General features: G+C 46.6%; 5 protein-coding genes and 1 long non-coding RNA gene across 7 annotated transcripts in view; 2 read left to right on the top strand and 4 right to left on the bottom strand.

Annotated features, from left to right (window-relative positions):
- Positions 1 to 7,865: 7,865 nt before the first annotated feature.
- LOC135365969 (plasma membrane ascorbate-dependent reductase CYBRD1-like) lies at positions 7,866 to 19,113 on the top strand. Its single transcript, XM_064598611.1, has 5 exons — positions 7,866 to 8,002; positions 11,370 to 11,602; positions 13,123 to 13,331; positions 15,640 to 15,794; positions 18,800 to 19,113. The coding sequence occupies exons 2-5, from the start codon at positions 11,386 to 11,388 to the stop codon at positions 19,059 to 19,061; spliced, it is 843 nt and encodes a 280-aa protein (XP_064454681.1). The 5' UTR covers positions 7,866 to 8,002; positions 11,370 to 11,385; the 3' UTR covers positions 19,062 to 19,113.
- A 9,191-nt stretch (positions 19,114 to 28,304) lies between these two features.
- On the bottom strand, positions 28,305 to 46,524 carry LOC135367522 (zinc finger protein 600-like). The gene is made up of 6 exons (XM_064600819.1): positions 45,835 to 46,524; positions 43,849 to 43,988; positions 33,584 to 34,277; positions 30,747 to 30,877; positions 28,897 to 29,025; positions 28,305 to 28,400 (listed from the first exon to the last, which is right to left on the bottom strand). Exons 1-6 carry the CDS (start codon positions 46,370 to 46,372, stop codon positions 28,305 to 28,307), a joined length of 1,728 nt encoding a protein of 575 aa, XP_064456889.1. The 5' UTR covers positions 46,373 to 46,524.
- Positions 46,525 to 48,709: 2,185 nt separating this feature from the next.
- Positions 48,710 to 98,289, top strand: LOC135365968 (uncharacterized). Of its 2 annotated transcripts, XR_010414045.1 has the most exons (4): positions 48,710 to 48,900; positions 77,641 to 77,703; positions 82,543 to 82,672; positions 98,180 to 98,289. It is a non-coding gene; the product is annotated as an uncharacterized LOC135365968 (long non-coding RNA). The 2 variants fall into 2 exon arrangements; XR_010414046.1 differs by lacking the exons at positions 82,543 to 82,672; positions 98,180 to 98,289 and adding an exon at positions 82,097 to 82,426.
- Positions 66,953 to 114,608, bottom strand: LOC135365967 (uncharacterized). The gene is made up of 7 exons (XM_064598610.1): positions 114,546 to 114,608; positions 114,361 to 114,482; positions 111,735 to 111,835; positions 107,149 to 107,211; positions 82,534 to 82,608; positions 77,593 to 77,646; positions 66,953 to 67,065 (listed from the first exon to the last, which is right to left on the bottom strand). Exons 1-7 carry the CDS (start codon positions 114,596 to 114,598, stop codon positions 66,982 to 66,984), a joined length of 552 nt encoding a protein of 183 aa, XP_064454680.1. The 5' UTR covers positions 114,599 to 114,608; the 3' UTR covers positions 66,953 to 66,981.
- Positions 84,976 to 87,822, bottom strand: LOC135365965 (uncharacterized). Its single transcript, XM_064598609.1, has 2 exons — positions 85,121 to 87,822; positions 84,976 to 85,062 (listed from the first exon to the last, which is right to left on the bottom strand). Exons 1-2 carry the CDS (start codon positions 87,648 to 87,650, stop codon positions 85,040 to 85,042), a joined length of 2,553 nt encoding a protein of 850 aa, XP_064454679.1. The 5' UTR covers positions 87,651 to 87,822; the 3' UTR covers positions 84,976 to 85,039.
- Positions 114,609 to 126,889: 12,281 nt separating the features above from the next.
- The window catches only part of LOC135365964 (uncharacterized), a 2,873-nt gene continuing 267 nt past the window's right edge, over positions 126,890 to 129,495 (bottom strand). The window contains exons 1-2 of the mRNA XM_064598608.1: positions 127,061 to 129,495; positions 126,890 to 127,000 (exon numbers count right to left, since the gene is read on the bottom strand). The exon at positions 127,061 to 129,495 is cut by the window's right edge and continues 267 nt beyond it. Coding sequence (XP_064454678.1) covers positions 126,987 to 127,000; positions 127,061 to 129,495 — 2,449 coding nt within the window. The 3' untranslated portion in view covers positions 126,890 to 126,986. The remainder of the gene's footprint in view (positions 127,001 to 127,060) is intronic.

Below are 129,495 nucleotides of genomic sequence, written 5' to 3'. Positions count from 1 at the left end.
ACTTCCCGTTCGATACTTTCAATTACTATGTGTAAGCCCATTTAGTTAACCATTAATTACCCTTAATTACTTTTAGTCACCCTTTACTTACCGTTTAATTACCGAACGCAGGTTATATCTGGTAATGATGATGATGGTTGCATTTTTCTGGCGCGAAAGCATCAAGGGCCTTATCTCAGGTAATCTTGAATTTAATTCCTTTTAATTACGTTGACTTGCTTCAATTACTCTCAATATCCGTTTCGTTCACGTTAATTACCTTCGATTACATTTAATTACCTCCGGTAACCTGCGGTTACCTTCGGTAATCTTTAATTTCATTTCACCATTTCTTTCTTTCATGTAATCTTTCACTGAATTACATATACCTTACATTCATTAACTTTAAATTCGACTTTCTTGCTTTAATTACCTTTAATTACTCTTACCTCTTCTTCTTAACTACCTTCAACTACTTCAATTCCAAATCATTTAGCTCCATTTATATTCACCCTCTTATATCACATTTACACGTCCTCTAATACTTCCGCCTCGATGAGGCTTCACCATCACATACGCGCGCGCGCACACATACATACAGCTTTTTCAATATTGACACGTACTCCTAATGCTAACGCACTATAAGGGTGCCTCGCGGGCGAAGCGGGTTTCTTTTTGTAATGGAAGGCTGGTTGGACGCAGGTGTTTCACGAGCGGGCATATAGGTCACATGTGGAGTAAACAATTCCAACAAATGCGAGACCTACGTATTTATTATTTATTTCAACATATAACAACCAAGTGAGTGTTGAATTGTCACCTCACGAGGTGAGGAATCGTAACTGTTCATTGTGTTGGGAAAGAAGGAAAGCTCTCTTTCTCTGGGCAAGACATACGTACTTTTTGAAGGCCTGGAACGAGGCATTGATTTGGAACAAATTAAAGCTTGTTTTTGGACGCGATAGCAATATTGCTCCTCTTGACGTGCACAACATCGATATGTATATACCTAAATTGCGTGATCCCATGAGTTTCACGCACGGAGTCTAATAAAGTAAAAATAATCGTTTCAGTTTGTTGTTGTTTTATGATGCATGTGCGAATAAAAAAGCCGGTTTCTCGTTTGCTAGATTTCAAACAATACTCCTGTAAACACACAAAAGAAGTTTTAACCGATGGTAGCCATTCGCAATGCTTACCGCTAAGGACCCACCAAGTCGCATCCGTCACAGCCAACATAGACGAGTTCAGAAAATCCGAGAGTGCTTAGCTTCGCTTTGAACGGTGGTTAATACAGGTGCTAACAGGTGAACAGGTTAATACAGGTAAACAGGTGCTAATACGAAAGAAACAGGTGGCCTCCAAACTGTTCCAATTTCTCCTCTACCTGTCCATTGTCCACGACGTGTCAAGGTCGGCGAAAGCGAAATGTAAAGGATGCTTCGTCCCCGCGCTCAGCAAGTGCCCAGGATTGAATGCGTGCACAAAGAGCACTGGGATTTTCTGAACTCGCCCATTGCGAAACTACAGTGCTGTTTTACTCCTTGTTCATCGCCGACAATAGCGTCGAAAATAAAACCCGACGCGAGTCAGTGGAGTACCTTCTCCGCAATTTGATGTAACGCATTGCAAGCGGAGAAGACGGATGTTAAAAACATGCCTGGATGCCCTCTCTGGAAATCGAAGAAAACGTCTCTCACACAAGTCTAACCAGGGAGCTACGGAGCGCCTTTGGCGACCAGCGAGTGCGTGGGAGGGCACCCGCAGGTCGCGGAGAGTCTGTGATTGGTCTTGTGAATGACGATGAGTATAGGTGAGAGAAAAAAAAAAAAGATATATGTGAGAATGGAACGTTGTTTCTGGGTTAGCGTCGAACAGGCGTGCGTGGCTCATGTTATCATGATCTTACTATCGCTGGGGGAGATATGTTTATTGCAAAAAAAGAAAGGGGGAAAAACTTAGTTGCTGGGGCTTGCTTAGCTGCAGAGGGAGGGCGAATCTACGAAACTTTTTTTTGTTTAATACGTAAGCTGTTACAGTGTGTAAAGCAGTGCCGAACATTACCGTATCGGTCTTATACACACGTCTCCAGGTGCGATAGTTCGTCTAAGGGTGAAAACTACGCAGAACTGAAGAACCTCGCCAACTACTTGCAGCAACGTTGCCATTCTATTTTACTTCATCTCCCAGCAGTGTAGTAACAGAAATCACTAACTTCGCACTGCCAAAAAAAGTTACAGAACCGAAAGAGTGACTAGTAAGACTTACTTAAACCTTTGCCGCACCATCGCATGGGTTGAACGCTCGCTTGTCGAGAGTTGGTCCAAAACAGCATGAAAATTAGAATACTGCTCAGGACACCCGACATAGTTGAACTAGATGCTCTTTCTCCGTCGCACACTAACCAGAGAGCACACTAGCCCGCTCATAAATCATGGTGCAGCGCGCCTCTTGCGCAGCTGTACCCGCACTAAGGTTTTCCACGTGGAAGCGTAGAAGGTCGATGTGCGGTGGAGGCCTCTCCACATCGACCTTGCGAGCTACCGCTCGCAGGGGCCTTGTTCGGACCGGTGTTTACAGTATTATGACTGCCTTCCCACGTAGTATATTTTAGTTGAGCGATATGTCAAATTTGATTTCTGCACCTTGTTCAATTGAGATATTTTCCACCACTATCAAACCGTGGTGCGCTGAAATGCTCTGGGCCGAAAAAAAAAAAAGGAAGAACACGGCCTAGACAATTACACTTGATTTACAATTACAATTCGACATATTCACCTCGAAGTTCAACGTACTCGGCACATCGTCCTCCAAGCTTCTTTAACTAGCAAGAAAAGAAATCTGACGTTTCTGAAATAAGCGCCATGCCTGATGATGTGTGGCGGTGTTCGCACGGCCCAACTGCCGAGAAGCCAGCTGATGGTGCCGTGGCGTCGGGTCGCGACCGTGTGGGCGAGCCGGCAGCCTGAAGAACGCCAGGGAACGGTAGACGTCGCGGTGTGAAGCCTCGGTGAAGAGTACGTTCATGGTACATTATGCCAGGGCGACGGAATGGTTCTTGCTCGTTCGGGTTACCAAATGTAGAAAATATGGTGTTTCCCCCGCACCAATCGTAACCGGCGATGACAGAAAGCGCATTCTTTTCAATTGCACTGGACTGCACTACCTTGGACTCCACGCAAGACGGGTTTTCGGGTGCTGCACTTTCCAGCTGAAAGGAACTTTATTAGTAATGCCTTTCTTTTCAACAGGAAAGTGCAGCACGCAAATAACCCAGTTCAGATCTGGTGCAGGAGGTGCAAGCGAAAAGAATGCACCTAGAATGTCCCGATGGGTAGATGTTCGTGGCCTCACGCTAGGACGGTGCCGGTAGAACTGAATGGTAGGAGCCGAAGTTGCCGCCGCGGCAGCAGAGGCACGCCTTCTTCTAACAATCATCATCATGAAGGAAGGAAGAAAACACATGCGAGCAGCTCGTCATCGTCGTCGTCTGTGGCAGGAGCACGACTGCGCATAGGCAACACCACCTAGATACAGAAAGCGTGCGCGCCTCCTCGACTTGACGTAACAATTAAATATCAGCCAAACAGCATCATGTTTTCAACGGCCGTTGCCAATCACGAACATGCTTTCAGCAGCAGGGGCGCCGGAACAGGGGGAGCAGGGGGAGCAACGGCTCCCCCTCATTTACGAATGGGGGAGCACGGCTCCCCCAGTGTCAGCCCAGCATCATAATCTACTACGGTCTAACGGAAGGCCCGTGCATGTGTTCTTTCGGTGGCCATCAATTTAGAGAGCAATAAACACAGAGCCTATCACTGTCACTGTGTGCGGAGACCATTTGAGACCAATAGTGTCAGGTTCACAGGGTTCTGGAGTTGACCATGGCAAGGCTTGTGGTACAAAGCGCACTGTCGAAGTTTCAAAGGGCAATAAATCAGTCCGAAAGTGTGTACCAGGAGGTGCGAACATTACCAGACTCAATCCACGGGGTGGTGTGGAGGGACAGAGGCGGAAACGGGAATCGCGAAAGGCACGCAAGACACCAGACATCTGGGGGAAATAAGGATACATAAAAACAGCCTGGTTGAAGACAGAGGGTTGTTATAGGGGCGGTTTGCGAGGTGCAGCCACAGATTTCAGCCGGTTATGGCCAGGGTGCCCACTTCGAGCTGGCGTGTAAGACCTGTAGTACGACAAGTGCGATGGACTGAGACGAAACGTCGCACAGATGATGTGTTCATGTGTCGGCAGCGGCAACGTCGAGGGAGCGCCATCAAGTCGTCGCATGCAGCAGCGTTATAGGATTATCAAACGCCATAGACATCGCAGAAGGTCACACCTTTGGTAAGAGATACGTATTTCGCAGCTTGTTTGTTGTCTTCATATTATGTATATGTTCACCTGTCATCGTAAAATATTCTAGCTGTTAACCTGATTGCTGGCTCCTCACTTTCCACCGTACCGATGTCCAAAATTACCCGCTATTGTCGTTTACCCGGCTTTTCTTATTCAGTCGCCCTAGAGTGATAACGACAGCGTGACACCCAGTCAGAGGGCACCTGCACACAGTAAATCGTTTTACACCTTTATTTGCTAAAAAAAGGAGTATTCTTATAAAACCACCATTTTCTATTCCGCAAAGGGTGCAAGAAGAGCATTACTAAAGGTGTAATATCGACATACACCGACAATATCGATGATTCAGGGTGTAAAGTGGGGTGTTGAACAAGGTGTTTACTATCTAATCCACCCTTTTACACCCCACTTGAATTGGGAATATGGTGTTAAAAATGGTGTTTTATTTCGTGAGAGAAAATGTTATGCTGGTTTCACAGCTCCGCTCGGCATGTAATCATAATATAGACGATAACCTGAGTTAAAAACACAGTAGTATTTGACAGGGAAGGATGTTAGGTATTTAGCTGATATCTTTGACTCGTTGCAAGCGTGGGTGTTAATTGCAAAAACGCATTCCCGTCACCGTTACAAACGTTTCCCGCCCCACCACATGTGACGAACGTGCCCAAACAAATTGTATTTCAGTATATGATCCATCCGACACGCCAGTATAGGCTAGTGAGGGTGCTGGAGGGCTCTTCAAGCCTCGGCCCTCACGTTGGTCCCACAGTGTTACCAAACTAACGAGGCGTGCCTGCGACGCATTGCGCTCCGGTTTAGGTTCTACGATGGAAGCACGACTGGAAGTCAGCCGTGTTCAGGGTGTTGCTTGCCATAGAAGCAAGAACGTCGAACTGTATGTCTCGGCATGCTGCCGCAGAAGCTTCTATTACACTAGCTATTCGCGAGGGAATATTTGCCAGCAAACAATTCCATCATAAAAGGTGTTTTCAGTAGAATAGTCCCCTTTAAAGGGTGTTTTTGTTTTTAAACGCCCATTATAACAGTGTTTTATTAGGAATACACTTCAGTAAAGGGGGTATTAGAAAACACCCATCATTTGAGTTTAAAGGCAACACCAAAAAGGTGTGCGCCATGGGACAAGCCATTTACACAAAAAAGTGTAAAAAAGTTTACTGTGTAGGCTCCTGCTGAGCTCGAGACCGCCCCAGGAAAGTCTGATTTATTCGCAGAAGGCTTGCAGATCAGACGATATTCGCTTCCAGTCCCGGCACACGTTCATGCCGCGACGACGATTCCCGGGGACAAGTCCCCCGAAGTTACTTACACATTACTTGTCGTAGAAGTCTACGCACTGCGTGGAGGTACAAAAAGCCGGACGCACTGAACTCATACCAACTAGCCCACCACCAAGCGCAATTTAGTTACAATACTTCTGCAATGTTATTTTAGATCTACTGTACAAATATGCACATGTCGTAATTTGCCTGGAGCACGTTTACATTTTTCGTAGCAACACTGTATAACGCCAGCATGAGCCCCAAAGGAAAATAAGTGGTGATGATGATGATGATGTTTTTGGTAGCACTTTTTTTCGCTCCCCCAGTGGAAAAATAGTTCCGACGCCACTAGCAGCCGTGGTCATGGAGAAGAACCACCGTCGTGTGCGAGTTCGGGATTGAACTGTCCCCGCGTACTAAATGGGGAAACTTAGAAATAAAACGCAAAACGGTCTGAACCTTTCTCAAAAGTGATTTCCTGGAAAGCGTCTTGCACTTTTTGTCTAAATATTTAGGTCTGCATGTTCCAGGTGAGCTGCAATCATTTGCGGATTCTTGAATTCGCAGAACGGTGAATCGCAGTAGCAGACGAATTCTTACTATATATGTCCACGTAGCGAAGGAGGGAGAGGAGGCAATACGCAGGCTTTCTCTATCGAGGTGCTGTTGACATAGGCCGCCATAAGTATAACTGAGCGTCGCGCTCCGAACGTAAACACAATTCACGTACCACGGTATAGGGTGACTGCCATATTTTTCGAGTTTTCTGCCGCTGGGGAAAAAGCCGGCATTGATGACGTCACTGACTCGACCAGTATCGACTAATAGGACTAAGGGCGACTCGTCGGTGGTAGCCAGGATCGTGCTGAAGACTGGGAGGTTGTGGGTTCGAACCCTAACACCAGCAGCGCTGTCTAAGCTTTTCCCTGGGCTTTCCGAAGACCTTCCAGAAGGTGTGTATACCGAAATAAACCATTTAAAATACAACGCTTCAAAATAAACGCACAAATATCCCCGCGTAAAAATAAATCGTTCAGAATAAACCGTACAATATTAAACGGCTTCAAATAAATCACTCGAAATAAATTGATTTATTTCGGAACGATTTATTTTGCACGGTTTATTTCGGTCACCTCTCTCCAGAGGAATATCGGCATATAGTTCCTCCTGAAGTCTACTGAGGACGCGTACCAAACCCCTCTGTCCCCCTCTCCCTCCTGCTGTCCTCTCTGCATCTTTCCACGTCTGCACAACGCTCATAGCCACAGTTGCTGCACGGCGCCAACGAGGAACCTAAAAAGAAAATAAACTAAGATGGACAGCAAGCAGAGCCGAAGGAAGGCGGAACCACGTGATACCGTCAGTGAACTCTACTTCAGAGTAAAACAGGTTGGCAACATTTCCTTGAGCCTGAGAAGAATGTTTTGAAAGACGAATTTTGAAGGTGAAAAATATATATTCTCTGGAATATGTGGCATCTGGAATATTTGGCCCCGGCCCCATTAGGAAAGAGACGTCGTCGAGATAAAACACATACATTAAATTAATAAGCGTACGTAACTAGGTGACTTTTTCAGAACTCGGTATATAAGGATTCGGTGAGCGAATGCAAGCGAAATGTCTCAAAAGGCGGCATATTTTGCCACAGAGTCGGGTAGTTTCGGATTCGCCATGGCGGCTCGTTAACTCCCAAAGCAACAGTATTTCCACGTAATTGCCGTAGAGACAGGGGCGGATCCAGAGCAGCACTTCTGGGGAAGGGGGATGGGTTCTTGGTCGAAGCTCGTAACTGGGGAGAGGAGAGGGGAAAACGAATGTGTAACCTGCCGTCTTGGGGGGGACGAACGGCCAACAGTCCCCCCCCCCCCCCACTGCAACTTGACTCCGGCACTGCGCCATGGTCGAGGAGCGTACATGCACGTGTACGTAACGTACATGTACGGAGCGTACGGAGCGTACATGTAATGTCCCTTGCCTGTTCAATACGCGAGTGATTATTACAAAATCATTGTAAAAACCACACCCAGAGTCTTCCACAAATCCGAAACATTTCACCCAAAGCACCTTTCCCAAGCTTCACCTCGTGAAAGAGACACGGCGGCTACGCGCCGACCATTCGTTACCGGCGGTGGTGGTAGCGGTGAGGCCTATATAAGTTACGGCCATTATCTGATTGGTAGAAGAAGAAGAAGAAGAAGTTACCGGCGACGCGCACACCTCTATCGCTAACGGTATCAGCGCACGCCCCGGTATTGCCCCGTGCTATGCGCCACTGCGGAGAAAGACGAAGAAGAAGAAGAAGCGCACGCTTCTATCGTTCATTGTGACTGCGGACTCATTACCTCTGCAGCGCATCGATACCTGTGGTACACTTATTTCTGGTAAGTAATCGATTTGACGTTCTGAGCAGGTACAACATATGACCCTGAGGTTGCGTAGATCGACTATGTAAACGAGAGATTACTTGCATTGCGCATTTATCTTCGGAGTCGGCGCCGAAGTGAACCATGTTCCATTCCACGTCGACGACACTTGTTTGAGTTCCGGTTTGATTCTCTCGGTTTCCCCAAACATGACTAGGTGCGTCGCTCCGCGTACTGTGTTTGTTTGGGCCTGCACGCTTGGCATTGTTTAGTTGCGCTATTATTACGCATGTTTGTTTGACGCGAGCTGTTTGAGGGGTTTTCTTGATTCCTTGTAATGTATCACCATACTGTAAAACCCGATGGAGGTGATGGTGGTGCTGAAGGAGAACCCCCCCCATAGTACGCTCTTAGCCAATCAGAATCCGGATGACATCGTTCTGCTGGTTAAAAACTGGCGGAGTACGCCTTTTTTGAACCCTTATGTAGTTCAAAAAAGGCGTACCCCCCGCGGATGTAGTTCGTTACCGGGACCACTGCGTTTTTGTAAAGAAAGAAGATAACTAGGTAAATGATATGTTTTTACCTGAAACAGGAGCAAATTAGGAACGAAATTAAACAGGAATGACCCTCGTATATTGCGTGAAACGTATAAAAATTAAATTTTATCGCCCGTTTTTTGATGGCGCTCCGCCATCTTGGGTGAGGACCTTCTGACCTAACCCGAGGCACAGTCTCGACGCCGCACCGCCTACTGCGTGCCTGGGGGGGGGGGCGGCGGCGCCCCCCCTCCAGACCCCCACCAATCTGTAGAACCTAACTTAACCCAACCTCACTAAAGTGAGGCGATTTAGCCCAATTCTCTTGCAAGTTTCGAATCCGTCAGGCTTAGCATTCCCGTGTTTCTCCTGTGCAAAAAGTGAATCAGATGGGGTTGTTGAAATGCCTATAAAAAACTAGTCCATAGAATTTTATAATTCTTACCTTTTTCGATTCAGTATATGAACTTCTTGCACTTCTACGCAATATTTACCTTTCAAACGCTTTCACAAATTTTTAAAAACGAGTGGTCCCGGTAACGAACTACACCCCCCGCAAGGAACACCGCAAGGAATCGAACACGGGTCGCCCCCGTGCAGGGCCGTCTATGGGGAGGGGGGGGGGGCAAGTAAGGCGACCGCCTTAGGCCCCGCGCTTGCATAGGCCCCGCGCACGAAGCCCTCAACCAGGGGTTACTTTTTTTAAAAATATCAAGTGTGCACTTCATCGTCTGAAACGGGCCCCGCGATGTGCCTTTGCCTCAAGCCCCGTACACCCCTAGCACCGGCCCTGCCCCCGTGCGTGGTAGTACGGAGAGGGGGCAAGGGGGGCCGTGGCCCCCTGGCGGGACCTCCGAGGTCACTTTTGGAAATTGTGCGCTCTAATTCATAGGCCGCCATGATTTTTCTCAGATGTCACCAGGCAAAAAGGGGTTGCGCGTTTTACCTGTTCCCTCCAGGGGTGGGTCCAGACACTCGGTTTGGGAGGGGCGGGGTCTTTGTAGGAGCGTCTAGTGCGGGAGGGGGAGAGGGAAGTCATGTAGAAACTGACGTTTTGGGGGCGATCGCCCCCCCCCCCCCGTAGATCTGCCACTGTCCACCACTGGAAGCACTTTGCCCCCAACCTTGGAAGAAATCCTGAGAATGTCCATGCCTCCACGAAATGCCATCATCGTAGCCACCAGGCCCCACCGTAGCTGGCCCCCTCTCACGGCAGCGCTTGAACACGTGATCTCTAAGCAGCAGCCAAAGAGTGCAAGGCTTGCGCTGCGACATACGTTGCCTTAAGAAAGCTCGAGGAATTCGCTCATAAATGCTATCGCAGTTAATATTTGGCATAAAGTGCCTCTCTGGGCGATTTTCAAGCATTGCGAGCTGATAGCAGCGAATTTTCAGGATTGACAACGTCGTATACTTTACAATAGATACCTTGAAACGCACTGGCTCCTTAGGCGTTACATCTGAGATAGTGCCCGTGCCGCGAAATTACTTGCGTATTTGTTTTTAGTCCAACCCATCATCGAATATGCCGATGTTGTCTGGGACCATCATACTATATCTAACATTACCAGGCTGGAACATGTCTAGAGGCTAGCGGGTTGCATCTGTATTTTCTACAGCATGCAATCCTCCGTATCTACTGTATTTGGGCAGGTTAGCACTGAACCATTATCAGTCCGTCGAAAGATTCATCGCTTGAAACTGTTTTTTCAGATATTAAACGGTGGCCCTAAAATAGGCTATCGTAACCTTTTTGCCTTCCCTGCACATCATAGTCCACACGTTTACACTTGAATCCCCTGTTTCAGTTTGAAACTGTTGTGTGTTAACTGTTATGAGTATTCTTTTGTACACCGCACATCCCCTAGCAGCACAATGTACTGAAAGTCGAGTGCAATAGGGGTGGACGGGTAGGTGGAAGGCCTTGAACAGGCTCGTGCAACTAAAGAGCATTGATAACACACATACCGTCCACCCCTATTGCACTCGACTTTCAGTACATTGTGCTGCTTGGGTCCGTTAAATGGAAGAGGCTCCCAAACTCTGAGATCTGTGCCGAAGCGGCTCTGCTTTCGTTGATTCCATAAACACGACGCTTACATCTTAGTTATCTTATGTTGCTCACTCCACTGTGCGTGCTGTTCATATTGTTATTTATTTGTAGATTGGTTACATTGTTTGTTTAACGTTTTATGTGTATTTGCTCTCTTGTTTGTCCTGTATTGTACCCTCTGTGGTATATGCTATGACCGGCAACTGCTGGCTTGCATTATTTCTAAATAAATCGTGAGCTGCAATGGATAAAATGGCGACAGTCTTGCAGTGTCTTTGGCGCATGTATCCACAAAACATTAAGGTTCCCGTTGAGTGTCGCTACCATGAGAGGTTAACTACATCAATCACTACGTATCAGCAGCACTTTTTGTTGCAGTAATAATCCTACTGGGTTTACCTTCGGCATAAGGAAAATTTTGGGAGCAATAAATAATGTGCAACACACATTTACATCAACGCTAAGAACACGTTCCTTGACTCGAGGATCAAGGGGGTCAGCCGCCCCGGGCGCCCGCGCCAGGGAGGGCGCTGAAGTTCAGGCCCTGGGAGGTTGGTTAGACATGATAAAGCGATGGTGGTGGGGGGGGGGGGGGGGGGCACTTCACGTTTAGGCCCAGACGCAAACTCGTCTCGGGACGGCTGCGGAAGTCAGTCACCCAAGTACTCCCGTGAGGTACAAAGGTATCAAGGTTCCTCCAACCTGTTATCCGTGTTCAGCCTCCCTTTTTGTATGGTTTTCAAGCTCATGTTTCAAACAACTGATTAGAGCGTACCGTTGATTTGAACAACAGTCCGGACAGTGCCAAGATGGATCCTTACATGGGAGCGGGGTCTCCGCAAGACCTGAGAGGCTTCAGCATTATCTTTGGCCTGGTACAGGTCGTGGGGATTGCTTGCGTTGCTCTAGTGGTCGTGTGGACAAGCCATTTCCTGGGTGGATTCGCCGGACGCGACAAGCCAAAGCTCGAGTTCAACTACCATCCGCTCTTCATGGTCCTTGCTCTTGTCATCTGCTATGGAAATGGTACGCATTTGTGTGGGTTGTATTGTAAAGACAGAGAGTGATACATTACAATACAATCCATTGCATCTTGTTAATGACTAATACTAATAGATTACATCTTGTGGATGAGTAATGAGTTATGTAATTACATTACATTTGGCTTAATCTCGTTACCCATTACTTGGGTTGAAAATTCAGGCTTTGTCTAATGCAGCAGTTGGGAATCGTGCCTGGTGTAGACAAGGAAAATCTGCAAGAGCGTCTTTCCGAGCTACTTTATCACTGACAAGGTCTCTAAAATGGAAAGCAGAGCCCACGCGATGTCTTTGAATAACAATTCACCTTACGCATGGTGGCTCAATTATGTTATGCATTCTGCTCGGATCACTCGACGAACTCATTTATACACAGCAACTTTGCAGGAGCTCTACTTACTATGGTGAAGTGGCTATGTGCAGTGAAGTAAAAGACAGTATGCGCTTGAAACACCCCATAGGGCATTGGCAGCACGGCCGAGCGGCAGGGGAGGAGCATATCACGGGAGGGGGCGGCAGTAGGAAGCCGAATCTCGATGACTGGGAAAGGGCACGCCACTTGACGTCATATTTCTCTCAGGACGACGTCACGCGCACGTCCTTCGACGCGGTATAGCCTACTTGCGTGAATCTCGTTGCTTTCGGATGCCTACAGTAAACCGTACCGCTGCAGCGGTACGGTTTACGTAAGCGTACGCCTTATTTTTGACAATTATGAACCGCATAAGTGTCACAAAAAAGGCGTACGCCTCCCGTTTTCAACAAATCAAGGAAGATAACGATATCATTCGAGATGATGGTTGGCTAGGAGCATGCTATGCGGTGAAGTTCATTTTTAGGAGTGTATCATTCGTGGCAGTGGCTGGCGCACACCGTGCTATGCGGTGAAGGTCTGTTTTTAAAGTGTGGAGCTGCGGGAAACCAATGCACGGACCTGATAAAGTTCAAAATACACTACAGTCTGCATCAGAAATAAACGATTCGATGCTTGGAGGGTGAATTATCGTTTTAAGCGAATGATTTACGTTTACGTCACTCAGGCAGACCAATGCTAGAGGTTCCCACACTCTAAAAACAGAACTTCACCGCTTAACACGCTGCGCGCCAACCATTGCCACGAATGATAGGGTTGTTGCGTCTGATTCGAAGAAAGAGGTGAGCGTACGCCTTTTTGTGGCAATCTGGATATATGAAAATTGCCACAAAAGGGCGTACGCCCCCATCTCCCTTCGTATCAGAAACGATAACCCTATCATTCTTGGCAATGGTTGGCGCACAGCGTGCTATTCGGTGAAGTTCTGTTTTTAGAGTGTAGGTTACATGGCCGTCTCCTTAGGAACTGTTTTTCCGAGTGACGCGCGGGTGCATACTGGGCGCATCGGTCGATGACGAGCACTGCCTTCTTGGGACACTGTTCACAACGTATAACGCACGTGTTAGACACAGGAAGATGCGGTATTTCCGTCCATGCTACGCAACAGCAGTAATATTTGTATTGTTGTGCAGCCATCCTCCTCTATCGTCTACTCCGCTACGAGCGCTTGTCCCGACTGAAGTTCCTGCATGGTTGCCTTCACGGGTTAGCCCTCACTTTTTCTGTGCTAGCCGTGAAGACAGCTTTCGACTCGCACAATTTGGCGCCAACTCCCATTCCCAACTTGTACTCCCTGCACAGTTGGCTTGGCCTCGCAGCGGTCGTACTCTTCGGGGTGCAGGTGAGAAGTTTCATTAAATTTTATGGCTGCACTCACCGTGCATGCACGCAAGCGACATCCTCACGGAAGATAGTACAAGAAATCAAATTGCTCACAGATTTAAAAACGAGGTCATCCGACGTTTTGACGAGGGCCTACTATAGATTATAGCGGCCATGTCATGGGCACCCCTTCCCAGCGCCACATTTGGAGTTTGAGCACATAGCTGCGAAGAAAGGAGGGTACATTGAGACGTCACACGAGGGAGGAAAAGCGTTACAAGCCTTACCCATGGAACAAACACGTGCGGTGGGTGCGGGAATCAGCTATCCTTTCAAAAATGAGGTGTCAATGTAACTTCCTTTTTTCGTAGCTTTGCGCTCAAACTAAGAGCCGTCGAAAAAGGGGCGGAACCAAGGACTCATTTCCATAGATTTTTGGCGAATTTATTTTGGGAATTGCCATTGCATTACGAGTGGGATTATTTGCTATCCTGAGTAAAATGACCACAGGGAACCCATTTCCGCAAAGAAAACGTTAGGTTGCCTTGGGAAACTTCGGAGTTCAATTCAAGAAATTAACTTTCCGTCAATTGAAATGAAATAAAAATGTTACCAATATGTGACAAGTTATTGGCAGAAAAAAAAAACCTTGATCGCATGTTCCTCCCGGGCCTGTGTTTTTTACTATGAATATAGAGGTTGTTTCACAAAAATCCCTTGGCTGAATAATTCGAAAACGGCGCCACCTACCAATAATCTTTCTTGTCGGTTAGGATCCTTGATCCTAACCGACCACAAACTGCCCGCCGGCCACAAACTGCCCGCTCAGTTTCTCATTTGCATGCACTCGTTCATTAAATAAACCTAGTGACTTTTTTGTTTTACTTCGCCAGGCTTTGGTACGTGTCCCATAGCAATGGTCACTCTGAGACAGTGCCACACAGGTATAAAAATAGCTTAGACCTCTAGTGATTTATTCGTGCGATTAACTCGTTTCGGTTTACAAATTTCTTGCGCGGAGCCGTGCAGGAATGCGCTGTTTCGCTCAGCTATCCTGCGCTCAAGTTCGTGTTCATCCGCTTGCATTGGTGGCGGGGTGGCGGCAAGAGCAGCTTGTCCTTTTGTACTAAACTCGAAAAGATTGTGGTCGTGTCATGTTGGGTGGGCCAGAGAATGCGTCTTTATCGCCATAATGACAATCAGTTGCCCATGGCGATAAAGCTATTTGCGGTTTCATAAAAATAAATTATTTCTACCTAGCCATTCTTCTGGAGATGGTACACTGTAATGGCAATGATTACGGATTGCGCATTTCGCTACAAAAGGCCTCACCAAATGGCAATGCTACCCACGTTAGCAGCAACTCACTTTCGTCCTGCGCGAAATAGGTTTATCGCCATTGGCAAGTGATTGTCGTTATGGTGATAAAGGCGCACTGTCTGACCCATCGAATGACAGGACCGCAATCCCGTTTACGAGTTTAGTAGAAAACGAGAAGCCATATCAAACCCTCGCTCGCGGCTGTTCCTTATCTTGCGGCTTCCCCGCCACCAATGCAAGCGGATGAACACGAATTTGAGCGCAGGATAGTTCAGCGCAAGAGCACATTCCTGCACTGCTCCGCGCGAGAAATTTGTAAACCAAATCCATTTCATTACTCGAATAAATCATTAAAGGTCGAAGCTATTTTTTTTTACTGGTTTGCCACTGTCCTGATGCTAACCTTAAAAACAAAGTTTCCCGATAGGTGACACCGTTTTCTAATTATTTAGCCGTGGGATTTCCGTAAAACTCTCTATATTGTCAGACTGGGTGTAACTAGACTCACTAAATAAGCTTCGCTCCAGAGTATCCACACTTAGGTCCAAGAGAAAGCAGGAGCTCCATCTTGTTTCCGCACCACACCGGTACCATCCCCATTTGAGGATCAAAGAAGGCTAACATAATGCTCCTTGTGGGATAGCGAAGCGTGTGTGATTATTGCGCAATAATCCATGTAATGTCAACCAGTACGTCCCGAGGATGTCAGGGTGAGCTCAAGGCCGTCAACTGCTGCTCGTAGGCGAAAGGAACATTTCACCCGCGCACGATAGATGGCATCGTGTGCTATGGTGCGCAGTGCGCGTGCGTGTGAGCAGCATGGCTTGGAAACAAGATGGCGCATGCTCGCTCTTGGAACTTTTAGTGTCGATACTCTGAAGCGTAGCTTATTTAGTGACTCTAGGTGTAACGTGACCTGACATCAGCTCACACATGGCGTACTTTTGCCTAGCAGGACCTTTCCTATTGTGATAAAATGTATTATTATTTTTTCTTATCGTTCGCAGTTTTTAGTAGGGTTCCTCATTTTCCTGTTCCTGGGGGTGGGCCAGCTGCTGCAGGAAAAGTTCCGTCCATACCACGTCTTCTTCGGTCTGTCTATTTTCGTCACGGCTGTGGCCACGGCTCTCATGGGCATCACGGAGAAGCTCATATTTAAACTGTTAGTATGTCCTTATTTACTCTCAAAGGGCGACGTTACGTATAAACTAAGGGGGCCAATGCAGCCCGTCCACTCCAAGTGGTGTTCGCATGCTTTGTGTCCAAAGAAACCTTATTTGGAACGACCCTCACTTGAACTAGTCCGAACATTGGAAGAGTCTCCCCACCAAAACGCTATTGTACGCAATGCAAACTATTTCCTATTTAACGAACTCCAGTGCAAGCGAGATTCCCGTTGTACGAATATTTTCTACCGCGCCACTGCACATCTCCTAGTTCGTGCTGGAAAAGGGCTGGATAAGCGAATTTTCGAGATAAGCGAATCTATGTCTTTTTGAATGCAGCAACCGCAAATTGCAAGGATTTATTTATCTCAGTGGGCTCGTTTTTGCAAAAGAAACAACACTTACGTAAAATGACCACTTCAAAAACAAAATGATCGAGAAGAAAAGTCAGTCACATGACCTAGAAGAATGTTGATAGACGTTTGACTGGCGTTAACTTCCATTCCAATGTCAACGTTTGCATTGGCTGTGTCATATTTGTATAGAGTTCAGAAACTCACACTTCCAGGAGGCAACATAGCAACAAAAGCAACAGAACAAGATTGCGTACATGCGGTGTTCGCATGAGATGCACAAAAACTGTCTGGCTAGGCAACACCCCTGCACTGCAGTTCATGCCATTCAGAGCTTTGGTCACGGAAGGCATTCAGCACGCGTTCTTGCAGAGCTGCCGTGAAAGGATTGGTCGTAGCATAGCCTGTGGGCAGCTACAAACAGTAACCTTAGGCTCGTTGTGTTGTTTCTTTTCTTTTTTTGAAATGGTTTACTGACTAGGTTTTAAAATTTCCCAATTCTGTGCTGAACACACGAGAGAAGCGCTGACAAACAAACAGCGATTATCCGAGCTCAAGTTCATCACCATCATCATCATCAAGTTGCGTAAGACCAATTAGCTTAACCGATATTTTCAGTGAATAAGGTTCTATTGCGTGTCAAGAAAGAAATGTTCCTTATAAAGTGAAGCTATGGCCTGGTTGCTACCTGTATACCACATAGGGCTCTACTGCATGTATCGCAAAAATCAAACTACAATAGCACGTAACGGAACATTTTTCGTTTCCGCTGCAGGCTTCGTAACTGGTTGCTTTCGTTTCGGATTGTTTCCCTTCTTGTTTTTGAGTAGCATCGAGACCGTCGCAAAGCTTAATACCTCTGCGTACATCTTCTGAAATCCTTTTTGAAGACTTTAGGGATATGTGCACACAATAGACAGCGTTTATTTCAAAATATATAGCAATGGTTTCTTTGAATAGCTAATATATGAACGTGGTCTTCACGAATGCTACAGGTAGTATAGGAGACATTCCTTCGGACGACCAATAAAGAGGCGCCTGAGGTTGAAAGATAGGAGCTGACATACATGAGGGATGTCGACGTTTTGGGTGAGAACACATCACCAAAACTTCACTTGAGTTCAGCAAAGTTCACCAAACATTACTTGATACCTTGCAAATAAAAGATACGCTTAAGCACGGCAGATCGAGTTTCGAGTTCCTTTCATTTGTACGGCCGCGTTCAGAATACGCGTTTCACTTACTGCTAGTTCTAAAGTACTTTAAATTGTATCTTAAATTCTTCTTAGATTATTTAGTAGTCTACTCAAATCACTTTCAGTTTTGAGTACTTTATCTCCATTTGAACTGTTTTTACATGACGTATTAGTATTTTATTTTCAATATTTTGCGCAGTATTTTGTGTGCATATCTGGCTGTGCTTATCCGACATAACTTAAAAGGTACTACCGCATCCGTCAAGGTCGATTCCGAAACTACTCTGCCATTCTACTCCTCCTCCATCACCGACAAGAACGCCAAATATCCGACGCAAATGATGTTCAATTTGTTGTAATGCTTGGCAAGAGCAGACGGCGGATGTGGAGAGCATACCGGAATTCCTTCTCTGTGAACGCCACTTGAACAAGGTCAATCGTTGAGCGCTCGTTGAAGAGGGGAAGGCCAATCAGGGAGCGGCACAGAGACATGGACGTCTGACTGCCGGGCGGGAGTGGTGGCGTCTGTGGGTCGCGGAGACGTCTGAGATCGGCTCGTGCAATGCTGTTTCTGGTTAGCGTCGTACGTCTTTGTACAGTCACGAGCGTAACACCATGTTCCACGGAACGGTCACGTCAGCACTCACACTGGTCAACGGAAGTCGATGTATATTTACCGAGGTCTTTTCACTTATGGCGAATTCCTGTGGTCATTTCGTGGCAACGCGGCCTATATAGCGCTCGGAAATTGCTAGGTCGGCTCGCCCGCGCTAGATCACGTGACCGCTGCCACCTGAACATGAATACCAGGATTCCTGCGGCTTTAGACGCTTGGATTACGCTAGGGGCACCGCGGTCGCTCGACCTCGGATTCCGTCGTCTGCTAACACACGTGAACTTCGACGTATGTTATTGCCACTCACCACCCTCGCGATGCGGATGTGACGACACCGGATATGGTGGGGCAATCCTCTGATCTGACGCTTCGAAGCCGGGCGGAAAAAATGCTATCTGGCCACGTGAACATGCGAGATCTGGCAAAACTGGCAAGAACAAGCGGGACCTGGCAAAAAAAAAAAAAGTTGCCGCGAAATGACCACCCGAATTCGTCCTGAGTATGTTGTGGTGCAACCGCGAAGCAGACGACTTCGGAGACAATCGCCTGCGCTGCGCTCCCATTCGTTTGCCGGGCTTACGTCATTCTGGCTCATCTGCAGAGGGAGTGCGTATTTTTAAAACTCGTCTATTTCATTGGTAAGCTGTCTTCGAAAGAGAAACTTGGCCAAGCAGACTGTGAAACCATGCCGAGCATTACCGTATCGTTTCTCACACACCTTTCCGGATGCGATAGTCCCGTTAAGGTCAAATTTAAAAAAGAAAAAAGCCCTTGTGGCTGTGAAACTCTTGTGTGAAAAACTTGTGGCTCTCCTTACGCTACATTATGGTTCGCAGGACACCCGCAGGGTACAGTGCCAGGCCTGCAGAAGCATACCTTGCGAACTCCCTTGGCGTTCTGCTTGTCGTCTTTGCGGCCCTCGTCGTCTACCTAGCAACACGACCTGCGTACAGACGGCCTTTGCAAGAAGAGGCTCCTCTTCCTCCGGAACCTCAGCCTCCAGCAGTGATAGTCCCACAGACATTCGGTCCATTAGTTCCTCAGACACTGAATCTTCAACAGTTCGGTCCATTAGGTCCTCAGACATACGGTCCATAGCGGGCAATATTTTGTTGGATGTTTATTGGGCAGAATGAATTTTACCACGTGACTTTTTTGTTACGGAAGATAACTCTTTATCACGACGTTTTGACTTTGACGTTCTTGATTCTTCGGATAAGAGTATGCTTGATGCTCAATGAGGGCATGCAAAACATTAATGAACCTGAGACGGCACTCGCATACGAAGCTACGCTAACGGGGCCTGGTACGATCACATGGAGTGTACTAGGTCAACACCAGAAAGCCACGTCCGCAACTCGAGAGACACCCTAGACGATAATAGGGCGTGCTACGCGAAGTCGGAGTAGCAAAACATAGCGTGGGTCCTTCGAAATAAATGCGAGAGGTATTTTGTCGCGGTAGAGGCTGATCTTTCCGTGTTAGACGTTAGGGGCAAAGTATTCCACCGTAACTACGTACGACTATGTGGAAATGAGAAAAGAACGTCAGGTCAACACTATCCTTAGCGCTCGAAGCGATAACGTTTAACGTGCAACTTGGATGAAGCATTTATGAGCCTTATAGAGTGCTCCGCAGCAATGAAGAATAAAAGTACTGTCCTCGCGAATAAGAACGCTCAGCACCGAGAGCTAGCTTGGCTTCTCAACAAAGAACGAAGTCAGAAATGTCGCTGACCTCCGAGAGGTTTCAGCTTCAAAGATAAGTCCGGGAAAGTAAAGGAAATAAACATAACAGTGACTACTGAAAAACCTTAGAACAGATACCGCAAAGGAATCAGACGTACTTGAATTTATAACATGCCTCACGCCGGGGCGAATGGAGGTCGAACGATCTTGCCTTGTGATACAATGGAATCCAGCTGGTCCTGTCGGCCGCGCCATGTAAGGCACAAATGGGAAGACCGCGCTGACCGCTGACGACCGGTGATGAAAACGAGCGGCGGTCCAGATGACGTCTAGGACAGGTGTTGAAGAACAAAATAAGGAACAGCAGGCAAGCTACCAAAGGCAAGATTGAGGTTTCTTAAGGATTTAGGTTGGTAATGTGCCGATTTAAAGAGTTCACAGGTACGTCGACGGTGGCCGCTGAACTCTCATGGGTCCAGAGCTGCTGTGGTAGACTCGCGCAAGAGCTCGTATGGCGAATCACGTGCCGAAGTGCCCAAGGGCTAGCGTGCTAGCCATGTCGAAATTGGGAGGTACCCGGGTTCGAATCCCGGTGCAGGCTCTGCTGTCTGGGGTTTTCCTCAGACGCTTTCAGACATATGTCGTTCCAATTCCGTTAGAAGTCGGCCCAGGACGCACATTTCCCAGGGCGTCACTCGTGACATTTGCCCACATCAGTGAGGGCGACAACGGCGAGTCCTTCCACCATCACCACCATTATTTTAAGCGCGTTATGGGATAATGACAAGTCGAATATTGGTCCCATGGAATCTCTCGCACCAGGTGAAGACAATGATTGGTCAGTGGCAGCGATGCTGCTGCTGTTACTGACATACCGAATTCAAAGAACTAAAGGCAGTCCTCCTGCTGGAAAATCGAAGGAAAATCCGCAGGTTAGCTTACATGTATAGAGTCTTTCAACCCCATTCCTCGTACGTACAAAGGGCTCACAATTCCTCAAGCCGTACATCACGTTTATAAGTTACAAACCACGTTTAGCACAACTGAATAGTTCAAGGGCTCTCCTCTGCGGGAAGTCATTGATTGAGGAAGACTGAATTCCTCACCACAAAATATTCTAACATTGAATAATACAAGATTTTACCAAGTCGTGTGAAAGTGTGTACTTATTGTAATCTCTCCAGTGTGCATCATTGCGAGACCTTTGAGGTACCTAACTAAAGAAATAAAATAAAATTTCAAATATATTTGACACGTAAAATAGTAGTGTCGCCAATGAGCATTACAGACTCCCATGAATTCTTCAAAGAGGACACAAAACTTCATAGTTCTGGATTCCGGAAGAGTAGGGGATGTCGTGATGGTCTCTGCTGCCGCTTTCTAGCAAAAGTGTGTGCGCCTCCGCCCTCCGCCTCATGTCGTGAGATTGCCCGCGGCTGTGTTGGGGACATGCAGTGTTACACCCGCTACCAAAACGGCGTAACGGAATACTACTCCACATAAGAAAAGCGCAATGCTAGCGCCGCTACAAATTTGAAAAAACTAACGCGATACCGCTAAAGCAACCAGATAAAAGTGGCGTAAATAATATGCCGCTACTTCTGCGCTACCGTACCCTTCTTTAGGCAACGCTTTTCCGTAGGCATCTTGTTACCGAATGTGAAATATTTATTACACCTTTTTTCTTAGAGTGTAACGTAGCGTTTGACTATTCGAACAACTACGCTTAATAAGCTTTTGTGACTATGAGCCCCTCATGGAGAATCTACCCATGTGAGATTATCTCCGTAATAAAGCATTCACAGCAAGAAAAAAAAAATCAATCATGTAACTTTTCCGTAAACACGTGAAACGCTGTAAACCGTCAATTGCTTTGCAGCTAATCGCCTGTGCGCCGCCGCCAAAGAAGCGTGCAAAGAGCATTAATAAGCATGTCGGCATACACTGACTCCTGAATGATATCAGTTCATTTTGTGTGAACACATACCAGCAGTGTAACGAGGGGTCGTTAATCATTTATTTCATAATGTTAAATATCTGATGCATAGCGTTTCCACAGTGCAGATTTTACAGCGTAATTTGGGCACTTCCCCTGGGCGTATCATACACGATATACACTCAAATTTGGTTGACGGCCGCCTGAAGAACTCCCAAGATTTTGTTAAAATTCGAATATTCTTGATGGAAGTTTATGTTCTGACGCTCGAACACAGAACAAGGACAAACAAGGTCTAGGTTCTAGTCCTGTAGCTGGCGAACCTTTTCAGTGACTTCCTTCGTTCTTCGAATATTCTTATTTTTAATGGTACTAAGTACTGCATTAAGGAACCATTTCTTATTGACAGAAAAGAAATAATTATAGAGTTAAACGTTGTTTTTCTTTTATTTCTTTCAATACAATGGAAAATTCGGGAAGCACCAAACTACGTCAGTTTTTCAACGTATTCACCGTGCACACCTAGACAACGCTGCACAGAGGTGTGCGCCAGCGCCGTTTATACGGAGAAGTTGGCCATTAGGAGGAGCTTAACCTGAAGCGCGTCATGCGATGTCACCACCGACAACACACTGTCATCCGCGGGATATCCTAAGAGCATCATGCATGGACGGGAGTGACATCCCCAGGAGGTGAATCTGATCCTGAAATCATCCTCAGCATGTCATTTTGGCACTAATATAGCGTCTCCACGGCATCCTCAGGATATTCACAGACGCTATGTGAGGACAACTTTAGAACAGCGCCAGAGCACTTCCAGGATGAACTAGTCTTTCTATTCTTTTGTTTTTCATGTGCTGACGCGTTCAACGGATATGAACTTTTTTTTTATTGCACATTAACAGAAAACAGTTGCATACCGATTCCTTTCATATTGGTAAAAGCCGACAGCCGACTTCGTGCCCGCGGGAATACCGGTGTAATCTGCGAAGACAGTGCCTGTCTACCCGCGCATTACCCGCAACCCGCGATGACACGGAAATGTGTACCCGAGAAGAGCAAACTTGCGCCGGTATACGCGGGTAGACCCCGGGTATATATGTCTGACGGGGAAGCGGACAGTTTGGGCTTCGCTGTGCCGACTCGTTTACCTCCCGAAATGGTGGTGCTCCGACAGAAAATACCCTAACGTGTGAGCATATCCCCACTAAATAATGATCCGGTGCTTTTTGTGAAATGCTCGTAAAAATGGAGAAAACAGCGGGAGAAATCGGGCGGTTAGGCTTAACCCAGGTGCCTTGGCCAAGAACAATGTCTTCACGGGCAAAATACTGCGGCTTCCTACGACAATAAGTGCGGTAAAGTAACAGTAGATACCTACTGTTGCGGAACGAAAAAACAAACAAACAGATGATGAGTTGTTGATAAGTGTTGAGAGAGGCTAATGAGGAGTGTGCAGGCGAGCTGGTGGGCATTCGATGAAGGTAACGTTTCCCTCCAGTTTCCTAGGTGTCGTGTCTGTTTTCTGTATCTCCTCAAGTCCAAGGAAATGCTATCTTTGATCGAAAAAAAAAAAACACCGTAATAAAATCCTAAATTCTGTCCCACGGGCCGAAAACTAATGGATGAAAAACTTGACACACCCGCAGTTCCACAGGACTCTAGGAATAACGGCGAAGCACTAAAAAAAGAAAGAACGAAAGAAAGAAAGCGTAGGCACTGTCACACAAAAGAAAAATAGTGGTTCAATTCTAATACTTATTCTGGTAATACACGATGTTAAGTTTACCTCGGGTACCCTCGAGTTCTATGTCATACTATTGCGGTTTCAGTAGAATAAAATTTTCGGTTCTGTGGACTAGGTACCCTACTGTTCAAATACTCGTGCCATTAAAAACGTGAATTATTAACGGCGATCATTTAGCGAGAGTGAACTGTTTCCCTGATAATAATCACGTAAAATAGTCAAACTGTTGTACGTGATTGAACCTGCCTTGAACGGGGGAAATACTCTCTATGAGTTGACACTTAGCGAGACAGTGCCTTCTTTAGACACCTATGGGCGTAGAAAGAAAAAAAAAAACACAAGCTCACTCTCGAATGGGTACGCGTGGACCTGCATGTTCTTATTTAGCACCGTCGCAACGCGAAAATCATACTTTATTCGCATGCTTGTCCATCGATTCCAACCTTTATGCGTCCTTTATTCCAATGATTGTTCAGTGTTCCCAAGGAACGGTCATGTCAGCAAAAGAATAAATAAAAAATAAATAGAGAAGCACGGTAGTCTTGGAAAAATCGCGCCAAAAACCCCTCCCCCGTCTTCGCTCCCTGTTCCCTCCTCGCTCAGCTGTGCACGTGCATGGGGGAAAGAGAAGACAAGGATCGCCGAGAAAGCACTCTTATTACACTTCCTGTCCAGCAAGTGCAGGCCGTGAACTCGTGCAGGAGTAGTGCTGCACCGATACGAACGAATACGAGAGTGCAGAGGGCGCGAGCTACACTGACAAAACAAATATGGAAGTGCTGCATCGCCTGAACTATTCAGCGAGGTTCAGCGAGGCAGCTTTGCAATGAGGTAGCTAGGTTCAAAAATACCTTCTGTAATAGGCATGGAGCTACAGGAAGAAGCGCTTACATGCATTCAAGGATTTGTGTATGCTTTACTGCGCAATACTATTTTCGCATTAATTATTCTGTTCTGGTCTGGGGCACAGCGGTGCTTCAGATGAAATTCGTATAGTAATTGAAAATAAGTTCCCCGTCCAGTGGAGGGCTGTACATACTGTCAACCCTCGATTTACGAACACCCTTCGTTTCTCGAAAAAATCGTTCATAAATCGAGGGATTCATAAATAGAGGTGCAAGGTGCGCGGAAGAGAAATGGGCTGACACACGACGGGAAATGCACTAGATTACGTTTATTTCCACATTCACGGTGAAATACAATCCAGGACGGCATTCATGTTAGCCGGGGGGTGAGACTGTTTCGAACGGCAAATATCCCGTTTGTCACAGGCTGTTACAGCTGATCGCTTTCTCTTGGAGCCACGAAGTGTTTCCGTCTCCTAGATATGATTGAAACTGACCGCTGCTCGGCCGTCACAGGTCACACGGGAAGTAAATTTTCTCCACTCGCAAAACAGGTGAGCCACATCTGGTAATTCTTGTGGCTGTGGGACACGGCACGGCTGCTTGACCTTCGTTCTTTTTTCATCTTTATTGAGCGATCCCAATACTTCCCCGTGCGTCAACAGCCCCACTCAGAAATCGAGGTCAGAACACATATATTTTCCAATTCGTTCCCTGAAAATTCGTTCACAGTTTGGATATCGAGGGTTCATAAACCCAAGGGGAAATACATGGAAAAAGTTGGGTTCCTCGTGACACCGCTCATAGACCGAGAGAATAGCTAGACGAGTTCAGAAAATCCCAGAGTGCTTAGAACTGTGGGAATTTACTAATAGGAAAGAGACGGGTGGACTCCAAACTGTTCCCATTCCTCCCCTACCGGTCCATTGTCTACGACGTGTCAAATAGGTCAGCGAAAGCGAAATGTGAAGGATTATTCTTCGTTCCCCCGCTCAGCAAGCGCCCAGGATGCAATGCGTGCGCAAAGAGCACTGGGATTTTTTGAACTCGTCTATAAATGGAGGGTTTATAAAACGAGGGTTCGCTAGATATGAAAACAAACAACGAAAGAAAGAAACAACAAACATGATCTCCTTTCAAAGCATAACCTGTACTATTGTAGACTTTAGGATAACTCGGTGTTGCTTGACATTGCAAACTTGATACATTCAAGCACTAGTTTCGCCACCAACAGATGTGGGAATAGCCAACAAGATCATCAGCAGCAGCGTCATTCCACGAGTTTTCCACCAATGCAAGCGATCCACTGGAGCTAGTTGAGTGGAGTTGCTGATCTCACACTAGTGGATCCAAAATCTCCATTTTATTATTTCTGAAGTCGAGCAATCAGTCAATCAGACGTGATTTGTTGAAAGATGCAGAACATCATATGGAGCTCAACGATTATGTACAATTCCAGCAATTGGGTCAGTAATAATCCAGTAATTATAATACGTTCCCGTAATATTCCATTGAATGTAGGTAACCTCGATCTGTTTAAATGTGCAAAATAAACCACCGCAAAACACTTCTACGGTTGACCAAAGGAACAAAAACCGATATTATTATTATTTTTTAACAATACTGCAGGCCCTACCTCGGGCCCACAGGGGCCCATGCAGGTACAGAGAAGGAACATCTAGGTAACGTAATAAGTAAGTAACATAATAAGGAACAATATAAGTAAAGAAGACCCAAAACAACCATATTATAAAGGAGCAAAGATAATTGTGACAACTACGATAAGAAGAAAACTACAAATAATAAGTAACACATAAGTAACTACAAATAATAAGTAATACATTATAAGTAACGCATGATCAGTGATAACTACAAAACGCTTAGAAAAAAAAAGACTCCAACTGTTGCCCAAATGCCGAAACAGATCCGAGGGACACCATATATCTGACCAGCTCCGGTGGCGCAGCGGTAACACGTGCGCTTGGAGACTGGGAGGTCCGCGGTTCGAATCCGCGGGCCGGCTGTGCCGTCTGGGGTTTTTCCTGGGTTTCCCTCAGATGTGTAATAGGCGTATGCCGGCACAGTTCCCCTGAAGTCGGCCCATGGACGCAGCTATCCTCCCCCCGAGCGGATTCCGCTCGGTCTTCCACTTCACCCTTTCCTCTCCTCCTCTCCACCACCTTTCCCTTCCCGAGAAACATGCCGCCTAATCAGGCAGGCAGACCTCTCGGGTTCCTCCCAACGACACTCCTCCTCCTCCTCCGACACCATATCTGAGGGCAGTGCATTCCACTCTTCCATGGTTCTTCAAAAGATGTACTTAGCAGCATTACAGGGAACCACTACCTTGATATGATTGAGTCTTGTGGTCTGTCGTGAAGGTGGGCTCAGGAAGGACGAGGGATCAAGACCTAAATAGCCATGGTACACTAAGTGAAAGAACCTGATCCTATGTGTTTTCCTTCTAATACTTAATGGTTCTAAACCTGCGTGACCCAGAAGTTCTAAACCGAATCTAATCGCCTAAGTTTCGAATAAACGTATCTTGCAGACATCCTTTGTATCTAGAGTCACTCTATTTGTATCCGCTCAATGTTATCGATGTTTGTTTGAGTCGACGTAGTACTGGGCGCATGAACGTTTTCTACGCTGCCAATTTTACGATGGACGGTGCATGCACTGTAAACGTTATCAATGCGAGTATTCCACTTCAAGTTTGGTGTAATCGTCATTTCAAGATACTTAAACTCATTAACCTGCTTAAATATTAGGTTAACCTGCTTAAGTAACCTGCTAGTACGGGATCGTTTTTGTTAGTGTTCGACATCAATACACTTTTATTACAATTAACCTTCATCCCCCACGTACCACACCAACCAATTATCTTTGGTATAGGTTATTGCCTAGCAGCATGCTGTCATCGAGCGATAATATTGAACAATACAAGACACAGTCATCGGCAAATAACCCGATCTTTATATTAGGGGCAACGGCAACATTGTCATTAATGTAAATGACGAATAAGAATAGTAGAACAACACCAGAGCCGTCGCGAGGCGAGTTTGCGCCGAGGGCACTATGAACGTGAAGTGCCCCCCCCCCCCCGCTTTCCCTCATTGCCATCAAAAGCTCTGTAAACAAAGAAAAGAAAACGCTTTGTTGCACCGCCGATATCGTAAATTCAAACTCTCTTCATTCCCGCTTTATACCGTCCAACCAACCGATAGGGACTGCCGTTCGACGCCTTCTCTTGCGACTGTCCCCCCCCTCTCCCCCAGTCGCTACGGCTTTGCCTAATACGGAGCCTTGCGGCACCCTCAACAAGACGTGACTGGATTTTGTGTCACAGATTTCAGCGTATTGAGAACGATCGCTCAAGTAGGCGAAAATCCAGTTCACGGCACTGGAGTTTAATCCTACATTCCCAAGTTTATAAAGTAGTCATGAATGAGGGACAGAATCAAGTGCCTTGGCAAGATCTAGAAATATTACATCTGTCTGGCCTTTCCCGTCAAGTACTCTGCCAAAATCACGTACTGCACTGACGAGTTGTGTAATCGTAGAAAATGCTTGGCGGAAACCATGCCAGTAATTAGTAAGAATCCCATTGTTTGTTTGTTTGTTTGTTTGTTTATAAGGGAAAACACACACACACACAAAAAACGAGAAGAAATTGAATTCGTCTCCTGACTTGTTCTGCTACTCCTAACTTAAATTCTCACCCCACCCCCCACACCCAAAAACTGAAATTTGTTCAGAGCTGTGGGATGGATACAACCTTCTCGGATTCTCTGTGCATGATGTTGGGATAACTGTGGACTTCTAGTGAACATGTGAATAGTGGACTTCTGAATAACGAACATGCGAATAGTCAATAGTGAGTAGAGCACCTAAGAAGAATCGTATTGTTTCCAAGAAGATAATGACTTGCATTTATATGATATATTCTAATAACTTGCAACACACATTTGCATTACGTTAATGTTCGAAATTGATAAATATCATTGTCAATATCAAAAGTTTCGGGGTATTTCTTGCGTATATTGACAATTGTGTATATCTGTACACGACGCTGCTGTCGTTCAAGACCTGCATGAGAGGTCATTAAGTCACATACATTGGCTTTTAGCCTCCGGTTCCCACAGCTCCCTGTGATCGAACTGAAGGGCTCACAACATGGGAAGCTGTGATGCAGTGGTATGATGGAATGTCGTCAGGAGTCTTCAACAAGAAGAAGAAGAAAAAAAAAACAGTAATGAAAGACAGCTTCAACGCCGTCTCCTTCTGCTGCCTCTGCGTTGGTCACCACGGTCGTCACGATGAGCTCTCAACATTCAATCAGGCTGACGAAGTCAGCAGGGGCATTCACTTCAGGATGGGTCCGCTTTATGTGGACGATAGCGCTGATTCTCTGAATGTATCTTCTCTCGCAAATGTTGCAGGTGAACAAACGTTCATCGGTATGCAAATAGTAATGTCTAAGCAAATTGGTCCCATCAGAAAGGTATTTGAAGCAGACCTCGCAACGAACTCCTCCGCAAGCTTCACGATGTCCACGTCGTGTGTGGGTTTTTAGCCCAGTGCGCGAGGATGCACTTGTACCGCAACGCGGCCGACCATATTGGTTACGTGCCGCCGGTACATGTGTGTGCAAATGTTGCAGGAAGCTGGTCGATGAACTCAACGATGCACGGCACTTCGGACATGGAAACTTTACGACTTCGCGGTGAATTCCGAAGTGGATCGTCAGTGAGCTTCTGCTGTTAAGCGTGTGGTCGCAGATGGGACACTGGAAGCCGCCGCAAGGAAGGTTCGCGTTGGCAAGGACGGCTGGATCTAGAGGCTCCTGCAACGGCAAAACACGTGGAACGTTAGTAGCTCGTAACCAGAGTCGCTGACAACATCGCGTTGACAACACTGGCGGAAAACCACACACGCAGAGCACATTAGCTTACGGTAAGGTAAAACAACAACAACAACAAAAACACACGCCTTTTCGTTTTCAATGCCCTAAGGTATATATACGGGGTGTTTCACAAAAATACCCCGGCAGTATAATTCGAAAACGGCGCCACCTCTCGGGAAACGTTTTTTTTTTTTGTTAGTATCCTTGATGCACCAGCCACAAAGTGACCGCTCAGTTTCTCATCTGCATGCGCCCGTTACTTAAACAACTTTCTTGTTTTACTTCGCCGGGCTTTGGTACCTGTGCCATAGCAATGGTCACTCTGAGATAGTGCCAAACCAGTAAAAAAAAAAAAAGAAGAGAAAGAAAAAAGCTTCGACTTTTAGTGATCGTTTCGAGTAATTAACTGGTTTCGGTTTACGAATTTCTTGCGCGGAGCAGCGTAGTAATGCGCTCTTTCGCTTAACTATCCTGCACTCAAATTCGTGTTCATCCGCTTGCATTGGTGGCGGGGGAGCCGCAAGATAAGGAATAGCGGATTGGGGTCGTGTCACTGAATGGCCAGATAGTGCTCCCTTATCGCCATAATGGCAATCACATGCCAATGGTGATACAGATATTCCGCGCTGGACGAAGGTGGGATGCTGTTAATGTGGGTAGCATACCCATTGAATCAGGCATTTTGTAGCGAAATGCGCAATACGTAATCATTACATTACATTGTCCACGGCGAGACTGGGAGGCGAGTCGGGTTCGAACCCTTGTCACCGAGTTTTCCTCGGGTTTTCCGAAGACTTTCCAGACGAATGTCGGCCCAGGTCGCATACTATCCCCCGCTTCCGCACTCCTTCCTGCTGTACCGAACCCACTTAAATGCTCGAAAAAAAAAATCACTAAAAGTCGAAGCTATTTCTTTACTGGTTTGGCACTGTCTCAGAGTGCCCAGGGTACGACACAGGTACCAAAGTCTGGAATAGACGACAGATTTTTATGAGCGAGGAGCCGTAGCCGTGAACCCCAGTGGTATTCTGGAAAGAAAGTTCCATGTGTTTTACCACGACATGTTGAAGGATGTAAAAAGCAGAGTTGTACACGTTACTCGAAAAATGTAATTGATTACAATTACTGTTACTACTGCGCGAAAAGTAATTCTTTACCGTTACAAATTACTTCATCAAAAATGTAATACGTTACCGATTAGAAATGTAACGCGTTACTTTTCCCGTTACTTTTAAATAGTCTCGCCTCCTGTCCCAGATGAGGATGACCGTATAGGCGTTGAAACATCCGCTTCGTTTTGTTACTATTGTTACTGTTGCTCCAGTAGGTCGCGGTTGTAAAGAATTATCGTATTACTGTGTTCTGCATGGAACACGTCAGGACTATAGGGACGGCCGTCACAGTGACCTCTGCGTCATTGCTTCAGTCGAAGATCGGGCTTGCCGAAAAGTGTTGCCATTGTTGACAGAAGGTTAAAAAAGTAATCGATTACTCAGTAATTGATTACCGAAAATTGTAATCAGATTACTTGAAAAATTACTTGCTCACAAAATTAATTGATTACGTTAAAATTTACTGAAAAAAGTAATTGATTACTAGTAACGCAATTACTAGTAACGCGTTACGTACAAATCTGGTAAAAAGTCAGAGTATATACGCACCGAATCGTGGCCGTGAAGATGCTGGATCAGCTCCCACGAATGTTCAAAATTTTCTGGACACACGACGCACTTGTAAGGCAAGACCCTTGCGGAATAATCCTCTTCAAACGTACAGTCGCCATCGTGGATTCCTGAAACAGTCATGCATGCATGTAACAAACATATACTAATCGATGACTTACGTCACGCGACAACGGTGATCATGGGCGACGCCAAAGTGGTCTTTTTTTTTACTTTCGTGCGAGCGCCGCGAAGAAACTGTGGCTATGAGCGACGTGCAGATGAGGACAGATGGAGAGAGGACAGTGGGGGACAGGGGGTTAGTATGCGTCCTGGGCCGACTTCAGGGGGAACTGTGCCTACATTCGGTGGTCGGGTCTGTGAATTTAATTTTGCCTATTCGAGGGTTCTTTAGTATGCGCCGAAAACCCGACACACGGCACACCACATTTAAAGGAGCATGGAAGTGGCCGTCAAATATGTTTCGTTTCGTTTCTCGCTGCGACGTCTTCTGTAACGGATAAGATGAGCTCCTGCGAAAGAACGATGAGTCCAGGTAACCTACAGAACATGCGCAAGGCTCTGTTCCGCACACCTTTCAAAAACCCTGTCCACATCCAAAGAGCGCCGAAGCGAAGCAGAAGACGTCGTGACGTATCGCGGGCTCGGGCACGTGACCCGTGACATCCAACGGCACAGTTCAGAAGAAAGAAGGCGCTGAGCAGTTTCTACGTCACGCGCGGCTCGTGTCTGTCGTCCGCGACTGTTTTCTCCGACTGTCTTTTGTAAAGGGCGGGAGGGGGTTATTGCGCAGCGACAATACACCGCAGAGCGAAGATGTTTTGCATGGTGAGCCCGTGTGGACAGCTTCACAGATGAAGCAGGGTTTCGAGTCGAGAGTTAAATGTCATTTCCATGCACCTTTAAAGGGACGGTCTCGTACCCCCTGGCCCTTCGATTGCCCTTTGTTGAAAATGGAATACCGCTAATTTACCCGACAAAACACGCCACAGTTATTAAATAGCCAAATTAAATTGATAAAGATTGCAGAGCATGCAGCGATCTGTGTTTGCAACAATAAGAACGGCCACGTCGCCCTGCGTGTAAGTCCGTGATAGGATACAGAAATCGTCTGCTTTTGCGCGTGCTAGTCCATCGGCGTGAGCAGACGACTTTCAGAAGTTACTGGGCACCGCGGCAACTCTCGTACATTTTCTTTCAGTTCTCAGGTGAAAAACGCGCATTCTACGTAGTGGCAGGCATGGTGGTTCAGAACAACTATGTTATTCCTCAGAGACAAGTTAAAAGTCGCAGAACAACCCCATCCACAATCACAAATCTGAAGTCGCTGGCCATCGGCGCGCGCGGTCGCATTACAGCTCCGACCAAAAATATATTACGCGCGCTTCCATTACACTCCCCGTTGTACACTGATCATGCTTCGAAATCAAGTGTCGCTGACGACGTACTTGGAGAAGGAGTACGTGTTTATTTAAAAACCGCATTAAATAATCGCGGAAAGAGAACACGTGACTTAGCTTCCACGTATACGACTGTGCGCCACATTATGGGAGACCCCACAGTCAATGCTCGGACTACATTCTCCGCTCGCGGAGGTATATGCCTGAGTGTCCCCATTTCGAGAGCAAAGGGGATTACTCAAACCAAGGTGCTTCTGCAAGTTACAATTACCATGACAACGACGACGGACCCGCAGGCCGACGTCATACGTGACGTATGCATGAGAGAGGCGCAGCTTTCGTCGTCTGCTCCTACGGCACGTTTCCACAAATTCCTCGAAAACGACTTGGTTATTCCGAATGAAACTTTGACGGTTGTATGTGTACAGTAGTCGTGAAACTAGTTTTGGCTAAGTTTCGGAAACGGCCCGGCTGTACGAGACAGTCCCTTTAACGGCTCTCGCGGAAGACGGCAGGAGCAACTTGTACCCTTCCGCTAGGTTGCCACCCTCCTCGGCCGGGTTTGAACCCGCGACCTCGGGATCAGCAAGGGGACAGGCTAGTGACTGAGGCAACGAGGTCACCTACTACATGTGAAGTAAATTAAAAAAAAGTGTGTGATGTCCAGAGGCAAAAGTCACACGTGTCTGTGTGTGTTTTCTGCGATTCTAACCGACCAGGGCTTCCGGTGGTGACACATCAGAAGACACGTCTTTTCTGCCTTAGTTTCTGCTAATAACTCACAGGTCAGGTCATCATGTAATTCACGTGGCTAGAACTAGTGTAATTTGAGCGCTGCAGCCCCGCCCCCCTCTCTGTCTCTGGGCAGTACTACCCCCAAGTTGCGTGCCTGCGTCACTAGGTTGCGCGATGTCCTGCCAGGGGGCGCAAATATGCGTGCCGACGGCGCTTTAATCCATGGCGTTTGAACGGTATTGCTTGTAGGTGAGTGATAAACGTTCTAGTTGCTTGATGAGACAGCCATATCGCATTCCACTGCAGAAGGTGGCGAAGCAACGCTTATGATCGGACAATGTGTGCTATAAGGCTGTGCTACAGCACTCTCACCCCCTGGCGCTTTATAGGCTGCGGCTCTCCATAAAGTGCGAAAGGCGATGTGCGACAGAACACTGGCAGAATACAAGCGGAAGTGACAAATGTGGACATTTTATGGCCGGCAGTTTCGGGGCTACCGCACGGGTATGGACAGGTCATATCCACCTGAACTTTCAGAACATTGTGCTACCTGGAAAGTTTTCTGCTCCAGGATATAAGATCATTCTGGCTGTGGATTGGAAGTCGGTATACTCTGTTTCTGCATTCCCTTTCGGCATTTGAGTTAATGTAATTTTAGTCTACTAACAGACTACGTATTACCTTGAACTGTTAACCGCTTGTAGGGTCCTGTTCCTTCCTTGGATGAAGTCGAGGTTAGATGCGCCATGACTGCATGAACCACGTAGTCCATCTGGCTATTGCACTGCAACCTGCAGACGGCACACCTCGCCGTTTCATTTCTCAGTACTTTGCATCTCCGCCACTGCTGACTGGCCTGCGTCAAAGCATTACAGCGAACGACAGCTTCAGACGGTTGCTTCAACTCAGGATGGTGTTGCTTCACGTGCCGCAGCGCTGATTTTCGTGTATTCGTCTGCTTTCTGCATATCTTACACTTGCATGACCTCTCGCCAGTGTGGAGGTAACAGTGTGTGAGTAAGCTGGTCTTACTCATAATCTTGAGGCACACTTCACAGCGTTCTTTTTCTCCGTCTTTGCTGTGTAAAGTCTTCGTGTGTAGAATCAGGCCACGTTTTGAACCCAGTTCCTTGCTGCAAATGGTACAGCAATAAGATTCTCGATGTGGAACGTGCAACTTTAGGTGGTTTATAAAAGTATACGGGGTCTTGAACCACTTGGAGCACAGGGGGCATTGGAATATATTCACGGAGGCGTGGCGCAAAAGGTGCTTCCTTAGCGTGTGCATGCTTGGCTTCGTGAGTCCGCAAACGAGGCATTGGTATCGTCCGCCCAGGCACGGGGCCTGTGAAAGCAGTCGTGGATCCGTTAATTTCTGCGGAAGAAGAACGACGATTAATGTGTATGTCATCTGCGTATCTCAAAACCGAAAGGTGCACGTTGAGTTAGAAATCCTCAGACACGGACAAACAGTAAAATTGAGCGCAATTGAATAATGGCTGGAGGAAAAAGAGCAAGCACAATAATAATAATACTGATGATGATAATAATAATAAAAAACACGCACCAGAACTTTATTATGGTGTTCTTTTTTTAATTTTTTTGTGTCCCAGACGTATAGAGACAAAGCTGTTGCGGTGCTCTTTATGTGTGCACCAGGGATGTTCTGGCGTTGCCTTGTTCTCCTGATGTGTACACTAGGCCAATACTGTGGTTTTTGAAGTGCAAATCAGGGTGGCCTACTGTGACACGAGAGTAATTCCGATACTTCCAGCATGTTTGGTGTGCGCACCAAACCGGCGTAATTTTAATGTGAACGTTAAGGAGGTCTGGTGTGGCCCAATACAGACACAAGTGCACGTGCACCAGCGTTGTCACTATGGAAACCGTAATTGCAACAACAATAACAAATAACAGTATGGTCATTAGCACACGTTTTCTTTTGCTTTTTTTTTTGTTCGGCGAACAACATCATGCAAATAATTCGCGCAAGTACCGAAATCGAGACGTTTTCACAGCCTTCACTCGAGTTTGAAAACGAAGCTTTGCGCTCCCACTGTCATGTAAGACCCAACGCCATCGGCATCAGCGCCCATTGTTGACCCTTACTCCTCGAGCTTCTAACGGGAGGGAGGTCGACATCCCGTCCTGTTTTTCAACATTCAAATCGTGCATAAATGTGTGCATTTTTGAAACGTGTGTTTCTGAAGGGGTGTAGCTCCGTATAGGGACCACTCGTTTTTAAAAATTAGTGAAAGCGTTAGGAAGGTAAATATTGCATAGGAGTGGAAGAGGGTCATATATTGAATCTAAAAATTTAAGAAATATAAAATTCTGCGAACTAGAACTTTTTTATATGCATTTCAACAACCTCATCTGACTCACTTTTAGCGCAGGAGAAACATGGGAATGCTAAGCCTAACGGACTCTAACCTTGCCATCTTGCAAGAGGGCTAAATCACCTCAGTGTAGTGAGGTTAGTCTAGGTTAGGTTCTACAGCCCCCCCCCTCCCCCCCCCCGCCCAGGCACGCACTAGGCGGTGCGGACGGCGGGACTGTTTCTCGGGTTAGATCAAAAGGTCCTCAGTAAATATGGCGGATCGCCTTCCAGAAACGGGCGGTAAAATTCAATTTTTATACGTTTCACGCAATATACAATGGTTATTCCTGTTTAATTTCGTTACTAATTAGCTCCTCTTTCACGTAAAAACGTTCGATTTTTGTTTCTATTCTTTTTACTTTAAAAAGAAGCCAGTGGTCCCGATACGGAACTACATCCTTCTGAAGTACTGCATTGTGTGTGTTATATAGCTTCCTAAGATCTGCCCGACAAAATACAAGGAGTGCATTCGGGGCAGATGTGGCCGAACTTGGCGTTGATCTGATGTCTTTGTATATGTGCATCTCGTTCTGCCTCACCGTGGCTATGATTATTCATTGGATATTGGATGCAAGAAGAGGGGACAGAGAAGCTAACCGAATAACAGATCCAGTACATTTTCCGAAATGATAACTGTACTGCATATAGTGTATATTCACGCTTGCTGGCGAAACACCACTGCACCGCTTTGTACATTTATATTGTGGTGTGCATGCTTGTTCTAAATGTGTATCATCAGTCGTAGCTATAATATAGAGTTTGTGACATGTACAGTTACATACTATTACGTAATGAGTCAGATCGACCGAAGCTCCAGGTGACCAACACCAACAAGCTTTAATTCACAAGTGCCCCGAATCCCAACCCGAGCCAGGAGCCGCGCGCTAATCGCAATCGCATGCACCTAGTCGCCCATCGTCCTCCTTTAAGTTATGCAACATCCCGCGCCGGGACTTAGGGCGCGTCAACTTCGAGGCGACAAAGCCTTTGGACGGGTCGGACGATTGATGACCCGTTGGCCAGGCGCAGCGAGCACGCCCGTACGACGCCGTCTCGCCCTCGTATGACGCTTGACACGCGAGCCAACTTCCAAAACGATGGACGGAGATGGTCTTCTTGCACTTGCACGACGTCGCCTTCCCTCAGTTGCGTCTCGGACACTGCTGGTGAGGAGGTTGCGTGCGCTGACCGCAGCTGAAGGAGGTATTCGCGCGTCCAGCGCTTCCAGAACTGCTTCCTTGCCTGATGAATGACACGAAAACTGAGCCGCAGGTCGTTCTGGCGTGATGCATCGGCAGCGAATTCATCAGGCAAAGCCACTGCTCGTTTCCCTAACAGAAAGTGGGATGGGGTGAGTGGCTGAAGCTCCCCGGGATCAGCTCCAATATGCGTGAGTGGGCGGGAGTTGACGATGGCTTCTACTTCACAGAGTGTCGTAGTCAACTGCTCAAAGGTGAGGCGCTTTCTCCCAAGGCAGCGTCTTAGGGCTTCCTTTACAGTTCGTATGAGCCGTTCCCACCAGCCTCCCCACCAAGGAGCTCGCTCAACAATGAATCGCCAGGCGATGCGATGCTGGGTGGCAAAGTCTAGTACATCTCTTGCGCTAACCAGGGAGAGGAGGGACGAGCATTTGCGAAAGGTGCGAGCGTTGTCGGAAAAGATGAGGGAGGGTACCCCACGCCTAGAGATGAACCGTCGGAAGGCAAGCAGGAAATCAGGCACGCTCATAGAGGACACAAGTTCGAGGTGGACGGCCCTTGTGACACCGCACGTGAAAAGGGCTACGTACGTCTTGGGAGAAGCCGACCTTGAGATATAGAGCGGTCCCGCGAAATCTACGCCGACAACTGTGAACGGATTTGCCGGCGTTATACGCTCCCGAGGTAGAGGTGACACTGGGGATGTCTCAAGGTGCGCACTTAGTCTGCGGCAGGTCAAGCATGAGCGAAGGACACGCCTTGTGGTTTGCCGTCCGCGGACAACCCAAAATGTGCTTCGGACCTCGGCGATGGTGTCTTGCACGCCGGCGTGTAGCAAGCGCTGGTGGGCGTCGAGTATGATGAGCTCCGTGAATCGATGCTTAGGCGGTAGGAGGACGGGATGCTTGATCTGGTACGAATCTTGAAGTTGGTGAAGACGCCCGCCGACGCGCAGTATTCCGGAGACGTCGAGAAATGGCTGGAAAACACGTACCGACGAAGATGTCGCAGCAACGCTGCCGTGTCTGAGCGCCAAGATGTCGTCCCGAAAGGCTTCGGTTTGGACATGTGAGACCCATATGGTTTCGGCGTGTCGAAGCTCTTCGGACGTAAGTGGACCTGTTGTACACGTTTGGCGGGGCCTACTGTTGCGGACGAACCTAGCGCACCAAGCCGTAACTCGGAGAAGTCGAGAGAGGGTGCTGTAAGCTGAGAGGTCCATCCAGTTCTGCGTGGCCGACACTGGATGAACGACCACTTCGGTATCGGGAGCTTCCGGTGCAGCGCTCACCGTCGTGCAGGTGTCTTTGACATTTGGGTCTGGAGTTGTAGGAGGGCCGATATCGCCCGCGGACAGCCAGGGAGGACCACTCCACCACAGCGGGCTGTTCCGTAGGCACCTGGCGGAGATGCCGCGGGTCACTAGGTCTGCGGGGTTGTCGCGTCCGTTGCAGTGCCGCCATTGTTCCGGTCGTGAAGACGATAAGATTTTTGCCACCATCGACTTGACAAAGGAGGGGCGGGTGTTCGTGTCGCACTGAATCCATTGGAGCGCGATGCTTGAATCCGTCCAGAAGTGAATGGGGGCAACATTTAAGGCTTCTACCGTCGAGATATGGCGATAAAGACGCGTGGACAGCAGGCATGCCAGCAGTTCGAGACGCGGCAACGAGAGTTCTTTCAATGGAGCTAGACGGGCTCTCGCTAAAAGCAACCGCGTAGAAGTCGTGCCGTTATTGGGGCGGCTGCGAACGTATACTGTTGTGCCGTAGGCCTTGGGACTAGCGTCGGCGAAGCAATGCACATCAAGCAGGGTTTTGCTCTGCGGAAATACGCTACGCGACAGGTGCAACGCATCGATGCCTGACAGTTCAGCCTTCCATTTCTCCCAGACCACAAGATCTTCCGTTGCAAACTCAGCGTCCCATGGCAACGACTTGCGCCATAAATTTTGAAACAGGAGCTTGACGGTTACGATGAAGGGTGCGAGATAGCCGAGCGGGTCATAGATGAGGGAGAATGTCTTGAGCACCGTACGTTTCGTAGGAGGATGGGACGCAGACAACGTGAGTGCTCGTTTGACCGAAAAGGTGAGACTATCTGTGTCCCGGTCCCACAACAAGCCCAGCACCTTGATCGTTGCGTTGCCATCGGATGCGTTGTCGTAGGAAACCTCGTCCGACAGAAACCGCTCGCGAAGTGCGGATGAATTTGAAGTCCATTTCCGTATATCCATACCGGCTTCCTGGAGTATGTCAATGGTGTCGCCATACACTTGAAGGGCGTCGGGTTCTGACGTGCATCCCACAACCAAATCGTCGACATAGAACCCTGTACAAAGCCGTGGAACAGTCATCGGGTATCGAGAGGCCACGGAAGCGAGATGATGCTGTAACGTTGCCGCCAGCAAGAAAGGGCTGGATGTGGCGCCGAAGGGGACCCTGGTCATGCGCCACTCCTCAATCTGCGGGCTCTCATGGGCGGCGACGTCCTGCACCCATAGGAAGCGGAGGAGATCTCTATCATCTGTTCGAATACTGATTTGTAGATACGCCTTTCTTATATCTGCCGTGAGGACGACGGTGCTGCAGCGAAACACTAGTAATAGATGTATGAGGTCGGCGTTCAGCTTGGGTCCTTTCATGAGGAGACTGTTTAGAGACGGTTGGCCGGGGCAGTGGGACGAGGCATCGAAGACGACGCGGAGCTTCGTCGTTACGGCGTCTTTCCGGATCACGGCGTGATGGGGCATGTAGTACACGTTGTCGGTTTGGTTCGAAACATCAGCAACCCGTTCGGCATGACCCTCGTCAAAGTATTCCCGAATGACGGAATCGTAATTGAGAAGTAGCTGCGGGGAAGTACGAAAACGCCGCAACTGCGCGACCAGCCGCTGCGCCGCCGTTACCCGGTTGTTTGCTTCGGCTGGAAGTCCAGAGCCCTTAACCATAAGTGGAACCACATAGCGGCCATTACGCTTTTCTACTTGACTTGAGAAGCAAAGTGAGGCGACGGAGTCGTCGTCGCCGGCAACGTGGTCGGCAATACCGAGGGCGTCCAGACGCCACATCTCTGACGGGTCAATACTCTCGAAGTGATCCTGATCTTCGTGTGCGAGGAAGAAGACTGACACCAACGATGATATCGTCCCACGGACGGGACCCCCGACGTTCTGTACAATCCATCCGAAGATGGTTTCAACGGCTATGAGGTCGGTAGCGAGGCGTTCGACATTCCCGGTGACTACCTTCCAATAGTAGTCTGCTCCCACCAACACTCCAATCTCTGCGGTGTGACATGTGTCGGCAAATGGCAAGCCGCGCTCTTGCATCACCCTGACTGTCTTGATGCCCAATGGAGGAACAACGACGTGGCAAAGGTCGTCGACGCCAAGAGCCGTTAAGTCGACAACGGAGTCGCTTTCGAAGAGGGATTCGAGGCGCACCGTGACCTGCTCGCAGCGGTAATGCTTGGGATGCGTCGCCGCAAATGAGAATACAGACAAACTCTCTTCACCCTCGACCTCGCACCTCAGCTGCTGCAAAAGGTCACGTCGAATGAACGTCTGCTGGCTTCCGGTGTCGAGGAGGATGCGAATTTGCCTTCTGCCCGCCGGGCCAGACGCCCACACTGTAGCAGTTTGCAGCCGAGCAATTCCCCCAGTATTCTGCAGACTTGAGGCTAGTGATGTCGTAGTTCGGCTGAGGGGTTGCGGAGTCGAATTCTGCCTCCCCGATTGAGAAACGGGTGTCTCGCTGGTGCGCTGCGGGGCATCACGCCTCTGGATGTCGCACAGTACAGAAAGGTGCCGGCCGTGGCAATTGGCGCAGGACAACAGCGCTGCCGTTCTACACAGTCTTGAAAGATGACCAGGTTTCCCGCATCGAAAACATCTGCCTGTTCGAGATATACGTAGCTTCTTGTCGGCGGGGGACAAATAGACTGTACAGGACTGAAGCGGGTGATCGGTGAACCCACACAATGGGCACGAGTCAGACGGTGGGCGAGAACTCGGACGTAGCTGATGATCCATTAGCCCCGGAGAACGCCCGCTCGTCGCTGCTAGGGCTGAGGCTGTCGCCGGGCTAGGGAGAATGCTTGGACTTCGGCTAGGACGCTGGGAGGCCTGACCGGTTGCACGAGTTAAGGCAACTTCTTCCCGCGTCTCGACTTGGACTTTGAGAAAGGAGATAAGAGCCTCGACGTTTTCCGTCGGCGTATCTACTGGGCCACCTCCTCCGCGGTCTCGACGTGAGGCATCGGTAGCATCGTCGCCGCCGCGTTCTCGACGTGAGGCATCGGTCGCATCTACCCTTCGTTGACGAAAGAGCACACAAAGATCCTCGGGAAGGCACCGCGTGATGACGCGTTCAAGGATAACGGCGTAGTGCTCCTTGGGAACGTCCAACGCCGCCAACGCAGACGTGCGAAAGGAGACCTCGTCAAGTAGATGCCTTAACTGGGACACCTGTCCAGAACAAGTCACCGGACGAAGAGCTAGTAGCGCGTCGATGTGCTCGGACGTCAATAAACCTGGCCGGCCGTACCTGTGCTTGAGGGCCGCGATGGCGGTGGGGTAATTGTCCCCATTGATGCGTATGCCTTCGATAGTGCGCCTCGCGTCGTCGACGAGGTAGGACGCTAAATACTTGAACTTCTCGACAGCGGCTAGCGCCTGGTTGGAATGAATTGACACGTTGAAATGCTCCCAAAATTGTTGCCATTCCTGAAGTTTGCCGGAGAACTTTGGGATCTGGAGTTTCGGAAGTGCGACAGACTTCGAGGCATCAGAGCGCTGCTGGACAACGGGCGCCGAAGTCGGGATGTGTCGCAGCGACCGACGTGCTCGTGCGATGGCCTCTTCGAGGTTCTGTTCGTATTCCAATGCGCCGCTGAGTTCTGCGTCCAACTCGTCTTCTGGGGTTGCCTCCAAGATGGAGCGATCAAGGTCGTAGAGAGCTTGTCGTTTCGTGACGAGATATTCGAGGACAGCTTCGACGTCTTCGCCCGATGGATTGGGCTGAGCCAACAGGTCGGTCAGGCGAACCATGGTCCTTGTTAAGAAACCACGGGTTCCACCTCGGGTTCGTTTAAGGCGTTCCATGGCTGGCTGCTGGAGCTTTCGGAGTAATCTGGCTTCGATGTGGAGGGCGGGGGCTCCCGGGTTTCGGCACCAAATGTTGAGAACTATGGCAAACCGGAGTCTGAAGGGTGCAGCATTTAATGGACCGATGGTAGAACGATACAGGACTCAACCGTAGATGCGCGCGTGAACGATGTCCGATGATCTTCGTCCTTTTTACAACACATACATATACGGTATGTTATATGCTATACAGTTTTGTTACATGCACTTGTCTGTTTGGATTTCTGAGTGCATTCAGACGCGCACACATATACAGGGTGTCCCAGAAAACGTGTCATTGTATTATAAAAAAAACTACACCACCAATCATGCGGTTAATGGCATTTGTTCTTGCTGGGTTTTTGCCACCTCCTGATGTGAATGTCGTGTAACGTAAGTTTAATTATGTAAATATTTGCGAGCTTAAATCGGAAATTGGCCAAAAAGGTCACTTGTTTACCCCACCAATGTGAAGAGCGTGTCTAATTTACTCAAATTAATGATAATTGACAGGGATATTCAGGAGCTATCCCATCGAAAAAAAATAGCCGAACATCATGCTCAACGGAGCTCCCACAGAACAGCGCACAATGAATTTTTTTCAGCGCAATCGTTGTCAGTCCGACGAAAGGATGTTGGAAGCTCAGCCCACCCCGGCATCACAGAAAGACATAACACAGGCATGGCTTATCACGTCCGACTTTCGCTGGGATAATGCTTTCCTTCTCACAATTTTAGGAACTGTTACTTTTTCTACTATCACTCTGTGGGCTGGCTTTGGAACCTCCTTTCGTCGGACTGAGAGCAATTGCGCTCAAAAAGTCATCGCGCTGTATGGTCCGGTGCTCCGAAAAGCATGATATTTGGCTTTTTTTTTTTCCGATGGGATAGCTCGTGAATATTACTGTCAATTATCATGAACTTGAGTGAATTCGGCACGCTCTTCATATTGGTGAGGTAAAAAAGTGGCCTTTACTTGGCAAATTTCCGAGTTCAGTTCGCAAATATTTACATAATTAAACTTACGACACATGACATTCCCATCAGGGGGTGGAAAAAACCTAATAAGAAGAAATGCCGTTGACCGCATGATTCTAGGTGCGTAGTTTTTTATTATAATTCAATGATACGTTTTCTGGGACACCCTGTATACAGGGTGTCCCATACGGTTGATTTGTCCCTCAGTTGACGCGCCCTTGGAAGTCGCTCGGGAGGTGTGTTAGCTTAGCTCAGTTGGTAGAGCCCTGGACCGGTAATCCAGGAGATGTGGGTTTGAGTCTTATAGCTGGCTAACCGTTTCAGTGGCTTCCATCTTTCATCATAGAAAATGCTAGGCATGGAGATAAGTGAATGTATGATCATGTACAGTCCCAGAATTTGTAAAAGAGAAAGCATGAAAATTAATTGAAGTGAATTGATAGTGCCTCTTGTTTGATGTCTTACTGAATGCGTGAACTGTATGTAATCATAGATTCTCGTAAGTACGCATGCAGGAGTAAGACTTGATGTGTTTTTGCTAGTCATATGTGTACAGAATAAAATTACATTTCGTATTGATTCGTTGTCCTTCCTTTATAATATTCGACATGTGGCATATAGTGGCAGTTAGGAGATTTTTATGCTGCTGACTGGCTTCAGAGGTCTCTGTTCGGCATCATACTGCGCATATAAATATTCAACACAGGATTTGTAAGGTAACAGTTTATAGCCTGCACTGATGTTCAGCTATATACGAGGTTCACAGCTCATAGCGCTGAAGTAGATACAGCAATACGTACTGCTTCAAAAAACTGGTGCACTATCTCACGAAAGTCTGTATTGACTCTGTCGCCCCTGTCACCAGCTTACTGCGCTGTACTGTTCTTTTCACCAGCCGCCAGCAAACTACGGCACCAACTCAGCACCAACAATAGCAACCGGTCAGTTCGATGTATGGTAATTCTAAGTTGACGGCAAAACAACAGGTGTGATACTCAACATAAGCAGACGCTACGGTAGATTACAGGCGTGTGACTTTGTCGATCCTACTTTGCGTGTTTTATACTTTCGCCGCAAGGTGTCGCCTCCGAAAGCGGCGTCGCGAATATCCCGAGCTATGTCCCGAGCTATGTCCCGAGCGCACGACTTCTTCATCACGCTGATCCGAAGCGCCCGCAGTGGCAGCACGAAATGTCCGCATCGTGGCGCCACAGTCTATACAAAATATCAGGGCAGTGCGCACAACGAAACGTTTTGTATATACCTGGCTGTGTTTGTTGAGGTGGCGAATGAGTTCAGAGGGAGTGCTGACTGTTTTGTGACAGATGGCGCACTTGTAAGATACTGTCGTTGTACCACTCGTAGCTGCTGCCCCGTACTGTTGTCGTTGAGTGTCTGGCGAGCCTGGAATGCAAGATAGAGTACCGCGATAGCTGCCTCGCCGGATTCTTTCTTGTGTATGTACCAGAAGGCACAACACGCATTCTGCTGCGCTGAACAGCATTGCTGTATTTCCCAGCTATCCGTTCGGAGCAAATACATTGAATATATTTAGTAACGCACCCTCGGCATTAGGAAAGTACCGAAAGTAACACAATTAGGCTGAAGACAATCAAACACGCACGCTAACTGAAGTTTAATGGGACCCCGTGAAAACCATCACAGATGAACAGAGTAGGGGGAGAGAAGAGAGCTGGTATTTGGAGGAGTGAAACAGTTGAGTGTGTCCCTTTTCCCTCATCCCTCCCTCAGACACAAGGAAGTGCTGTTCGCCTCGAACCATGACAGAACCAAAAGAACAAAAAAAAAAAAAAAAGACGGGTGAAAGGGATATTCCCGTTCTGGGTTCCGATTCATAGTTATTGCGAGCTTGTCTGGGTGTCTTCTGTCTTCTAGTGTGTTAGCATTTCAGCATCACCAACTAGACGTACGATAAAATAGCATATCTAAGCAGGCAAGCTCGCGAGTAAGTCCCGTGATGACGACGCTTGACGTTCCTCATCTCCGGTCGGATGTATGCTGCAGCTACACCGCGACAGCGGGACTTTCACCCGAGTTAGTGCTAAAGGTGGGCAACTTCAGGACTAACGCTCTGGGGGAATGCGCGTCCTGGGCCGACTTCTACATGTGCGGACATAGGTCTGACAGCGTCTTAAGAACAAAATAAACAGAAACAGAGCAACATCCCCAGACAGCACAGTCGGCACATGGATTAGAACCCGGGTACCTTCCAGTTTCGATATGACACGCTAACCACTGAGCCACGCGCTAACCCACTGAGCGACCTCCACGCAATGACTATCTCGTCATACAACTCCGTTCTCGCCTCCGGTCATACCGTCTGGCTCCAGTGGGTTCCCAGCCACATAGGCCTCCCTGGGAATACCCGTGCCGACGCTGCTGCAAGGCGCGCACATAGCTGTGACAGCCCCATCGCAAACCTACCGCTCACGGCATCAGCTTGCCACCTTAAAATCCGTCGATGGTCTGCCTCTGAAACCCGCCACTTCATTGCAGACGCTATTCGATGCAACGCATTTCTTCGAGCCATCAACCCCGCGATGCAACTTTACCCCTCCCAACACCTTACCAGGGCCGAGGAAACCCTCCTTCATCGCCTCCGCCTTAACGTCGCCTACACTCCGTCACTCCTGCACAAGATGGGCAGACGCGGCAACGCAAACTGCGATGCCTGCGGCGCCATCGCTGACGTAGCCCACCTCCTGCTAACGTGCCCGACGTTCTCGGCGCCCCGTGCCGCCCTCGCCCGACGCCTCCAAGCCTTGGGCCACCACCCCCTCTCGCTCGCTACACTCCTCGGGCCTGTCCCGCGCCCTGGGCAACGGGATGTTACCAAGGCACTCTTCGAGTACCTCAAGGCCACAGAAATGATGACCGCCCTCTGAAGCACATCTTTTTCCTGATTTGTTTGATTTAATACGTGGACAGGGTAACTTTAAAATTCAGCTTGCAGACCGTATCGAGACTCTGTGATCGCAAATAAACTGACACATTACCGAAGGTGAAGAATGCGTGATCAAATGTCTAACTTTCGCGGCTCGTTGCATGCTTCAAAGTGAAACAGAAAAGGTCTGCGAATGAGAGAATTGGAACGTGAACCCTCACCGGTCCTACACCGTGAACCTAGCATTCGTCCAGTGATTATACATTTCATCATGCTGGCATGACCTGTTCATCCCGACAATACTGGCGCAGGTGACACTCAGAGAAAGTGGAAGCGTATCCTTACCTCCTTTGGAAAAGCCAGCACAGTCGTGAGGAGCCTCTGGCGGTTCCGACGGGCTCATGTGTCCAAGAGTAGTGTGGACGGCATACTCAGTGTGGGTGAAGAAGGTCATGAAACAATCGGCGCACCTCCTCCTTCCTCGTTGGCTTCCCCCAATCTCAATACGTTCGGCACCGTCCCTCGATTGGTTGTTGATGTCGCGGATTATGCCAGGGGAACCCTTCCATCGTGGGTGCACTCTTTTCACGTGACGAGAAGCATAAGAGCGGTTGACGAATCCTTTCCCGCAAAGCACGCACTCATAACGCTTTTCGTCGGTGTGGGTGAAATAGTGGGCTGTCAGGTAATATTTGCTGAACCTCTGGAAGCAGACTTCGCAACGATCTCTACGGCTTTCTTCGTGTACCTTCTTGAAGGGACTACGCCGGCGGGACGAGTGGAGCATTGGTTTCGTGATGTTTCGTGGAGGGTTACCGGAGCAGTACGTCTTATTCTCGTGCCTCTTCAACTGGTTCTGAAACGAAGCCGCTGCTTGCAACATTCTGGGGAATTTTGGGCAACGAAATATCCTTCGAGATGAATGGCTGGTTAAGTGCCCTCGGAGACCTTGTTTAGTCTTCAATTCTTCGCCACAGATAAGACATTGGTTTTGTCCATTCGGGAGTTCTCTCTCGGTATAGCCAGACGAGGATCTAGTGGCTTCTAGAAGGAGATGCAACACATCACTGTCATTTCAGTCCTATACTTGCAGGTGAAAGGTATAGCTTTAATGTGACGTGAAACCGAAGTTGGAAGTGCTGAACCACACACATCAATAAAGCTGCAAGTTACTTTCAGGTGCCTTTACGATACGCAATAAGGTCAAAACTGACCAGATTTCTGAATTTTCCCCCCTTTTACGGCCGTGGCCCGGCTCCTGGCATCTACATCGCCTGCTTGTAGGACGACGTGTCGCCCCATGTACGCCTTTTTTGTATAAATTATCGTACATCCAAATTGACACAAAAAGGCGTACGCCCACCTCTCTCTTGGAATCGGAAGCGATAACCCTATCATTCGTGGCTATGGTTGGCGCATCGCACGCAATATGTATGTTTGTATGAACGCATGTACGTACGTATGTATGTATGTATGTATGTACGCAATATGTAGGTTCCATGATGGAACCTACATATTCAGGGGAATATGTAGGTTCCATCATGGAACCTACATATTCGGTGACGATCTTTATGCGCGTTCCCATTTGCACCGGACTTTTGTTGAAGGCCGGAAGATGCAACGAAGCACAACGCCTGACCTCGGGCTTTCACGCCATTTACGACAAAAAGCGTAATAAAGGGGAGCAAAATGAAGTGCTTCATACTAGTACCTAATTTCAAGTCGTAAACAAAACAATTACATACATGCGCACTTGTTCGGTTGGGTAAGGACACGTAGGAGAAATTGTGGCGTGTGCATCGAAGAAACGATGGTGTAAAGCATACGGTGATGTTTCTGGTGGCGGTCACACACCACACACATTGCATTACAGAGGGTTTATCTCCATGTTCGAGAATTTCAAAATTCAGGGACTGCTGTCCGTTGTGTCTGCCGGAAGGCACGTAGACTGCATAAACAGCGAGACCAGGATGTTCGAAACTTTACCATGGTTGAACGGCTGTAAGTTTGCAATTTTTGCGGCCCTGCCGAGTTATGAGCAAAAGTTTTCGATGAGCGTTTCTTCATGGCAACCTAGATGTTATGTCGCAAATATCTGAGCTCCTTCTTGCGAATTGGTAGAGCACCTACGGAACTAATATTATTAGTCCCCAGATTATTAGGCAAATGACCATATTCCGCTTCACTTTTACAGGGTTCGTTCGAGGTCGACCGATACTTTTGCTAGAGGAAAATCAGTGAGTAAGTGTGATTGCATAAAACTTTCGGAGGGCGAAGTGCAATCTTTCTTGGGTCAGCAGCACGTGCAGCTGGGGGCAGCTGTCATGGCAGCGAGCAGCTGCCATGTGTAGCTACAATATGTGTAGCTGTGGAAGAGCGACGCATAATCAAGTTCCTTGTCAAGGAGAGCGTCAAACTATATAGCTGGGATTTTGCAAATATTACAGGCACGGTACGGGGAACAAATGATGTCAAGGGGAAGGGTGTACAATTGGTGCACACGCTTTTGCGTAGGACGGGATATGGTGACGAATCAACGACATTGAGGCGTTCGTCCGACTCCGAGTGAAAATTGCAGGCGTTGAGCAAGCCATCCTCGGGGAGCGGCGAGCAGTTGTGGAGCGACGAACAGGAAGGGCGTCCAGCTCGTGCTGAAGCAAGCAAAAAGAAGAAGACGAGACGGTTCGTTGGACCGGTGTTTTTTTCCGCACCAGGAAGCCGAAGAGGAAGGTACTGGTATTGCGGTTGGGACAACGCGTTTGACGGGGGAGCCCTGGGGTACTTGGTGGACTTGGACTTTGGGCAGGTAATAAACTTCTGGTTGTCATGTTTCCCCGATTCATGTTCCTCTTCTTTCGGGTCACTGGCTAAGACTTGGGAACCCGTATGTGGGAGGTTTTTCCCACACAGTTCGGGACACTGCAGCACGGTGTAATATTAGTGTCGGCAGTGCGCAGACAATCGTGCAGGAGCACTTACAAAGTGTCTTCGATTCACAGAAAGTGCAGGGCGCGAGTGAAAGGGGTGCAACGGAATTGCACCTGCCGCAGTGCACGCAACACAGAACCGAACGCGAGCGGCTCAGTGCTCGTGCTGTTGTCGTCTGCTGCACGTCGCCCGATAGCTTTCGATAGGAACGATTTGTTTTGCCCACCGTTACGCACTTCATTGATGTTGTTAACTAAAAACGATGAAGAGGAGGAGTGATATGAAACCACGCTCCCCTCGCTCTGTGTGTTCACGCGAATAAATTATTCTTGTCTCTACGTCACCTTGTTCATCAACGTGGTGCCGTGACCAGGATCAATCGGCATAGACGATCTCCAGAAGCACAACGTAAGGAGATTACAGGCATCTTGTTAGAGCCCAGAGCAGCAACCCCAGATATACCGACGTTTGTCCAGTTCCACGGTGAGTCTGCACTTCACCTTCAGCGAGACGTCTTCGATCCTGGCGGCGGACGAGGGGGGGGGGGCGAACAACCCTGAGACAAGCAGTGAGATATATTCATTTGCATCACGATGAATAGGGACACCGTATTGAAAAAACTGAAAGTTCTCAGGACGCAAGTCACGAACCTTATCGGATAAATTGAACGGACCACTCAAGGGGGAGTTGGTCAGGGTATTGTAGAAACACTCACGCACCAGTTAAAGGCTTTAGACAGTCTCCTGAAAGAGACCAATAGCTAGTACGAACAGTTTATCACTGCCGAAACAGCAGATGGAAAATTTGAGAGATTTTGTTGATTACCAAATGAAAACAGCAACCGCGTTCGAAACACTGGCGCGGGCAGGTATGCGAGAACCGGCAGGTGTACAAGAGCAAGGTGCAATGAGAACAGTCAGTACTTCACGAGAGGAAGTAGTCAAATTACCAAAACTTGAACTGATCAAATTTGATGGAAACAGAATGATGTGGCAGAGATTTTGGAATCAGTTCAACACAATCATTCACGATACAACCAGCAGGTCTCATTGGTGGGCGACACACCGTGCCTTCCACCCAAGCAAACAGTTACGTCTTTAATGAAGACCTGATAGCAGCGTGGTCTCTCAGGCAGCAAGCAGGTCTGCAGCAAGCAGGCAGCATGCAGGTGGGAGACGTAGTTCTAGTGGAAGATAAGGGCCACGTATGGTATGGAGAATGTGCCGGATAGAAAAGGTTTTCTATGGCAAAGAAGCCATTGTAAGAGCATGTCAACTGAGGATGGCAAATAGATACGTCATACGTCGTCCGGTTCAACAGATATATCCGTTAGAAGGGTGCACCTAAGTCCAGGGCGGGAAGATGTTGTAACCTAAAAACGATGAAGGGGTGGAGTGATCTCAAAACACGTCCCCCTCGCTCTGTGTGTTCACGCGAATAAATTATTCTTGTCTCTGCGTCACCTTGTTCATCAACAATTGACTCAGGTAGTGAGGAGGAAGAAGACAACGTCGAACTGTCGAACTGTTCATCATATAGCGTGCAACGTTTTGTGTGAGTTACGCTTGGACGGGAATAGGATGAACGTACTATGAGGAGGATCGGCACCCACTTTGACTTTGAGTCCAAAAAGTTATTACGATCGTCGAGGAAGATATGGGATTCTCTGTCGAGAGAATTCGAAGCCTCAGTATTATTTCCCACAGGAAATCCAGATGGGTATCGGCCGTGTATACCAACCAACAATGTATGCCTGATAGCCTTCTTATAACTGGGTACGAAATCGTCCACTTAGGATATAGCCGACACCGACAGGTTTGACGTTTCAGCTCAACGTGCGATATAATGCGGAATAGACACGCAAAACCCACGAGAGGCAGCCCAACCTGTTGCAATTCATTCGTGTTGTATGTAATAAATATGCGATGTACGCATGTATACATTGATATAAATAGATTGTCGTCTTTTACTGAGTACTGTGGTAGCCTGTGCTTGAAAGGGATATTTCCACATTAATCCAATATTCTATTTATTCGCATATTTACAACAACCTATTTTCTGCTGCTTCAACCAGCCAAGAAACAGCGAAACAGTTGAGAATGCCGTAGGAAATTGAGGAGGAAAGGAGAAAACGGGGCAACTGTCAGGAGACCAGAGGAAAGGAATGAAGGATGAATACGAATTCAAAAAGCAGGTCCATTTAAATTCATGTCACACGGGTCATCACCTACGCTTCATTAATGCAGACGGTCTAATATTGTCCGAAGGAATTCTTGCTGTCTGTCATAGTGCTCCGCGTTCCAAAGTTTCCATTTTGTCGTCTGCTTCACGGTGCACGAAAACCTTGCACCGACGTCGGAGCTGGTGCAGGATTTCCGTGCACACGTGCTGCACTAGCTCCCGTGGTACTTTTCCCAATCGAACGGAAGAGTGTAGTGCAACGGCTGCACTTTCGCTGGATCGAACGTGGGATGTTGCACTACTTGCACCAGTTCACGAAGTGCAGCCCAGCGGAAGACAGCCAAAGTACCGAAAAATCTGTGCAGGACTCTGTGCACACTCTGAGCAGCTGCTGAACCGGTGGGATTAATTTTTGCAATGAGTCATCACATGTGATGATTCATTGTATCATCTGGATTTTGCCTCATCATCAGGCAGCATTTTGCCCGAAACTCAAACATACACTCTTAAAACAGAACTTCACCGCATAGCACGCTGTGCGCCAACCACTGCGAAGAATGATAAGATTACCGCTTCTGATTCGAAGGGAGAGGTGGGCGTACGCCTTTTTGTGGCAATTTTCATATATCCAAATTGCCACAAAAAGGCGTACGCAGTGGTACAGTGGTTGGCGCACAGCGTGCTATGCGGTGAAGTTCCGTTTTTAGAGTGTACAAAAAAGCAGCATGGAATGGCGACGTAGCGATTCCGCGCCGCCAAAGAAAATCATTATGTGGCCGTCTGCTGGGAAGGCCATAGGAACAACCTTCTTGGCAAATGCGGGGTGTCATCCACGTGGACTTCGTGGAGCAAGGGGTCACGACTAATGCCGAGTGCTATTCCACGTTGATAAAGTGTTCCATAGGAAACGCAATTAGCAACTGCCGGAAGGGTCATCCTTCTCCATGACAATGTCCAGCCTCACACGGCGAACTTTACATTTGCAACCCTGGCCTAAATGCGCTCTGAGGTTTTGCCCCACACTCTTAAAAATGCACTTCACCACATAGCACGCTCCTAGCCAACCATCACCCCGAATGACAACGTTCTCGCTCTAGATTTGTTGAAAACGGGAGGAGGAGCCTATTTTGTGCCGTGCCTAATGGGCACAAAATAGGCTCCTCCTCCCGTTTTCAACAAATCAGGGGCGAGAACGTTGTCATTCGGGATGATGGTTGGATAGGAGCGTGCTATGTGGTGAAGTTCATTTGTAAGAGTGCAGGGCGGGTTCACAAGAGGGACCGGGCCAGGGAGATATCCAACAACACTTATCAGGCTGCGTGAACAAGTTTTCTCACTTGCTTGCACTGTAGCTGAACAGAAAAAAATGGAAGTTTTGTAGATCGTGGTACGTTTCCTGAACAATCCACAATGCAGGAAACCGCTGCACTAACGAAGTAGAAAATAATTTGCTATCGTCGCTATACAACACACATTTCGCGGTCGACGCCTTTGCGTAGGAGCGGGGTTGCCGAGCGTGCTGCGGAATCATAAAATGTCCACTTCGTAGAAAAGAATGCAGAAATGAAACTGCACTGATCTCAAACTGCAGTTTCAGCGAAGGAAACAGACAACTGTCGGTTCCCGACTGGACTGTTCTCGGTCTGGGCACGCACTAAAAGCTATTTACAAGACAAAGCGGCATATGCATATGCAAAAACTGTCATAATCATGATACTCATGATCATAAATTATCTGTTGTTGTATATCGTGCCGTAATGTTACATTTCCACGCAGTGCTCCAGTGGGTGCCATATTTGGAGAACCACTGCCCGTAGCAAAACCCTCGTTTTCCCTATATTTTCTTGCTTCGTGAAGACCCATAGAAGATTCCGCTTTTTTTGATTACGCTGTCCTTCACATCCCATCTGCTTCAGCGGTCAGAGCTGTGAAACAGCCTGTCGAAAGAAGAAAAACAGTCAAAAGACGCAGCTCCGTCCTCTAGTCTCCCGCCAACACGGGGACCGTTTGTACGTCGGATGCGAATGGCCCGCGGTTTGATTCCGAAACACCGCGGACCGGAGAAGACGCACGTTTTGATGACGTAGGCTGTGACGTTTACGCCATCCGCGGACTTATCCCGTGGATGCGTCTCTCGTGTGATCTCGCCCAGCACAGATTTAGCCTCAGGCAATTATCATTAGTTTGGGCCCCTTAAAATTCATCTTGGAGGAAAGACGCTCCACAGTTGAAGCCCTCCAGAAGTCTTGTAGTGGCTACGATAGCAGATCACTTGTTTCTACGCCAAAGACACGAATGAGCTCTCCCACAGCGATGGCAGCGCTCTCTACATGCGCACGGTGAACACTTTGAAAGACTGACGTAGTTCGGTGCTTCCGGAATTTTCCATTGTATTTAAAGAACTAAAAGTACCGGTCAATCTCGAACGACCCTTGTGATAGTGCCTTTTTCATACAAGAGCACGAATTACTAGATGGGCGACCTACACTCTTAAAAATGAACTTCACCGCATAGCACGCTTTTAGCCAACCATTATCACGACTTATATCGCTATGTGCCCTGATTTGTTCAAAACGGTAGGCGTACGCCTTTTCTGTGACACTTATGCGGTTCATAATTGTCACAAAAATGGCGTACGCCTCCCGTTTTCAGCAAATCAGGGCACATAACGATATCATTCGAGATGATGGTTGGCTAGGAGCGTGCAATGTGGTGAAGTTCATTTCTAAGAGTGTACCTAAGTGACTTGATTGTGTCTGTAACTGCTCATTTCGGCGTTAATGCTTACTCTTTTTACAAACACATAACTCGCTTTTACTCTTGTAAAAAAATGTCTAAATGACTTTCTGGCAGTAAAGAGACAAGGCTTGTGAAAGGCGCAGCTTTACGGCACTTGGCCGCGCCGTTTTGAACTCATTTATTGCTTGAAAGGGAACATTTTACAAAACTTCAGATAAATAACAAGCTTGGTGGTGGATTGAAGATCACGTAGTCACTGTCACTATCAATATAACGTCTCTTTTTTTTTTCGTGAGACATAATGAAACATAATCACATGTTCATCCTCTAAGTTTATCCGTCCCCTGGTTCATCAATTTGTGTCTAGTCAGTAGTTAACGATGAAAGATGGAAGTCACTGAAAAGGTTAGCCAGCTGTAAGACTCGAACCCACATCTTCTGGATTGCCGGTCCAGAGCTCTACCAATTGAGCTAAGGTAACACACCTCCCCAGCGACTTTCAAGGGTGCATCATCTGAAGGGACAAACCAACCACTCTCTCTCTCACTCATCCCCCTTTCACTCTTACATTTTTCTCACTCATACACACAATCATACGACGGGATCCACGCCAGCGGCAACTGTTGAACATGAGAGAACTGATGTTCTGAGGCTGGAACAAGATAGAAAGGACAAATACATACAAAGCAAGACTACATACAAAGCATACGTACAAAGCATACTTTGTATGTATTTGTCCTTTCTATGTTGTTCCAGCCTCAGAACATCAGTTCTCTCATAGTCAGTAGTGTATATCGTTTTGCACCAGTTATATCTTTATTATTATTAACTTTATTAGTTTATCTTTTTTTTCGCACTGTTCACAGGATCTATATGTGTACATCCTTGCTGGTTTTTTGCATTATGTCTTGATGACTTTAGTGTTGTATTTCCTTTTTTTTAGTATATCTGACGTTTATTTTGTTGTTTGCCTATCATGTTAATTACTTTTTTTTCAGTTTTTACAGCGTTATTGTCGCCCAACTCCTCCGTTATATTGTACCGTTTGGGTCCTTAACGTATTCTAAATAAATAAATAAATAAATTGCGTCACCATCATCCCCACCAGCTGTATCGTTGAGCCGCTACTACAACCTTTTCCGTGGGTCCTTCGAGTTCATGTTGCGGACAGCTTGAGACAAAAGTTTACGGAGCACGTGCATGAAGGCGCAAATAAATGCACGGTTTGAACCCATACACATTGGTTATCGGTCAAGTATACTGACCACTGGAGGACGCTGTCTGGAGTTTCCTGTATCGTTTCATATCAGTGACCCGATTCACCTTCATTTCACCCTCTCCTATAATTCTCTCGAACACACGCCGTACAGACGAGGAGAGTGTCATCAAGTGAACATAATGTAGTGTTAGGTGGGGCTACGGGGGCAAGTTGAGGGCAGTTTGGGTTTTTCGCGTGGTATTTTCTTAGGATTTTTTTTTTTGTCGTCTGTGACACCAGGGTCAGCACAGTCGTTGTCTGGGCTTTGAAGTAACGTGTTGACATTATGCACGTGGCTTTTTAGAAAAACGTGAGACGCTGTTTTGCAGATGTGGTCGAGGTAAGAGGGGCCTTTTTTTTTGTTGCATCTGTAACTTTCGCGAGCATTGACTTCCAATTTGCTCATTTCTGCTCCTCGGCTTATAAAATATGACCTCACCGTTACGATGCTGTGTCATTGCCCTGTGTTTCCATGTGCACTATTTGTGACTGACCCTTTCGGCCGGCCCAAACAAAAGACAACAACAACTTTATTACGGGATGGTGGCTGACCGATAAACCCGGCACTAATTTTTCTATGTTCTCAACTTACCCATAGGGTGGGGTAAGTTGATGAAAATATGTAGCTTGTCATTTTTGGCTCGTACGAAATAATTAATCGTTTAGCACCATAGTAGTTTGTGGATCATTTCTCAAAGGTTTCGGGATTCAGTTAACGAATCATGGTACAATTTTTGCGATTATTCTGACTGCTATTAACAAAATAGTTCAACTGTCTTCAACATAGACCCCCTTACCCTAAACCAAAGAAGCCGAGGGAAACACACGATTTCGCAAACACAACAACAAACAAAAGAAAGATACTTTCACTCGTTCACAAATGTAACTTCCCGCCGTAGCTTGCATGTTTTCAGCACATTCCTTGACGTATTTTATTTTCTGTGTTCAGCTCCACACATAGGGAAATATACGGAATTTAAAGAGGGAGTCATATGCGTAACACCCGCCACAAAGGCGAAAATACTGAGTCTTATAGTGCAGAGAAACTGTTCGCCCTGCACCACCGTTTGTTTCCGGAATAAAATATAGTCGTGCCTCAGTTGGCTATGAGTGCTTTTCATTAAGTCTGCCACGAAGTGCAACGCAACCATGAACGGAGCCAAAACATCAAACTCGGATCTATTCGAGTCGCCGTCGTAGTGAACTTTAGCCTCCTCGTCACTCTCTGTCTCACATTCCACTTCCGACAATATTCCCCTTCTCGTACCAGGCCATGATATTGATACCTGAACCGTTTTCTCGTGTCTACCGCATTCACTTCCCCACCTCTGTGCTCTCTTTCTTTACCCGTCGTCTGCCGTCCGATTTGGCGACCTATCCTGAAGGAACGACAATTTTTTATATAAAGTGATGCTTCTGTTTGTCACGAAATTGCCCGCGGTTAGAATTCGCATGAAGTTCGCAAATTTCTGCCTTGACTCGGGGAAACTAAAAAAAAAGTTGGCCGTGGTTCGCTTGCATTATATACACATGCGCGTCCATCTCGAAATCGCAGGGTTTACGACTCGAAAAGCGGACACGCAATGGGGTTATAAGCGTACTTAGTCTATCAAAGCGACTTCGTCTAGACGTTTTGAAACTCAGGTGAAAGACCTGGAAAATACCTGTCATGGACACCGCCTAGCGAGCTCTCGTGTGGGGAGGACGTTGTTGCACAGACAAACGCATTTTAAATTTTCCTGTTCGTCATACACATCCTTGACATTCAGTTTCAAACAACGAAAGGCGATCCGTCTGCTGGTATAGCCTTCTTGAGCGAGACTGGTCTCACAACTGTGTTGTGAACACTAAGTGCGAACTCCATCTTAGTGTGAACTGCTGACAACGTATTTTGTAGATCTGTAGTGTGCTATATTGTTTTCCCGCTCTATTGATTGAGTGAGAATGTGAGGGATCCCGCTGGTGATTCGTTTTGATTGCTGTGAGGGTTTTGATTAAGAGTGTAACAGCTATACAATTATTGCAATGGAGCAGATAGCACCCACGGCGGGTTGCTGAAAGCTCCGAGGTTTACTTTATTTTACTAATTTATTAACTAACTAACTACAAAAGCTACGTGCACAGCTGTACCACCAAAAGTACCGCACCAAATGCCCGCGTTTTATGCACCAGAACGTGCGGCAGTCTACTGGTTTCGCATAGTAGCGTAAAATTATAAAAAGAGAGCTTCACCGCATACAACGCTCCTGGCCAACCATCATCCCGAATGACAACGGTTTCGCAATTGATTTGATGAAAACGGGGAGGGGGGGGGGGGAGGGCGTACGTCATTGTTGTGCCAATTATGAACTGCATAATGCCATAGAAATGGCGTACCCCCCCCCCCCCCCCCCGGGGCCTTCTTTTCAGCAAACCAGGAGAAAAAACGATGTCACCAAGGATGATGGTTTGCTAGGGGCTTGCTATAAGGTGAAGCTCTGCTTTCGGACTGTAAGATCACCACACTATGTCTTTGTCTACTCTTTGGAGTCGAATATTCTATCGAGTATTCTAAATGAGGGCGAAACTAATCGGCACGGTCACATCGCAGGCGGACGCTCACACTTTTGGCGCCTTGCGCAGGGCGTCAGACACTGAGTGAAGTACGCAGCTGTTTGCACACATCAGGACGCCAGGAGTGCAGGATTAATCACTGCGAAAACTTCGTTCTGGAAACATATGTATCATTCTCGACTTTTGAAAGAAGGAATAAGTAAAACCTTCTCGGCGTGTGAGCCATCTAAGACTTACGACTGCACGATAATAGAGTGTGTTGATCGATTAATTTGGCCCACCTGGGTATACGTGCGCTGATATCCACAGAAACCCATGTATGACGGTTATGCCGCCTTTGAACCTATTCCCAACTCATCAACTGATACCGGTTGAAACAATATAGAATGGAGAAAACAAAAAGACGAAAAGAAAAGAAGAAATGCATCGTACTGTAAAATCCTGGAACAATCATCGCTCGGCAACAAATAAAACGAATGCGGCGGCACGCACTCACCTTCAACACTCAGATGAATACCACTTGGTCTTCGCGCCACAGTTCTACTCTAATGGGCCAAGTAGGAGCCGAGGCGGGAAGGTAAAGTTGTGCTTTCAGGACCGTCGCTTTTCACCAACCTGTGCCGGTGATTTCATTCAAAGTTCCAAAGGGGAGCCGATAGTCACCCAAACGCCGCCACAGAACAAGAGGACTGTAAGAGGATGGCGCCTTGCTGGCCTAGCACTGAACGGGAAACCGAAGCTTTCTCGTTGCTCCAAACGCGCTCGGCGGCTAGCTCAGTACCAGCTCGCTCTGTGCAGCGTCAGGACACTCGCGCCGTCTGCTGCCACGGCCTACATACACGACCACATTTGCCGCTCGCCCTATGAGACTTCCGCCCGCGCGGGAAGTGGCATACGTCGAACGATGGGTCCGCAAGGGGCACTGCAAGTGTGCCGTACTTTATCCAAGTGTACTTTCGCGGAAAATCGCACGCCTCGCCTCATTCACAACACCTCACCTCATTCATTCATTCATTGTCATTTACGAGGGACATGTAAGTCGGTACACTGTTAAAACAGAACTTCACCACATAGCACGCTCATAGCCAACCATCATTCGGAATGATATCATTCTGTGTATTGATTTGTTGAAAATGGGAGGAGGCGCCTATCTGGGACAGATTATCTTGTCCCAGATAGGCGCCTCCCCCATGTTTTGAACAAATCAGGACACAAAATGATATTATTCGGAATGATGGTTGGCTAGGAGCGTGCTATGTGGTGAAGTTCTGTTTTAACAGTGTACGCACAACATCCCATCGCCACTCCGCCTATAGGGTTCTCTGGGGGGCTCTGCCTCGAAGTTGCCCCGCCTGTAGAGGGCAAGGGCTCCCAGTGCGCGCCGGCAGTCGAATTTGCCTCCGCCACCAACGTTCTTCGACGCTCTCGTAGCTTTCTCAATCGTTCGGTGCTGGACTTTGGGTGCTTTTTGGGTTCCTCTCGAGCCGCCCTTTCTTCTGATTGCCATTTCCTTCCACTCTGGTCATATTTTAGTTCCATACATGCCGATATTCTGGCAAAATGTCGGTATTTCAACTTTTAAAATTTATAAAATATTGGTGATTGTTGTCGAAGCCGATATCCAGGTAGAACTTCTCGGGTTCTTTCCAACGACACCTCGATCGGCGTCTTAGCTTCAAGCGTTCGCGAGGTAGGCTGCCCACAATGTACGCTCTGTTCTGCCTCTCTGGCACGCACCCGCCCCACCCAGAGATGGCGTCAACGGCCGCAATGACTTGGTTAGCTAGAATCTATCTTGCACGTATACGCTATCTGAATTTAGCCGGTTGACTGTTATTGGTTTATTACTCACCGAGTTATCGCATCATGATAGTTCGCTATAATTTCGTTTCCTGGATACTAGAACGAACTTACAGACGTTCTCACGCCAAAAGTACACGCTTAAAAATGAACTTCACCGCATAGCACGCTCCTAGCCAACCATAACCCCGAATGATATCGTTATCTGCCCTGATTTGTTGAAAACGGGAGGCGTACGCCTTTTTTGCGACAATTATGAACAGCATAAGTGTCACAAAAAAGGCGTACGCCTCCCGTTTTCATCAAATCAGGGCAGATAACGATATCATTCGAGGTTATGGTTGGCGAGGAGCGTGCTATGCGGTAAAGTTCATTTTTAAGAGTGTAGGCGCGCTACTGTATCAGGAACCAGTACAAATAATAATGTCAGTTGATCGTAAAGAGCGGCGAGAAAGCAGGCCAGCTGGTGATAATTGATCTTCATAACGAACCCTGAGACTGGGGAAAAAACACACACTAAACAGGAGTTTCCTGTTTAGACTCCTGTTTAGTGTGTTTTTTTTTTCAGTCTCAGGGTTCGTTATGAAGGTCAGTTGATCGGTGTATTTGTGCATCGTCGGTGGTTTTTTCTGAAGGAATAGAAAGTTTCATCAGACAAAAGCAGGGAAAAAAATGTGATTACTCGACACGGAGAAATAAGACTAGGATGTGAAACAAGACAGAAACAAGAAAGGATAGAAGCAAGCGCTGGCGCGCGACCAGAGAGCGTCACGTTGGAGGAGAGAAAAGAGGCAGTTGCTAACTTTACGCGAGAGATGGCGGGGCGGCGCTGTCTGCTGTTTCACGCTTTTGCAGTAAAAGTATTACGGTCACATTACACTGTGGGCATGCACGGCCCGTTTCTTGTTCTTTCGTTTTGTCTTTTTCAGAACTTGTGAAAGGTCCCTGTAAAGCAGGAGACAAACTGTTTATGTTCACGGCGAAGTCAAACAACAACTGCATTCTATGGTGATTATTGCAGTTGACGGCGTAGTTGAGCTGCTCGCTGCTTGTAATCCCTGCGCGACATGGTTACCAATCTGACAGTGAACGCAAAATATTTTTAATTTGATAGCACAATTCAGGTAAAAAGGCTCCCGGCGACGTCTAGTGGCAAATAACCCCGTAATTCCTCAAGAAACAGTGAATATACTTCTGCATACGTCGTCACTTACTATCGGGGTTGAAGGAGCAATGAGGTAACACTTAACGGTGCCGAAATTCTGCCTAATCTGTCAAGCTGTCCACCAGGGGTCACCATGCAAAATATTTTTGGCTCTGCGTTGCGCTATAGCTGTGCAATCGAATTTACAAGAAATAAGAAAGAAAAAAGAATCGAAAACAGTCGGAGAAAACGGCCGTAGGTCCCGACACGATTCTCGCGTGACGTGTTGGAAGCTTCGTGCATTGTTTCATTGTTTTTTCTTCGCAGTTTACGCGCCGCTTATACATACTTGAGCTGTGCCGCTGTGCGTCACTGGTCACGTGAGGGGGCATAGTATACGTCACGACGTCCTCTCGTTCTGCGATGCGCTCCTTTCACGACGAGAAGAATTTTTCAACAGTGCGCGAAACAAAGCCCTCGCGCTCGCTTTGTAAGTCACCTGCGGTTCGTCGTTCTTTGGCAGGAACTCATTTGTTTGTTGGAGAATACTGCGCACTGAAATAAATAAATAAATAAAACAGGAAAACTTTGGAGGTCACCTCAGTGCTCCCTTAACACCTGCTTTTCCTCTCTTTTTTTTTTTCTTTTCGTAGTCAGATGTGAAACTGAAAGCAAACGTAAACTTTTGTAACTCCAGAGGGCGCCGCTGTTCCTCTAAACCGCAATGATCCCGCATCCCATACTCGTCTTTCCTTCTTTGACGAGTCGTCAAGTTCGTAAGCTCCCGTGCCTTTATTTCCTGTTTTTTAGGGTTTACATTGGATAAGATTTAGGAATTCAGGTATGTTGCCACTCCACTTCGTCCGTGCCACAGAAGCAGAAATACGCTATCTTTCCGTGACGCCGGCATAGGAGGGACGTTTGTTTAAGTTACTCTTGCTTTTTCCGACGCACGTTGGTGGAAACAGCTGCAACCCGTAGCCTATTATTTTCCTGTCAGTAGCCGACAGCAGAGCCGTGTGAATCGGTAGTTGATGCCTTCTTGCTGGACCTGTGCCGAGATTGGGCTAGATGGCCGCTTTTGGGCAGGACTGCTATACTTGGGTCGGGTGGCCACTCTCGTGCAGGATTGCCATGCCTTAATGGCCACTTTTTATTTATTTATTCATTGAATTATAATGCGTCAAAGGCCCTTATAGCGGCATTACGGTTTGATTTACATGATTACACTGTCTCACGGTCTAATTACACGACAGTGGTGAGTTGTGTTGATTGATTGGTTGATTGATTTTATTTTGTACTCACACTTTATACACAAATACATAGGGTGGAGGAGACAGAGGGAAACACTGAACACTGTTCCAAAGATTATAGCAGAGCTACGCGTTATCAAAACACTACTCATTAGGCAAGAAAATCCTACGCACAATCAAAATCATAACGACAAGTGAATTGTAAGTTATTGTCACCATTTAACATTTTCAGGGCTTTATGACCACATACCATGGGATGGATATAGTCACTTTCTCATAGCCAATGGACGACATACCCTCGGCTTGATAGTCACCTTCTGGGGTCCGATGGCCACGTGCTATGGGCTGAGTAGTCACATTCTATGGGCCAGATGGCCCCGTTTGAGCTGAGTAACAGACGCCCTGGACAGACGGCTTCGCAGGGGTGGACAACGTCACGGCTAACGCCCTGGGGGAATGTGCGTCCTGGGCCGACTTCTGAAATATCCGGGCCCTCCCAAATAGTCATACCCCATGAGTTAGAAGCCCGTTCTAATTCATGCTGTTACCTGGCGTGCTGTGGCGCGTGCTGTGTAACCTGGCCTGTAGTATTGCAAAATACGTGCTTACTATTCGAGTTTAATAAAAAAAAACAAAAGCACACACACACAAACACGTTACGCGGACGCCGTGCACGTTTGGAAAGTTCTATCTGGGATGTAGTCTTCTAGTAGGTCACATGCTATGGAACATTTTCCCAACCTAATGTAAGCATAATTAAAGCTTTGAAAACTCTGACAAGACCAAGCGGAAGGGGGGCAGCTGTCCTGCGTAGCAGACGACAAAGCCACACGCCCCTGTGTGTGATGTCATAACCCCAACTTACCCTGCTTTGGAGCAGAGTACAGAAGAGTTGTTCCCAAGGTGAACTCCGACTATTTTTCCCTGCAGAGTTATGACCTCATTCTCGTTACTGTCGCCTACTCTGACTATTTTTCGCCCGCTTAGAGTATCTCCGAGTTGCCAGAGTTGAATAATGTCGAATTCGGGCGGTCATTTCGTGGCAACACGGCGGAGCGCTCGGAAATGGATAAGCCGGAGCCCGCGCTGGATCATGTGACAGTGGCCCCCCGAAAATGAGTGCCAGGGATCTAGCGGCCTACACGCTTGGATTACGCTAGGGGCGTCGTTGTCGCTCGTTTTCGGATGCCGTGTCCTTGCAGGCGTGGAGGAGGAGGAGGAGTGTCGTTGGGAGGAACCCGAGAGGTCTGCCTGCCTGATTAGGCGGCATGTTTCTCGGGAAGGGAAAGGCGGTGGAGAGGAGGAGAGGAAAGGGTGAAGTGGAAGACCGAGCGGAATCCGCTCGGGGGGAGGATAGCTGCGTCCATGGGCCGACTTCAGGGGAACTGTGCCGGCATACGCCTATTACACATCTGAGGGAAACCCAGGAAAAACCCCAGACGGCACAGCCGGCCCGCGGATTCGAACCGCGGACCTCCCAGTCTCCAAGCGCACGCGTTACCGCTGCGCCACCGGAGCTGGTGCTTGCAGGCGTACGGTTTATAAGTTGCCCATTTTCAAAGCGCCCGCCCCAGAAAAAAATAAGCGGATTTGCGGAGAAGGCAACTGCAACAGCGCCGTGCATACGCAGTGCACAGCAACTTTATTCGATGGTGAAGAGTGGGGGTTTCATCACCAGGGGCGATACTCTACTCCATTGGTGGTGGTTATGTGGGAGAGGGAATAATGCGCCACTTCACAGTGCATGAGGACCGAAGACCCACGGTGTCCACAAAAAGGGCATTTTGAAAGTGTTCGAAGCTTGGCACACATCACAAAGTGTGATGACGGGCTACTTGTGCCATGGCTTGAACAACTTTAAAATGGCTTCACTTCACAAAATGGCTGGTACTTCAAGTTCCTTTGTGACAAAAAAAAAAATGTCACAGTGTTTTCTTTTGCACGCGCAATAACAATCAGTAGTGAACTTTCGCTGTTGTATAAAAGCCCAGAGTTACGTATATGGTTAGAGGGAGTAACTCGCAAACCAAGTTTGAAATAAATATATTAATGATATCACTCAAACGTTCGAGTGAGCATTAAGAAACTTCTTCTAATTATCATAAAAATTAATTCGTGCTTTAATGGGTAATTAATGTATCTTAGGTAATTAGTTCTCTTGTGGTTGCATACTTTCTTTGACATGATGTCCGCCTAGCCGTATAACTCAACTGCAAAAAAAAAAAGACATTTGTGCTGCTCTCATAGTTATTTTAAATAAAAATTCTGAAAAGAACAAAAATACACAATGTATAGCCAATTTGTTCTGGTCTACATGCATTACCTTTGAACTAATCGTTTCGCATGTATCACAGCGGTGTTGTATTTTGATGTACAGGCAGACGCTAAAAATAGATGCTAAAAATGCACGATGCACGAGCGCTCATGCCCGTGCCTGTATGGCTAGAACATAGCATTTTCTTCCGCCCTAAATTGTCACACGTCATCCCCCCCCCCTAAATTGTCATGTCTTCTAGCTCATGACCTGACGGCTTCAAAGCGTTCCGGTGGTCGTCTTTTCGGACGACGTCGGAATGGTGTGACGGATCGTAGGTAGTACGCTTGGCTCTGTCGCTGTCGGTTGCTCAGTCGCCGTTGCCTCTTCAGAAGACCTGCCTACCTTAACCGACTTTGAAGCTCTCTCAGACGTATGCAATGTTCACACTACATCATCGAAAGCCGCGAACGCGTGGATCTCCTTCACCGCTTTTACGGCTTTCGCGACCGTCTCGTCTACACTGTGCTCCGAACTCCGGGAATGCTTGCACTACCGTCATCTGCTTCAAAGCGGATTTGTTTCATTATTCGAACTGTACTCAAGTTCCTCACTTTTAGCACGTATAATGTTGTTGAGATGAACCAGGATAGCAATTGCAAAACACGTACCTATTGTGCTTCATGCAGCAGCCTGAAAAGCGATGCCCGCTGCGAGCAGCGGACGGCAATCCTCTACACATGTCGCCTACACAGCCGACACACTTACTTCCTCGCCTTTTCTCAGCAGCTGCAATGATGCAATCTTCATATCTACGTTTCCGCTCCTTTTGCGTTTGCTGTCGTACAACATTTAGCGCTATACATTGGAGCCTTGATTATAAAGTCGTAGACCCAGCTGTGCATCCGCCATATTTGTTGTCCACGCCGCTGCTCTTCCTTCCCAGCATTCTCGCTCATGGAGCGCGCTGATTAGCCCACACGCGCGACTTTCACGGCGCTCACGACTAAAGTAGAAGCAGTTTCAACTCTCGCGCCGCGTTCTTCGACGCCTTCGCGGTTTTCCCGCCTCTCGCGGATTGCTGATTGGACGTGACAAGTTGTCCGGCATTCCAGCCGTTCGCGGCGTTCAGTGCCGTAGTGTGGACGTTGCAGGACGTTTCTTTTGCATTACGTGGCAGAGAAGTTGTCGGAAGGTTCTGTAAGCCGGTGCTTGTCGTGTCGTCCAGTATTGTTTCTGTAATATCGTGGCGATATGAAGTTTTCGATTGCAGTGTCCAACGTTGCCTTAAATGAACGGTGTGTACTGTATATGCGACACGGTTGTCTGAAATCTGCGAGCGCGTGTCAGGCCGGTGTAGCGAACCGAGGTCGTCAGTTAGTACCGCCTTCGCCTCACTTCCGTGACTAGTAGGGCACCCTAGCGGTGACTACGCTGTGACAACGCCACCAGACGGGGGAGATGGTCTGATAATGTCGCGTCGTCTGCAAGCTCTTCCTCGTGCGCTCTGTTCAGGAGGACATTATCAGACCATCTCTCCTGTCTAGTGGCGTTGTCACAGCATAGTCACCGCTAGGGTGCCCTACTAGCCATGGAAGTGAGGCGAAGGCGGTACTAACTGACGACTTCGGTTCGTTACACCAGCCTGACACGCGCTCGCAAATTTCAGACAACCGTGTCGCATACAGTACAAAACGAAGCTGGTTGTTCACCTTGACCAAAAACGTGGGATCACTTACCTGTGGAGCTACAGTAGATTCCTCCCACGCCAGCGGTTCAGCTCCGATCGTCGTCTCGTAGACTGCGTCACCAACCGATATCAGCACGTTTCCCCTTAAGCTTTTGTTGCGGGAAGCAGCATCTTGTTCTTGACGATATCTCATGTCTTGCACAAAACATGGTTTCCGGAGTAATAGCTTCACTCGCAGCGATCTTTTTAGAAAAAGTTCAGCCGGTGCCGTTCCCGGTACAGTGCTCGGAATGTTTATGTAGGCCAGAAGAAAACCATAGAGACGCCGACTGAGGGTCCTGTGTTGACCTTCCAGGGTGTCGTGCAGAACTTGCCTGAGAAGTGTGGCCTTTACTGTTTCAACCAGCCGCTCTGCTGCTTCATTCGATGACGCGTGGTACGGTGGTGTAGGTGTGTGTGGCGAATTCTGTAGCACTGCAAAATGTCAGCGAACTCCCGCGTGGTGAATGAGGGCCCATTATCAAGGGGGCGAGGTGATGTAAAGGCAAGGTAAGGTCGGCTCTCTCTCGAGTGGCGACTCGGTACACCCATGGGAGGGAGAAGAAGAGAGGGCGAAAGAGGGAGACAAGGGGGAGATGATGTTGGTACAGGGGAGGAAGGAGTGTGCTAACTCTCTTGCTCTGGGATTTGGGTAGTCCGAGAGAACTACCCGCAACAGAAAACATGCGAGTGTCCCTCAGTACTCTTCATTAGGATGATAATGACAACCGCTACGATAATTGGCGAGATTACCTTCTAACCCGTTATCACTGCCGGGTTCCTCCGGCTGTCTGTATGCGGCAAAAATACCCATAAGGGTGTCGATCGCCTTAGTCGCCGTCTTGGTGCTTAGGCATTTCACCTCAACCCATATTGAGTAAGAGCCTACTTGCACCAATAGATTTACACCGTCCTCAACATACCAATCATCGGTCCGATCAGCATAACGGTCAGCAAGAATAGTGAGCACGCTACACAGTACGGTATTCAAAGTTTATATGGTGAACACCGCTCGTAATGCCCGAGGAACTGGACAACGTTTCATGACGAGGTGTCCTTCTCATGAACTTCTCTGTTGAAATTTTACTGGGATCTTCAACATGTCAATATATTGCATGAGTTTACCTTCTTTTACTCATCTGAATTATTCAGCGAATTTAGATCCTGCACGCATTGTTAATACCTGCGGGTTTGTTTGTGATTATTCGTTGATGGCTTAAGATGATATTTGCTGTAGTAATGAATGCTTAAGGAAATCAGTCAGTTGGAAACTGTTATAAAGACACTATATTTTCCATCGAAGTGCTAAAAAGAAGACCCAACGGACAAATCAAAAGCAAGCATACACACCAAGCGTGCTTACAACACCAAAAGTCCAAAATGACCAAATTTAATGCCCATATATCAGCAAACCGTTGTTGACCTTTAAGGAATATTATACCCCTGAACGCAAAACCTAGCAATCTATTAGTGGCCCAAACATGCGACCCACACTAATTGAATAAGGTAAGAGTGTGTGCACTTTGGTCCGTACTGCCTAAAACCATGAAAACCCCCCGTTGCCGTAAAAACACTGGAAACACGCAAAAGGGAAAACAAAACTTCGTCGTCGTGATAGGTGGTTTTATTATTTCTTGTGATGCGAAGAGTCCTCTAGCCGGACATGTAGTCAAAGGCAAACCTGATTATACCCAGGCCCAGCTTTTCTTCCAAGGGCACCAAACCGTACAGGCAGTCCTGGAAGAGAAGACTCCATGTACTGTTCGCGCATGGTGAACAACGCACACCTCTCAGAGAACTCATTTTGGCGAACGGTTTCCGACGGGATAGCATATGTGTCAAAGGTGCCAACAACTTGTTGGTCGTTACCTTTGAAATACGACATGTTTCATCACTGCAACAAAACTAGCCAAGCGTATGTAAGAGCACGTACCGGTATCATCGCAGAGCCTGACTTACCAAGCTTAAGGCCTCTCATTTCTATCGACAATTTGGCCACACTACATATGCGTGGCAGCAGTACGTGCGTGACATGGTGGCCCTTGAGCCTTGGAACAAAACTGCAAGTGCCTATCAATCACCTTTTAAGGCTCGACCGTCATTTTGTCTCGGATGCAAAACACAGTTTATGACCAGGGCTTGAATTTTTAACAAGAATATTTACGAGCTGCGGGTAGCACATCAGAGAATACACAGGGACTGCACAATACTGATCAGGTTACAAATGTGACTCAGACATCTACGGACAGAGCAACAGAGACAACTCAGACAGAACGGCACACGACAGGAACCTACGACAGACGGGAGAACGACATACGACAAGGTCGCAACATACTACAGCCTTGAAGAAGAACAGTCTCTGTTCGAAATATCGGCGGCTTCTGTCCTGAGGCAACTCCCTTCCTACAGCCTTGTTGTTTGTCGTATTTTTCTGTCGCCTTTTTCGACTGGGTATGTTCAATTTTTTAGTCTGTATGTTTAAAAATCTGTAACTTGTATGAAAGTGTGTACAATTATGACTTTGAAAACTTAAACAAGAAACGATCTTTGGTGTAGAGTTCGCGTTTTACCTCATTATGAGCTGAAAACCTCTAAAACTGAAGCGTGTCCTTTCCATTTGCAGTGTTCGTAAGCTATGGCAGTATGAATGTAGGATGATAGCTTTTCAGTATGCCTTCAGGAAACCTCAGGTAGATTTTGTGAATTGGATAAATGACCTCCTTTTATGCGTGACCTGTGGTAGCTTGTAATGATTAAGTTTGCAAAACGGAATATTTGCTTAGAAAATATTATAACTGAGTTTACATATCTTCTATTCTGCATTCACATGATGTTCATCCTCATTATATATTGGTTAAACATTTCTGATGATAGCTGTGTGATGTATCATGCATTTGAGTTTCAATGACATCAGCGTACCTACTGTTCCCAGTCTGGTCTATCCTACGGATGTTGAATTTGTAAAGATCATGCTACCCTGCGTTCTATACGCTCTGCAAGTAACCGAGCGTTCTGCGCACATCTCCTCTCCCGGTTACTCCACTCGGGAAGCCCCATTGGCTACGGCGGCGCCCTCCCCCCCTCCCCCCGTTCCTTCTCACTGCCTCCTGCCATGCGCAGCGACGCACTTGCGCAGCGTATTGTTGACAGGAGAGAGAAAAATGGTTTATTGGTAGTCGAGTAAAACATATTTGATGGGCAGCTTTGATTCCATGTGAGAATTCTTGCGCATAGTGTGGAATATTCGTTTCCTTAGCAACCATTCTTGTCATTTAACCACGTTAAATACAATCGCAGTCCATCTGTTCTCATTGCGATACATAGAATTCATTATAGTGATGACAATGAAAATACATTTGCTATTTCAACTATACACTTGTGCGTTTTGATAAAGTAAAATTGTACTATTCCAAACTCTGAAGTCTTCGTTTGTTGTCTTGATTGATGAATTGAGAATGCATCATATAGCAGTCCCTTACTACGGCTCGACTGAATCCAGCGTTGATTAATGCAATCAATACGATGTCGCCATATTTGTATCGCTTTAGTACTTGAATATAGTTGCCACGAACTTGCACAGTTTCTTATTATGTTTCCTTTCTTTGTATGACAACTCTTGAATGGCGTACAAGTATTAGATGAAAATCGTCCGGTGGTCTACTGCAGTTGATATGGTCGGTCAGTTTCAATAAGTGATGATACATCAGAGCTTGAACAACAATAGTGTACTTCTGCTCATTCGACATCATTGCAAAAACTGGCGGAGTAAAATAATTGCATAGCAGTGGTAGTGGAACATATCACGTAGATATGATTTTTTATGTACATTCCATGTCAATAGTAAGATATAATATCATGAAGTCTATAATGAATCGTGCGACATAAGCTGCTTCTATATGATAATTTCATCTCACTGCTTTCCTGATGAATGCAATGCCCTTTGCAATGATTACGATTACATCTGGTGTCGAGTACTTCAATTCTTCGTTAGCCGACCTCAAAAGCTCCACCATCAATCCTAGTTATTATTATTTTTTTATTTGTAATACAAAGTTGTGGCATGCAATAAAGAAAGCTTTCTTGCAAGAAAGCTGCTTACTTTATTGCATGCCACAACTTTGTATTACAAGTACTAAAAAAAACAAAAAAAAAACCCTGTGCTCGTTCTGGAATTTTCCCCACGTAACCACTAACCTCCTTATCTTTCGCTATGCTTTCCAATTCTTGCCTGCTGTCCCGTTCCGTCCACGTGTTCGTGAACCTTCCATTTTTCTGTAACCGGTCTGTAGCCTAGTTCACATAATCCCCTCCACACTCTAACAAAGTAGCCATTCACTCCGGCCGTAGAAGCCCGTATGGACCCTTTCTTCCCTCCGGGCTGTTGACCCACAATTAGCATGAACCTTTAAACACGTCACATCTAACCCTTTAATTACCATGCCAATGATGAGGACGGTGCCCAGAAGAAGAACAGTCTCTGTTCGAAATATCGGCTGCTTCTGTCCTGAGGCAACTCCCTTCCTACATCTCTACCGGTTCGCTGGATTTCTAATTTGCAATGTTTCTCGTTTTGATTGAATATTGCTTCTCTGATGTGTTAGCTCCACATGAGGCACGGCTCAGGTTCGATCAGCTCGTACAAACTTTTACCGAGATAACGCACTTGCGGCCGCGCTCCACGCTGTCTGGTCGTCGTTCTCTTCTTTGCACGTTCATCAATGCACCTGTAGCCTGTCTTCTTTGTCTTCTACACTCGGCCGTCCTGAATTCTTAACGTCCTCGTTAATAGCACACAAAACAAGAACAAACGTCTAGGCCCACCCAAAAAGAAACATTACTTCATGAAACGTAGTCCTTCAGTCGTGCAGGAACTGCTGTCATCCTACGCGGGCGTCTTATTGCAAGAGGCTCCTCGTGTGGACTCTCATTACCTTCTGAACTGTCATCGTCGTCAAGATGAGATACGGAAGGCGTAGTAGACCACGGCTTGAGCTGAGACACATGCGCAGTTGTCGCTAAATCTACTTCGCGAATGTTGGTCAAGTTCTGCTACTCGATATGTATCTGCGGGTAGCACGCCGGTTATCACCAAAGAGCCTCTATATTTCGGCTGAGTTTTTGTCGGCTGGCCAGTTTGTTGCGGGGCGGCCTTCATGAACACTACTTCTCCCACGTCGTACATTCTAGCTGGATAACGGCGGTTGTCATATGCTGCTTTACTCTTTTCTTGCTCTTCTAGCAGTCGTTCACGCACTTGAGATCTTAGTTCATTCGGTTCCTTCCAAACATCTTCGTCGCCCGTTACTAGTTCTTGCAGAGCAAGTCCATAGAAAGCTGGCTTATACCCATGCAGCATTTCAAATGGAGTCTTTCCAGTGCACTTGTCTACTGCTTTGTTCAAGCTGCATTCTGCTTGCTTCAAGTTGGCGTCCCAATCTTTGTGGTCGGGGTCTTTCATAGCTGTAGTGATAACGGGTAGGACTGTGCGGTTTACTCGCTCAACCTGGCCATTGGCTTGAGGATGACGCGAAGAGTTTGGGACATGTCGTATGGCCCTTGTGACGCAGAATTCTTCAAACGCCTTCGATGTGAAACAGCTTCGTCTGTCCTTAATAATGATCGAGGGCAGTCCTCTTTCAAGAATGAATTCTTCCCAAGCTCGCAGCACATGCCTGGATGACGTGTCTCTCGTTGCAAAAAGTCGTACAAACTTCGTCAAATTGTCAACAATAACCAGAAGATGCTGGCTTCGTCTCTTACTTGGGATAAATGGACCCATATGATCTAAATGCACAATCTCAAAGGGCCGTTTACCAGGCGGAATGGGATTGCGTAGCCCTTCTTTTTTCCCAACAGGAACCTTGTTGAAAGTACACTCGAAACACTAAGAAATGTGCTTACGCACGTAGTTGCGCATGCGGGGAAACCAAAATGTGTCTTGAATTTTTGCAACAGTTCGGTCCACTGAAAAATGTCCCAAAAGATCATGGCAACGCACCACGATCGCTTCCGCATAGACTTCGGTAATACGAACTTCGTTTGTCTCCGGTTGTCCGACAGAATGATCCTCATTAGTCTACCCTCTGTGACAACATAGTCTTTCACCCTGTTCTCTTCTTCTGGTGTACGGATTTCCTGTTGTTTGTCCAGTATTCCGATCACTTGTCGCAATTCCTCGTCACCTCTTTGCATAGCTAACACTTGGTCTTCCAGACTGCAGGTCAGACATATCTCGAATCGTTCTTCCAGAAGATTGTCCATGGTGTCGCTTGGGGACTGCACAGGCTCTCTACTCAAGGAGTCTACATGAAGCATTTGGGTGCCAGGTCGGTGTCTGATGGTGAAGTCAAACTCTTAAATGAGGTCGTACCAACGAGCAATCTGGGGTCTCTGTATACGCTGAGCGTTCAAGTAGACAAGCGCTTGACAGTCTGTAACCACGGCAAAATGAATTCCGATTAGCAGGAATCTTAGACGATCCACGGACCATACAATAGCCATAAGTTCAAGCCTCGTTGAGTGGTATTGGCTCTCAGCCCCTGTGGTGTTCTTGCTGACACAGTAGACTAGATGCCAGTTAGTCCCTTTTCGCTGCAGCAACATTCCGGCGAGGCCCTTTGAACTAGTATCAGCATGCAGTTTTGTTTCAGCCTTGGGGTCGAACAACTGTAGTACAGGTCTTGCGGTGAGGCTCCTTCTTAAATTCTGTAAAAATTTCTTCTTGATCCGTACCCCATACGAAGACCGCATCCTTCTTTGTAAGCTACGAGAGTGGCTCCGCGATAATAGCATATTGGTGAATAAATTTGCGAAAGAATCCACTCAGATCCCAGAAACGCTTCACTTCATGTACAGTCTTAGGCGTCGGAAAACATGCGATCGCATTTGTCTTAGCCTCTCCCGGCTGTATCTTATCACCTTCTAGATGAAAACCCAAGAAGTCAACACTGTCCCTTGCGAAAATACACTTGCTGAGCCGTAGAGTGAGACGTGCGTCTTTGAAACCCTGTTGTAAACGTTGAACCATGTCGTGCCAATCTCGTGCTGGGATAAGTACGTCATCTAAATAGCAGAGCGCTACTCTTCCTTTCAAAGGTCCTAAGACACGATTCATGAGTCGTTGGAAGACAGCCGGTGCATTTGTAAGTCCAAACATATCATTCTTTCGAACTGTCCAGTTTCGTCCGGCGTGATGAATGCTGTTTTTCTTTTCGCTCCTTCCGTCAAGGGTACCTGCAGATACCCATGGGCGAGGTCTAGGACGGTGTAGAGGGTCGCTCCAGCGAGTCCTTCAAACAGGTTGCCAATATTTGGCAGGGGATACTTCTCATTTACAGTTTGTGCATTCAGTCTTCGGTAATCAACCACTATTCTTTTCTCGCCATTCTTCCTGTCTACCACTAACACAGGGCTAGCGTAATCCGAGGTGGTCTCAGTAACCAAACCAAGGTCCTTCCACTCCTTGACAATCCTCCATATTGTTTCGCGACCTGCGGCATTCGTTCGATACGGTGCGATATGGCAACGGGTGCACTGCCTGGTAGCTCGACGATCTCCATTTCAACAATCGATGTGCAGCCCAATTCAGCTGATGTCATTGCAAAACACTCTCTGAATTCGTTCAAAAGAACAACCAGTTCCGCCATCTGCTTCTCCGTCAGAGTAGAACCAACCTTGAGCTCAGAGTACCCGGTCGGCTGGCACTTCTCCTTGGGAACATCCTCCTCCCTCTCATCACTATGTTGTTCCACATGAATTTCAGGAGTTGTTCGCAGCAACCTGCAGAACTTCTACGGGCTCGCTCTTCCCAGTGACTGTACCTTTTTGGATGACCGTATCAGCATTGCCTACTGGAAACATCGGCACAGTGACTTTGCCAAGCGTCATTTCGACGGGCACGTCTTGTCCACAATGTCGGTAAAGAACGGGACTTGTGATCTTGTTTTCTGCAGTTAAGGTGATCCAGTTGATGGTATCCTTCTGAAGATCAGATTGCTCCCTTGCTCTCATACAAAGTCACTCCTGATTCTCAAAAGGCTCTAAGTGGGCAATCTGTATGTGGGTATGTTGCTGGAAACAGAGACAGCCTCATACTTTTGCGTATGTCAGATAAGGCAGCTCATTAAACGTTCTTCCGACCAACATATCCACAGCTTGAGCTTCGTCCGGCACCACAAGGATGGGAATGCAGCGTTCGTCAGCATCGTCAGCATACACCTACAGCACCTACAGTATCGTCAATCTTTAGGTCAGCCTGGCATCTTCCAATACTCCTAGTGACAGGAACAGCGTTGTTGCCAAAACCATACAGATCCGTTGCTTCAGGTATAGTGTCTAAGCCGCAACGTGCTGCTGCCGAGGCCCGCCAGAGAAGGCAGCCAGAACTGCTGGTGTCAATAAGACCGATGAGGTTGAAATGGTTGTTGAGCATGACCAACTTTAAAATAACAGTGTTCTTGGCTTCTCGCGGAGGTTCACTCACTGTGTTTGCTTCGTTGCGCTGGTTCCCTGCAGTGACGCTGAGTGTGATCCGTACCGTTACATCGCAAGCATTTTAAGAGTCGTTTTGGATGTGGGCAGTCTCATGCAATGACTGCAGTTGTAGCATTTCGGTTCTCCCCTCTCATTCAACAGCGGTGGCCGCCTATCTTTCATACTTTTCTCAACAGGCAATTTTCTCGGAAGTACCCCGTTTGCGTCCTGAGCTTGCGCCGCGTCGACCGTTGCTCTATGTTCCCGTGGCGCACCAAAGAACTATCGCCTCTCCCGTTCGATTCTCCCGAATTCTTGTATGTCGTGGAGGAGATCATCATCGTCGTCGTGCGTCTTTCCAAGAGCATCGTACTGAGCTGCCTCGAACGTAGTCCGGTGATAACTTGCTCTCGAGTATCAGAAAAATCAAATGAGCTTCCTTGCAGAGGCGTACCCTGGCATGAAAATAAGCCACGGTGCTTTCGCTGCGCTGCTGAACGCGTTCCCGCATTTTTCTCCAACGTTCCGCTGCACGTGTTTGACTGACAAAGGTCCGGCGAAACTTCCCATGAAAGTTTTCCCACGAGGAAATTTCAGCGCCACGCGAGCGCAGTCAGTCCTTCGCAGCTCCGGTAAGACGAGATTCGCAGTTTCAAGAACAAAAGACGCTGGCCACCGGTGCAAAGTGGCAGTTCTCCGCACGTTTTTGATCCGCTCCTTTGCTGACGCTGCATCCTCCGAGCCGTCGAAACTTGGCAAATTCTTACTCAGGTCGGGCATTACTTGAAAGGTTGAAATGGCGGACGCCTCTGTTGTTTGCGCTTGCGTCGTCGGCGTTGAAGTCAATCGCTCGAGTAAGCCCTTCAACAGACGGTCTTTTTCCATGATAACGTTCAGGAGTTCTCTCACACTGACATCACTGCTGCGGTCGGTGGTTTCAGTCGAGTGAGCCCCACGAGAACTTGCGTTCCCGTCCATGTTCTACCGTTAGGCCTCGTTATAATATGATGTTATAATATAATATAATGTTATAATATTTCTCGCTTACTGAGAAAATGTTTGTCTAAACCGGTTGGACCTGATATTGACTCTGTTCTTAGTTTCTGCTGGCTATTGATTGTTTTTACAGAATTCTTGTTGTGCTCTTCAGAATGGAATAACGCTAGCATTAATTTCCGATCAATGTTGAATAAAAAAAATGTTCGCTTCTCTACAAACTTGGCTGGCAAGCGGCAATGAGAACAAGTGATGTAGACAACGTATTCCTGGAATTTTTTTACAGAGACATCCTGTTTTATCCTCGGTTGTGCGCGAAAGGAACTGCGCCCCGAAGACGCTCACGCCCTTGCTTGATGTCGTCGCAAGTGTAGCCTCTAACAATGAGAATATGAGCATGGAAGCAGCTGCACATCGTGCACTACATAAGCCTACTGACTATATTGAGTGTTCCATGTCTCATTATGTCGGAGAGCAGTGGTAGCAGTTTTCATAATAAGTGACTCTTTGTGGTCATTGTTGAATTTTAATGTAAGAGTGAATATCAATAAAAGTAGGACAAAGCAAATAATCTTGTGATTCAATAAATAATAGGAGGACGTAAATCGCCGTCTAGCCCAGCTCTGCTCGTGTTCTGATAGGATGTCATAACGTCACACAGTGGCCCCATTGTTGCAGGTGTCCGTAGCATTGCATTGACCATTAGTGGAGAAAAAGTATAGTCTCAGAAAATGAGGAGTGTGGTTCTCACTGGTCGATGGTGTGAATTTTCCTGGACGAATTTACGATGAGAACTGTTTTTGACTAAGTGGAGCGTGTGTGTGCTTAGAAATAGTTTGGTGCTGGAGAGTCTGTTTTCTATTTTGTTCAAGCGTTTCTCTGTGTTTGCTTTCCTGTCTATTGGTCACACCATTTTCCCATGGGTGACAGTGCTCGTTGAGCCGTACGCTGACATGCCCAGACATTTGCAGTCTTATGATGCATGCATTCCCTTTGTTGACAAATGTAATTTGGAGCTTTTCCTTTTCGGCAAAGAAGATACTTGTTGAAGCAGTGCCTTGAGAACGATGATAGTGGTGCCACACTCTTGATATTGATGGGAGTAGCGTGGCACGATTCTTAATAATTTCGCGATTAAAGCTACCGCGAGGGGATAGATATGTGGCTTTAATTCAGGAGAAAAAGAAACATCATTACTTACTTTTGTGCCTGGCTCTTGGACATTTGGACACTTCTCCCTTAGCCTCTCGCGGTACGGACGTGTTACTGGTGGATGGCATGCATTGATTCTATTCATAGCAGTTGCGTTGGCTATTAATGAAAAAGTGTATCCTGATTGGGATTCAGTTTGCCTTTCATGGGGCGAGGACATGTGGCCCGTCACTGGTGGGTGGTGGTGTGCATTGATCATGGTGGATTTTGCGTTGAGTGGATTTACAATGAAGGAGTGCTTTGGATGAGTGTCTTTTCTACTGTGTTCAGAGGTCGTGCTATGTTTCCTCGTGTAACAGTGCTCGTTAAGCAATGTCCTGTTGTGCCCTGACTTGTTGTGTGTTATGATGCATGGTTTCCTTTGTCGATGCATGTAGCTGTATATTTTTTTAGACAACAAAGATTCTTGTTTATCCTTCTTGTGTTAACGAGGGCGCTATTGCTGCCACACCCTTGATCTGCTTGGGTATGGTTAGAACGATTTTTAATAATTTCGATATTAAATTACTTCAGAAAATAACCCAAAGGGAGATGGATGTCTCGCTTTTAGAGGAGAAAAAAAAGCATCGCGATTCAGTTCTCCGCCTGCCTCTCGTATGGAATGGACGTGATTACTTTGTCCCTATTGTTTGCAATTAGCAGTGATGTTGCTGTGCATATCGGGCATTGGTTGTTGTTCCTGTTCATGCATGCCTGCCATTTCCTGTCTTCCATGAAAGCTGCATTTGCCTCGAGAACGAGACCAGCGTTGGCATGATTCTTAATATTTTTGCTATGAAATTAAGTCAAAGGGTAACTGCTAGGAGGCCCGATGCACAACTTTATAGATGACAAAAAAGAATTACGATTCAGTACTGTGCCCGGCTGTCAGACGGAACGAACGCATTGTTCTATGCTTCTTGTGACCGTTGTTGATGTTGAGCTGTTGATGACTGTTGAGTTCTTGACGATGTCCCTTGTTAGCATGTTCCATGCTTGCTTTAACAGCAGTTTGCATTTTTCTGTATCAACTGGTGCTACCTGGTGTGATGCTTTGCAACTAGGTAGTCACCTGCCTCTGTAACCATCGACCCAGCCATGGTCAGCAGCTGTTCCCGCTTTCTTCAAGATGGCGTTGTTGATCTTCAACTAATCTCCTTCTCTCCACTCTATTTCTATCTCTTTTTCATTTTTAATGACCACCATTATCAGGAAATATGCAGAGCTCTCTGGACTGTGTTACTGTGTTAGATGCTCCCGAATTCGTGTGATGGCTCACAGCATGATCCAAATTACTGTGGGGTCCAAAACTAGCTCTAGTTGTTAATTTTTGGCGTCCAGAGAGCTATGTTTGTTTCTTGATACTTGTGGTCAGTGCTTACTACTGCATAGTCGTTGAACCTTCTATCTCGTTTTTGCCAGAAATAAAAAAGTTAGTTCATGAATTTTAGGTAGTTAGCTATGTAGTTGCTGCACACTTTTCACAACTGCGCACCTTTCACACAACTCAACTGCAAGAACGACATCTATGCTCATTGCTGCCTTACAAAAAGTCTGTTAAAGCTAGAAGTAAGGAACGTCTATACATGTGTAGGGGTGACGTACCCTTCCAACTCCCATGAACGTAGTTATATTGATGTTGTATTCTTCCAGGATGCCCTGAAACGAAGATGTTGCAAACATTGATGATGACGAAAGCTACCAAACGCTGTCCAGGTACAGTATTGACGTTATGCTATAACAGTGTAGCTTGAATCATCTTGGATAAATGATCCTTCAAGACGAAGCGCAGCAGAGCGATTCCAGTTGAAACCAGCCAGCAGCGTGGCGCGGCCCTCTTACGTTCGGGTAGAAAAAGTTGTATGCCTTCTTTTAAGCGTGTGTGTAAGATATTTGCTTTTTTCTTGAGATTTTGCTTTCCTGAACATTTGCCCAAAAATTTTCCCAAGCACGCACAAAAAAAAAATCCGTTCCGCGCTTCCTTTTAGCACATACGGGTGCATCTTCTTTGCCTGGTGTTAGAAGGAAGGGGTCGATCGAGCTTGCGGTTAGGCACAGTGGAACAAGAAAAAGATATGGTGACGTGTTGAGGGCTCATGGATGGAGCGCGTTTTGAGCCACGTTATTTACGATCAATTTTTGGCAAGTGAGCATTCTTGCAGATCGAGAATATCGACCTCTCGTAAAATATGACACATTTGAGATAGTGCTTTCACATACGAGAGGCCGTCTGCAAAATGAAAGAAATCGTTACACTGAAAATCTACAGGTGTATTTTTTCTTCAAGGGGAAAAAATCGTCACCATACCCTCCTGTGGCGTATTCCTTAGTTTAGGCCGTCTAGGAAGTATCAAGGGATACCTTTGTGACACCGTGCTGTGTAAAGGAACACTCTCCTTTTCCATTTTGAAAATCTACAAGCGTGTGTTTTCTTACCAAAAAAAGGTCACCGTACTCAGCTGCAGCCCATTCGACAGCTCAGGTCATCAAGAAGTAAAAAAAAAACAGACTGGGGTGGGCTCAGTCGTGCCCTAGCAGCAGTGTTTAGATGAAAACATCACGACATCCGGTCCCTTTGCTCCTTTGCAGGATTTTAGTGAAACAAATACAAGTCTTTATTGACTTTATTCATTATTAATTGATTATTGGAGTTCCAAGAATTGCTGAAACACGGCAAGTCCTGGTTGAGGCCGGTGAACTCCCGGTTGAAGTTCTACATGAACGTGAAACGGTTCGTCATCTCTTCCGTTTGCGTACTCACATTTCCCGTCACCAGCTCTTTTGATTCGAATTCGATGCCGCCCTGAAAGCGACTTCTATCGAGCAGCCCGAGGACACGGGGGCAGTCTCACAGGCCTGAGACAGGATAGTCTCATTGGCTTCGTGGGTAAGAACGTAACACTGCCGGAAGCCCTCTGGTCCCTGCCAGTACCACCGCCTTTCGTAAGCTTTCCGAACCTTCTGGAAACAAGCCCCCGATCAGGTTCGCCCTCAAGCCCTTCGAGCCCATTTTTATGATCTGGTAGAAAAAAACGTTTTCTACGTCTGCAGCAGTGCAGAAAGATGGCGCAACCATAAACGGCATGTCCGCCTCGGTATTCCATCAAAGGCGTAGTGGAAGGACGACGCCTTTCGCATCCAGCCTCATCAACAGCTGCGGAACTCTATGCCGTCCTTTTGTTTCTGCAGCGCATCTTTGATCTTACCCCGCGCTGTCTTTATACTGACTCAAGATCTTCACTGCGAACTATTGAAAATTCCGGCATACGAGGTTCATCCACACCCCTAGTCACGGATATGTTAATGGCTTACCACCCTGTTACGATGCAGGCCACAGGCTGGTTCTTCAGTGGGTTCCAGTCCATTGTGGTGTCATAGGGAATGAGCAGGCCAACAGCGCCGCAGAAACTGCTCTCTCGCATCGGAAGCGGACCAATATTGCGCTGCTGAGGGGAGACCGTCTGCGACGCCTCGTGACACCCCTAGCTTCCCGCCAATGGACAACCGACGTTCTCCCCCTCTATTCTGAGCACAGTTGATCCATTGCGTTCCGCATGCCAGGAAGCACCTCTTGCCAAGATGCTGCATTAATTCATCGAATGCGGCTCGGTGCGGCTTTTACAGGTTAGGAGTTACCGATAAAGAAAACTTTTACTTTCCCGGATGCTGTCATTGCGGTGCTCTAGCAGATCTCGAGCGCGTTCTTCTTCATTGCCCACACAACCAACCTCCCCGAATCGCACTCTCTAGGTCACTTAGCCAGATGGACTCTCACCCCTTCTCCATACCATATTACTTGGTCCCTCGCTTAGTCTAACCCACCAGGGCTCTCCGTTCTAAGCTCTTTTGAGCTTTCTGGACACAATCGGACTTTGATTCTTATAGTGAAGGGGCTCATTATTTCATTCCCCGTATCACCACCAGGTAGCAATTGTGTAGAGCACCGCCTGTTGCGATGAAACTCTCAAGTCATCGTCTTCAAATACAGTTGTTGTTGTTAATTGATTATTAGCGAATAACGCCTCGCAGTGCGCAGGGGCATCAAATTTTCCTCTGCCGCTAATCTTCTTCTCCAATGGCACTCTCCATCGCTCGGTACTGGAATTTTTTGCCTTTTGGGTTCCTCTCGAGCCGCCCTTTCTTCTGATTGCCATTTCCTTCGATTCTGATCATATTTAGTTTTATATGAGACCATCCTGTTGCAAAACTTTGCGAATTGATGAAATTCCTGTTACTGTCGCTGAAGCCGATATCGCTTAATGTAGAACCTCTCGTGCGCATTCTAACGGCACCTCGAGTGGTGTCCCAGCTTGACGCGTTCGCGCAATAGACTGCAGTCAAGGTACGCGTTCCCCTGTATTCCCGTCGCTTCGCACTCGCCCGACTCACCCACAGATGACGTCAGCCGCCGCAATGACCTTGTTCGCTATAATCTAAAAGGCTGTAACAAAACACATGTAAGCTGTCTGGATTGAGGAAGTTGATTGCCGTCGTTTTGTTACTCACCGCGTTACCACGTCATGAAATGCGGCATATGTTTGTTGCATCATAAATTTTGATCTGGCTACCAAACCACAGATGTGTTCATGTCAAACAGCTTCTACAATATACATACCCCCTAAGGATATGCACATAATTTTTGTCAGGGAAACGTAAGAGGGTTGGGAGGTACACCGCTGGCAGGTTTTAGGTGGAATGACTGAGGAGGAAACAAAAATGCTGGTGTGAAATCACCGAAGCACAGCACAATGTACTGAAAGTCGAGTGCAATGGGGGTGGAAGGTATGTGTCTTATCAATGTTCTTTAGTTTCACGGGTCTGTTCAAGGCCTTCTACCTGCCCGTCCACCCATATTGCATTCGACTTTCAGTACATTGTGCTGCTTGGGTAAACATTGTGTTCCTAGCGTTTGTTCCCCCCATTAATTAGCAAAGTTCAATTTTTGGACGGAGTGATGCAAGGAATATCAATCGTTGCCCCGGCAATAGTGCCGCGTGCCGGCAGTAGTGCGCACTTACGGCCATAACACATGGAGCGTTTCCCAAACGATTTTCAGGCCTGCGTGCGCTCGGCGTTAGCGTGACCTCGGCAAAACCAGTTTTCCAACGCACGTGGAGGACGCACGCCGGGATCTGTCGACTGCAGGTATTCGGGCGTTTAGCTAGGATTGGATAGAACAATGGCCGCCGTGTGGCAGCAAAATTTGCCTATGAGCAGCTCACACAAATTTTTGAGATACTCTCTACCACACTAAATTTGCTTCTGTATATCAATGATGTCTGGATTGGGGAATATATTTATTAGAACAAAGGGGAAAAAAAGGAAGATATCTGGAATGAACGAATGCAGAAACCGTAGGAAGTTACAATATCGACAGATTACGCCTGACATTTATGGTCGCAGGAATATCGCAACATTGGCGCGCATCACTCTGTCCATACGCGTCTCATGATGTTCGGGTGGTCGTCGGGAGGTTCGTCTTGCGTGCAAGACCACAACATTCGCGCGATGTTTCGCTTAAAAAAAGTCTCATGAGTTTGGGATCCATCTCCTTTGGTTCACTCCGCATGGGCGGTCGTAAGTCGTTTCTCGCAAGGCAGCGTCGCCAAGGTGCGGACGCGAATGAGAAGGTCATGCGTCCGTCACGCCAGGGCGCTGAGGGTCGGGAGGTGCAATCGTGTGAACCTGGCTTTACTCCTAAAAGCTGATCATGTGCAGCCTAAGCATAGTAATATCGCACTATAAACAGAACGTTTCCCATGGGCCCAGGCAGCACGGCAGGAGTTGGTCTAGGACCATCCTGGCTGCGTGGAGTTTCTAGGGGGCAAAATAAAGCACGGTATCCGAAACATCGACAGAACGACACCGGGGGACTGACGCGTGGAAAATATTTCAGCACCTGAGTAGCAGGCGGTTACTCTATCGCAAACCGGAACTATAGTTACAGTTGCACATTGCCAGTGTAGGAATGCAACTGGCCGCTGCAAAATATCACTAGTTGTGATGACCAAAGCAGGTGAAGTTGGTGAACTCGCTCGTTCAGTTATTTGCGATATCAGCTTTCGCTTTGTGTTGTTTATTAAGAGTGTACTTTGTTGTGCAACCGCAGAAGCTGAACTTGCTACGGCTGCTCAACGGTGAACTCAAACCATGGTTCATGTGCTCAAGCAGCACGTGTACATATCACATACTGGTATGACGTCAGGAAGAGGAGAACGAATGGAGCGCCTTCCTGAATGCTAATTCAAGAATATGGCGACAACCGCGTGAACGTGGAATTTCCCGAGGAAGGTGCAGTAAATGTGGAAAACAAAACTACAACGACATAGCCGCGGACTCATTTCAGTTGTCTTCTCATTTACGTGTGTGACACATTGCACTGAATTTAATTTTTGCTAAAACAATCTTATCACTCAGAAATACAGCGACCACATACGTAGTCTCTTGAGCTTTGCTTTGAATTACAGTCTTGAATATAAATAATCAATTTAATACTGTCGTAATTTGAATACTTCGTTTTCTGCAATGAAAGTAAGTGAACTTTACTGGATTCAGCATCTCCATGGCTTCCAAAGAAAGTTTCATGCAGTGGAATATGATGTCCTTGAAGGCTGCGCTATTCTGAAACAGCAACACAAAGCAGTGACTTAGCAGAAAGCAGTGGCTTAGTCTGACTTTAATCATGGTGAGTTGGGTGTTTATGAGTATTTAATGACCGTATGGAAGAATTAAAACTAATTAAACTGTTCCAGTTGGATACATTACCCAGTAAACCACAAAATCTATAGGACGTACTAGAAAACCACGTTCAAAACCAACAGCTCATCGATATCTATCGTGCGTATAGCAAGTATGTTAGTGGACATCTAAGGAACGTACACTGTACCCTGATTTGAGACGTCTAGTGTGCATCCATTCTTATGCGTATTGAACGTCCAGCATACACGGTGCCCACCGTAACTATAGAAGGAGTTTTCAAAAAGATAAAGATCACTTTTTTCCTGTTTTAACAAATGGCGATGTACTCAACGCATAAAAGCCCAACCTTAAAGTGACGGTATCGTACCCCCCTGCTCCTCTCATAAAGCGCATCATTCGATTGCCGATTTGTTGAAAATGTTATACTGCGAATTTAGCCGACAAAATACGTCACAGTCATTAAATAACCGATTTAAATTGACAACGACTGCAGAGCATGCCGCGATCTGTGTTCGCAACAATAGGAACCGCTACGTCGCCCTGCGGGAATGTTCGTTATAGGATACGGAAATCGTCTACTTTTGCGCGCGCTAGTGCATCGGCGTGAGCAGACGACTCTCAGAAGTTACTAGGGACCGCGGCAACACTCGTACATTTTATTTCAGTTCTCATGGGAAAAACGCACGTTCTAAGAAGTGCCAAACATGGTGGTTTAGAACAACTATGTTGATCCTCAGAGACAAGTTAAAAGTTGCAGGACAACCCGACCCACAATGACAAATCAGAAGTTGCCGGCCATCGGCCGGCCAAAATATAGTGCGCGCGCTTCCATTACACTACCTTTTGTACACTGATCATGTCTCGAAATGAAATGTTGCTGACGACGTACATGGAGAAGGAATGTGTGTTTATTTAAGAACCGCTTTAAATACTCGCGGAAAGAAAACAACTGGCTTAGCTTCCACGTATTCGATTATGCACGTATCCACGTATCTGATTAATGAAGACCATGTGCTTCCAGGCCATAGCGCTTCCAGGCAATACTCGGGCTACATTCTCTGCTCTGCGGAGATATGTGCCTGAGTATCCCTATTTCAAGAGCAAAGGGGACGATTCAACCCAAGGTGCTTCTGCAATTTACAATTACCATGACAACGATGACCTACCCGCTGGCCGATATCATGTGTGGCGTATGTATAAGAGGAGTGCAGGTTTCGTCGTCTCCTATTACGGCACGTTTCGAACAATTCCTGGAGAACGACTTGGTTATTCCGAATGAAACTTTGACGGTTGTATGTGTACAGTATTCGTGAGTAGTATAGATTCGCGCCCCACAACAACCACTTTTTTCTAATCCAGTTGTAGGAATTTCTAATCCACCAGCCATTTCTAATCCCGGTCAAGCCAGGTCTAATCCAGGCTCGACCTCTTCATGGTGATCCATCTAATTCCTATGTCAGTGGCTGCCCTTCATTGCCACATTTGCTCACTCGCTCATAAACACCAAAATTATCTATTCTATTCAATTCTAAGTCAGTTCATAGGCTTCCAAATTGCTCTTTTTTCTAATCCAGTTCTAGGAATTTCTAATCCACCACCCAATTCAAATTTAGGTCAAGCCACTTCTAAGTCCTCTGGTTGGTTGGTCACAGCTCCATTCCTTCACGCTGATTGACCGATCCAGGCTCCACCCCCTTCATGGTGATCCATCTAATTTCTATGTGATTGGCTACCCTTCATTGCCACAACATCTGCTCACTCGCTCGTAGACACCAAAATGATCTATTCTATTCAATTCTAAGTCATAGGCTTCCAAATCGCTCACCTGTCCATAGGTCCGGGGGGTGGTCACTTCCATTCATTTCTAAAACCTAGTGATTGGCTAGTGATTGACCTATTGGCTGCCTCTCATACATGCTCGATAGACTCATTTGTCATTTCCACTCTCTACTTACTCGGTCACACGCTTTCAACTGCATATTGCTTCATAATTTCAACCGCAACATAGACAGCCGCTCGTGGGTCAATTCCATTCATTTCTGGGCCAGCTCAGAAGCCCCCCCCCCAAATTGCATATTGGCTTGGGACGCTTTCTAGTTAATCCAGGACAACGCTTCGGAACAGTAAGGACATAGAAAAACACGGGAAATAGTTTTCAACATTTATTAGACACATCATGGCATTCTCAGAGAGATTGTAGTTCTCTCTGGGGCACTTCCAGCACACTGGACATTTCCACCCCACATCCATGGCGTTTTTCACATAAGTACCGTGTGGATCATCCAAGCGTTCGTCCTTCTCCATCCACGGCTCAGTCCCAGACCGCACGCGAGAACAGCATGTCACGGAAGTATCAGTTCTCTTCCTGCACATCTCCTGGAGCGAAAAAAGAACATTATGAGCTTCACTATTTACATCATCCATTTAAACTTACCATATTCACAGCTTCCGTAAGGGTAGGATTCGATGTCATTGCAGAGGTATCTCTTGTCGTCGTATGCCATCAGACTTCTTTTGACGTTTCTGATGGTGTACATGCACTGTTTCTTTCCAACGATTGATACTTGTTCGTTCGATACGCTCGTGTGATTGAACAAGGTATTGTAGTATGTCTCATGGAGGAGGTGCTTGCGTACAATATTCTTTTTGACCCCTTTAGCTCTTGCAATTTGCTTTCCTCCAGCTAATTTGATGGAATACATTTTAGCTTTCAAGCATATTACTTCTTCGATAGGTACACTACCAGTTTCGCTTTTGAAAGCCCCAAGTCTCCCATGATTCTTTTCACTGTACAGTGGATGATCCCGGTCGAAGGAAGACAAATCTAAGTGGTCGTCGGCGATCGCTCGTAACTGATCTTCGTAGTCCTTGCAGAATAGGCCGAGGATCAGAGAATCCGTGTCAAAGTAACAGGCAATCAGTGGACAAGTGAGCTTACTCAGCAAGGTTTCGTAGTAGAATGAGTACATGGTTAATTTACTCAGTTCCAAAATCGTAAACCCAATCTGGAGCGGGAAATCGCATCGCACTTTTCTTTTGCGCATTTCGTACATGACACAATCCGGGGACAAAATTTCCATCCTCACGCATTCCGCCCAACTCCCGAGGCGACTCGCCGTCTCCTCATGGAAGGCTACTCGAATGTCCCGCATGTTAAATTTATTTAAAAGCGTTCTTCCGAATACCGCATTATTTGAGAGTTTATAGAAATTTTTTTCGAACGTCGTGCTCGAGGCAACGCGTCTGGCAACATTGTCCTCGATGTAGGGACGCAGGAATGGTGCCTGGTGAAATTTTAGAATTCTGTGAATTTTTGTCACTCTCATACCCAATCTACAATAGAGTGCGAGCAGCGCGTAATGAACGACGTACTCGACCTTGTCCTTGCACGTGAGCAGCAGCTTTTTGCTGTTAGCTGGCTGATACATTAATTCTTCGAGAAGCCCTCGCTGGAATGGCGAGAGCCAATCCTTCGGGACGACCATCTTCTCAGGAGCCAGGGGAAAGTACCATGTCAGTGCGTGGATAGATTTTGGATACTCCAAGTCACATACATACACGTAGCCAACGTCTGAATCAGTGGGGTGACGCATAAAATCCACGGAGCTAAAATCCTTGACCCATTCGAAATCACCAATTGGGAGGTGCTTTATCATACTGAATCCGTAAAGATTGTTGCAATCTATGTATGATATGTACACCTCCTCTTTATCGGGATCATAGCCACTACACAGAGGGTTATTGGCACGTAAATGACGTCTGCTCGCCTGACAGAGCCCACCTCTAACGCCCGATTTGATGGTTCTGTACATGTCCTCGTCGATGATTAACTCCAATTTTGCCTGCGTGTAATTTAGAGCGCATTGCCACGAATAGGATGCTAGAGAAACACAATGAAGCAATTCCAATCCACGTGCGCTGTAGCACAAACGTCGGAAGTGCTGCATCACGTCAGCATGTAATAGGGCATCCGTTTTCAGGTACAATGCATTATAATCCCCTAAACTCGAGCACCCAAAATGTTCAAATACATGCAGAGCGTACTGGTAGTCTTCGTCACTTATATCTTCCCCAGTTAGATCGTTTCGAAAGGCGGATTTTTCTGGCAAGGTCAATTCATCGTACACTGCGAAAGAACGAATATGGCTGTACGGGAATACACCTTTACGAAGCAAAATTTCGTAGTCATCTCCAAATGCCTGCTTAAGGCATTGGAACGCCTCTGCGCCCCCCATGCATTTGACAGTTTCCACAAGCTCCCCCAGCGACAAATTCAGGTACTGCATGGTATCTCTGAAGAGGAAGGTGCCAATTTCAAACGAACGAATTTTTTCCATGGAGCTGGCTACAATGAAGGGAGGTCGCTTCCACCCGAGAATGTGAAATTCACGCAGCAGCCCGGCCAAATCGTAGGACAAATTGTGTACCATGATCGGCAATTTTTCCCTCGTCGTGCAAGCGACGTTACAGGGGTTACACAAAGTTGCGATATAATTTGTCTCGCCCGCACTACAATGCTTCGAATGATCATGATGCCGGACACGGGGTAGATCTTCGGTAAACTCCTGTTTACAGTACGCACAGTGGGTAGCAGCTCTGTGCTCAGCACATTGCTCATCATTTAGCACCATTGCGGCGGAGCAAGCGTTCAGGGCGATCATCTCATCTCGCATTTCCATGAGCGCCTTCACACACTGCTTTGCCGCATCTTCCCCATGGTGCGTCCTGATGCGCAACACCCTTGAGTCGTGGGTACGCACGAGCACGGCACAAAAGCTAGAGGTGATGTGACGCTGCATGCCATCACTACTGGGCGCAAGTACGCTCTCCGTGTCCAGCGCGACAACGTAGTTGTACTGTTGCATGTACTGCATTTTAGTAAATTCTACAAAGTTTTCTCCGGGTTCACAAAATTCTAATAGGATTTCGTTCACGTCCGCGCAAAGGCGTCGATGTTTCGCCATGCTCTTTTCCTCATTAAAAGAGCGAGTGCAACGTTCGCATACGAAACGCGTGTTCTTTCTCGTCAACAAACGCTCGAGGGACTTAATTCCGAAAAAATGCTCATCAACCTCCAATAAGTGAATTTTCTTTTCGCTTTCCAGTTTTGGGGGTCGCGACACGTGCACTCCCTGATCGACGTACACGTACACGTACACAGATATCCTATTTTTCTCTTCAAACTCGTCCAGATCAGCGAATGAAACAGGGAAGTGACTAGGCCACCAGTACTCTGTTGCATAATTTTCATATTTTTTCCATCGGTTCCTTTCCTGTGGGTGCAAGAGGGCGAGCGTATTGTATTTAAAGCACTCGCCCTCCTTACGCTCTGGTAAAGGGACATTTGTTAGGACATTCCTGTGACTAGCCAAATTAGTGGGAAGTACCCCATTGCACCCGAATTTTTTAGTTTTCACAGAGGAAATACACATTTGAACTTTTTGGACGTCAGTGGATACAAACCCACTACCCTCGCGCTGGTAATTTTCAATGCGCCCGGTGGACTCCTGAATCACATCCATCAAAGTATTTGCGATAGCTCCGTCGCTGTGGACTTCGCGAGCAAGCGCCATGAAATGAGCTATGTGTGCAGTTACATCCTCTCGATTTTCTTTCATCATTAGAACGTCAGAACAAATGCAAAACCTAAAGGGTATCCTTTGCGCTCGCAAAATAGCAATTATATTGTGGAGGTGGTTCATTAAATATTGTCGCAAGTCCTCTACTCCCTGATCATGAACAGATGCCAATAGCACAAACGCTTTGACGATACCTCGAAATGCGCTATCAGTTTGAAAGAAAGGCAGGAAGGAAATGTCCACATAGGGATGTGATCGCTCGACGTGAGCATGCAATGTGGCAGGTGAAATGTCTGGAGGAGATGGTGAATTCTTTTCCAGTGGCTCATCATCACCGATATCATGAGGATCAAAAAAGCAGAACACGCATCTAGGCACTGAAAAAAAAAGAAGAAACACTAAGAAATCGTGCACCACAGAGCGTGGATGAAAAATACTTACTTTTGAAGCGAGCTCCGCACACTCCTGAAGCGATGCGAAGACTGCTGCCTCTTTACACATCCTCCCCACTTATATAGCGGCGACCTCGCTGCATGCCCCAACATGCACGGGTGCGAGGAGTCGTCATAGCCTAAAAATAACTTGCTCTGCATGTTCAAGGTCGCAGCTTGCCCTTGGCTTCACGTAACGCTCCGTCCGCCTACACCATTGCCGCACCTGAGCGCAAAGTTCGCTCTCATCACATGGCATTCCGATATGCAAATTGATTTCATGATCAGGCACACAACCATCCCATTTTGGCTGTGGAATTTCAATAATATTACTTAAAAGAAACAAATTGCGGTGAAATGCTGATTCATCTCAGACAGGAATTTCTACCCTCAGTGTTAAACCCTCAGATACCAGCATTTCTGCTCAAATAGTAAAATAGCTATGACTTCAAAAATTAAACACATGCTAAACAAACTACCATCAACTGCTATCAGATAATTATTGCATAATGCTAAATACTCATTTGCATTGTCCCTGCGTGAAGAAAGCACAGGACAAGGGTACACAAATTCACTTAAGCGATATGAGGGAAAAGGCTTAAGACCTCAGGTCACCACACATCACCACGCGGCTAGCACAACATGACACCAACAAGATACTAGCAGCGGGAAGAACTGCAACACTGCTAAACAAGTCCAGACATGCCACAATGACGTCACAAACCAGGAAAAAAGCACACGCGCGCGCGCGCGCACACAGCAGCTCAGGAACGCACAAGGAGAGGTGCTTTATTGGAATTTCTACTCCTGGCTCAGACACCAACATTTCTGCTCAAATCTGCCATAACTGCAAGATTAAGCACTGCTTACTTCATCGAGCACCCATCAAAATCTAAAAAAAAACCCACTTTCCGTAATAGAACACTATTCAGCGTTACCAAGTGATTTTCTTCTGCTTTAGCAGTGAAAGAAGAAAAGAGCCATGAAAAATTACACGTACTTTTGCTTGAATAGCTATAAGAGATAAAAAAAAACAAAAAAAAAACGAAGCACAGGCTGTGACAATGGCACTCATTTCTGCTATCAGATAATTATTGCATAATGCTACATACACAATCGCGTTGTCCCTGTGTAAAGAAAGCACAGGACAAGGGTACACAAATCGAATTGGGAAAATCACTTCTACTCGCGTAGCATAATACGATATACGCTGTTTTTTTTACGGGCGAAAATTGCAATAAGAAGCCACTGCTATGCAAGTGCAACAACCCTTATTTTTAAACCAACATTTCATGCAATACCACATAAATTTATCACTCGAGTCACACGAAAAGGCATACACAATGTACTTACTGGTTAAGTGGGGTCACAGTTGCACACACACAACACAGACACAACGAGCGACAGTGAAAAATAAGAAATTACACGCACTTCTGCTCGAATAGCAAAGTGTCAAGCATGACAAAACACATTTTCTACCAACAGAAAATTATTAAACAGAATAATACAATATTCGCAAAAATTAAGCTTGTGTGGCAAACACACAACCTGAGGAACACACCTATTCACATCTGCTTTCTGAATTTGTTATACAGGCGTGAGCGATTCGCTAAGAATATAAAGCACGCTGCTTGGAGAAAGCATATATCATGTGTAGCTCAGTCTACTCTATTGAAAATGTGATAAATCTTATTTTTCAAACAAAAAAATCACAGTCGGTATAATATACGGCAATATCGGCAATATCACTGAAGTCAAACACATTGAACGTACTTGTCAAGTGGGGTCCCAGCTGCACAAACGCGCACACACACTCACACATTTTTAGTGCCTCACAACGAGCAAAAACACAAGGTCTATTCACAGCCACATATTCATATTATTCCTCACGTCAATAATTATCCAACCATCGTCAAAACGGGGAACACGCATATGCCAATCTGCTGCTGCTAAAGTGATAAAACAGTGTGCCCCCCACGTGAGTCGCATCCCGGCCCGTTCACGCAGTTAGGACACGCTTGACGCAATGACGCGCGCTGCGTTATCGTTCCCCCTGCAGGCACACTGTTTTATCACTTAACAGCAGCAGATTGGCATATGCCTGTTCCCCGTTTTGACGATGGTTGGATAATTATTGACGTGAGGAATAATATGAATATGTGGCTGTGAATAGACCTTGTGTTTTTGCTCGTTGTGAGGCACTAAAAATGTGTGAGTGTGTGTGCGCGTTTGTGCAGCTGGGACCCCACTTGACAAGTACGTTCAATGTGTTTGACTTCAGTGATATTGCCGATATTGCCGTATATTATACCGACTGTGATTTTTTTGTTTGAAAAATAAGATTTATCACATTTTCAATAGAGTAGACTGAGCTACACATGATATATGCTTTCTCCAAGCAGCGTGCTTTATATTCTTAGCGAATCGCTCACGCCTGTATAACAAATTCAGAAAGCAGATGTGAATAGGTGTGTTCCTCAGGTTGTGTGTTTGCCACACAAGCTTAATTTTTGCGAATATTGTATTATTCTGTTTAATAATTTTCTGTTGGTAGAAAATGTGTTTTGTCATGCTTGACACTTTGCTATTCGAGCAGAAGTGCGTGTAATTTCTTATTTTTCACTGTCGCTCGTTGTGTCTGTGTTGTGTGTGTGCAACTGTGACCCCACTTAACCAGTAAGTACATTGTGTATGCCTTTTCGTGTGACTCGAGTGATAAATTTATGTGGTATTGCATGAAATGTTGGTTTAAAAATAAGGGTTGTTGCACTTGCATAGCAGTGGCTTCTTATTGCAATTTTCGCCCGTAAAAAAAACAGCGTATATCGTATTATGCTACGCGAGTAGAAGTGATTTTCCCAATTCGATTTGTGTACCCTTGTCCTGTGCTTTCTTTACACAGGGACAACGCGATTGTGTATGTAACATTATGCAATAATTATCTGATAGCAGAAATGAGTGCCTTTGTCACAGCCTGTGCTTCGTTTTTTTTTTGTTTTTTTTTATCTCTTATAGCTATTCAAGCAAAAGTACGTGTAATTTTTCATGGCTCTTTTCTTCTTTCACTGCTAAAGCAGAAGAAAATCACTTGGTAAAGCTGAATAGTGTTCTATTACGGAAAGTGGGTTTTTTTTTAGATTTTGATGGGTGCTCGATGAAGTAAGCAGTGCTTAATCTTGCAGTTATGGCAGATTTGAGCAGAAATGTTGGTGTCTGAGCCAGGAGTAGAAATTCCAATAAAGCACCTCTCCTTGTGCGTTCCTGAGCTGCTGTGTGCGCGCGCGCGCGCGTGTGCTTTTTTCCTGGTTTGTGACGTCATTGTGGCATGTCTGGACTTGTTTAGCAGTGTTGCAGTTCTTCCCGCTGCTAGTATCTTGTTGGTGTCATGTTGTGCTAGCCGCGTGGTGATGTGTGGTGACCTGAGGTCTTAAGCCTTTTCCCTCATATCGCTTAAGTGAATTTGTGTACCCTTGTCCTGTGCTTTCTTCACGCAGGGACAATGCAAATGAGTATTTAGCATTATGCAATAATTATCTGATAGCAGTTGATGGTAGTTTGTTTAGCATGTGTTTAATTTTTGAAGTCATAGCTATTTTACTATTTGAGCAGAAATGCTGGTATCTGAGGGTTTAACACTGAGGGTAGAAATTCCTGTCTGAGATGAATCAGCATTTCACCGCAATTTGTTTCTTTTAAGTAATATTATTGAAATTCCACAGCCAAAATGGGATGGTTGTGTGCCTGATCATGAAATCAATTTGCATATCGGAATGCCATGTGATGAGAGCGAACTTTGCGCTCAGGTGCGGCAATGGTGTAGGCGGACGGAGCGTTACGTGAAGCCATGGGCAAGCTGCGACCTTGAACATGCAGAGCAAGTTATTTTTAGGCTATGACGACTCCTCGCACCCGTGCATGTTGGGGCATGCAGCGAGGTCGCCGCTATATAAGTGGGGAGGATGTGTAAAGAGGCAGCAGTCTTCGCATCGCTTCAGGAGTGTGCGGAGCTCGCTTCAAAAGTAAGTATTTTTCATCCACGCTCTGTGGTGCATGATTTCTTAGTGTTTCTTCTTTTTTTTTCAGTGCCTAGATGTGTGTTCTGCTTTTTTGATCCTCATGATATCGGTGATGATGAGCCACTGGAAAAGAATTCACCATCTCCTCCAGACATTTCACCTGCCACATTGCATGCTCACGTCGAGCGATCACATCCCTATGTGGACATTTCCTTCCTGCCTTTCTTTCAAACTGATAGCGCATTTCGAGGTATCGTCAAAGCGTTTGTGCTATTGGCATCTGTTCATGATCAGGGAGTAGAGGACTTGCGACAATATTTAATGAACCACCTCCACAATATAATTGCTATTTTGCGAGCGCAAAGGATACCCTTTAGGTTTTGCATTTGTTCTGACGTTCTAATGATGAAAGAAAATCGAGAGGATGTAACCGCACACATAGCTCATTTCATGGCGCTTGCTCGCGAAGTCCACAGCGACGGAGCTATCGCAAATACTTTGATGGATGTGATTCAGGAGTCCACCGGGCGCATTGAAAATTACCAGCGCGAGGGTAGTGGGTTTGTATCCACTGACGTCCAAAAAGTTCAAATGTGTATTTCCTCTGTGAAAACTAAAAAATTCGGGTGCAATGGGGTACTTCCCACTAATTTGGCTAGTCGCAGGAATGTCCTAACAAATGTCCCTTTACCAGAGCGTAAGGAGGGCGAGTGCTTTAAATACAATACGCTCGCCCTCTTGCACCCACAGGAAAGGAACCGATGGAAAAAATATGAAAATTATGCAACAGAGTACTGGTGGCCTAGTCACTTCCCTGTTTCATTCGCTGATCTGGACGAGTTTGAAGAGAAAAATAGGATATCTGTGTACGTGTACGCGTACGTCGATCAGGGAGTGCACGTGTCGCGACCCCCAAAACTGGAAAGCGAAAAGAAAATTCACTTATTGGAGGTTGATGAGCATTTTTTCGGAATTAAGTCCCTCGAGCGTTTGTTGACGAGAAAGAACACGCGTTTCGTATGCGAACGTTGCACTCGCTCTTTTAATGAGGAAAAGAGCATGGCGAAACATCGACGCCTTTGCGCGGACGTGAACGAAATCCTATTAGAATTTTGTGAACCCGGAGAAAACTTTGTAGAATTTACTAAAATGCAGTACATGCAACAGTACAACTACGTTGTCGCGCTGGACACGGAGAGCGTACTTGCGCCCAGTAGTGATGGCATGCAGCGTCACATCACCTCTAGCTTTTGTGCCGTGCTCGTGCGTACCCACGACTCAAGGGTGTTACGCATCAGGACGCACCATGGGGAAGATGCGGCAAAGCAGTGTGTGAAGGCGCTCATGGAAATGCGAGATGAGATGATCGCCCTGAACGCTTGCTCCGCCGCAATGGTGCTAAATGATGAGCAATGCGCTGAGCACAGAGCTGCTACCCACTGTGCGTACTGCAAACAGGAGTTTACCGAAGATCTACCCCGTGTCCGGCATCATGATCATTCGAAGCATTGTAGTGCGGGCGAGACAAATTATATCGCAACTTTGTGTAACCCCTGTAACGTCGCTTGCACGACGAGGGAAAAATTGCCGATCATGGTACACAATTTGTCCTACGATTTGGCCGGGCTGCTGCGTGAATTTCACATTCTCGGGTGGAAGCGACCTCCCTTCATTGTAGCCAGCTCCATGGAAAAAATTCGTTCGTTTGAAATTGGCACCTTCCTCTTCAGAGATACCATGCAGTACCTGAATTCGTCGCTGGGGGAGCTTGTGGAAACTGTCAAATGCATGGGGGGCGCAGAGGCGTTCCAATGCCTTAAGCAGGCATTTGGAGATGACTACGAAATTTTGCTTCGTAAAGGTGTATTCCCGTACAGCCATATTCGTTCTTTCGCAGTGTACGATGAATTGACCTTGCCAGAAAAATCCGCCTTTCGAAACGATCTAACTGGGGAAGATATAAGTGACGAAGACTACCAGTACGCTCTGCATGTATTTGAACATTTTGGGTGCTCGAGTTTAGGGGATTATAATGCATTGTACCTGAAAACGGATGCCCTATTACATGCTGACGTGATGCAGCACTTCCGACGTTTGTGCTACAGCGCACGTGGATTGGAATTGCTTCATTGTGTTTCTCTAGCATCCTATTCGTGGCAATGCGCTCTAAATTACACGCAGGCAAAATTGGAGTTAATCATCGACGAGGACATGTACAGAACCATCGAATCGGGCGTTAGACGTGGGCTCTGTCAGGCGAGCAGACGTCATTTACGTGCCAATAACCCTCTGTGTAGTGGCTATGATCCCGATAAAGAGGAGGTGTACATATCATACATAGATTGCAACAATCTTTACGGATTCAGTATGATAAAGCACCTCCCAATTGGTGATTTCGAATGGGTCGAGGATTTTAGCTCCGTGGATTTTATGCGTCACCCCACTGATTCAGACGTTGGCTACGTGTATGTATGTGACTTGGAGTATCCAAAATCTATCCACGCACTGACACGGTACTTTCCCCTGGCTCCTGAGAAGATGGTTGTCCCGAAGGATTGGCTCTCGCCATTCCAGCGAGGGCTTCTCGAAGAATTAATGTATCAGCCAGCTAGCAGCAAAAAGCTGCTGCTCACGTGCAAGGACAAGGTCGAGTACGTCGTTCATTACGCGCTGCTCGCACTCTATTGTAGATTGGGTATGAGAGTGACAAAAATTCACAGAATTCTAAAATTTCACCAGGCACCATTCCTGCGTCCCTACATCGAGGACAATGTTGCCAGACGCGTTGCCTCGAGCACGACGTTCGAAAAAAATTTCTATAAACTCTCAAATAATGCGGTATTCGGAAGAACGCTTTTAAATAAATTTAACATGCGGGACATTCGAGTAGCCTTCCATGAGGAGACGGCGAGTCGCCTCGGGAGTTGGGCGGAATGCGTGAGGATGGAAATTTTGTCCCCGGATTGTGTCATGTACGAAATGCGCAAAAGAAAAGTGCGATGCGATTTCCCGCTCCAGATTGGGTTTACGATTTTGGAACTGAGTAAATTAACCATGTACTCATTCTACTACGAAACCTTGCTGAGTAGCTCACTTGTCCACTGATTGCCTGTTACTTTGACACGGATTCTCTGATCCTCGGCCTATTCTGCAAGGACTACGAAGATCAGTTACGAGCGATCGCCGACGACCACTTAGATTTGTCTTCCTTCGACCGGGATCATCCACTGTACAGTGAAAAGAATCATGGGAGACTTGGGGCTTTCAAAAGCGAAACTGGTAGTGTACCTATCGAAGAAGTAATATGCTTGAAAGCTAAAATGTATTCCATCAAATTAGCTGGAGGAAAGCAAACTGCAAGAGCTAAAGGGGTCAAAAAGAATATTGTACGCAAGCACCTCCTCCATGAGACATACTACAATACCTTGTTCAATCACACGAGCGTATCGAACGAACAAGTATCAATCGTTGGAAAGAAACAGTGCATGTACACCATCAGAAACGTCAAAAGAAGTCTGATGGCATACGACGACAAGAGATACCTCTGCAATGACATCGAATCCTACCCTTACGGAAGCTGTGAATATGGTAAGTTTAAATGGATGATGTAAATAGTGAAGCTCATAATGTTCTTTTTTCGCTCCAGGAGATGTGCAGGAAGAGAACTGATACTTCCGTGACATGCTGTTCTCGCGTGCGGTCTGGGACTGAGCCGTGGATGGAGAAGGACGAACGCTTGGATGATCCACACGGTACTTATGTGAAAAACGCCATGGATGTGGGGTGGAAATGTCCAGTGTGCTGGAAGTGCCCCAGAGAGAACTACAATCTCTCTGAGAATGCCATGATGTGTCTAATAAATGTTGAAAACTATTTCCCGTGTTTTTCTATGTCCTTACTGTTCCGAAGCGTTGTCCTGGATTAACTAGAAAGCGTCCCAAGCCAATATGCAATTTGGGGGGGGGCTTGTGAGCTGGCCCAGAAATGAATGGAATTGACCCACGAGCGGCTGTCTATGTTGCGGTTGAAATTATGAAGCAATATGCAGTTGAAAGCGTGTGACCGAGTAAGTAGAGAGTGGAAATGACAAATGAGTCTATCGAGCATGTATGAGAGGCAGCCAATAGGTCAATCACTAGCCAATCACTAGGTTTTAGAAGTGAATGGAAGTGACCACCCCCCGGACCTATGGACAGGTGAGCGATTTGGAAGCCTATGACTTAGAATTGAATAGAATAGATCATTTTGGTGTCTACGAGCGAGTGAGCAGATGTTGTGGCAATGAAGGGTAGCCAATCACATAGAAATTAGATGGATCACCATGAAGGGGGTGGAGCCTGGATCGGTCAATCAGCGTGAAGGAATGGAGCTGTGACCAACCAACCAGAGGACTTAGAAGTGGCTTGACCTAAATTTGAATTGGGTGGTGGATTAGAAATTCCTAGAACTGGATTAGAAAAAAGAGCAATTTGGAAGCCTATGAACTGACTTAGAATTGAATAGAATAGATAATTTTGGTGTTTATGAGCGAGTGAGCAAATGTGGCAATGAAGGGCAGCCACTGACATAGGAATTAGATGGATCACCATGAAGAGGTCGAGCCTGGATTAGACCTGGCTTGACCTGGATTAGAAATGGCTGGTGGATTAGAAATTCCTACAACTGGATTAGAAAAAAGTGGTTGTTGTGGGGCTCGAATCTATACTACTTTCGTGAAGGTAGCTTTTGCTAAGTTTCGGAATCGCCCGAGCTGTAGCTTCCGTTAATTAACTTTTTGATCATCAAAGAGAGGCGACTGAGCCAATGAGAACATCGAATCTATTGGGGTCGCTAGTAACACTACCATTTTCAGAACAAAAATCGCGGCAGTTATAGCGCGAAGGAAAGGGCCTAGAAATAAGGCGATCTGTTGGTCATTTTCTGATGCTCAATTAGAAGGGCTTCCATTTTCCTTTCCTCTGTACTTGAGTAAGGGTATACTCTTTGCAGCAATCCGTCTTCTGCAATCTGCAACCGCTGCGACATCGTTTGCCCTCCCACGCATACAGAGAAGAGGAAAATGGGAGCACTTGTACTTGAATGTCGAAAAACGACCAAGAAATCGCCTTATTTCCAGGCCCTCCCCTCGTGCTATAACTGTCTCGATTTTGTTCTGAACATGATAGGGAACCCCGGAGGTACCCGGGTTCGAATCCTGGTGCCAGCTGTGGTGTCTGAGGTCTTTCCTGGGTTTTCCTACTTTGCTTTCAGACATATGTCGGCAGAGTTCCCTCAGAAGTCGGCACTGGATGCACGTTCCCCAGACGTTGGTCGCGACATTGCCCACATATGTGAAGCCAACAACGGCGAGGCCTTTCACCATCACCTCTATTTTTAAAAATTACTTCTATAGTTATGGTGGACACTCTGTATGTTGTACACATGTGTTATAAACTTACGTTTATAAGACATCTTTATATCTTTACAGATGTTGGGCGTCGAGAAGGTGAATGGGAAAGGTTGCGATGTAGTTTAATGGGCAATGTGAAAACGAGCGCCCAGCGTCGAAATTAAAAGAAAAAACGTAACATTAAACAATTTTTCTTTAATAGCACGTCGTCGTTGTTCTTGCTCAACTGGCAAAATAAAGCTGGAGCCAAATAAACTCTCAAACTCTCTCTCTCTCTGTGTGACGAATTGATCTCTACATTCTCTTAACGCCTTCTTCCGTTTCCTCTTGTCTTTTGTATTCTAAACGCCCCGCGTGGGTCTTCAGGCTGTTTCGTTTCCTTCACTGGTCAGTTGCTTTTTCCATCTTCTGCTATTTTGCGTTCAGTGACAAGAGAGATAGTTGGAGCTACGGCGGAAACTTGGGAACGTAAAATGCCGACTTTTACAGCTGTTCCAGCAGTCCTCAACGTCTTCTGAAAATATTAGCCTAATTGGTAGTGGCAAATGTGATATCGTCATGGTCATGGTCAATGGTCGTCAGCCATTTCTTTTGTCAGATATCGCACCCCGCGTGTCCTTGTTCTTTTCTGTGGTTCTGTGCTTGAAACAGAACAAGTGCGTACAGTTGGTACTGTTCTTACTCTAGGTTCGTCGCATAGTTTTGTAGCATGTGACGATGTCCCGTGAAGCATATGAGCACACTCATCAATATTGAAATACCGTGCTGCGCGTAGACGCTGTATCATATCAATATTACCTTTATATAACCTTCGAGCACAGCAAATAAAATATGAATATGAACACTTTTAAACAAAAATTTTAGCACTTGATACTATATGATACTGAAAGTACTAAAGTATGAAGTTGTGTGTACTGCGTTACAACCAATTTCAGTGTGTTTTGTGCTCAGTATTTGTTCTTCAGTGTATTAAAACAACTATGACTCAAAACTTGTACTGTGTTGAATTACTACTACCTCACTTCGACCAAGAGGTTGAAATATTGTAAAATATGTGCTGCTGCTCAGGTAAAATGAAAAATATTGCCTGTATGTGGCATCTACAGGTATCTCTTTTAAGCGTAATCTGGATATATCTGGATATCCAGTGCACATACTAAACTTTCCAGCTGAACCATCCTCTGGATGTCTAAAGGACGTATGTGGTTTACATTGAGGTAACTATCAAATTCTTTCACAATACAGCTCCAATTCAGAAGTAGTGTGAGTTATTTTCAGTCATGAGCTCGTTCATATCGTTTTTCTGTATCACTTAGGCACATTAACTAAGTTACTTGTAGGCACTTAGATCTGCACAAGGAGTTTCTAGATGGCAGAGAGGAAGCGCGTTGATTCCGCGATGGTAGTTGATACAGTAAAGAAGGTAAACCGGGGAGAGGCCAACTGTGGCTCACTGCAGCACTAAAACCGTTTCTGCTAAAACCGTTAAAGCAGTTTGCTGGAAGAGGAATGGATGATGTCAGTAGTAATCATTCAACCCAAGTTTCACACATAAAATTCAAAACATTTTGTACATTTTGCTTTTAAGTCGCTTAAAATTACTAATTTCAAAGAAGTGCAAAATCTGAGTCAATGCTGAGCTTGCCATGGTTCTTCTATGCAAGGTAAAGGGTTATAGAAAAATAACTACCGTAATTTCACGCGTATAAGCCGCATCGCAAATAACCCACAGCAGCGTTTGTAAGGACGTTTTGAAAATTTTCTGCCAGATAAGCCGCACTGGCAGATATGCCGCGTGCAGTACGAGACGACTGATTTGCGCGACAAAGAAGACCATAGAGAAGGCCATAAATTCTTTGGTCCATACTCCGGGGTCGGCATACTGTACAACAAAGGAGGTCAGCTCGAAAGTTCTACCAAGATCGGACTATCCAGCCTTATTGGGCGGTTTTCCTGGATTGATAGGTCAGTGGTCTTCCAGTAGACACTTATATTAAAGCTGCTCGGGGGAATGCACCAGGAACATCAATGTACTCAAATGTGGACCAGTCCTTGTTACGCACTGTTTGTGCATCGCCAAGGCAGTGCTGTTCCAGAGACACTGTCGGCCCTTTAGTTAAAACCGACATCTGGGGAAAATACAAGGAAAAAATTGTCATCAGATAACGCCGCACCAGTGGATAAGCCGCAGAGCGCCCGTGAGAACAAAAAATCTCGTATAAGCCACGGCAAATACGCGTGAAATTACGGTAAATAGAAAGGGACTAGAGAGAAATAATTCATTACAAAATCAACAGCAGCATCTTGAAGAAATCACTCGGTTACGTGCGGCTGGGCATCGTTGCGCACGATGGTTGCAGATATCAGCAACAGGTGGCAAGCTAGTTGCAAGGCATCACACCAGTAGGTGCCACCATTCCCATGCAACATACTCATGGCAATATGGATGAAAGACAGAGGACAATAAAATGCGAGGATCAGGTAAAAATGACAACAAGGTCAGTGCAAAACAAGTATTGTTTAAACAGTATTGTTGCACTATCGTTACTGTCGAGACGCTGCTTCAACAAGAAACTTTCTTGTCAGGAAAAGAAAGATACAGAACTAGGTGTGTGAACAAAAGGAAAGTGTGGATCGTGAGACTGGGCGTATGGGCATGTGAAGATATTGCCCAACGAGCACTGTCACATGAGGAAAAATTGCACTACTGCTGGACATCAATGGAAAGCATGCACACAGAAATGCATAATGTAAAAAACCCCGAGACTAGGGAACACGAAGGGACAGACACAAACACGAAGTCTTCGAAGTCACACGAAGTCCCTTCGTGTTCCCTAGTCTCGGGGGGTTTTTTACATTATGCATCATCTTCACCAGCTCGCTTGCTTCCTAGCCGTTTTTTCATTGTCACAGAAATACTTTCACAAAGTGGAAAGCACTCTCAAGCATCAAAGTGCTTCTAAACGCTCACCCCAATTATTTAAAAATATTGTAGATTCTCTTGCCACCAAATCCACGAAAATACACAACATCAGCAACGATAACCAGACCTCTCATTTTTGATGACTTGCACAAAGTAGTGATCTTCTGGAAATCACAAAGTAAAGAAATAAAAACAAATGCGCTGACGTTGTCATTATTCCCTACGTAGTTGGCATGACAAGAGTGATATTTTTTGCTCTTATTTCAGTGCAATGCAGGATATGTTCAAGACAGGTTTCGAGTCGATGAGGTGGACCCAAGGAGACTAGAGGGATCTCAATGCGGTTTGCTCTGTTGGGTATTGAAGCTTGCAGTCAGTGACGTTGGAATGACATTTTGTATCTGATTCATTAGTCACTCACCTACCTAGTAAGGGGTAGCATGCTTAGGCTTGTACTAAATATGATGCGCAGCAGATGACTATCCTTGCAATAAAGCTCTACTCCTGTACCTGCAGCATATATTCAGAAAGTTATCCTGTCTGTGAGGTGAACCCGACACGAGAAGAGGAGTCGCGAAATTCGACGCCTTCTTGGTTCAGACCGCTGTTCAAGTAGAAGTTATTTTCCCAGCTCACTTAAGAGAATTAGTGTGTCCTCTTCCAAAGAGGAAATAGCGATCGGTGTTTACTTTATGTGGAAAAAGATATGCTTGTGTCTGCTCAGTAATTTTTGTGACGTAGGCCTAAGCCTTTTCCATGATGAACGGTGTTTTGTATGTGCAGTTGCATGGGTGGACATGCTTAGCAGTCCCTTTCTTGTTGAAATTTTTACTCACCGCTAGTTTTTACTCACCGCTAGCTAGCTTTTGTTGTTGTTTTTGTGTCTTCCACGCAAACCACCATGAGACAGGCGATTGGGCTAAAGTGTTCATTTTAAGACTGTTCCCTCATGTGCAGCGTTTTGTATGTGCTGTCACATGTCTTGAAATCTTTAGTAGTGCCTTTCTTATTGCAATTTTTTCCCATAAAAATGCAGCGTATATCCCATTACGGTGTCCGAGTAGAAGTGATTTTCATTGGTCGCTAAAGAGAATTTGCATACCTTTGTTCTGTGCTTTCTTTATGCAAGGACAATGCAGTCGCGTGCGGCGTATAATGTAATCATTTTCTGACAGCAGAAATGGGTGAGCTTTTCTCCGTTTACAATTTTTTCGATTTTGTAATTAATAACTATTCGAGAAAAAAGGTACATGTACTCCTTCGCTGCTCTTTGCTTCTTTCATTGCTTTTACGCAGAGGAAATATGTGCCGCTTGGTACAGCTGAATAGTGTTCTAGCAAGAGGAGTGGGCTTGTTTATTTCATAGAAGCGGTGGCTTGAGATTATAGATAGAATATTGATAGAGGCGCAGGGTATAAATTGCTATGAAGCACGTCACCCTCAGTGGTATTTGGTAAACTAATTATTTTTGGTCTGAGTCTGCTTCGCTGCATGACAGTGCGCTTGATTGATAGTAATCTATACATTAGTGGAGCAGCTGTTTCCATAAACAGTAAATTTTTATTGTTCCTAAAAGTATAGCTGTGTTTCATGAAGATTGAAGGTGGTAAAGCCTTTTCCTTCTAGTTTTTCTAAACAGCAACGTGATAGTGATAATCATTAACATAGTAGGAATTCATTCACATCATATATCTCTCCCTGTAGCAGCGTTCTGTCTGGTCGTCTCTCATGCGCGATTGGGACTTTGCTCCCCAGGCTTTCGCGCCTTTTTCTCGATTGCGCGTCACGCGTTACATAAGCCAAGTAATGACGTTGAGTTCTCCAGGGCTTCAATTATTATTTTTAATCTATATTCTATAATAATGATTATAAACATCGAAAGTAGCAAATGTGCTTTTTGATAAGTCTTTGGGGTGAAAATGCTTAATTGCTATGATCAGATTTGATGCATGGTGTTTTCTGCTTTTTTGTTGTATAATTTTAATGTAAGAGTGAACATCATTAAGAGTATGAGAAAAGAAATATTCCTGTGACAGGGATTCAATAAATAATAGGAGGGATTGTATAAACTATTTGCCGCTGCATAGCGCTGCTTTGCTCGCCCTTGGTGCAGCCTCAGATAGGATGTGAAGAAATCATGCAGTGGCTTCATTGTTCAATGAATCCAATGCATGACTCCGTTCAGGTGTTCATAGCAGTTGTGTTGACTGTTAGTGGAAAAAATGAAACCGCAGAAAACGGGTGCTTCTGTTGTACTGGTGCTGGCGTTTTGTGGCAAGTGAATTTAGAATGTATTTGAAGAAGTGGAGTGTGTGTGCGTTGAGAAATAGTTTGATGCTGGAGAGGGTATTCTACTTTGTTCAAGTGGACCTCTGTGCTTTATTTCCTTGATTGTCTAGCAGTCGTGCGATTTTTCCTCATATGACAGTGGTCCTTGAGCAATGTAATGACATGTCCAGACTTGTTCTGTCTTATGACACATGCTTTCCTGTTGTTCATCTTTTTTTACAAGAAATATTCTTGTTGAAGCAGTGTCTTGGCTATGACAATGTGCTGTCGCACCCTTGATCTGGACTGGAGCAGCGCTAGCATGACTCGTAATAATTTCGTTATTAATGTATTGAGAAAATAACTGCAAGGGTCATACATGGTTGAACTTATTCATTAGAAAAAAGCATAATTATTCAGTTCTCTGCCTTGCCCTCGGATGGAACAGATATACTTCACTGAGGTCGTCGTTACCATTGCTCTGGGTTGATTTGTAGTGTACCTAATCCTCGTTATTAGTTACTGATGGTGTTCTTTGTTACAATACCTTGTTCTTTCTGGATTTTGGTAAGTCTCATTTAGGAAGTATTTGGAATTTAATCCTTAATTGGATTTGATCAGCTTCCATACACGGTGTTCTGTATATTTCTGCAATAGTTTTTCTGTTTTGTATGCAATCATCATAGAGGTTATATTTTAGAGTTAACTAGCGGTGCCTTCTTTCCTTTTCACCTACTGCTAGTATTTTTTCTCTTTTCCGACATGAGCCCGAACACTCCAGTTGGGAGTAAGCACCTCGATGCCTAGCTCTGCGCTCATGTTAAGCCTTCTCCCCGACCAGCAGCGTTTTGTATGCGATCTTGCATTTTGAGACTTGTTTATCAGTGACTTTCTTCTTCCCATTATTACCCATCGCTAGTATTTCGCTGTTCTCCCTGCCTTCCATGCATATTGCAATGGGGAGAGGCAGTGGCACCATCTGGTGAGTGATGCGTTGTGACTAGCTTGTCACCTGCCGATACCGGCAACGATCGTGCCCAACGATGCTCAGCCACTCGACCTCTTCAAGATGGGGGTTGTTGATTTCTAGATAAATAAAGAGATGGATTGTATCTCTCTTCTACTCTTTTTCATTTTGTTATTTATCTATGATCTATTGTTTTGCATAGACAAACGTGGCAAGTTCAGTGCAGACTGAAATCATGTATGAGATCAAGTAATCTAAAGGTAAAACGTGCAAAACTTTATTCTCAAAGTTGAATGGTGAATTCAACTGAGATTATTTGAGAATCACTCACACAATCATCAATTTATTACTATCATCTATTAATGATCTGAGAATCACACAAATCTGAGAATTACTCTGATTACCATTGACGTCATACTGGAAAACAGACGAACGTCCTAGAGTGCGCACGACTCTTCTGTCCACAGGTAGCCTTTCCGCATCAGATGCTCACGCGAGCGGCGTACTTTTCGTTCAGCATGACACTCTAACGGCCAGCGGATGCAGGCTTGTCCACACGTTCAGAGGGGCGGGCGAGTGCGCTCAGTTGCAATACACCGCCGAAGTAACGGTATTGCTGGAGTCTTTCGGGAAGTGGTTTGGTTAGGCGCCGATACCCGCGCACTGCTCCACCCCTTGGAACGAGTGACCGAACCCGGAGTCGCTAAATAGGTGTACATATTATCGCATTTCCTTTGTGCGCCGGAGCATCCGTTCGGTGACAGCAGATGCGCGATCGTGTCACGTGGTCTGTCCTTCCAAAAAGTTTGTCCACGTTCAGTGATCTCCATGTAAAATCGAATGCGCGTTGTTCTCCACCGAAGAAGAGGGAGACTGGCGTCTCATCGCTAGGCGAGGCAGACACGGGTCACTCAATACGGCGGGCCCACTCGCCGGCGTGGCTCAATGTCGCTAGTATACTCCGTATTTAGTGACTCTAAACGAACCCGCTTCCTTCTGCCGCTAGAGTGTTGAGCCGAAGGAAGACTAAGTCACTGGTGTGCTCTGTAACCTCTTGCTAGGACACATACCCCAAAAAGTTACTGGTCCTCTTCTGTCCAAGATTTTGCCACACTTTCGTTAAGATGTTCTTTGAGATCGAAGGATAATGAGGTTCGAGTTTCAACGAAATGAATGCTCTCGTGTGGTTCAAGTTTATTGGACATATGAAGGAAGAAAGATGAAGCAGAGCTGTACCCTTCGAATCGCGGCACGCTTGTTGAAAATGCCTGTAGCTTCATGGTCTTGTTTCCTCTGTACATGCTATTTTATCTTCACTGCTCAATTACTCTTCCTCACTATAGCTATGTATCATTCTTCCAAATGTCAAGTAATCAGCAGACACAAACGAATCCTGAGAGGACCGCGGTGACGGCAGCGCAGCTGTGCATGGAAGGGCGGCGCACGGTTTCCGAAGGTTAGTAATTGCGAGCACTGTGTCACTCCTGACTCTATCCGTGACATGCTTGGATTGATGCTGAGCCCGACAACGGCGCCTACGACAGTCGGCGTCAACACCGGTCTAACCTCTGAATAATTCAGAGGTCAGATGCTCGGGGAAACACGGCATTGGTACTGCTGAACATAACCTCTGAAATACTCCCAGTTACTGCGACCTGTTGTGCAGCCATTGGGAGCTGTCCGTCGTTTGCGGCTGAACGAGAAGAATACATTGGAAGTTACAGTAATACCCCTGTCACACGGTCAACGGACAATGACAACCGACTAGAAGGCCTTCGAGATTTTATATCGCCTTTGAACTCAAATGGATTGTCTCGGTGCACACGGGAAGTTTTTGATGGCCATTGAAAGCTTCCGCATTTGGCCTTCAAAATGCTGCAGCGCGTCAATCGCGATGTAGCTCCTTCAGCTTCTTTTCGTCTGGTCACATTGTTTGTTGTTTATTGTTATCGTATTGTTTTGTTATAGTTATATCATTGTGCTGTGGTTATTGTTATCCTTTCGCAGGCGCCGGTGGAAAAAGCAGGGAAATGCATAACATGCTGACTAAAAACGAACGTACCTGAAAAAAAAAATAAGAAGAAGAAGCGGAAGCTTCCAATAAATACAAAAGCAGAAACTGCGTCAGAAAGTGTCGTCTGACGCGAAGAAATCTCGTTTACAGCGCATTTAGGGCGAAGACAATGTACCCGAGAGTGTAGGGATCATCGTCCCGACGGCATTCGAGACATCGAGGGAGTTCTGTGGCTCTCCCTTGACCCACTTGACACTCCGGCCGAAGGCCATCACGAAACGCCGTGTGGCAGCGCACAATTGGCAGCTGAGTCAATTGATAACAGCCCCAAAGGCCTTCGAGATGCCTGTGTGACAGGGGTATAACAGTTACTAATCTTAGCGTTGTCTCGAACAAGGTTTCAGAGAGATACCAGTGTTCATTGTCGGGATCAACTCACCCTGATATGAGGACAATCCAAAATTGTAGAAGCTCCAGAGCGTTATCCTCGCTTTCTCAGTCAGCGAATCCATTATGTATAGTTTTTACACAGGTGTAAAAACTGTACATAATGGATTAATGCCTAAATGGATCAGGTCTGACGTAAGTTGCCAACTGCCTAATTACTGAGTCGCTTAAATTGTGTAAGACAAGAACGCAAAAAAATGTATCAAGCGAAGGATACCATATGCACAGCCTGAAACCGACATGGAATTTTTCAGCTTAGTCTTCGTGACCTCCTGACACGCTTTCAACACCGAACGAACAGATAAGGAATGAGATGCGCTACAACGGCGTTGGACGTTCCCAAGCCTCTTACTTATCGAACATCATGTTTGTCCTGGGACATTTCGGTGTCGTTCAACCTGCTAATGTGTCACGCCGTCAGTTCTTACCTGGCGAGGCACTTCAGCCATGGCGTAGCACAGTCGTACGACCGCACACGCTCTCTTCGCTTCCTGGTGCAAATAATGACAACGAATGAAATAGTAAACACAACACACTGAAAACAATGTCAATCCTGATATACGTTAAGGCTCATTCACACACGCGTGTCTTGAGATGGCTCCGCGTCTTCCCAGATGCAACGCGTTCCCAGAAGCTTTTCGCGAGCCGCTTCCAGATGCAGCTCTCGAGAGCAGGTCCGTGAACAGTGTCCATTCAGCCAAAGAGGCGCTCACGGAGGGGCAAAACAGTCTTCCCTCGGAGCCGACGGGCCTCCAAGCACAGTTCTTTTGTCCTCTTGTGTGTGCGTTTGGTGCGACCATGTAACCCATTAATATACAAAGTTCCACAGTGCGAGACGTCGTGCGGGTTCCACAGGTTGCAATAGGATTTAGTTAGACAACTCAATGATAGTACATGCGATATGCTGTCTTTACACGGAATTGAATTGCAATCACATTTTTGTAATTTAGAATAATCGCTACTGTATATAAATATCACATTGCTGTAGCATAGATAAGGTTCAACACTGATCTTCGTTTCATTGGCTATTTATTATTATTGATGATTGAGTGACATTTTTGTACTTGTTTATCATTGTGCATAGTGTTGCATACCTTGTGATTACTTAATGTGCTGCTGCAGGGGCTAGGGGCCTTGCAAGTCTCCTGAAACTTTTTAGCCTCTTAATGACTTCTGTGAAATCAATAAATATATAAATAAATAAATGAATGTAGGTGATTTCATCGTCACTAAAGTGATCAACGACGGGCTGCGAATTCAGAGAACCCCAGGATCAACGAAAATAAATGCGATCTTGGGTGTCACCATGCGTGTTGGTCGGCAGCAGATAAACATACGTCTCGCTCCTTCTGCAGTTCCTTTTCAGCGTTTCTATTACACAATTTGTTCTTAATCAGGACATATTTTCTTACAAAAAAGCTACGAGAGCAGTATAGATGTCGTTTTTGTAGTTTTGTTAAGCATTACAGGCGGGCATGCTGTCGAAGCAAGTACGCAGCTAGAATGAGGCTCAATACCTAAAATTAATTATCTCTGATTAGGGGATTTCAGGCAAAAGCGAGTCCCAGCAGCTCAACCAGCCAATGGGTGACGTCAAATAATAAATTTTTCTAATAACAGCAGAATGAGAGGCTGTCTTATTTGAAAGCCATTCCACGTTTAAAAATCCTGAAACACGTGCGCGTGCTAAAATATCAATCTCAGAATTTTGATATGCAAATAAGCGCTCACTTCCCGCTAGGGGGCCACTTGACTTGGAGCAGGTCAGTGCTGTGTATGCCAAAGGGAATCTGGCCATGAATGGGACCTGCCTATACCTGAGGCTGCATCCGCTTTTCGAGGTATCTAGCCAATCGCAGGTAGAAATACAGTTGTCGTATTACATCCATCCAGTACTAATACCTCACCCTTACTTACTAGGTGCCACCATTTTGGAGAAACTCGATTGATTCGGATTGAAACATATACCACTGGTGACAGACCAGAACAACGGACTTTGCGCTCTCTCTTATCAACGCCATCTGCATGGAGAGAGGCGTGTTGGAAAGGCTAAAAATTGCAGAAATGATTGGTGGCAGAAGTGATTTGCAAGGAGAGCGGTACAACCGCTACTTCGTTGCATACGACTGCCGGTACGCAGTTTTAAATCACGTAGTGTAACTTGATCGAATAAAAAATGAGCAAAGATGTGTGTATAAACACAATGCAATTATAGAATGCAAAATCCTACGTCTAAGGGTCGTCCCTCTTGCTATTTTCTTGGCATCACGGTCTTAACTCCGCCAAAAGTTTCCAACGAAACATCACATTTTCGCGTAAGTAATGATGACGGAGCGAAAGTTGAAGCTGATTTTGCACATGCGTACATGAGGATATATACTCAGAGTATGAGATTAGAGCAGTCTGTGAAAATTTTTGGCGCGAAACCTCCGCTTCGCCGTTCCATGCACCATCCTCTATCTTGAAAAAAAAATCTGGTGCATGTCATGACAGCTGCCATGGAAAACGGTAACGAATGAAATGCGCCGAAGATTGACTGACAGGTCTAGCCTCTTTGTAGGCTCCTCCTAACGGCCAGGCTCCCCTTGGCATACATGGCACTGGAGCAGGTGGAGATGACAGGAATTGGTGCGGACGTCCTGGACAGACAAACTGCTTTTTCTGTCAGCGAAGGTGACACACAGTTTTAGTTTCTGCTCATTGCGTTTGCTCGTTTAAGAGATGAAATGAACTTCAACGAGGACTGTGTTCATTATTGAATTTGAGGTAATTAGTTATCTCGTAGTTGCATACTCCCTTTCTGAGGCTATCCGTTTGGCGTCGTAGAGCGCAACTTCAAAAACGGCATCAATGCTGCTCTCATGGCCTTTTTATAGAAAGCAGTCCTGATAAAAAAAGAAGAAGAAAAAGCACCCAGTATTGTGACACTTATGTGTAAGTATGGACGGAGCGGAAGACGTGTCGGTAGAATCTGGACGTAACAACAACGAGGAAAAGCATTTGCACGTCGGCAGCTCGGCCATTTTTAACTGGCTCCCCTCGATCGCGACGCGAACACTAAGGCGGCATGCCTGTTTGAAACACGTATGTGAATGAGCCTTCAGTGCCTGTACAGAACAGTAAAAGCGAACAATGCTCCGTCGAAACGGAGCTCGACAATGAACCCATCAAATAGTTATTACCATAAAAAGGGAGAAAATAATGAACAATGAAACCATATTTAGCTTATGATGAAATGAAACCTAATTTAGCGTGTTTACGTTCCGAAGAAAACGACAATGAAAAGTCTTGGATCCTGTTGAACAACGAAGTTCGAAGTGCTAACAGTCGATAACTTTCACTGGGTACCGAGGTCAGTTGGAAAGTCTCATCATGACAATCCTGCTGTGTGACGCAATGTTTTATACATTCAGTCACAAAGTTATTTACACCAATAAACTACGGATGAGCAGATGCTGCTGTATGAACTTTTCTAGATTCTAGATGAAATTTGCCACTTCTCCCATATGCCTGTTGAGAATGTATGCACTTAATATCGCTATCTTGTCGCCGGTGGTGTCTGCATGCGGTCCCCACAGATAGGCATGCACGCGCTTGCCTATTTTGCATGAACAGTACTGGTTTGCAGCTACTAAGCCTGTGAAGTGATGTGAGCAGAGTTTACTATTTGAACCTAGCATATTACTTTTGTTTGCTGTTTCCATTCGTATTGGCGTGCACATTTCCATGACTGCTGAAATGAAGCCACTTTTAGTTTTGTCAGGAAACCTCGAATTATGTACTTAATGCGGCGTGCTTGTCACGAGTCGAGACATCTGGTTGTGTCCACACATATCCACACATATGTCCATGTGTGTTCCACACATATGTGTTGAACAGACGGTCACATACGTTCCACTCGATTTCAAAATTATAATGTCATCTTATTCCTCCTGAACCACTGACTACGGCAGCGAAAATCCCACGCGGAGCAATGACGTAGTTGGGACGTTATTCGACGGAATACATGACAGCAGCAGAAGACGGATGCTGAGAGTATCCGGGAATAACCCTCTCTGGAAAAATGAGAAGACGTCACTCCCTAAGAACCAGACAGGGGTCGACCTTGAGAAAAGGAATTCCGCGGGCGTCTCGTAGCGTTATCCGGCGTTCACACGGGGCGACTTTACCCAGCAACTCGAAGCAACTGGAACCAGCGTTTGACGAGCAATTTCGGGTCCGCGCACACATGTAGCATAGCGGTAGCTCCCCCCGAGAGCAACCTTTCGGCGACCCGAAAATGTGGCTTCGGATGGAACTGGTGGAGTCTTTTCTTTAGGTGTCGTTTGCGACATTTTAGTCAGTTTTTATGCGCGAATACGTCATTATTACCTTCAAAAATGACAATTGACATCTTTTTGTGGCATTAGTTAAAAATAGTCATTTCTCAGATGCCCCTGCAGGATTTGAACCCGGCTAGACGAACGGAGTCTACCACGCTATCGGGAGTCACGTGGCAATGCTGACTGCCCGTTGCGCGAGCAAATCGGGGAGCGATTAGGAGCTTTTCTGCTGCTAGGAATTCGGTCGGGGAGCGATTACGAGCAACTCGAGTTGCTGGAGGCTGCCGGTACTGGCCGACTGCCAGAAACTCCAAAGTCGCTCATAATTGCGAGAAAAAGTTGCGCCCTGTGAACGCTGCCTTACGGGGCACATGGACGGCACCATTCGTCCTCTCAGCGCCTCCCTCTCACTCCTCCGCTTAGGGAGTGACGTCACCCAACCGGTGATTCTGGGGCTTTTAGAATTTGTTTATTTAACAGTTCAGCACTTTTCGAACGAAAAAAAAATGGCCGTGTACATTGTCGGCCGATGCCGAACACACTGGTACCCCTTTCGTAGCTGGGTTTCCGGGTGCCAGCGTCAATTTAAGAAAAATGATCGAGCTCCTAGCATCATCTGCACGCTGACCGGTCTTGAACATGTGCTCTTGTGGGGCATAATGAAGTCTAGGGAACAGAATAGTTACACATACCCGAATCAGCTTTGGTCGTACGTCCAACTCCATCACATGGCTCTTACAAGCCCATAAGGCTTGGGTTGTGATGCGTCCAAGACGAGCACTATCAATAGGATCTTTAAAGGAAAAAAAAATACAGCAGTAATGAGCTGATGGTGCACCGAATACAGATTTCAGCCCTTTGGCTACCAAATATTCGTGACGCAAATCCTCGTGCCATTACTAGAGCACAGATAAATATGCACTAAAAAGTTTCGAAATACGCATGCTACAATGCACTGAAAATCTTCGAAATGCGCAGTAAAAACCATCGGGATATGCAACACCTTTAAGGACAACGAAAGCAATGCGCCAAACACCAACTATTTAAAATAGTTAATGTTTTGTTAGGTATAACACAGTAAAACAAACCTTCATTCGTTCTCCAGGACACTCAAGGGATATAGCCAAACACCAACTATTTAAAATAGTTAATGTTTTGTTAGGTATAACACAGTAAAACAAACCTTCATTCGTTCTCCAGGACACTCAAGGGATATAGTTGTGCCGCAGATATAAATCACGGAGCTGACGACCTTGGGTTTCGTGAGTGACAAAATAGAGTAAAGGTTGTCTAGCTGGTGGACGATACCCATGACGAAACCAGCCTAGGTATGGGCAACACAAGAAACACGAACGGACCTTTATTCGTGTTTTTCGTGTTGCTCATTATCGGACCTGTTTCGTCATGGCTTTGAGTTCGGCACTGCATCGTGACGATTAGAATGCGAACGCCACCCGTCTTCGTAACGGTAATGTTGCGAAGGTGAAGTACGGCCCATCAGCCATGCCTGCTGTGGACGATGGAGCTGCCAGAGTTCGGGCTGAACTCAGCGGCTCACCCCATCGAAGCATGAAAAAAAAAGAAAAAAGAAAAGAAAACGAAGACATAAGCTCTCACACCTGAAAATATGGCACAATATGTACTTTTCATGCAGACAAACACAGACAAGGTCTCACTGAGACCTTGTCTGTGTGTCTGTGTCTTTCTCGTTTTTTTTTTTTTGTCCCCTAGTCTCGGGTTTTTAAGTTATGGACACAAAACAAGTTTCGACTGCTGGTAGCCATTTGCAATGTTTGCTGCTAAAGACCCAAGAAGTCGCATTCGTCACAGTCAATTGCGTAACTATAGTGATGTTTTAGTCCTTGTTCACCATTGATTATAACGCTGAAAATAAAATCCGCTAGTTAGTTAGTGTCAGAGTATTTTCACTGCGGTATGATGTAACGGATTGCAAGCGTAGAAGGCGGGTGTTAACAGTATGCCTGGATTCCCTCTCCGGGAATCGGAGAAAACGTCTCACACACTCGTCTAACCCGGGGGCCAGTGAGGGCCTCTTGCAGTGGTTTATCCAGATTCCCAAGGACGGAGGGATTTTCGAAGAAAATTTGGGGTGCGGCGATGATTATTGAAGTCACGTTATTATACCTTATCATATCATTACCGAAATGTGTCAAAAGCTGAAATCGCAATGGTACCCCCTGTAGAGGGTACGCAGCTTAAAAATGTAGGGGCTGTCACTGAACATCTCGCGGGTGTAGGGGGCGGGGGTTTGGATAAATCACTGCCAGGGAGTGCGTGGGAGGGCGCCCGCAAGTCTCCGGGTGTCTGTGATTGGCTTGTGAATCATGATGATGATGTCAGGAAAAAAATAAAGCAGCGATATGTGAGAACGGCTTTGTAATGTTGTTTGTGGTTTAGCGTCGATCATGTTCGTATGTCCAGGAACGTAACACCGTGTCCCGCGATGGATGATGGCGTCGGAGCTCACACTGGCAAGCGAAAGTCGGCGCATTTGCCGAAGACATTTCATTTATTATCTTTCAGTGCGAACGTGAAGCCGACGAGCTCCAAGACAATTGTCTTCGCTGCGCTTCAATTCGTGTACCTGGCTGACGTCATCATAATCTTACTATCGATGGAGAGGGGGATATTGAAGAAAGGAAGAGGAGGTGAGTCGCTGGAGCTTTCCTAGCTGCAGAAGGAGAGCTAATGTCCGAAACATGTTAATTTAGTATGTAAGCTGTTTTCGGAAGAGAAAGTTGCCAGCCTATCAGAAAAAAAAAAGTCGAATATCATGCTATTCGGGGCCCGAAGAGCATAACGCTCTTTTTCAGCGCAATCTTGTCAGACCGACGAAAGGAGGCAAACCCAGCCCATAGAATGATAGTAAAAAAAGACACAGCTCCTGAAGCTGGGAGATGGAAGGCATAATCCCAGCAGAAGCCGGATGCTCTTGGTGCCCCTCTATACTATTGGTGCCCCGGAATGCATGATGTTGGGCTATTTCCTCCGACGGGATAGTTCCTCAATATCCCTGTCAATTATCATGAATTCGAATATATTCTGCATGCCCTTCACAGTGGTGGGGTAAAAAAGCAGTTCCGAATATTACGTATCGGTATAATACACACATTTTCGGATGCGATAATCCCTGTAAGGAACGCAAAGTCTGTACAGAACTAAGGGACCTCATTATCTATTTGCAGCAACATTGCCATTCTTTTTCACTTCAACCCAAAGCAGAATAGCAACTGAAAACACTGCAACTCCACACCACGAGAAAGTTACAAAACCGAAAATGTGATTGGCAAGACTTACTTAGCCCTCTGCCGCACCATTGCATGCGTTGAACGCTTGCTTGTCCAGAGTTGGTCCAAAACAGCACGGAAATTAGAATACTGCTGAGGACAGCCGACATACTTGAACTAGATGCTGTTTCCCTGTTGCAGACAACACCGGTCATAAATCAGCATGAAGAGCGCCTCTTTCGCAGCTGTACCCACACTATGCACGGGGAAGCGTAGAAGGTCGATGTGTAGAGGATGTTTCCCCACATCGACCTTGGAAACTACCACTCGCTGGGGCCTTGTTCGTGCCGGTGTTCACACTGTTCTGACTGCTTTCTCACATATTATTAAATTATATTTCGTTGAGCGACATGTAAAATATGATTACTGCGCTTTGTTCAATTGAGATGGTGTCTACTCCTATCAAAGTAACGTGCACAGTCTGTACGAGGGTGCGAAGAACACGGCCTAGACAATTACAGTTGAATTACAATTACAATTCGACATATTCACCTCGAAGTTCAACGCACTCGGCACAGTCCTAAAAGCTTCTTTGACTATCGAGAAAAAGAAATCTGGCGTCTCCGAAACAAACTTCGGTTGCTCCTTGTCCTCAGAGAATGCTGAGGACTCCTCATTCGTTTCCAACTTTACTTCAGGCTTGGTACCAAACAATAGTTCGATGTGGTGATATCCGACGAATACCGTAGATGTCCAATGTGTAGATATAAAATCATTATCTGGGAGCGATCTCTGATGTCACAGATAACACTCCCACCACCTGACATCACAGTCCCCTTTATATGGTGACATCTCTGACGTCACATCGTCACTGCGCCTCGCTGACGCCACACCCGCACTGGCAGTTTACATCTGATACATACATCTGATATCACACCTGAAAGTTTTGTCACCCTGGGGATTCCATCTGGAGAACCGTCCTTCCGCTGTCCGACGCGCTATCGACTAGTCCACTGAGGTTGTTTTTTTACCTCTGATCAGTTTTCTGCCGTGCGTACAGTGGGTAGCGATAGCTGCGAAGGAGAGATTGTACCGCTAACTTGAATAGATCACGCCACCGAGACGAACTTTTCGCTTCTCTTTCCATAGATGGCGCTACTTCGTGCTGAAGTTTGAATCTCACTGAAAAACCCGTAGAGTTAATATAGGAAGACTCTAGAGAACGTACTTGGCGCGTCGTCAATGTGATTCGCCTATCCCCGAGCATGACCGCCCGGGCGCAGCCATCCGTTGGCCATGGATAGTGTTTGTGGACGGATTTCTGCCCCCTAACTACAGCGGGGCTGCTCCGTTTGTTGCCAATCCTCTGCATTCATGTGGGATAGGGTCCAGTTCTCATTTGGCGACGCCGACGCGGCGTCGTGAGCTGGCGGCGGAAGTAGAGGCGCATTTCTGCCGCCCCGTCAGCGCGCTCGATTTTCATGTTCCCACCACAGTGGCATTCCGTTGTCCAAAGCAGACGAAAAAAATCAGGAGGCGTGGCCTTCCTTTGTCACCTAATTGGTCGCTAGTATATCGTTCTCGGCAGCTCTCGCCGACGTCGTGAAAGAAGTTCGGCATGGCAGTTTTTGGCTCGACGTCTCTCCCACGGAGGAGAAGTAAGGAGACCGAACTCTGCCGCGGCGCCGTTGAAAAAGTGTGGTCCCGATTCCTGGAGTCTAATTGTGGCCGCGGCGCGGCGCTCGCGCTCCGTCAGGTACTTGCTACTCTGAAATGACGTGCTTGTAATGCGCTGTGTCAGACTTACTAGTGCGTCCAGTGCAAGCAGGGAAAAATATTTTGATAAAGAAACACGATTGTCGTGTATCAAGGAACGATCTCTCTTTGCATTTTTCGCCTGGAGTTGTTGTTGGTGCAACGCGGGAGGCTTTCATTTTACAATGTGGGGAAGCCGCCGTCAAGGGGGATCCACGTTTGCTCGTTGCTTGAATGTCTAAATAAGCGTAGTGCTCTCGCAGTTTAGAAGTTGTTAAAAATCGCGGAAGTATGTTTTGTTTTATTTGAGATCAAAAGACACCCGAAGGAGCACAAAGGTTGTTGTTTGACATCGTACAGGATGGTAAGTTGCATGACTGGCAAGGCACGACTGCGAGATCTACATTGTTAATGGTGTGCACTGATTATTATTACTTCCCACGAACATCTCGCAGCGTGAGGAAATGGTGCAATTGAGCACATTTGGATTCCAGCTGTTGCACGACAGCGTCGTAGCGCGCATTTCTACCACATACTTCGCGTGCACAATGCTTTGGGAAGCGGGAGCTTTTTGTCGTAATTGTGAAGCATCCGCTAGGGTACAGAGGATAGAGTTACATTTCACATGACACCATACACGAATTTAATACCAAGGTGCCAGAACGCACTTTCTGTCACAGGTTTGCAAACGCGGTAGAGGACTAGCTGTGTACACGTACTGAGTCCGTACAGTTTAAGGAAGAGATTCCCCAAGACGATTTTCATCTTGGTGTCCGGTTGGGGTGTGAAGCCCATATCTACTGGATTTGGGGCTTTTTTAGCTTGGGTAGAATACCTGCATGGTGTAAACGTTTTGAGCAGCATATGCTTGTGCTGAAGTAAATTGAAACTCCTAGGCATGGAACTGAACATCAAACTCAGTGTTATTCAAGATGTCAGTGGTCGACAACACACATTACAGACTTTCTTTTCGGTTCCCAAAACCGTAGCATAGCGTGTCACTAAACATACACGAAGTTTTCTTAATTGCTTTACACGTACGCAGATAAAACTTTCCCAGTCCCAGCTTATATGCGGCGACCCCACATAGAAATTCTACATATTCCGAAAAGATCGCGTCCGGAAACTTTAGAGATGTTCAAACATATCATTCCCTCCACGCCATTTAAATGTGGCTTTTCAGCACAGCCTTTGCTTCCTTTGGAGTAGTTCCCACCTATGACACGAAAACGAGGCAACAGAAATTGCAAAACAAGATTAGAGCTGACCAGAAAACATTAACTCATTGTTGGAGAAATCGTTGTCAATATTTATAACACAAACACTCGTTTTTAACGCTTCTTAGTAGAGTATTCGAGGACAAACAGCGCATTGCCTTGCAGGAGATTTCGCGGAGCTAGTACCGGAGGGAACGCGAGCGCCGCGCCGCGGCCAACAATAGACTCGAGGAATCGGGACGTCATTCTCCAGCCGAGTTCGGTCTCCTTACTTCTCCTCCGTGGTCTCTCCTCTCCCGACTCCGGAAATGCGCGTCTATTTCCGCCGACCGCTCACGACTCCGCGTCGGGCGTCGCCAAGTGAGAACTGACCCTAACTAACGGGGAAACGAGCCGATGGAGGGAACGGCCAGGAACGACGTCCAGTATAGGAAGCGAGGCAAACCGTGTAAATGCGTTGAGTAGGTACGAATCTTCGTGATACGTGCAGAATTGAGTAGTGCTACCCATATCAAACGTGAATCATATCTTATCTATGCGATTACCTGCGACACCGCCAACCCCTGGCTTTCCACCGACACAGATGAAGATATTTACCGCCTATGACGTGTTGAGGTGACGTTTGTATGCTTCGCGAGCAAAATCAATAAATCGTTACCCATCGTAACGAATGTAGACACGTATTTCCGAAGACAACAGTAATCCAAATATGAATACACACAGTAAACGGTCATCTTCATGCTGCTCTGCGTACCAACGGGAACCAGAAATGCCAAAAACGAAACCACCCGCCATTCCATGCTTGCCATGTCGAGTTTCGTGATAATAAAGTGACGAACGAACGACGGCACACAAGCAATTGATGTACTTGGAAAATATTCACTGCCTACTTGTTTAACAAATACATGTGAGATACGCAGATAGTACACCGAATTTCGATAGCAAGTGATAAATTTAGGAAAACGAGCGCGTCAAGTTTAGCGGAATGAAGTAGCCAACGTAAGGCAACACCTTCCATGAGCAACGGATGGCAGCTCCCTTGTGGTCACACTTTGTTGAGCGAGTCCGACCCCCGTGGAAAAACCATTTCACGCTGCTGGATGGCGCTGCACTAGACCACGCTCGAACACCATTTTGCGTAGCTTTCAAGTGATGGCGCCACAATTAGTCACGCTAAGTTGAAATCATTGATCTCGATTGTAAAAGGCTGGATCGCGGATAGGGAGCGCGAGCGTGCCGCAACCAGCCGCCATCTTACTGTCCCAAAACAGTCGCCGCAGCGATCATGGTAACTTCTTGCAATTACGGTCGTACCAACCGTACCGGCAAGGACACAGGGCCTAAATCTCTACAGGTGAGTCATGCTTTATCAAGGCAAGGAATGAGTAGGTGTCCATTATATACATTTATTTGACAATCATGAAATGTTTTTTGACCAAAATCATCACTGGATGCAAGTTGTTTGATTACTCTTCCGAGGTTCAATCGAAGACACTTGCACATTACCCGGCGGCAAATACAGTTTGAGTGCATAATATGCTAATGCGGACATGTTACACTACACTGGTAGTGTTGTCATCAGTATATGTGCGAGCACTCGAGCACTTTTCTGCATGCATTGCTAGCACGGTACACGGTGTTCTCTACAGAAGCAAGTGCCCAGTCACTTCTGTGAGCCACCTGCGCGCACAAGTTCAGTATTACGTCGTATTGAGAACAAGAGAGTTACCCTTTTTCATGCATTGGTATTGTTTTGTGCCTTTGTTTGATTTGTGACAAAGAATCCTACGTAACGGTGGTGTGGTGTGACTATGATACCGCCTTTGTGTCTGAGCTATGTTGTCAGCTTGTGGTGATAATAATAATTTGTAGAATGCCGTGTTATTTGTAGCAGTTTTTAAGGCAGAAGTGGTCGCTCAATACAAGTTTCCTCATGGGGGCTACTTAGCGGATCACCTGTGCAGTGTGATGCGATCGAGTTTACGATAAGTATCAGGTTCCTCAACCACGGGTTCCTACTTTGCGGGAAGGAACCACCCCGGTACACGCACTGCGCTGGGCCTCTCTTAATTTTGCACATTCTCTTTACATGTTTGTTTGTTTGTAGGGTAAAAATTCTCTGTACATGTTCACATCACTTCAGAGAGTTTTATATACACCTTAGGCCCTATCACCCAGCATTATTGCTTAGTGATGAAGAAAATATTTTCGCTCTGCTGTGCACTATAGACCTGTTTCTGTGGGCCAGGTGGCGCGAGTGAGCAGCAACGTGTGCGGCTCAAAACATGCAACGCGCGGTAGTTTAGCAGACGACGTGGCACTTTCAAGAAGACTATCTCGTGTTGTTCTGTGGATTTCTCCATAGGCTTCGCAGCTCTCTTTGACGCATACCGCTTGAAACACCACACAGAACCCGCTGATGAAACCTCCTACTGTTTGGATCCGTGGCCGCTTGGGCCCGAAATGGCGCTGTGCAAACGTTGCTGCAAAAAAAGGAAAAGAGAGAGAGAGAGAGAAAACAGTCGGAGAATGCAGCCGTAGATCTCGACACGATTCTCGCATGACATATTGGAAGCTCCGTGCATGGTTTCTTTCTTGTTTTTTTTTTTTTCGCAGTTTACGCGCCGCCTATACATGCTTGAGCTGTGTGGCTGTGCGTCACTGGTCACGTGAAGGGGTAGCATACGTCACGACGTCCTCTCGTTCTGTCATGCGCTCTTTTCACAAGGTGAACACTTTTTCAACAGTGCTCGAAACAGAGCCCTCACGCTCGCTTTGTAGGTCACCTGCGGTTCGTCGTTCTTTCGCAGGAACTCATTTATTTGTTGGAGAACACTGTGCACTGAAAGAAACAAAAACAAAGAAATTAAACAAACAAAACACACAAAAACACATGCAAAAAAAGAAAAAGAAAAGGAAAACTTTGGAGGTCACCTCAGAGCTCCCACAGCTGCTTTTCCTCTCTTTCCCCCCCTTTTTTTCCTAGTCACATGTCAAATTCAAAGGAAAGGTACATTTTTGTAACTGGAGAGGGCGCTGCTGTTCCTATAAACCACAACTATCCCGTATCCCGTGCTCGTCTTTCCTTTTTTGACGAGTCGTTAAGTTCGTAAGCTCCCGTGCCTTTATTTCCCGTTTTTTAGGGTTTACATTGGATAGGATTTAGGAATTCAGGTATGTTGCCACCCACTTCGTCTGTGCCACATAGGAAGAAATAGGCTCCCCTTCCGTGACGCAGTCACGAGGGACGTTTGTTTAAGTTACTTCTGCTTTCCGACGCAAGTTGGAGGAAACAGCTGCAACCCGTAACCTATTATTTTCCTGTTAGTTGCCGACAGCTGAGGGGACGGGGAGCCGCGTGAATCGGTAGTGGACGCCTTTTTGTTGGATCTGAGCCCAGACTGAGATGAATATCCGCTTTTGGGCAGAATTGCCACGCTTGGGTCGGAGGGACATTTTTTAAGTGAAGGACTGTTATGCTGTTGTGCGCTTTCGGGCAGGATTGCCATGCCTCAATGGCCACTTTTTATTTATTTATTCATAATTATATATAAATCAAAGGCCCCTACAGCGGCATTACGGTTTGATGTACAAGATTACACGGTCTGACGGTCTAATTACACAACAGTGGTGAGCTGTGTTGAATGACTGATTGATTTTATTTTATACACAAATACATAGGGTGGATGAGACAGAAGTAAACAATCAACGCTGTTACAAAGCCTAAATAAGCTAACTGTAAATTCCAGGATTTTTTTTTCTTTTTTGGAATTCGAGTTGCACTGGTTTATTATGCCTTGCTTGACGTAAATATTTATTCATTTCGTTGCTTTTGTTGTGCCTTTCAGAAGTTCATGCAGATTACTAAGCTGTGAGTGTTGACACAGCGGCGGAGGTGCCAACGAGTTAATTTTACCCCTATGTCAGTACATTCTGTGTTCCCTAAAGCACTAGAAAGGGTGACACAAAACGGGTTATCATCATTTATTGCAAAAGCGTTTATTTAACACCAATGACAGAAAACACTTTCCGCAATCCGAGATCGAAACAGAAGTTGCGCTATTAAAGCCAAATGATATCTTCCTTAATAGTTTGTGTTGATGAACTTTTCAAAGGCTATCGACTCCGTAGGTCGCAATATTTTCAAACATAAACTATCTCGCGTTCGAAGCTTTATTCCTCAATTCGCGTCTAGAACGGCGAAAACAATGAGCCGTATAAACAATAGATGTTCTTCAATCGAAAACATCGAGTGTGGTGTGAGTCGGGCTAGTACAGTGAAAATTACGGTCCCTTACGCACATGAATAATATCGTAATTAAGTGACCAGAGATTAGCATGTTTTCAACACCCCGAATGCTGAAATTGTGGAACTACACGCTGAAATTGTGGAATAAGTTTAAATATTGACTTATACACACCGTTCGCACTGAAGGACACGATTTTTATCAACACTGCATCATGGCGATGCTGCTGTCACCGTTTCTGTGGGACTTCCGGTTGTATCGAATTTCTTTCCGGTTCCGTTTACGTCAACATACCCGGAGCCATCCGCACTCGAAGTTGATATTGCAAGCGCTTGATCCTGTCAAGAACAGGTGCTTATTTCTCTGAATGAATCAGCTTTGCAGTCAACTTTGTAGGTTCAGAAATACCTTCTGCAATAGGCATGATCTGCAGGAAGAAGCGTTAGCTTCTATAGTCAGGGTTTTGTTCTTGGTTTAGCGTGCAGTAGTATTTGCTTCCATCAAACCATTCTTTTTTCATGTGGACCACAGCAGCTAAAAGTTGTTTTGTTGAAATTCTCATAGTAACTGAGAAGAAGTTCTTCCTCTACTGGAAGGCTTGCCGTATTATCACACGACATGGCACCTGGATAAGGAAAGATTCCCTTTCTCTCCACGATGTGGCGACATCTTTCTACGGGCTACTGATCACCCATTTTGAGTACCCAAAGGTTGTGTTCTCGCTAGCGACCTGGCGCCTTGACGAAGTCATTCCCCTAAGTATATTTGCTCGTGCTCATATATCTTCTATATCTAGTTTAACTCGCTAAATGAACAGTTGATACTCTCCTTGTACCCTGGATAAAATATCCGGCTGAGGTGAAATGTTTCGAAGTCGTGACAGACGTTCGCTTTTTGTGTTACCTTTCGGTCACGCTGGGCTTTTCCACTACGGGTTGACTGATGTATCATCATTGGTCGGTGTATCATCATTGGTCATGTACCGAGCAATGCTGTGTGGGTGTTTTCCTGCGTTTTCGTCAAGTGTTCGATGTGAAATATCAGCCCAGTTCCCTGTGAAGTCGGCCCAGAACGCAAGAGTAACCGTGCGACAGCTGCGACTTCGCCCGACCATGCGTGTTTGACTATGGCAAGCTGTTCCGCCGCAGCTGCTCTACAAGAAATGATGCTATTTCGATAGAGATTCTGGTGGAGTAATTGACATCTCCCTGTTTGTAAACAAATTATGTCATAGTGTTCAACAGCGTCACCAATGTGGTAGAGTTGAACTACGCTCCAAGCAGTGTTGTACCCGATACCGAAATATGGTATCGCGATACCGATACTCGTTACTTGAGTAAAAAGTATCGAAATACCGATAACGATACTTCTTTTTTAAAGTAACGAATACCGCTACCGTTACTAAAAAAAAGTAACGCGATACTTTGCCCGATACTTTAGTTTGAAACACGAAGATGATGCAACATAGAAATACTGTATCGCTTACGTAAACAGTTTTGCAGTAAAAAGACAGCAGACTTTTATCAATAGCTCGTTCTGGAACTCGTCTTCTGCCATCCTTTCAGGCCGTGGTCTCTCCGGCAGTTGGCAGAGACCAGTATGACAATTACGTTAGTGTCAGGCCCACACACCCTGGAGTCCGATTACCAAGGAATCCTATCCGAAGTTAACAATACCACAGTATATGTGAGCGTGACTCAGTGCGACACGGCAGCTAAGCAGTGGAACCCAGAGCGTACTGGCAATGACTTGACCTCTGTTCGTTGACCTCAACTCTTTTGTTCTGGTTATTTTCTCCAGTTTCTAAGAAAAGCAGTGAACATGTGTTTGGTATAGTAATTCTATAATTCCGGTTACGGAGCACTTGGACATGTCCACAGGCTTCTTGTCGAGGGCTAGGCGAACCATTGACAATGAACAAGAGTGAGAAATGTCGTCGGTGAAGAAAGGTTGGGGCACTAAAAAGTATCGGTATCGGTAACGATACGGAGATCGCGTTACCATAAATTTGTAACGGAAATACTCTTCCGATACCAATTTTAAAAAGCATCGCGATACGCACTCCGATACCGAAAAAGTATCGATTACAGTAACGGCGTTACCTGTAACGGCGATATGTACAACACTGGCTCCAAGCAAGGTGCGACCCAGGTCGCGCCCGAAAGTCACGGCCTTGAGACGATTACGATGGTCCGTGAGAAGGACGCGACCTTCGGCCCTACTTTGCTTTCGGTAGGACGCAGCCAACAACTGCCCATTTGTGGAACCAAGCCTTCTCTTTCCGATTTGTTTCGGTTTCAGTCTGTCTACCAACGTCTTCATGACGTTTCTGTGGCCTATTGACAGCTTGAGCGTTGCGCAGCTGAGATCCTGCGCAAAAACTGTACTTGCAGTTTGGCAGAGAATTGTTTCGACATATGCGGAATGATCTGTAGAAGAGGGCAACACAGAGGAGGTTGCGGTGCAGGGTGAGTTGCATCAGCAGTACAGGTTGGGGAGTCTCTACCGCAAAGACGTCCCCTGCACACCAGGGTACATCGTGCAAACATCGTGGCCCTGTGCAACAAGTTTATTAACCAAGACCAATCATACAGATGCGAACAGTAACACCTACGGGATGGAGGACCTATTCATCTGGCTATGTGACGTTTCCGTCACCAACGGGTGGGCGCTAATCTGAAGCAGCGGACCTAGCATTTCGCAGCTGTGCTTCTGGAGTAGTGTACTGTGCTGTACGGAACCACCTACATCTGAAACAGGTGGCCGTGTCCTTGCAGCCGTACGGTTTATCAGTTGCCCATTTTCAGAGCGCCGGTCCCAGAAAAAAAAAGGCGGATGTGCACAGAAGGCAACTGAAACAGCGCCGTGCGTACGCAGTGCACAACAACTTTATTTGATGATGAAGAGTGGGGGTTTCATCGCCGGGGGCGATACTCTACTCCATTGTTGGTGGTGATGCCCCTTCATAGTGCATGAGGACCGAAGTCCCACGGTGTCCAGAAAAAAAGGTCATTTTGAAGGTGTTCGGAGCATGGCGCACACATCCAACATCACAAAATGTGATGACGGGCTACTTGTGCCATGGCTTGAACAACTTTACAATGCTTCACTTCACAAAATGTCTGGACTTCAAGTTCTTCTTCTGTCGGCCCAGGACGCACATTCCCCCAGGGCGTCAGTCGTGACGTTGCCCACCTACGTGAGGCCGACAACGGCAAGCCCTTTCACCATCACCACCACAAACCACCTAGTCGTGTAACTCAACTGCAAAAAACGACATTTGTGCTGCTGTCAAAGCTATTTTAAATAAAAATTCTGGAAGGGATAAAAATACACAGTGTATAGCCAATTTGTTCTGGTGTACATGCATTACCTTGGAACTAATCGTTTCGCGTGTATCACAGCAGCGTTGTATTTTGATGTACAGGCAGACGCGTCCATGCAGGTACCAAGGAAGAAGTTTAAAGGGACGGTCTCGTACAGATCGAGCGATTCCGAAACTTAGCTGAAATTATATTCAAGAGTGCTACAGAAACACAGTCGCGAAGGTTCAACCAGAACAACGAATTGGTTTTCGAGAAATTTGAAGGAATATGCCGTGACAGCAGACGACGGAAGTCGCAGCTGGATTCAACTCCCTTTCATGCAACGTCACATGTGACGTGGTTATGGTATTTATGGTGGCAGGTCGCCCATTGGGCGACCGAAGCGCAATGCACAATACAGTCGGAGGTGTATGCGCTTTGCGCTTGGAAGTTGTCACGCGCGACGTCGTAATGTCTGATAGCAAATTTAGCCATAGTGACGGGTCCCTGTCACTAAGCGGTGAAGATGAGCTCATCGGCGCCGATCGATTGAAGAACCGGGGACGTCAACGAACCTTTAGCTACTGACTTTTTGCCGCAGCAACGTGGTTAGCCAGTGAAAGTAGTGGATGATCCGGAATCGATTGACAGGTAAGACTCATTCATAAAAGCGCACTGTTTTGCGTATATATGTTCCGCCTGATCGTGACACCATTCTAAATTGTACAAACATTGCAGGTGTGTGTGTAGCCATTGCTCGCCAATACCAGCATGTGTTGTGCGCACAATCCGGAACCTGTTTCGATCCGTCACGTACACATGGTGTTGTATTCTCCTGAAAGGCGTTGTAAGGTTTGTTTTTGTTGCGCAGCTTTTTATTTGCATATAAAAATGTGTGTTTCATGTTACGTTATGCAAAATTTCAGATTTGGGCATTTCGTCATATGTATCAGAAGTTCGATAGACTGCTGAGGAAAGCTGCTCTCTCACACACACACACCTGCACACAATGGCAATGTCCCTAGCCAACACTGCCCTTGCTTCCGGGCACAATATATGTCTGCAGTGGATACCCAGCCACATTGGCCTCGGCGGGAACGATCGAGCAGATGCTGCGGCCAGGCGCGCACACGAACAACCCGACGCCGCGGCGCGCATACCGCTCACCCCTTCGGCTTGCCGCATCCAGATCCGCCGCTGGGCCGCCCAAGAGGCGCAGAGATTCATTCGAGAATCCGCCCGTTCCAACGACTTCCTTCGCTCCATCGACCCGGCGGTGGAGTTCTCCCCACCACGACGTCTCCAAAGACCACAAGAGACACTCCTCCACCGACTGCGCCTCAACTTGGGATAAGTAGTATAGGGGGGACCGCTATAAGAACATCCTTTTTCTAATCCAGTTCTAGGAATTTCTAATCCAACACAAGCCAGTTCTAATCCCTCTGGTTAGTGGCCCCACTTTGATTGACAGGCCCCTTTTTGGCTCGCCCATTCATGCTGATTGGTTTGAGATGACCCCACTTCGATTTACAGGCCCCTTGTTTGGCTCCACCCCTTCACGCTGATTGGTTCAAAATGACCCCACTTTGATTGACAGGCCCCCCTTTTGGCTCCGCCCACTTCACGCCGATTGGCCCCTCCAAACCTACTGATTGCTGATTGATCCATCCACTTCGCGCTGATTGGCTCCTTCTAGGACAGCTGATCGACCAACCCAGTGACCCCACTACAGCTCTATCTTAGACAAACAAAAGGAATACATTGCAACGTTTATTGAGTACATCATGGCTGTCTTGGAGAGATTGATTCCTTTGATGCTGGGCATGGTTCCTCAGAAGTGACGAATCATGTAGGTGTCTCTGGGACAGCGGCTAAGAAAAGTTTCATCCTCCGTGAGTTGACACATTCCACGCGCACTGGACGCTTACGTCCAGTGGTTGAAGGCACGTGCGTAGCGATCCAGTAGCGTTCTTGTCCGGCTTAATGTTGGACCGCATAGGTACCACATACCAATCTGTGATAGTGAAGATATCACCAGGGCATTCAAGCGGGTAGGTGTGCTTATCTTTCTCGAGCTTCATGCGTCTTCAGTTGCAGGCGTCCAGCGCCAGCGTGCATGAGACGAGCGAGAAGAGAACGAGCTACCATATCCTTCCACTGGTCCAACTGACGCTACTCCTTCTCATCTGAGGAGAGAAAGAATGCCCAGTTAAATCACGCTATCTCCGTCATACACTCAAGCTTACCATATTCGCAGCTTCCGTATGGGTAGGAGTCGATGTCATTGTAGAGGTATCGTTTGTCGTCGTACGCCATCAGACTTCTTTTCACATTTCTGATGGTGTACATGCACTGTTTCTTTCCCACTATTGACACCTGTTCGTGCGATACGCTAGTGTGCTTGAACAGGGTATCGTGGTACGTATCATGGAGGAGGTGTTTGCGCACAATGTTCTTTTTTACCCCTTTAGCTCTTGCAATTTGTTTTCCCCCAGCTAGTTTGATGGAGTACATTTTGGCTTTCAAGCATATTACTTCTTCGATAGGTACACTACCAGTTTCGCTTTTGAATGCCCCAAGTCTTCCACGATTCTTTTCACTGTACAGTGGATGATCCCGATCAAAGGAAGACAAATCTAAGTGGTCGTCGGCGATCACACGTAACTGATCTTCGTAATCCTTGCAGAATAGGCCGAGGATCAGAGAATCCGTGTCAAAGTAGCAGGTAATCACCGGACAAGTGAGCTTGCTCAGCAAAGTTTCGTAATAGAACGAGTACATCGTTAATTTACTCAGTTCTAAAATCGTGAAGCCAATCTGCAAGGGGAAATCACATCGCACTTTTCTTTTGCGCATTTCGTACATGACACAATCGGGGGACAAAATTTCCATTCGCACGCATTCTGCCCGACTCCCGAGGCGACTCGCCGTCTCCTCATCGAAGGCTACTCGAATATCCCTCATGTTAAATTTATTTAAAAGCGTTCTTCCGAAGACCGCATTATTTGAGATTTTATAGAAATTTTTTTCAAACGTCGTGCCTGAGGCAACGCGCCTGGCAACATTGTCCTCAATGTAGGGACGCAGGAATGGTGCCTGACGAAATTTTAGGATTCGGTGAATTTTTGTCACCCTCATGCCCAATCTACAGTAGAGTGCGAGCAGTGCGTAATGAACGACATACTCGACCTTGTCCTTGCACGTCAGCAACAGCTTTTTGCTGTTAGCTGGCTGATACATTAATTCTTCGAGAAGACCTCGCTGGAATGGCGAGAGCCATTCCTCCGGGACCACAGCCTTCTCGGGAGCCAGGGGGAAGTACCGCGTTAGAGCGTGGATAGATTTTGGATACTCCAAGTCGCACACATACACGTACCCCACCTCCGAATCCGTGGGGTGACGCATAAAATCCACAGAGCTAAAATCCTCGACCCACTCGAAATCGCCGACGGGGAGGTGCTTTACCATACTGAATCCATAAAGATTGTTGCAATCTATGTATGATATGTACACCTCCTCTTTATCGGGATCATAGCCACTACACAGAGGGTTGTTGGCACGTAAATGACGCCTGCTCGCCTGACAGAGCCCGCCCCTAACACCCGACTCGATTGTTCTGTACATGTCCTCGTCGATGATTAACTCCAATTTTGCCTGCGTGTAATTTAGAGCACATTGCCACGAATAGGATGCCAGAGAAACACAATGAAGCAATTCTAATCCACGCGCGTCGTAGCACAGTCGTCGAAAGTGCTGCATCACGTCCGCATGTAATAGGGCATCCGTTTTCAGGTACAGTGCATTATAATCCCTCAGATTCGAGCATCCAAAATGTTCAAATACTTGCAGCGCATACTGGTAGTCTTCCTCGCTTATATCCTCCCCAGTGAGATCATTTCGGAAGGCAGATTTTGCCGGCAGAGCCAATTCGTCGTACACCGCAAAAGAATTAACGTGGCTGTATGGGAATACACCTTTACGAAGCAGAATTTCGTAGTCGTTTCCAAATACCTGCTTCAGGCACTGGAACGCCTCTGCGCCCCCCATGGATTTGACGGTTTCCACGAGCTCCCCCAGCGACGAATTTAGGTACTGCATGGTATCTCTGAATAGGAAGGTGCCAATTTCGAACGATCGAATTTTTTCCATGGAACTGGCAACGATGAAGGGAGCTCGCTTCCACCCGAGAAGGTGAAATTCCCGCAGCAGTCCGGCCAAATCGTAGGCCAGATTGTGCACCATGATCGGTAATTTTTCTCTCGTCGTGCACGCCACATTACAGGGGCTGCACAGCGTCGCAATGTAATTTGTGTCCCCGGTAGTACATCGTTTGGAATGGTCGTGATGACGGACACGGGGTAGATCTCGCGTGAACTCCCGTTTACAGTACGCGCAATGGGTGGCAGCTCTGTGCTCGGCCCGTTGCTCATCATTCAGCACCATTGTGGCGGGGCAGGCATTCAGGGCAACCATCTCGTCCCGCATTTCCATCAAAGCCTTCACGCACTGCCTCGCGGAATCTTCACCGTGGTGCGTCCTGACACGCATCACCTTCGAGTCGTGGGTGCGCACGAGCACGGCACAGAAGCTAGAGGTGACGTGACGCTGCATGCCAACACCACTGGGCGCGAGTACGCTCTCCGTGTCCAACGCGACGACGTAGTTGTACTGCTGCTTGTAC

The sequence above is a fragment of the Ornithodoros turicata genome, chromosome 8 (genome assembly GCF_037126465.1).
Source record: "Ornithodoros turicata isolate Travis chromosome 8, ASM3712646v1, whole genome shotgun sequence".
NCBI classification, from domain to species: Eukaryota; Metazoa; Arthropoda; class Arachnida; order Ixodida; family Argasidae; genus Ornithodoros; species Ornithodoros turicata.
Note: the sequence above shows the minus strand (reverse complement) of the source record. Positions and strands in the feature narration are given on the sequence as shown.

What these genes read in the sequence shown, in the direction of transcription:
- LOC135367522 (XM_064600819.1), bottom strand. Translation starts at nt 46,372, where the DNA reads ATGTTGCAAGCAGCGGCTTCGTTTCAGAACCAGTTGAAGAGGCACGAG. An exon ending in ACCTCAACAAACACAGCCAG is followed by an intron (nt 34,278 to 43,848) that starts GTATATACAAAA and finishes CTTCTTCCGCAG; the next exon opens with AAATTAACGGATCCACGACT. An exon ending in TCGGAATTCACCGCGAAGTC is followed by an intron (nt 28,401 to 28,896) that starts GTAAAGTTTCCA and finishes TTCTTGTTGAAG; the next exon opens with ACTCCTGACGACATTCCATC.
- LOC135365969 (XM_064598611.1), top strand. Translation starts at nt 11,386, where the DNA reads ATGGATCCTTACATGGGAGCGGGGTCTCCGCAAGACCTGAGAGGCTTC. An exon ending in TGTCATCTGCTATGGAAATG is followed by an intron (nt 11,603 to 13,122) that starts GTACGCATTTGT and finishes ATTGTTGTGCAG; the next exon opens with CCATCCTCCTCTATCGTCTA. An exon ending in GAGAAGCTCATATTTAAACT is followed by an intron (nt 15,795 to 18,799) that starts GTTAGTATGTCC and finishes TATGGTTCGCAG; the next exon opens with GACACCCGCAGGGTACAGTG.
- LOC135365965 (XM_064598609.1), bottom strand. Translation starts at nt 87,650, where the DNA reads ATGGCGAAACATCGACGCCTTTGCGCGGACGTGAACGAAATCCTATTA. An exon ending in TTACGGAAGCTGTGAATATG is followed by an intron (nt 85,063 to 85,120) that starts GTAAGTTTAAAT and finishes TTTTCGCTCCAG; the next exon opens with GAGATGTGCAGGAAGAGAAC.
- LOC135365967 (XM_064598610.1), bottom strand. Translation starts at nt 114,598, where the DNA reads ATGTGGGGAAACATCCTCTACACATCGACCTTCTACGCTTCCCCGTGC. An exon ending in ATGGTGCGGCAGAGGGCTAA is followed by an intron (nt 111,836 to 114,360) that starts GTAAGTCTTGCC and finishes TTTCCTTTAAAG; the next exon opens with ATCCTATTGATAGTGCTCGT. An exon ending in TACGACCAAAGCTGATTCGG is followed by an intron (nt 107,212 to 111,734) that starts GTATGTGTAACT and finishes TATTTGCACCAG; the next exon opens with GAAGCGAAGAGAGCGTGTGC.